Source organism: Cornus florida, unplaced genomic scaffold (assembly GCF_030987335.1).
Source record: "Cornus florida cultivar Cherokee Brave unplaced genomic scaffold, ASM3098733v1 CherokeeBrave_3.0.0_Hap2_Chr08, whole genome shotgun sequence".
Classification (NCBI taxonomy): Eukaryota; Viridiplantae; Streptophyta; class Magnoliopsida; order Cornales; family Cornaceae; genus Cornus; species Cornus florida.
In genome coordinates, this window is record NW_026775578.1 from 51,242,070 (window position 1) to 51,386,248 (window position 144,179).

The 144,179-nt window shown below is 36.6% G+C and overlaps 4 protein-coding genes, 2 long non-coding RNA genes and 1 pseudogene across 7 annotated transcripts; 3 read left to right on the top strand and 4 right to left on the bottom strand.

Annotated features, from left to right (window-relative positions):
- Positions 1-34,183: 34,183 nt before the first annotated feature.
- LOC132270236 (late embryogenesis abundant protein At1g64065-like) lies at positions 34,184-34,810 on the bottom strand. The gene has a single exon (XM_059771427.1). The coding sequence runs from the start codon at positions 34,808-34,810 to the stop codon at positions 34,184-34,186; it is 627 nt and encodes a 208-aa protein (XP_059627410.1).
- Positions 34,811-40,629: 5,819 nt separating this feature from the next.
- On the bottom strand, positions 40,630-41,415 carry LOC132270237 (uncharacterized). Its single transcript, XM_059771428.1, has 2 exons — positions 40,900-41,415; positions 40,630-40,704 (listed from the first exon to the last, which is right to left on the bottom strand). The coding sequence occupies exons 1-2, from the start codon at positions 41,413-41,415 to the stop codon at positions 40,630-40,632; spliced, it is 591 nt and encodes a 196-aa protein (XP_059627411.1).
- An 893-nt stretch (positions 41,416-42,308) lies between these two features.
- On the top strand, positions 42,309-43,773 carry LOC132268643 (uncharacterized). The gene is made up of 2 exons (XR_009469327.1): positions 42,309-42,739; positions 43,515-43,773. It is a non-coding gene; the product is annotated as an uncharacterized LOC132268643 (long non-coding RNA).
- Positions 43,774-47,648: 3,875 nt separating this feature from the next.
- LOC132268644 (late embryogenesis abundant protein At1g64065-like) lies at positions 47,649-48,554 on the bottom strand. The gene has a single exon (XM_059769462.1). It carries the CDS (start codon positions 48,490-48,492, stop codon positions 47,869-47,871), a length of 624 nt encoding a protein of 207 aa, XP_059625445.1. The 5' UTR covers positions 48,493-48,554; the 3' UTR covers positions 47,649-47,868.
- Positions 48,555-70,175: 21,621 nt separating this feature from the next.
- LOC132270238 (late embryogenesis abundant protein At1g64065-like) lies at positions 70,176-70,802 on the bottom strand. Its single transcript, XM_059771429.1, has one exon. It carries the CDS (start codon positions 70,800-70,802, stop codon positions 70,176-70,178), a length of 627 nt encoding a protein of 208 aa, XP_059627412.1.
- Positions 70,803-72,391: 1,589 nt separating this feature from the next.
- On the top strand, positions 72,392-78,831 carry LOC132271703 (uncharacterized). 2 transcript variants are annotated; one of them, XR_009469769.1, is made up of 5 exons: positions 72,392-72,553; positions 73,529-73,610; positions 75,156-75,493; positions 76,832-76,892; positions 78,367-78,831. It is a non-coding gene; the product is annotated as an uncharacterized LOC132271703 (long non-coding RNA). The 2 variants fall into 2 exon arrangements; XR_009469768.1 differs by lacking the exons at positions 72,392-72,553; positions 73,529-73,610 and having other exon boundaries at positions 74,841-75,493.
- Positions 78,832-144,145: 65,314 nt separating this feature from the next.
- LOC132272255 (small nucleolar RNA R71) overlaps positions 144,146-144,179 on the top strand; it is a 99-nt pseudogene continuing 65 nt past the window's right edge.

Below are 144,179 nucleotides of genomic sequence, written 5' to 3' on the forward strand. Positions count from 1 at the left end.
CCAAAAATATGAACAACTTTCTTTGAATTTCTAACTTAGCTCAGCCAACTCACACTTATTGCCTAAAACACACAGCAAGTAAAACACTCTCACGCACAAGTATAGTTGCAAGAATGTAAAGACAATAACACCCACGAATTTACAGAAGCATAAGGCTTCCAACCTTTTACTATTATTCACAAAACAGTATAAGGAAATATCTCAACCTGTAGAAGCATACAAGAGTCTCTCAAAACACTACTCTGTGTCTCACTCTCAATCTGCCCTCTCTATAGAACCCACATTAGCAATATATAGGCAAACTCTCAAAACCGCCCACAACTACCCACTAAAGTGGTGGATGACACCCCCATCCACCCACAACTACCCACTAAAGTGGTGGATGACACCCCCATCCACCTAGGGTCATGTTGGCACCCACTAAGTGTGCCAATACTACATATGTAGTTGACAAGCCCAACTATTAGCTTGTTGGCACGCTCTACTCATGCCACTTGTCCACAGGAAGTTACACATTATTTGCCACCTTCTATATATCAGCATAGTGGAAGAAAACCGACTCTAACCACCTGTGTGTTGTCCCCTCAAATTTGTGCCACATGCATGGGAAGTTACTCAGCACACCCCACTCCCTATAATATATGCACACGAGTGGGAAGTGTTAGTAACTTCCCCCAACCAACTGAGCCCACTTAGTGGGAAGTGTAACTTCCCCAAACCAACTGAGCCCACTTAGTGGGAAGTGTTAGTAACTTACCCCCCAACCAACTAGCCCACTTAGTGGGAAGTGTAACTTCCCCCAACCAACTAAGCCCACTTAGTGGGAAGTGTAACTTCCCCCAACCACCTAAGCCCACTTAGCCATCTTCTGTAACCATAAGCCATGTCTGAGTCCCCTGAGCCAACCTTGCACGCTGAGCCTTGCCTATGCCCCCTGCCTTGTGCCCATGTCCCTTACTTGACTTTGCCACACGTCCATGACTTGTGTGGTCCATGCTTTAAGCAACATCTGAGCCAACCTTGTGAACTTAGCCCGTACTAAGCCCACTAATCTGCACCCACATATAAATGTCTCAAAGTGCACGACATCCAAATCGAGTGTCGTCTACGCCAACCATCTTCTATGGACTCAAGGTACCTCCCATAAAGATCCCGAGCCAAAACTCCAAGCTTCACTTTTTCGCCATATTTACGAAAATGCCACTGGGCACCCCCAGTGCATGCTGACAGCATCCCATGGCTGTCAAGGGGCTTGTCAAGGTCCCAACCCCGTAACACATTCCCACCACGACAGCTCTTTATACGGTTCATTATAATTTAAAGTCTTAGGCGAAAAATATAAAAATGGTCTTTTAATATTTTATATATATATATATATATATATATAGTGGGTTGAGTTTGATAATAAGAAAAAAAATAACTCTTTTATGAAGGAACAAATAGAAAATTTTGAAAGTGATAATATAAGGGAATATAAAATTTGGGGCTTTTATATTAGCTAGAGTGATAATAAGAAGGAAAAAAAAAAATTTAGGAAGGATATAATATGAAAAAAAAATTGGCCTTCCTATTGGCTGGGGTCTTAGGCAACCGTCTAAGTCGCTTAAGGGTCCAACCGTCTCTGAATTTCCCACTTATCAACCTAGACATTACTCTCTCTGTCTCAATTAAATATTTACTTTTTTATTTTTGGTGTCTCAAAACAAATGTCTTATTTTAAAAGTTAAAGTACTATTTTTTTTTTTTTTTTTGTAATAATATTAATTTAACCTTATTTTATTGAACTTATAGAAAATAAATCATTCAGTTTAGTGGACCCATTATGTACATATTTAATAATTCATTCACTACGAATATAATAAAAAAAATATTAAAACTCATTCTCTTAAACAGTTAAATTTCTGAAAAATAATATTTAATTTGAGACGAAAGGAGTAGTATTTTAGAATTGCATGGACGACTAATAAACGAACATCACTATTTTATTTTTATTTTATTTTTTATTTTTATCAAAAGTTGAAACAAAGGAACAACAATATTTGATTACCTTTCTTTCGGAGTGGAACCATACCGACTCCACTTATTTACCCAAAAAAAAAAAAAATCATATGGTCTCCGCTAATACCTATTCATATGAACATCAATATTTTATTACCTTTCTTAGTTTGACTTATTTTACATTAATGTACTCTTCGCGGAATTTTCTTTGAATTATTGGGCTTGCAAATGTGTATGGGATATATATATATATTTTTCCTACCAAAATGGAAGCAAAACGGCACTTACAAGCAACACAAAATTGCCCAACAAAACTCAACAACAGGCACCCCAGAGAACATACACAAAACCAACACAAAAAAGCAACCCAACAAAGTGCCCGATAAATACATATAGACCAATTGGGAAACAGTATCATTAACAGGGTTATGATGAAAACCCCAGCTAGGCAAACCCATGTGAGATAAGGCCTATCACAAGAACCAGAAGCTTCCCCCAAACCTACCTCTGCACACCCAGCTTGCTCCATATGCCAAAAAACCAATGTCATAATGACGTTATAGAATGCCACCATCACCGGGATACACCACAACCAAAGGTCACCGTGAAGCTAATACGCCATCTCCATCGACCAAGACGTAAATATGTAGAAACTGTCCAACAAAGGGACTTGCCGACAACCGAAGGTCACTGTGAAGCCGATACGCCATCTCCGTCGACCAAGACGTAAACATGTAGAAACTGTCAAACAAAGGGACTTGCCGATTTAAGTCATGGCCATAAGATAGCCAATGATGATCATGTGATACCTTGAAGGAGTAAGTCCAATTGCTACCAATGGCAAAAGAGCCATGGTTATGAAAATACATAACAGAGGCCGATAAACTCCAAATCTGATAAAGTACAAATATCGCCCTCGCAAGCTTGATGAAATTCTTCGTCTAGATTTGCCCAAAAATATATTGATAATTAGAGGGGAGATACTAACAATACCAAGACTGAAAAGGCAAAGACAGCCTCTTCAATCCTTTAACCACATAATCAACGATCTCCTTAAAAAAATATCGCCGAGTATGGCGACAATCGAAAATCCAAGTCACCCAAAATAAGCCTTCCCACCCATGGAGAAAGGAAAAGAAAGGCCAACATACGCCCCTGAAAACAACAAAACCCAGGAAACAAATTACAGTGGACATTAAAATAAAATAAAGAGAAACAATACCCGAATCAAAATGGAAGAGCAGCAAAGATTTGGTCCCAATCCGTCCACTACGCGGAATCCCTAATTTGAAGCCCCACAACTCCCTTAAGCCCTTCCGGCCGGACAAACCAGAGGAGTGATGGGGAGGATAGAAGATAGAATCCATCCCATAGACAGCACCACAAACTGGGATCAACCCTAAACTCTGATGAAGAGAAAACCCTAACACAGTAAGGAACAGTGACTCTGATGAACAAAAAAGAGAGAGAGTTTCCCCCATTAATTACATTTAGTCAAAGTTCTCTTCCAAATCTCAGTTAATTTAGTGTATGGGATATATATGTGAAGGATGGGAACCAGGAAAAACACACCATAAATTAAAAAAATAAATAAATAAAATAGAGATGGATTATGTTAACAAGGCAAACAAATAAAATGACAGTCTTATATTTTATTAATTTATTTATTATTTTTGGTGGGTAGGTCTGTTAGAGTGTTTCTCAATTTCATCATAATGTTTTGTTCGAGATGGAGAAATCTTTAGTTAAAGTGGAGCTTAAAGACATCTTTGTTCGATGTGGAGCAATGCAAAAACACGTAAAGACCAAATTTTGAGCCATGATGGAGATTGAACTAGATCCCGTTGAACTTACCTGATATGTGAGGGAGACACCATTTTTTTTTTTTTCTTCGTTTTGGAAGTTTAAAGACTTGGGAAATAAGTTGTACCTGCTATTGTAGAGTTGTAATTGATATGGTAACTAATTGTGGCAAGTTAGGGAATTTTGTCCAATAAGGAATTGGGTTTGAAGACTCTATAAATAGAAATGGTCGGGTGTATGAGCTAGGTTAGAGAGAGAAAAAATAGGAAAGATGTAAGGGGTTTAAGAGTGAGTTTTGTGAGGAGAAAGGAGAGTATATGTAATTTTTGAGTGTAGAGATTTAGCCTCAAAAGAAATGATGAGTGAGGGAATGGGATTTTGACATCTGGTTGTATATTCACTTATTCGATACATAATAGTGAAATCTCTCATCCATATATAATTGTTATAATATAATAATGTTGCTTTTGTTGTGTGTGATGAAAGAGAAATTTAATTCTCTACAACAGCTAACCATTGAATGGGTTGGAGGGATTTAATTTTCCTAATAGTTATTAATCTACACTTAAAAGGAAAAATGATATAATCTTTCTTGGTTTACCAGCTGATTCTACATTACCACTAGGCCTCATGTCCAAATAATATGATCTCTCATCTACAAATCAGAAAAGGTGAGTTTAAGTTCCAATAAGGACACTTTGTTGGTATGATTAATTGTGTGTTTGCTTTAACATCTAGAAAAAAATAAAGTTGATTATGTCTATAGTGTCATTTATTTTGATTTTCAATGTTTCCTTGTAAGCATACCCTTTTTATGCGGCTTTTATTATTAAAATTCCTAATTTTTGTTAGGTGATATAAAAATAGGGGTAAACGGCATTAAACCCCCATTTTCTATTTGGATTTTGTACTAAATCCCTCCTCTTTTGAATATTTTTTGCCAAAAAACCACCCTCAACTATTCGAGTGGGGTGACTTAACAGATGAACGTTAGATGAAAATGCATTGTGTGAACATTGAATTTTCCCATATACATTTGAGACAAAAATGCCCATATACCTATTTTATATATACCTCACGTATAATATATAATCCATTATCATTCTTAACTGCACATCCTCCACCATTGCAATATCTGGTACTCTTCTTCTTACTCAACCAATCGTCGTACTAATAATTTTTCTAGTAGTCTACTGTTAGGAACACAGCTATTTTTTTTTATTTTTTATTTCACAGTTATGATTTAGAATATCTAAAGAATTTCCTTTTATTCAAGCTAAGTTTGCTAGGTTTGAGTTGGAGCAAAACTGCGATAACAACAGGTTTCGTAACGTTAACGAAGATCGCGTTCATCCTGTTCGAAATCGCAACCCCATCCCGTCGCGTTGGCAACCAGCCTACGAGGATGAATTCAGGGATGATGAGGATGAACATTGAATATATTATAATCATGTGGATTATGATCCTAGGAATTTTCCTCCTAGTTTTGATGGTCTTTTTCATGTTGAAGATTTTCTTAATTATTTTTCTTGCCTCAGTGAACTTTGTGCTCAAGTTAGGATACTTGTGCTCGAGCTTTTGCACTTGAACTTCTCCAGAATCACCATTTTGAATCCAAACTTGCTTCAGATGATCAGGGACAATTCCGTAAGCCTCGATAACAGTCTTTAAGTCTCTTAAGAATCTTGATTTTATCCTTTTCTTTGGGAAAGTACCTACTGTGATACCCCCAGATTTTCGAATGCGGGTTGGCCATGCCCACGCCCACGCTCGAATACCCGAAGATATCAAAAATAAATTGGCAATAAACGAACACAGAATACAAGAAGATAAATAAAAATGCTGAAATGAACACTAAAATGTTAATCCAATAAATCCTCAGAATAAATTTTCATTAAATAATAAAATATTCTGATACAATCAAACTTCTAATACAACTCGAGAATCCATACTGTGTGGACCCCAAGAAAATTACAATTGAATAAATAACCATAATGATTATCTACATCTAAAAGATGAAACATAAACGAATCTCCTAAGTAGACTCGGAAGAGTGAAGCATACTGATCCCTGCTCAGCACGAACAATCCTCTACACCTGAAGAACACCTGAAAAATAATGGTGGGTCAGGCCCACAAACAAGTTATACTCTACTACAGTCCAAGCAGAAATCCGATACACGTTTACATCCTAGTCAATCCAACAATAACTAGTAGTCTGTATATAGATACATATATATACACTAAAGAAACTTCACTAGACTATAGGGTTGCCTCACCCTGAATAGTAGGCAACATGCAAAATGCACATATAGTGGGCATGAGTACTTAGACCAACCAGGGCACATAACTACACTATATCTAGCTACACATCCCTGGTGATATACGCGCCCTAACCACTAATCCTAAAACTCAAGCTCATATCATGGCATCATAATTATATATATATAATCCAGTAACCATTCTATCCAGTATAAAGTAATCATTTACAAGTAATCATCTATAAGTCATTCAATTTGTTCAGCTGACCTGACTTGAATATAAGTAGGACTTAACATTTTAATTAATCCATTCTCTTGTACAAAATAGGTAGGACTTAACTGATAAGTTAATCTATCCCTAGAGTTCCACCATCCCATACTGGTGCACTACATCCACACAATCCAATAGTTTATGTAACAATTAAGGAAATACATCAAATAATCCAAAAATAAATATAATAACATAATGTCATATTATCACAAAATAGGAACGACTTATAATTTATTTAAGCTTCCTATATCATATCCTATACAAACTGAATCTTAAACATACTGATAATTTATTATACAGTCGAGTAAGCATTCTTTATATCCAATTCATGCTACACATTTAATCTCAATTGTTAGAATAATTTACAAAGATTAAATCCATTCATTCCTTAACGAATTTAAATAGCATGCATTGTTGCATTTAAGTCTGTTTAGAATTTGTTTAAACTCATACCTAGTCCTTATTTAATGATTAGGACCCCTCAAAATCGATTAAAATTAATTTAACGTTGTTTACGAAACTTCCCTAAGTAAGGCTCGAGCTTTGTCCTAATTGCTCGAGCTTTCTATTTCAGGCTCGAGCTTCCTGCTTCAGGCTCAAGTTTTTCTTTTCAGGCTCGAGCTTTACATCCCAGGCTTGAGTACTGTAATGGCGGATCGAGCACTGTTACGCGAATCTGCCCAGAAACCCTACTGTGAATTTATTCTTTACTGTTTAAGGATTCTAAGGCATGTTTCTAGGTTCCATCAATCCACATATATGAAAACACATCATTTAAACATGTAAAAATTCATAAAGGAATCAAATCAAATCCATGAATTTATCAATTCATAAAACAAGAACTAATATGAAACAATTTCATAAAATCTATATTCTAATCCAATTAAACATGCATAATTGTTTAGTTTTATGTGCTTAAGAATCTTGGAATCTCTTAGGCATGTATAGAAACACAAATCAAAAGGAGAGAGATAGAAGAAGAACTTACCTTAAACTTTCAGATCAAAAGTTAAACTTCTTCTTCCTTGATCTTCTTCTCTAAAGATTCTTCTCCTCATTCCTTCCTTCCTCTTCCTCCTTCTCTCTCTAACTCTCTCTCTCTAAAATATATTACGTGATATATTTTAACTCCCTTTTACAACCTATAGTTATATATTTATAGGCTAAATAATAACTCTATTCCTTTTCCCAATCCAAGTCAACTTAATAAAGAAAATAAAAATTAAAATATTGAAAAGGTAACTTAAAATATGTTATGTATATAATCTATGTATATCCTTATTTAATTAATAAAATATATACATCAGATTATTTATTAACAGATTATTTAACAACACTTAAGTTACCATAATATTAAGAAGTAACTTAAAACATGATACGCATAAAATCTATATATATCCTTATTATATAAATATATAAAATATATACATCAGATTAAATATTAATACCAAAGTTACCATAAAAGTAATTGGTTGGCCTATTACTACTGACCATAACCATAAAATAAAATAAAATATTTAATCATTTAATTTACAATTAATCAAACACATCATTTAAGCACACAATCTAATAAACAAATAATACAAATAACACCTAGACAAATAGTCAATTATCAAGTAACACTTAATTTAATTAAATACATAAGCAATTAGTCAAATAATCAATTAAACAATTAAAAATATAATTAAAACAAATACATAAATACCGAGACTATCCTTTTAAAATTAGGGGTATTACATTCTTCCCCCCTAACAAAAGGAATTCCATCCTCGGAATTCGCCCTTACTTTTTTCCATTATTTCTAGAAATTGTGAGTGAATTTCATCCTCTTGTTCCTTAGTAGATGCAGCCTCTCTATGATGGCTCCAATGTATCAAGTAGTATACATAGTTCCTATATTTAAGAAACACAATAATATTCAATTCATAGGTTGTATCGAATAACAACGTAATCCTCCCAATTTAACAAGGTAACGATCTATATTCCTTCAAGTGTCATAGAATATATGCACAAAGCTCTTATGCACCCAGTGCTAACCTCCAAAGGTGTCACACTCCAACCTCCTTATGCTAACATTACCACAGACAAAAACTGAAAAGCAAAGTAAATGCTTCCAATTGTCCATAAAAACCCAGGATATACGCCTCAAACATATCCTTTATGGTCTAATTTAATCTCTCTATCAATTCCTCTGTCTAGAGATATGAAGCAAAGCTTCTGCTCCAAAATCTTTATAAAGCTCCTTCAAAATAGCACTTTGCATCCACTATAATGGACATCCATATGCTATAACACCACTATCACTGCACTATAGAACTACTATGAAGCTCTAAAATGAACATTACTCCAATTAATGTCCTCTAGCGAACTTTCTCAATCCACCACTCTTATTCCATATGAAAAATTAAAATTCCAAATCAATGTCGATAATTCCCACTGACCATCCACTCCTGTTTAGTCCTACTTCCATATTCGTTATAGGAAATGGCTAAAGATTCCTATGATATCCAATTATCAAGTTTCCACCTTTCTAGTAGGTGTTACACTATCCGTACATGTTCACCAAAACTGACATTTGATGTCATGATGCAACTTCTAACCATCTGAGTGCACTGAGAAAAATTATAAGTTTTCCATCTCAGTCGCCCGACCGTCAAAATACTATTTACAAAAACTATTCAATCCTCCTTTAGTACCTTAAACTTCACTCGAGTAAGGTAACACATTCTCCAGGGTCAGCTCCGATATTCAAAGTTGACCATCTCAACTACCTTAGTAATAACAAGTGTTATTATTACACCTGCTATAAATTCAACTGATAACTCATCAACGAACCGAAAGATTTAAATATCTTATCATTTGTTGAAAGCATCCATCTCCACCTTCGCTTCCAACAGACGAAACTTGATGCAAAGTGTGAATCACTACTGTAATCCATCTAAACTGTCTCGTGATCCGTTCTATTCGTATGAACAAAAGTCCTACCCAATTGAAATAGACAAGAATTAAGTTGACGTAATTTAATCAGTCAACCAATATCCCATCCAGAATCCTGACCTTTGTGTAAAATCAGCAATCCCTCAACTAAATCTGTAAAATGCTTTCTCATTTCCCCTTCAGTATAGGAAATGGCTGTAAGGATCTAGTGATTTTTTGATGGTCCATCTCTACTATCTAATAAATATTAGACTTGGAGAAAAATCACTATGTCCCTCCTCCTGCCTGTCCTCTAAACATCGGCTTCATATCGTGATGCATCGTATTTCCACCTGGATGAAATAGAGAACTAAGAGTTTTGATTCTCAATCCTTGCATCCTCTATCCAATTTGTCTGCAGAAAGTACCGTTAGTCTGGTACCACCAGCTTTTGTCTGTACCCATTGTTTAATTTGGAGCATCTTCAAAAGCGAACTCTGCAACTGAATCCATGCATCACTGATCTGTGATAGACTTACGGATAAAGAAAGTGAACACAACAAATTTCAGCTAACTATGACATTTCCATACATACCGTGCACCTCTTATTTATATAGGTGTTTGGTCTCACCATCTTGTCTTTGACACACCCTGCTTCTTTAAGACAAGTTATTATCAATCCGACATCTTTGTCTAACTTCAAAAGAATATGAAATCTCTCCAACCTCCAAATAAGTCATCAATTTCCTAGTAACAGCTAATTGTTTCAAATTGTGATTAAAACAAAAATTCCATATTATTTATGTAAATGAAGAGACTTGGTTTCCTCCTCTATGTGTAACACCGGCAACTCCTCCTAATGACACACCCTCGTGAAGAAAGTCTTGATTAAGAATTAACTGATGAAGATTTATTTAGCCTATTGTCCTCCCTCGGCGTCATTCTATTAGGTACCTAAACCAGCACAAAATCCTCCTTCTGACTAGGTAACAACTTCTGGAATTTTCTAAAAAAATATATATATTCTACAAATCCGGCACCTATAATAAACCATCATGGCATTACAATGTTCTTTATTTACCACCACCTCACGCATACAAAATATTAACAACCACCAGTATCATGACGTTGTAATATTATACGAATCTATACCTAGGGTAAAGTAAATCAAACTAATCGTTCTAGATTATTTAACTCGTAATGATGGTTTAACTATCCTATCCTAAATAACATACCATAATGATGCATGTCCAGGTCCAATAAATTGGCTAGATTTATGTGTATTTAGCAAATCCTACGACCGCATGCTCACATATCTAGCTTAAGTAGCGTTATTACTCCATGTTATTAAAAACAATAGTTGGTTGATCACATACTTGTGTCCCCAACTAAACCACATACCATTAACCATAATAATCTACGAAAATAAAACACGTATGACAAACACAATAACATAAAATATACTCCTACTTAAGACATCGTTCTTTTTAGAAAAGAATGTCTCCTTTGAAATCAACCTTACGAGATTATTTAACAATTTCCTTTTATAGTTTTATAGATAATCATCCAACCTGGAACCATATCCTTTAAACATAGCTTAAAAGTAACATATGTTTGCCTAAGCAAATACCAAGGGCTTAACCCTCATCCTCCCTATACGCGGAATGTAAACAGTCTAACTTGGCTTTCTAAAACGAATTAGAATGTCACAACATAATCCTCATACTCTCCTGAACGTGATACAAAATCATACGTTTTGTTCTGATAAGAACACCGTCAAATCCCCAAACTCTTGAAGAGTACTTCTTATATATCTTTTTTAAAGATGATAAGAAAGTTTTATTATTTATATATTGATCAATCCAAATTCTACTAATATCATTCGCTATATTACCAGCAAATGAGATCACCCTCGCGCGATCATCCATCTTCAAGATTTAGCACCCTCTTTCCTTGGATACACTGAAATCTCTTCCATTAGGATCCTCTTCGGGCTTCTACTCATCGTTTGTCTCATTTTTGAGATCAACTGAAGTCGTGTTAGCCCCGATTTGCGGTGACCTATCACGTATACTTTTAAAGTAACGTCAACCTGAAACTAAACCTTCAATCTCAAATTCTACCTTCTGGCAAAGAAATCGATAACGTACTCCTTTACTCCTTTTGGGTCTTTATCGCTTTCGCCTTGGGCCCTATCCTTTCCTAGTGCCAACCATTCTGTGATTACAGAATATAATTGATATTAGCTCCTCCTAACGAACCGTAAATAGAGTCAAACGAATCCTAATACGGGCTCTAAGTTTTAAAAGACGCAACGCGGAAGTCACATAATGAAATACACACCTAAGGACACTTGAACCGAGAGTGCTCTGATATCAACTGTGATATCCCCGAATTTCCGAATGCGGGTTGGCCAGGCCCGCGCCCGAATACCCGAGGATATGAAAAACAAATCGGCAATAAACGAACACAGAATACAAGAGGATAAATAAGAATAAATAAAAATGCTGAAATGAACACTAAAATGTTAATCCAATAAATCATCAGAATAAATTTTCATTAAATAATAAAATATTCTGATACAACCAAACTTCTAAAACAACTTGGGAATCCATACTATGTGGACCCCTAAAAAATTACAATTGAATAAGTAACCATAATGACTGTCTACATCTAAAAGATGAAACATAAACAAATCTCTTAAGTAGACTCGGGAGAGTGAAGCAGACTGATCCCTACTCAGCATGAACAATCCTCTAAACCTGAAGAACACCTGAAAAATAATGGCAGGTCAGGCCCACAAACAAGTTATACTCTACTATATTCCAAGTAGAGATCTGATATACGTATACATCCTATTCAATCCAACAATAACTAGTGTCCATATATAGATACATATATACACACTAAAGGAGCCTCACTAGACTATAGGGTTGCCTTAGCCTGAATAGTAGGCAAAATGCACATATAGTGGGCATGAGTACTTAGACCTACCAAGGCACACAACTACACTATATCTAGCTACACATCCCTGACAATATACGCGCCCTAACCACTAATCCTGAGACTCAAGCTCATATCATGGTACCATAATTATATATATCAAATCCAGTAACCATCCTATCCAGTATAAAGTAATCATCTACAATTAATCCTCTATAAGTCATTCAACTTGTTCAGCTGACCTGACTTGAATATAAGTAGGACTTAAGATTTTAGTTAATCCATTCTCTTATACAAAATAGGTAGGACTTAACTGATAAGTTAATCCATCCCTAAAGTGCCACTATCACATACTAGTGCACTACATCCACACAATCCAATAGTTGATGTAACAATTAAGGAAATACATCAAATAATCCAGAAATAAATATAATAACATAATGTCATGTTATCACAGAATATGAACGACTTATAATTTATTTAAGCTTCCTATATCATATCCTACACAAACTGAATCTTAAACATATATACTGATAATTTATTGTACAGTCAAGTAAGCATTCTCCATATCCAATTCATGCTGCACATTTAATCTCAATTGTTAGAACAATTTACAAGGATTAAATCCATTCATTCTTTAAAGAATTCAAATAGCATGCATTATTGCATTTAAGTCTGTTTAGAATTTGTTTAAACTCATACCTAGTCCTTATTTAATGATTAGGACCCCTCCAAATCAATTAAAATTAATTTAACGTTGTTTACGAAACTTCCCCAAGTAAGGCTGGAGCTTTTATCCTAATTTCAGGCTCGAGCTTCCTACTTCAAGCTCGAGCTTTTCACCTATGGCTCGAGCTTTTCTTTTCAAGCTCGAGCTTTTCTTTTCAAGCTCGAGCTTTACATCCCAAGCTTGAGCTTTACATCCCGAGCTCGAGCACTATAAAACCCTTAAATTTCGTGTATTATTTTATATTATTTAGTATTTAGTTTTTTTCAACGTGATACTAAAGATATTATAGTTTTTTTAAAAAAAAAAAAAAAAAATTTAAATAGGAGTCCTAACTATCTCAAATGCAGTTATAGTTATCCTTTATATTTCATGTTGTATCAGTTCTACAAGGATATTATTTTCGTAAAAGAAAAGAAAGAAAGAAAGAAAGAAATTACCGAGAGAGAAAGAGAGAAAGCGGGTTACTGACATTACGTTGTCAATCTGCAGTAGCTGGAAAAAGCAAAATTACTTGAAGTTAAACCTTTCTCTCTAGCCGATCCTTTGGTCACCATCTCTTTTTCCAGCTACTACAGATTGACAACGTAATGTTAGTGACCCACTTTCTCTCTTTTTCGCTCGGTAATTTCTTTCTTTCTTTCTTTCTTTTACGAAAATAATATCCTCGTAGAACTAATACAACGTGAAATATAAAGGATAACTATAACAGCATTTGAGATAGTTTAGGACTCCTATTTTTAAAATTTTTTAAAAAACTCTAATATCTTTACTATCACGTTGAAAAAAACTAAATACTAATAATAGAAAATAATATACAAAATTTAAGGGTTTACATTCTACCCACCTAAAAAGAAATTTTGTCCTCAAAATTTGCATACCTTATTCGAAGAGATTTGGGTATTTTTCCTTCATTTCTGACTCTAGCCCCTAAGTAGCCTCTCTCTCATCTTGATGATTCCACTGCACATTCACTAGAGGTATCTCTGCCCGCCTCAACTATTTCACCATACTGTCAACAATGCGAACAGGCATCTCAACATAGGTTGCATTAGAGCGCAACTGAACCTCTGTGCAGTCAACAGCTTGAGTTTCATCCCTCAAGCACCTCCTCAACATGGAGATGTGGAAAACATCATGAATAGCAGAGAGTCTGGGTGGTAAAGCCAACCTATACGCTACTTCCCCAATCCTCTTTGTGATCTCAAAAGGTCCAATGAATTGAGGAGCTAGCTTCCCTTTCTTCCTACCAAATCTCATAACCCCCTTCATTGGTGAGACTTTTAAGAACACCAAGTCACCCACACTAAACTCCAATGCACGACGGCGTCGATCTGCATAACTATTCTGTCGACTCTGAGCTGTATAAAGTCAATCTTGAATGACGGCAACGTTCTCTGTAGTCTCTTACACCAACTCTAACCCCAAAAACTACCATCACCAACCTCGGCCCAACATACAGGTGAACGGCAAGGTCTACTATAAAGTGCCTCATACGGTGCCATACCAATACTAGCCTGATAGCTGTTATTATAAGCGAACTCAACCAGTGAAATGTGATCCTCCTAATTGCCCCGAAAATCTAGCGCATAAGCACGAAGCATATCCTCCAACACCTAAATGACCCTCTCGGATTGGCCATCGGTCTGAGGATGAAAAGCAGTACTCAAACTCAAAGGAGTACCAAAAGCTACATGGAAACTACTCCAAAATTGAGATGAAAAATGAGGATCACGATCTGAAACAATAGACACGGGCACTCCATGGAGCTTAACTATGTCTCTGATATAGATCTTACACAATTCCTTTACAGTATCAGTAGCTCGAATGGGTAGAAAATGAGCTGATTTAGTCAATCGCTCCACTATCACCCACACTGTATCATGATTATGTATCAACCTCGGTAACCCCACAACAAAATCCATCGTCACATGCTCCCATTTCCACTCAGGCACAGGCAAAGGCTGTAATAATCCTGCTAGTCTCTGGTGCTCAGCCTTCACTCGCTGACATGTAAGACATCTAGATACAAACTCTGCCACATCATGTTTCATGCCTTCCCACCAGAACTGCCTCTTAAGATCATGATACATCTTAGTGCCACCTGGGTGCACTGTGTACCTAGAGTGGTGTGCCTCCTCTAAAATCTTTCTCTTGAGGTCTGCTAAATCTAGAACATATAACCTACCTCAAAATCTTATACCACCATCAGCTCTATACGTCCAGTCACATTACATTCATCATTAATAGCCTCAACTACTTTGGTCTGTAACCTATCATCCTGAGTTTGAGCATAAATGATCCGGCTGATCAAAGTAGGTTGAACAGTCAAACTACAAAGAAGAGCCCCTGTACTCTGAGAACTCGGCATGATAGAAAACTCTACCAATGCCTCTAACATCATCCACTCCTGAATTATCATAAAGGCAACTAATCCTCTCGGTTTCTGACTCAAGGCATCTGCTACCACATTCGCCTTTCTAGGATGATATTGAAGGGTCATATCAAAATCCTTCATCTTCTCTATCCACCTCTGTTGCCTCATATTTAACTCCTTCTGAGTGTAGAGGTACTTGAGGCTCTTGTGATCAGAGAATAACTCAAATTCCTCACCATACAAGTAATGCATCCACACCTTCAATGCAAGAACCACTGCTGCCAACTCCAGGTCATGTGTAGGGTAATTCTGCTCATGTGGCTTAAGCTGCCTAGAGGCATACGCTACCACCTTATCATCTTGCATCAAAACACAGCTAAGACCCTGATGTAATGCATCTGTGTAGATCATAAATTTCTCACTACTAACAGGAATGGTAAGAACTGGTGCCGAAGTCAATCTTGGCTTCCGCTCCTCAAATGCCTGCTCACAGCGGTAGTCCCAAACAAACTTCACATCCTTCCGAGTCAAATGAGTCAAAGGTGCAGCAATCTTAGAGAAACCCTCAATAAAACGCCTATAGTATCCTACCAATCCCAAGAAGCTACGAATCTCAGTGATAGTAGTAGGTCGTTTCCAACTCATCACAGCCTCCACCTTGGCAGAATCTACTGAAACTCCATCCTTAGAGATCACATGCCCCAAAAACTGAATCTGCTCCTACCAAAAGTCTCACTTCTCAAACTTAGCATAGAGCTGATGCTCATGCAAAGTCTAAAGTGTAATGCTTAAGTGTCTCTCATGCTCCTACTTAGTCTTGGAATATATTAGGATGTCATCAACAAATACCACAACAAATTGATCCAAGTAAGGTCGAAACACTCTGTTCATCAAATCCATAAAAGTTGCCGGAGCGTTAGTCAACCCAAAAGGTATGATTAAGAACTCATAGAGGCCATAACGAGTCCTGGAGTCAGTCTTAGGAATATCATCTTCCCTAATCCTTAACTGATGGTACCTAGTCCTCAAGTCAATCTTAGAGAACAACTGCGCCCCTCTGAGTTGATCAAACAAATCATCAATGCGTGGCAATGGGTACTTGTTCTCAATAGTGACCTTATTCAACGCACGGTAGTCAACACATAAGCGAAGTGACCCATCCTTCTTCTTGACAAATAGAACAGGTGCTCCCCAAGGTGATATACTAGGTCGAATAAACCCCCAATCTTGCAACTCTTGAGTCTGCTTCTTCAACTCACTCAATTCAACTGGCACCATTCTATAGGGTGCCCTAGAGATAGGTGAAATACCAGAAGTCAGGTCGATGCAGAAATCCATTGCCCTCCTAGGGGGCAAACTCGAAATATCCTGAAACACATCTGCATACTCTGATACTGTAGGCAACTGCTCTATAGTCATGCATTGCTCAACCTCCTCAATATGGGTGAGAAATCCCATAGTCATGGTGCTCTTGAACTCCCTACACTTATATCGAGGAGGTAACTGTCTCGGAATTGAGAATACAATAATCCTCTCATGACAGTCCAACTAAGCATGATATTTAGCCAATGAATCTATACCCAGTATAGTATCAAAGTCTCTCATACGTAAGATTATCAAATCAATACGATACTCCAACTCTCCAATTGTAACAAGACAAGCACGACATATTCTATCAAGTGTTGTCGCGCTCCCGAATGGAGTTGCAATAGATAGGGCATTACTCATATGTCCAGGTTCTAATCTAAGGGTGTCCACAAATGATAATGCAATAAAAGAATATAAAGAACCTGAATCAAATAGTACTCTAGCTATACTGCCATAAATAGTAAGTGTACCTTCCACTACTACTGGTGCACGGTCCTGTCTCCCATCTGGAACAACTGCATAAACCCTTGCACCTCCTTGCTGCTGTGGTACCTGACCTTTCTGCTGGTTATTCTTGTGAGGATTGGGACAATTACGAGCCAAATATCCTTGCTCACGATAATTATAGCAATGCTCGCTGAACTGATATGGTTGTGCATCATGAGGAGTGGCTGGTACTAAAGCTGTGGATTGATCACCTTCACCAACTATTTGACGTTTCCCTGCTCACCAATCTTGTCTGCCTCTCTGCCAAGATTGACCCTGTCAGTTTCTCTAAGTTTACTGCTGCTGACCTCTTTGGTTCTGTTGAGAGCTGCTCTAGTTCTGTTGAGAGCTGCTGCCCCTTACTTTTCTGTTATGCCTTATGCTCCTTCTTTTCTGAAAGGCAATGTTATAATTATCCTCTATCACCATGGTACATTCCACCACTTTAGCATATGTGTCATAACGATGACCCACCACAAACTTCTTCACATAAGAGACTAACCCTAGCTCAAACTTTCTGACCTTGTGTACTTCATTCGTAACAATGTGAGGAGCGAATCGGGATAGCTCTGTAAACTTTCTCTTGTACTCACTGACTAACATATCATTATTCTGTTCCAGCTGCATGAACTCAGTTACCTTCTTCTCCTTAACTAATAGTGGAAAGTGTTTGTCGTTGAACCGAGTTTTAAAATCATCCTAGGTCATAACTGTAATATCCACAACCATCCTGGTCTCTGACTGCCACCACTGGCGTGCCTCACCAGATAAAAGAAATGCACCAATCTTCCTTTTCTGCACCTCAGTTCAGTCCATCATCTCAAAATACTTTTCCATATCTTCAATCCACTTCTCAGCATCAAGTGGATTGGTAGCTCTAACAAATTTAACATCCCCTAATTTGTGTATATCTCTGATAAATCCAATCATAGTATTCGGAGCATGAGGTGCATCCTCCAACTAAACATCGTCATGGTCAACACCACCACGACCAGCACCTCCCTGACCTCTGCCTCTAGCAGGTCGTCCTCTGCCTCTTCCAGCTCCTGACATCCTATTTTCAGTAAAGAATGTCAATGATAAGTCTCACAAGTAATTTATACTTTAAACTGGAGCCTGATAAGAGAGCAGATAATTCGTATAAATATATGCTCCTATTGTTACTATCACTTCTCTTAGCAAGGTAATTCTTAACCTAGGCTCTGATACCATTTGTAATGACCCACTCCACCACATGGTATGATATTGTCCACTTTGGGCCTGAGCCCGCACGGTTTTGCTCTTGGGCTTCACCCCAAAAGGCCTCATACCAATTGGAGATGACACACTTACATATAAGCACTTTACCTTTCCTCTACCCAGGCAATGTGGGACTATGCACCCGTAGCTTGCTAGTGTGGTAGCCTGACAGTGTCTTTTGCACTCGCCCATGACACACCTGCCCACAAGGTCATCACAATCCACCCCCCTTGGAGGCCTGACGTCCCCGTAGGCACAGTTCTGGCTGGGTCAGGCTCTGATACCAAACTATCACACCCCAAATTTTAACACAAGAACTACTTGTTCTGTATAAAAATCTAAAGTATAACTTCCATCGAATCTCAACATACATCCACCATAAATTACGATGAATCCTATCATAAATTTTATTAGACATGTAAGTCTGACAAATTTATACAAATAATGAATAGAGGTGAAATTTCATCTAACATTATAAAAATCCATAACCACTAAATCTACTAAACAAGGTCTCTCAAAACACCAACTTTATTACAATGATCCTAATAAAGGAAAACCGAGTAAAATAAATAAATAAATATGCAACGAGCTAAAATCTATCCCCGTCATGTGTCTCCATCATGTTCCTCCTCTACAAGCACCTGAAATGTGATAATAGGGTGAGCTCACAAGGTCAGCAAGAAATGCTAAACACAATCATCGTTCAGCAAACTAACCTTACCTTGTATTCCCGTATATATAAGCAACTCAAATAAGTGCATTAATTAGATATGCATATCCTAGTTAATTATAAACTTAATAAATAACCAACATTTACTTTTAATAAACCAACATATCTCATTTGAGCCCCGGGCTCCCATCCAATAAAGTGGTGTGAATCGTATAGTCCCTGACTACCGAAAACACACGTGTGGCTGGATTGTACGTCTACTCTCCAGATGATCCCTGATCACGTAGACATAATAAGGGCTTATTAGACCCATGGCCATAATAAAAAGGTAGTGCACTCCCAAATAGGCAGATCCCTGTAACAGTGGATCGAGCACTGTTACGCGAATCTACCCAGAAACCCTACTGTGAATTTATTCTTTACTGTTTAAGGATTCTAAGGCATGTTTCTAGGTTCCATCAATCCACAGATATGAAAATACATCATTTAAACATGTAAAAATTCATAAAGGAATAAATCAAATCCATAAATTTATCAATTCATAAAACAAGAACTAATATGAACCAATTTCATAAAATCTATATTCTAATCCAATTAAACATGCATAATTGTTTAGTTTTATGTGTTTAAGAATCCTGAAATCTCCTAGGCATGTATAGAAACATAAATCAAAGGGAGAAAGATAAAAGAAGAACTTGTCTTAAACTTTCGGATCGAAAGTTAAATTTCTTCATCCTTAATCTTCTTCTCTAAAGATTCTTCTCCTCCTTCCTTTCTTCATCTTCCTTTTTCGCTCTCTAACTCTCTCTTTAAAATATATTACGTGATATATTTTAACTCCCTTTTACAACCTATAGTTATATATTTATAGGCTAAATAATAACCCTATTCATTTTCCCAATCCAAGTCAACTTAATAAAGAAAATAAAAATTAAAATATTGAAAAGGTAACTTAAAATATGTTACGTATATAATTTATGTATATCTTTATTAAATTAATAAAATATATACAACAGATTATTTAATAACACTTAAGTTACCCTAATATTAAAAGGTAACTCAAAACATGGTACGTATAAAATCTATATATATCCTTATTATATAAATATATAAAATATATACATCAGATTAAATATTAATACCAAAATTACCATAAAAGTAATTAATAAATTACTTTCTTTTTATATATATGTGTGTGTGTGTGTGTGTGTGTGTATATATATATATATATATATACATACATATACAACTATCAATGGATAATTATCCATACCCATTAAACTACCTATCCAAGTAGTCCATGAGACCTAATTGGTTGGCCCATTATTACTAATCATAACCATAAAATAAAATAAAATAAAACATTTAATCATTTAATTTACAATTAATCAAACACATTATTTAAGCACACAATCTAATAAACAAATAATACAAATAACGCCTAGACAAATAGTTAATTAATCAAGTGACACTTAATTCAATTAAACACATAAGCAATTAGTCAAATAATCAATTAAATAATTAAAAATGTATTTAAAACAAATACCGAGATTATCCTTTTAAAATTAGGGGTATTACATTTATAAAAATAAATAAACTAAAATCAATCTAAAATTAGATAAAAGTATCACTTAGAGCATCTCCAATGCTAAAAGCTATTTTTACATGTCAAATCTATATTTTGACAGGTGCTACAGTGTCAAAATGTTACATTTTAACAATTCTGCTCCAATGGTGCATTTCATGCAAAACGCTATTTTTTGACACAACTATCATTTTTTTTCAACTACCATTCCCAACTACCATTTTTATCAAATCCATGTTTGGCATTTCAATACTACAATTCAATAAAATCCATAACAGTAATCCAAAATAAATACATAAGCATAACAAAAAAAAAAAAAAAAAAAGTACATTGCAAATTGCTACATCTTGATCCGGCGTGAATATCTTTCCCCGCCTTGTTGATTGCTGAGGGACTTCCATTGATAGTTATCAATATGTCAAATCAAAGCAGAGGATGCAAATAAGGAATGAACCATTCACCTTTTAATTCAATTCCATCTGAGACCAGCACCTCAATTTCTTATTCAAAGCCAGAACCCTACATCGTTACATGAAGTGGCTATCTTTAGAAATAAAATCAACTTCTCATTTAAAGCAGCCCATGCTTTAACAAATTTAGCAAGTGAAGACCATTAATGCTGTAAAGGCAATACATACCATCTAGCTTTAACCCAAGCATCCAGTTATTCAATTCCTCAAGATGAGAGAGATCTTAAACATGATGAAATTTAGTGGTCTTTTTTGTTTATATTAAAGACAAACAATAACACTTTATTGGATTAAAGATATGCCTTCATACAGCCCTTAAGGACACAAAATTCATGATTTAGGTTCATTAAACACACACACTTATACTGATATAGTACAATATATAAAATCCACTAAGCATTGACAAATACTTCTTAGATGATTACTAGTGAACAAACTAGAGTCAAAATGATTCGAGTTTCTATTTTACAAAATCTTAAAATTAACTGTGATAATCAAAAGTTCCATTTATTTGATGAGAAAAAAAAAAAAAAAAAAAAAAAGATGTATGGAGTTTCAGGAATTGTCAACAGCTAGCAGAACTTCATATTAATACACATAATGTAAATTAATCCGAAATGCACTTCATATTAGGAGGCTGGAGCTTAAATTAGCAGTTACCCAATAAACATACTTGTAAAACAAATTATTAAGAATCAAGACCCAATAGGAAATCGTAGAAAGAATACCTAAAAGATGCCAATCAACACTGAAATCAAATTAAAGACTGCAATATACATATACACACACATGGAAATTAAATCAACACAAAACATATGCATAGAGAGAGTGGTAATTGTTACCCAGAAGAGAAGAGTATTCTGAATCCAAACGATGGAAATCTGGATCCCAAATACAAAGCCCATGCCAGATTTTAGAATGAAATTGAAATTTTTTAAATCAGAAAACATATATATACAAATATATATATATATATATATATATATATATATATATATATATATATACAAATATATAGATTTCATACCTGTTGCTTCCTTCTAGAGTTTCAAAGTGATGGAGGAGTGGCTATAGTGTAGGCGAGTTGTCTATGGTTTGAGGAGAGAGTGTGTGATGTAGAAGAGAGAGAGAGAGAGAAAGAGAGAAATAACAATTGTTATTTCTTCTGCTACAATTGGCATAAGAATTGGCAAAGGTAAAAATTGGCAGCCCAATTGACATTGCATTGGAGAGCCCATTTTGAAACCCACTTATTGTATTTTAAAAATAGCAGCCCATATAGCATTGGGTTGTAGATGGTCTTAGGGTCTTAACCTACGCACGTTTAGGGTCTCGAATATGCAATATTCAATGCTCATCAGTTTTTATTGAGTGTGTTGTTCTTATTCTTTGACTTTTCAAAGTTAACAGATTTTTAAACCTACAGCCACAAATGTACATAGCTTACAACTAAAGTTACGCAATTTAGATTATAAAGACACAAATAAATGAACATGTGCCCTAGATAATCAATCTACTTATTAAAAATGTATCCAAGAGCATTCAAATCATAAAACCATTAGACATCATACTTTAGAACACCAATTTAAGATTAGGTTATGAACATAGGCAAATAAAAAATACTCACAACTCAAATAATACATGTATGACACATACTATACTCCAAAACGCAAGGAAATAAGTAGTTTAGAGTTATACTACACCCCTACCTCACTAAGGAAGCAAACGCTAGGAAATCCAAGAAGAAGTAGCTACATATCCAAAACAAAATAAAGGGTTTTGTTTCCCTCAGAGTCCCGAAGCTTTTTCCTTTCTTTGGCCACACCAAAAGAGTAAAGGATGCTAGCTAAAAATGGTGATGAAGGCTTGAAGCAATAGAGAAATAAGAGAGGGAAAGAGAGAAGGAGAGAGAAACGTAAAGGGAGAGGAGAGAGGGCAAAAAATCTAATATCAAAGGCACACACACATATGTATCTATATACTAATAATCTAACATAAGCCCCAAAAGTCAAAGTGACTTCACCAAGTCTCCAAAATCACTTAAAAGCCCCCAAATGTAAAATAAATGCATAAATGTGTATGGAATGCCCCAACAATGTCATGAATGATAAAACATTCCCCAATAAAACAAAGGAAGTGTCGAAAACTATTCCCGAGCACTTAACCTGACTTGGGCCCATACATATAACCCGAAAATGATAATGCAATAATATAAATATGAAAAAGAAAATAAAAGGCCATGAGATTCAATCTATTCCGTTCAGTAAAGCATGGTTTCTATTTGTCTTCATCAAAAATTGATTTGAAGAAAATGAGAGAGCAACCACACTTTGAAGAAAATGAGTGTTGGTTAATCTACCAGTGATCCTTATACAGAGATCAAAAGGAAGCTTGAAGTCGATATTTGTTGGACGGGGATGTCGTAAAGCCAGGGATTCTAAGCAATTGGTTTTTGGTAGAATGGTTGGGTGTGAGCCTAAGTCAGAGTCGACTGTACTTTGCTTCAATCATAGTGGATCGTTTCGCTCAAGACGATAAAAGTCTCCATGGTTTTCATCCCGCTTGGTCGCATTTCTTCCGACTAGGGTTTCTATGCACAAAAACCCGGTGTCATCTCTCAAACTTTATTTACTTTACTTGCAATTTATTTTTGGTTTGTGGGTTTAATTTTAGTACTTTTCTTTTGGTAAAATAAAATAAGTAAAATTAGGAAAAAAGAGTAAGTAAAACCTAGTCCCCCCCCCCCCCCAGGTAATTTTTTATATTGAACTTCCACATCCATTTCGCATAGCGCAACTCACAACATGTACTTATGTTCATTAATGATTGTATGGGATTTTTATATATAACCGGACTAGTTTGGTGAGGGTGTGTCCTTGGCTCGTTCTACTAGCCATGTAAGCCATCCAATTTGACATTATATTGACCATGTGTTGCTTCACAATTCATTACTATTTTGTACAGGTGTCAGGTCTTTATAGGTGGAAAATGTAAATAAGTTTGTTACTTTTTTTTTTGGACAATGCTTGGGTCCTCCCCCTAGGAGAATGAAGTTCATCCTTCAGCTTATGCGGTCCAATGTAATTAGAACACATGTCCAAAAAAAATTAAAAATTAAAGATGGACATTACCCATTTTTTAAGGGTTAACCCGTTTTTTCTTTCCTTCTTAATCAACATCATTTACCTCTCTTTCCCTTAACAAAACAAATATATCTCTTCCTCTCTCATCACAAACATGATTACACAAATATTATAGTCAGTTATTAAGAAATTGTTTAGCCATTACAAAGTAAACTTGGGCCTTATTCCATGCAAAACTGTATACAGAACAGGATTGAATACGAAGTATCCCCTCACCCAGTAACCACCTCTCTTTTTTAATTGATATAGAATTGATCAAAACTTTTATTATTAAAACAAATTAAAGAGGTTTTTCTTGCTGATTTTCATTGAATAGTAATATATCAAGTACAGAAAACTTGTAACAAAAAAAAAAAATGATTGTTATACAACAATATTAAGGCTAAAAAAGGATTTGTTTTGCTATGGAGAGAGAAGGGAAGAGAGAGGTAAATGATCGTGATTCAAAAGGAAAGAAAAAAGAAGAAGAAGAATAAGAAGAAAAAAAATGGTTAAGGAAATAATAAAAAAAGAAGGGGAAAAAAAAGGTGTAACCTGTGAAAACAGTGTTAATGCGAGGTGCGAAAGCTATTAGTTGATTTTAATTGTGAATAACTTCTTTAATGACCTAGATCTGATTATTAAGTCAACTTACTCAATTTATGATTGATTAAATTATCTGATCAATTTAAACATCCACAATCACAAATATAAATACTTAAAAGTAAAACAAGTTAAGGTTAGAAAGATGGCACTAAGATTTTTAGCGAGGAAAAACCTCGTGGCCGGCTATGTAGCCCAAAGTAAACCGATCCACTATATTTGAAACAAAGTACACTGAACTTTGACTTTGGCTCACACCCTATCGTTGTACCAAAATACCAATAGCTAACAATCCTCTAGCTTTGCGACGTCCCGTCCAACAACTTGACCTTAGGCTTATGCTTGATCTTTGTAGAAGACTAACAGGTAGATCAAACAACACTCGTCGAATGCTTTGACCCTTTCAAAGTGTGATCATTTTTACTTATGTTCTTCAAGATCTGAACTCGATGTAGAAGAATTAAATCTTTTTTTTTTCGAAATCTCTGAATCTTTAGTTTTGCTCCAATTCCGATGAGATAGAGAACACCACTTTTAAATCACTCATGAATATATGTGTGTGCTCTCAAAAATACATTCAAAATAATCAGATTTGATTTTCTAAATTTTATCTCTAAAGGCTTTCTCAAAATATAGAATTGATGTTCCTCGAAACCATACCTCAATAATGAATGAAAGAGGTATTATATAGAAGTTTGGAAGACCTAATAACACTTTTAAAACAATTAGAATTCGTGCATAGGATATGAAAAGAAGTTGGGTTCCAAAAGGAATAAAAAAGAAATAAGGAAACTGAAATTTGGAAACTGATCAGGACTTCTTGAACCGATTTAGGATTCTTTGAACTGGTTCAAGAAGGGCAGCAAGGAATTCGAAGAATCCTTAAGATTCTTGAACCGGTTCAAGAATTCTTAAACCGGTTGAAGATGGTCAGTCTTGAATTTTTCAATAGAACCTTAAAAGTTAAACCTGTTCGAATATTCTTGAACCAGTTCAAGTTGGACAGAATGTATTTCTTCCAAGGAAAACTTCCAAACTTTTCCCAAGTGTTCTCACTACCTCATAAAACTTCCTAAAGCATTGTTCTCATCATTCCGGTGTGTAGTAAACCATGAACACTTGAACTTTTTTAAATTTGCATCCGATCTTCAATCTTTGAAATTTTGAATCGAAAAATTACAACTCGATCGGACATGTTTTGACAACGAAATTAGCTAATTACAAAATATATATCTCACATAACCTGTAAGAAATGGGTAATGCCCATCATTGAATTTTTTTTCTTATTTTTGAAACATGTGTTCTAATTATATTGGACCACATTAGCTAGAGGATGAACTTCATCCTCTTAATGGGAGGACCCAAGTATTGTCCATTATTATGTAAGAATGAAGAAAAAATTAAAAATAGTCAACCCATGAAAATATTGGGTTAAAAATTAAAATTCTATCCAAAAACACACCTTATGAATCAAAGAGGAAAAAAAGGAAGATGGGGAAAAAATATATTAAGTTAACATTCGAATATATATTAAGGAAAAATTAAATTTAAAAAGAATAAACAATTTTCAGGATTTAAACTCTAACATATTTACACAAATATGTGTCATTTGTACTTTACATTCTGGAGGTGGTGGCTTGCAATATTAACTTCCATGGTGCAATTCATATTGATAGCTTTTTTCTTCTTCATCACCAGCATTAGCTCCACCTTTCCTATCAATCTTGATGTGCAGCTCAGTGGCAAAATCCCAGAGTTGAAATCACTTCCTAATTCTAAATTGGTTGGTAAACTGGTTGATGATAGCAACATTGAACCTCTTGGTGGATTGAAATTTAGCTATTGACTTGGGAATAAAAGCATTTCCCACTTCAACATCCCTGTAAAAGAAGGTAATGGTACCATCATCAAATCTGTAAGGACCAAAGTTACTGTTTTTGACACCCAATCGAGCATTCATTCTCATGTCAAATGATGTTATGACACTAAATGTCTCAAATGAGGCAGGCCCAATGCAAAACTTGGGAGTTTTGACTTTCATGATAGTGAGTGAAAATATCACTATAACAATGGCTTGGAACACAACAAATGCAGTAATATATAGAATAAGTTTCTTGCGTTTATGGCGTTTAAGTTCTTTGGTTTGTGCTTTTTCATCTGCTTGGCCATAATTATATGGTGCTGCCGAGTTATGCCCTGGTTGCTGCTTCTTCTCTGCCATTAATCTTCCTGGTAAAGATTGACTTATTTAGAAATATGGTATTGCACAAATGGTGGTGGGAGTGAAATATGAGGAGTTATATGAATAATGAATATGCTATGTATGCCTGTAAGCGAAATAAGAATTAAATAGTGGAAAATCGAACACTTTCTACTAAGGATTTGAAGATTTGTTGGTGAGGAGTAAAGGGTTTATGGCAAGCTACATTTATAATTGTTGTTGTTGATACTTTAAGTTGTATTGTCACTCTTATCTTGTGTAATAGCTTGAGTATAGTCAATACATCCTTTTATATGTATTTGGTAAACTGTGAGAGCTTGTAAGGTCCAAGCAGGGTTACATAGGATAGGGGGAGTGCTGTGTGCACCAAGTAGAGCTAGTGTGTGTAGAGGCTGTGAAAACTTGTGTTTCATCTCGTACAAAGGTGTGTGCAGAGATTAAGATAGCTGAGTATGTAATTACTTGCATACAATTAATGGAGATAACATTGGTTTTGGCCAAGAACCAAGGTTTTTGATCTCTAGTTGAGAGAGATTTTCCTTGTAAAATTCTGGTGTACTTGTGGTTAAATGTTTGAGCATTGTGTGTGTATTGAAAACACTCCAAGCGGAAGAAGAAGTTAACTCAAAGAACTAATTCACTCTCTTCCTCCCCTCTTGGTTCATCATTTTTTATCGTTTCATTTCATGTTAGTTTAGGTTGACTCTTTTGTCACTTACCTTCTATACAAATCAATCTTACTCTCTCATACAAACAGTTATATTTTCATATTAAATTGTAATGGTGTTTTATGCACAATTTTGATTTATTTGGAGGGTTCTTGCACTTTACTCGTAGATTTACCTCTGGTTTTTATGGAAAGTGAAAGTTAATGGTCAAAGTAACCTAATCCCACTATGATAATTTATAAGGTTAGACTACATCATTGAGTATTCACTTAATTTTGAATCTAGGGACCGAGAGTCCTAAAAGAATTCAAAACTCAACATCCATCTTTGCAATAGATGGAACCATTTCACTTTTTAGATCAAGATCATGAACCTTACGCAACTTTCTACTAGATTTTATGTTTATGGGCTAACAAACTAGCTATTAATTAGTATCATAGTGGGTTGCTCAAAATTACTTTCTAGATTTTAAAAGGTCTTAAGGACGGTGGCTCCATATCTAAGCCAAAATTATTTGGAGAGTTTAAAGATAACTATTACCAAGTCCAAATGAGAGCTTTTCTTAAACCAATGGATGAAAAAAAAAAAAAAATTGGTTTTTTTTTTTAAAAATGGTTGACTCATCCAATTAGGAAAAATGAACCTTAACATATTATAGATTGGTATAAGAAAGTTATGGCTAATTAAAATTCAAGGGACTCGAATACTCTTAGGTTGTGTTTGGTAGCATAGAACTAGAGCTTTGGAATTGAAATTGGAATTGGAAAAAAATTTGGTTCAATTTTTTTAATTGCTTTTCTCCAATTTCAATTCCAAAGCTCCAATTCCATGCCTGTCAAACATAGCCTTAGGGTGTGTTCGGTTGCTTGGAATTGGAATCGAAATTGGTGGAATCTGAGAAAAATAATTAAGAAAAGTGAACCTAAATTTTCTCAAATTTTACCAATTCTAATTCCATGAAGCGGAACACACCCTTGCAGAATTCGGTAGAATTGTGAACCTTGTTTTTTTTTTTTTTTTTAAAGAAGCTCCATTTTTCAAAAAAAAAAAAATGTAGAGTACAACCTATTTACACCATAAATATTTTCCAACTAGAAAGGTTGTCATGACCAATCTCAATGGAAAGGTGAGCATTTCCTAATTGGAAAGGTGAGCGTTTCCAATTGGAAAGGTGATATGCAATCAAGAAACAACACGTGGCTTCATCAAATAAAGCCATTTGGTACAAGTAACTACACAGGGACACGTGTCAGCCAAAGAAAAAGGTAGTTACTTACAGTTGGAAATACGTGACTTTCCAAGTGGACACGTGGCAGGTAGAGAAGAAAGGCAGTTACTTGTAGTTGGAAAGACATAACTTTCCAAGTGAACACGTGATAAGCAGAAAAGGAAGCAGTTACTTGCAGTTGGAAAGTTGTTGCTGATAGGACACGTGTCAGCCAAAGAGGAAGGCAGTTACTTATAGTTGGAAAGACGTGTGACTTTCCAAGTGAACACTTGGCAAGCTTACCTGCAAGTTAGGGGCAGTTACTGGCAATTAGGAGATCGTGGCCCATTCTATTTGGCAGTTCCAGATCGTGGCTAGAAGACTTTAATTAGAATTGAACCACCAAAACCACTCCTTCAAAACTGAAATTCATGGGACATCATGTTCTTACACGTGTCAACACTATGAGAAGACTAAGGAAAACATGGGACACGTGGCACGATCCGAACCTTCCAGGTGGAATTTCTCAACTGCTGCCTTTCCATCTGGGCAGTTCCAAATCATGGATAAATGCTTACAAACATGCATTCAACTACCAAAGACCACTATTTATCAGTTGTAGATCATGGGAGAACATGTTCTTACATGTATCAACAGTATGAGAAAACTAAAGAAGACATAGGACATGTGGCAGTCCGAGGAAAGGCCAAGTGTAAGCTGCTGAAACTGCCACATTTCCAACTACTACAAAGAAACTCTATAAATAGAGCACTTAGGCTTCACTTGCAAACCCTGTTCAAATCACACAGCCTAACAGTACTTTAATTTCTTTACATTCATGTATATCTACATTCATATAATGCACCTTCAACATGTTTAATTCAAGTCCTGCACTTATTATTCGTACTTTCCAGCACTTTACTTTGAAGTCCTGCACTTTCAATACTGCTTTCCTTTCCACTAGCCATAGAATAGTCCAAAAGTCATTTTTTAAGGCAAAAAGAACCTTTGAAGGTGGTAATTCCAGTCCTTCATTCAATCGCCTGATCCCTACAATCTCTTACTGGATAGTTGTTTGGATATCCACTTTGGAATGACAGCCGTTCCAGGCATGCCCGACATTCACCCTCCTTTTCGCACCTGGAAGGGACCCCAGTTTTTAGAAGTCGAACATTCTTGGCACGCCCGGTGGGACATCTTAACAGATTATTCAATAGTTGATGGAAGAAGGCAAGGCAAGTTTGTCCAAGACCCTGCCGAACTAAAAGAGATGCAAGCCAGTGAACTTCCAGTGGAAAGTTCACGATTTGCACCTGATGAAAATGATATGGTGGAAAAATTTGCTTAAACATTGGCAAATAGACCCATTATGGAGAACATCCGCGTGATGGCAATGCAGCAAGATAGGTTTGCGCAAGACCAAACAAAAGTCGCTCAAGACTTAGCTGGAGTTGCTCAAGACCAATCTGAAGCTGCTCTTTCTCAAGAGCGGAATATAGATGAAGTGGTGGACCGAATCTGTAATAGGTTCGAGTCCATGTTGGAATGGACCTTTGGAAGCTTGAATCAAGGTATGGCCCCTCGGCCAAACAATTTTGAAGGGACTCAACAGTCTTCCTTTCAAGTCATCAAGCCGACCACATTTGTTAAAAGAAGTTCCTTTCAACAACATGCAGGGTCGTTCCTTCCAACTCAGCAGTAGATACAGTCCCTTCCAATGGCATAGACTTACATTCCAGCTACACCTGTGATCGCTCCAGTGGCACAAATGACTGTTCCACAAGCGGCGCCCATGCCAACTATACAACAAGTTCAGAATCCTTCACCTGTGGCATTTCCATAACAGACTTGGCATGATCAGTTTGGCCAACCATGGCCATACCACATCCCTAAAGCACAACAGAATATTCCACCTATGAACATTCAGCCAGCCGTACCTGTTCCAGCAACGCCACCCATGGGGCAACCTTTTCCAAGGGAGCCACTTCTGGACCAAGAAGGAAGGAACCATGGCAGGAACAACTATGCAGATGCCAACCCATTGCTAATGGCAGGTGGGGGGCATCAAGGGGTCAATCAACCTCAAGGTTAGCCAGATTATAACCCTCCACAGCCCATGACGCTTAATAGAGGCCAATTTATATAATTCTTCTAACAGGAATTTGGCCTAACTCGAAGGGTTAGAAGACAAACTTACAGAAAGCCCTATCCAGAGTTCACTAATGATGTTGAGTATCTAAGGAATTTCAGAATATCAGAATTCGCAACATTCAATAGAAAGGGCGAACAGTCCACATTAGAACATACCAGCCATTCTACTGTCCAATGTAGAAAAGTAGCTGCCATTTCACCAGTTCAGGTTCCACTTTAAGTGGAATCCCAAGTGTAGAACCTTCCACCAGTAGCAGTTCAACCACTTCCATTACATGTGCAGGTTCTACCTCAGGTGCAATGTCTTCCACCAATAATAGTCCTGCCACCTCAATTTGAGGTTCCATTTGTGAGCATTCAACGATTTGCACCCATGCCACCAAGGCCATCTATGGCATTTCCAATGGTGTTTGAAGGACAACCCCCTCCAAAGAAACTTCGATGGAGCAACAACCTTCTAGTAGACCCAAACCCACTTCTAGTGGTGTTTGAAGGGGAAAGCATGGCTACTCAACTATTTATTTGGCCAGAAGATGTATAAATCCGTCATCTTCGTAAACCTCCAGACCCTATGAGGGCAACGAATTGGATGAAGGAGTATCGCTCTTCCATCTATGAAGACTAGAAATCCACAGTGCTTCAACCGGCCACTTAAAGTGGCTGGTGCTTCCTTTCCAAATAAACTGGAAAGCTGGAAAGAAAGCATATGGCCATACATAGCCATTCCAATAGTTAAGTCCGAGTATGTGAAGGATCATTCATCCAAAGGATGAAAGGCTAAGTACTTGGAAATGAGTGCATTGGCCAGAGCCATGAAGTGGACTTAGCTGTATTTCCAAGATCGGCTAATTTCCTAATTATGGAACATTTCATTGAAAAGGGACTACAATACATGGTCCAGGTTCTATTCATACTGGAAATTACTCATCTTGCTTGTTTTCTATGCATCTCTTATTAGTAGTTAGTTTTATTTTCCGAAGTGCAATATGAGGTGTGAAGAACAATGGAAGCTACAATGGCAACCACTATGGAAGGTTTTTGTTATATGCCAAAGCCTCACTCAAAATTAAAATCCTACGCCTTGTGATCGAGTACTCCACAAGGCATGGAATTTGGGGGGCATATGTTTACACCATAAATATTTTCTAGCTGGAAAGGTTATCGTGGTCAATCCCAATGGAAAGGTGAGCGTTTCCTAATTGGAAAGGTAAGCGTTTCCAATTGGAAAGGTGATATGCAATCATGAAGCAACACGTGGTTTCATCAAATGAAGCCATTTGGTACAAGTAACTACACAAGGACATGTGTCAGCCAAAGAAGAAGGCAGTTACTTGCAGTTGGAAATACGTGACTTTCCAAGTGGACACGTGGCAAGTAGAGAAGGAAGGCAGTTACTTGCAGTTGGAAAGACATGACTTTCCAAGTGGACACGTGGCAGGCAGAGAAGGAAGCTGTTACTTGCAGTTGGAAAGTTGTTGCTAATGGGACACGTGTCAGCCAAAGAGGAAGGCAGTTACTTGTAGTTGGAAAGACGCGTGACTTTCCAAGTGGACACTTGGCAGGCTTACCTACAGTAGGGGCAATTACAGGCAGTTAGGAGATCGTGACCCATTCCATTTGGCAATTCCAAAACGTGGCTAAAAAGAATTTAATTGGAATTGAACCACCAAAACCACTCATTCAAAACTGAAATTCATAGGACATCATGTTCTTACACGTGTCAACACTATGAGAAAACTAAGGAAGATATGGGACACGTGGCACGATTCGGACCTTCCAGGTGCAATTTCTCAACTGCTGTATTTCCATCTGGACAGTTCCAAATCATGGATAAAGGCTTACAAACATGCATTCAACCGCCAAAGACCACTATTTCTCAGTTGTAGATCATGGGAGAACATGTTCTTACATGTGTCAACACTATGAGAAGACTAAGGAAGACATGTGACATGTGGCAATCCAAGGAAAGGCCAAGTGTAAGCTGCTGAAACTGCCACATTTTTAACTGTTGCAAAGAAACTCTATAAATAGAACACTTAGGCTTCACTTGCAAACCCTGTTCAAATTACACAGCCCAACAGTACTTCAATTTCTTTACATTCATGTAATACACCTTCAATATGTTTAATTCAAGTCATGCACTTATTATTCCTACTTTCCTGCACTTTACTTTGAAGTCCTGCACTTTCAATACTGCTTTCCTTTCCACTAGCCATAGAATAGTCCAAAAGTTATTTTTTAAGGCAAAAAGAACCTTTGAAAGTGGTAATTCCAGTCTTTCATTCAATTGCCTGATCCCTACAATCTCCTACTGGATAGTTGTTCGGATATCTACTTTGGAACGACAGCAATTCCTGACACGCCCGACATTCACCCTCTTTTCCGCACCTGGAAGGGACCTCGGTTTTCAAGAGCCGAACACAACTCAATCAAAATCTCCAAAATTCAAATATTAATCAACTACTAAGTTCCAAAATCTTTAGATCCAAGGACGGAGTTAGGAATATGGTGATAAAATAAATTCAAGAAAGAAAATGCAATTTCTTTTTAAGAGAATTAAAAAAAAAAAAAATGAGGAAAATTATATATATAGAAAATAAAAAATTTAATGAGTAAGTATGGCCCAAGGAGGCATGTGTTTTTTATAAATTTTATACATTTAAAAGAAAAAAAATTAATGGACCAGCATGCATGCCCGAGGCCGGTGCTTGCTCCGTCCATGTTAGGTTGGACAAAAACAAAACCTTTGACGAATTCTCTATTAAGATTAATTAATTAATGATATGCAAGCTATTATGAAAAATAAGTGGTTAGAAAAAAATTTTGTTTGGGTCTCTGCCTCCTTAGATTTCAACTACCATTAAAGAAAGTAATGTGCGGCCATTTAGGAACTCTTTCATCTAGAAGATGTTATTGTATCCAAAAACACAACTAAAAAAAAAGGCAGAAAAGGATGACACAGAAAAATATATATTAACTGCATACTCAAATATATAGTGGAAAAAAATAAAAATAAATAAATAAATAAAATAAATAAATAAATAAAAACAAAAGAATTTTCAGGAATTAAACACTAAGCAGATTAACACAAATATGTATCATTTGCATTTCAAATTCTGGATTTGCTTGCTCGCGATGTTAACTTCCATGGTGCAATTCATATTGATAGCTTTCTTCTTCTTCATCACCAGCATTAGCTCCACCTTTCCGGTCAATCTTGATGTGCTGCTCAGTGGCAAAATCCCAGAATTGAAATCACTTCCGAATTCTGAACTGGTTGGTAAATTAGTTGATGATAGATTTATTGTAACATTGAAGCTCTTGGTGGATTGAAATTTAGCCGTTGACTTAGGAACAAAAGCATTCCCTATTTCTGCACCCCTGTAGTAGAAGGTAATGGTACTATTGTCGAATTTGTAGGGACCGAAGTTGGTGTTCTTGACACCAAGTCGAGCATTCATTCTCATGTTAAATGATGATGCTGTAACACTAAATGTCTCAAATGAGGCAGTACGAACGCGGAACTTGGGAGTTTTGACCTTCATGACAGTGAGTGAAAAGATCACTATAACAATAGTTTGGAATACTGCGAACGCAGCAATATATAGAATAAGTTTCTTGCGTTTCTGGCGTTTAAGTTCTTTGGTTTGTGCCTCTTCGTCTGCTCGGCCATAATTATATGGTGCTGCCAAGTTATGCCCTGGTTGCTGCTCCTTCTCTGCCATTAATCTTCTTGATAAAGGTTGACAAGGTTGAGACTTGAGAGAGAGAGAGATTGGCTTGTCTAGAAAAAGGATAACTCAAGAGTGAAATATGAGCACAGGCTCTATGAAGAAAAGAGACAGTGAAATGGAACACTTTTGCTGCAAATTTTAAGATCTGTTGGTGAAGATTAAAGGGATTGTGGCAATCTATATTTATAATGAAAATACATGTTCCTGTGATGGATTTTAATAAATTATGGAACACCTTCCTTGAAGCTTCATAAACAATGACTAGACGGTCGACTTTCTAGAAACGCGTCTAAATGGTTTGACTTTCTTTGGTACGAAACACTCTTAAATAAAATGTCTGTTTAAATAATATATATCAGATGCTTGTACAAGCCTACAAGGAAACGTAGGAAAAACAAGGCTTCACAGTGCCGTACATGACCCTATGCTGCCAATATCTTCTGTTAATTTTGTTGTCTTTTACTTGATATAGGGGAAAAAAAATATAAATGTGGTCTTTTAATATCTAATATATGTATATATATAGTCAATGCAATTAATTTTTTTTGTCACATAATTAATCTTAGAATTATACAACTTATACGTAATGAAAAATGAAAAAAAATATTTTCGAAATAAGAAGGAAAAAAAAAAATTAAAGAATATAAAAGTTAAAATGAGTATATGGAAAGTTTTACAAATTATGAAAAAAAAAAAAAAAAAAAAAAAAAAAAAAAAAAACCCTTTAATGGAGAGAGAGAGAGAGAGAGAGAGAGAGAAGAGGTAAGATAAAGATACAAATCTTTTGGCCTCTATTAAATTTCTATTGGTTAGGGTCTAATAATCTATACAATAAAATTTTTAAAGAAGTTATAATATAAGGGAGAAAAATAAAATTTGGGGCCTTTCTATTAGGCAGAGTTTAATATATAATAAGAAAGAAATAACATTTTTATCAAGGTTATAATATAAACAAATAAAAAATTTGAAAGTTATAATATAAGGAAACACAAATTTTGGGTCTTTATATTGGCCGGAGTGATAAAAGGAAGGAAATAAAAATTTTAAGAAGGATATAATATGAATAAATAAATAAATAAAAATTATAGGCAACCGCCTTTAAAACATCATCAACCGTTGTGTATATATTTTTGTGTAAATTTGATGTGTTATAATTGATTTACACAAAATTTTGGATTATTTATTTTTAGTTCCAACGATTGTTTTATACGTTTTATGTAAAAATATATTCCCTAATAACAATCAACAATTTTATACATTAATGACGTGGTAGTATATTTTAACAGACTTACTGTTGAACATAAAAAAAATTACATATCATACATGGACGTGTATATTTTACATAAAAAAAATATTTTAACAGAGATGCTTTAGGTCGCCTAAGGGTCCAGCCGACTCTGATTCCCACTTATCAGCCTAGACATTACTCCCTTGGTCTCAATTAAATATTTACTTGTACTATTTTTTTTTTTTTTTTGGTAATATTATTAATTTAACCTTATTTTATTGAACTTATAAATAATAAATCATTAAGTGAACCCATTATGGATATATTTGGTAATTCATTCACTATCAATATAATAAAAAAATATTAAAACTCATTCTCTTAAAAAATTATATTTCCAAAAAAACACATTTAATTTGAAACGAAAAGAATAATATTTTAAAATTACGTGAATAACTAATAAACAAACATCACTGTTTTATTTATTTATTATTTTTTATTTTTTATAAAAAATTGAAGGAAAATAACAACAATGTTTGATTACCTTTCTTTTGGAGTGGAACCATCCCGACTCCACTTATTTACCACCAAAAAAAAAAATCATATGGTCTCCACTAATACCTATTGATACGAACATCATATTTTATTACCTTTATTAGTTTGACTTATTTTATGGTAAAGTAGTCTTTGCGGAATTTTCTTTGAATTATTGGGCTTCCAAATGCGTATGGGATGTGAAGGATGGGAATTGGGAAAAACACACCATAAATTTAAAAAATAAATAAATATAGGGATGGACCTTGTTAACCAGGCAAACAAATAAAATGACGGTCTTATATTTTTTTTTAATTTATTTATTATTTTTGGTGGTTAGAACGGTTAGAGTGTTTCTCAATTTCATCATAGTGTTTTATTCGAGATACCGATTTTGAGTCACAAAACCTAACAATCTCCACCTTGTCTCAAATTTGATCTTCATGTGCTCCTTACAGTTCTAGCTCGAACAAAACACTACGATGAAATTGAGAAACATTTTAATCATCTCCACCTTTTATTAAATTTCATCATGCTTCTTCCATCTTTTGTCCTTTAACTTTATTTTTATCCTTTTCTTCCCAGTGGTGCTCAATTGCTTAAGTATAACAACCCACCAATCAATCCACTCCCCTTATTACTAATTTTGGACTTCACTCTTCATTGTCATTTATTGGACTTAGAGTAAACTCCTTCAATTCTCACACCATATTCGTCCTTTCTTAAGAACTAGCACCCACTTCTCGCTTGTCCCCAAAACTTGTTCCTCATGGTTGTGTCTTCACACCTATCTTCATACCTTCATGTTACCCTTAATTCTGATTGAATTCCATAGCACCTCACGATTAACCTCTACTTTGACAAACTCATTCCAGTGTTTTACTCTTATCTTTAAGACCAATCACATGCTTTGATACCAATTGTTAAATATTAAATCTATCTAACCCACTCAACTGTCAGTTGCTGTTGAAAGTTAAATCCCTTTTTTATTATACACACCCAAAACATCATCACATCAATACAAGTATATATGGAGATAACAATTATACATATCTATACAAAACACAATATTTTACACGATTCAACTAACTCTTAGGCTATTTTCATGGAGAGAGAGATTTTAGTATTTTGAATTAAAGAAGCGAATATATAATCAAATGTCAACACCCCATTAACTCTCATCATCTCTTTTGAGACTATATCTATACACATGTTTCTTTTTCCATTTGGAAGTATAGTGAAATGTTTCTTTGTAAGGAGACTAACTTCCACTGTTACAATTCACATTGTATTGGGGTTAATACTTGTGTGCCGAGCGTTGTGGGTATGGGCTATTGCAATTCTCAACTTATTATCTTGCTTGCTAAGCAGTAATCGTTTCACTCCTTTAGTAAAAAAGAGTTATGCAAGTCACAATATTCACCCTTAAATTCCTTATATCTTTCTTTTTTAAATCTACCTCTCTCTACCCATCTATATTTATAGTTTTCAAACCCAATTTTTGTTGAACAAAAATTCCTTAACTTGTCTATGGATTACCATATTAATCTTCAACTTGTAAATAGTAGCCTAATACAACACACTTCCTTCTCAATTCTCCAGTCTCTTTCGTAAGTCTTCTGGCTTCCAAATATTCACGTCTTCGTAATATGCAGACTTGGGCCTTATTCGCACCTTTGGGCTGATCGGACCGTTTGTGCGGATGGCTTGATTTGGTCACTGAATTAGCTTTGGGCCTGAACATGTGTTGGAGCTTTATTTACATGGGTGTCACGTTTTGGTTGATGGTTTTTTTTTTTTTTTTTTTTCCTCCCTCCACAATGATCTTGAAAGAAAAAAACAAAGAAAGTTGTTCATACCTTAGAAGAGAACGCTAGAAAAATATAAGAATAGGTCTTTAATAAATTATCTTGATAATGAAAAGCAAGGCATTTTAAGATAAAATCCTTGAAAAAGCAATGGAATTTAAATTAGTCTACTGAAAGAAAATTGAGGGTTTGAAGAAATTCAAAGATGTAGTTGCTAAGTTGCTAATGTTCCTCTTAAGATTGAAAATAAGCTAGCAAGTATGATTGAGAATATGCAAGTATGATTTTCTCAAAATCTTCTTAGGAATTGCAACAAGACAGTAGTTGTTCACAACGGAACTGTCAAAGGGGGAAAATGATAGAAATATGAAAGTTGTTTGAATCCTACGCGCCACCCACATTGCATTAGCACTTTTTTATTATTTATTATTTATCTTTTTATCTTTTTATCAGAAAAAATATATATATATTTAGTTGGTGGCACAATAGCTAAATATTTTTTTGTTTTAATTTCACTTACATCTCCTTAGGTTTGGCCAAATAATACTCTCAAATATTTTTTCGAAAATAACTATCACTCACGTCATAAACTTTTGCTCCGTTTTTCACTGACACCCAATTAGTTGAACCGTTATGACACAAACTTAATCACCTTCTCAATTTGTCAAACTAACCCTTTAGCTTAAATAATTAAATTAAAAGGTTAAAATACACAGACATATATATATATATATATATCACAGAACTGTTTCTAAATGTCAATCAAAGAAGAATGTTTTAAGGTTCTAATGTTATTAAGATAGAGGAGTAAGCCAGTGGCAGAAGCAGGTCCATCAATTTTGCCCTATTCTTGGAATCTTAAGTATTTATGGAATCACAGCAGACTCATTCAATTCGTCACAAAGAGCCACAGAGCATAGGCACCGCAAACGCATTACACACAGAGACATTTATATATACACACACACACACACACATAGACATCCGCCGTGGCCACCCACACAGACATCCGCCATCGCCGTCACCGCCGCCACACAATCACAATCCCAACCCAACACCCATCGCCAAAGCCCTATATTTTTCTCGGCCTCCTCAAATTGGGTCTCTGCAATCCAGAAGATGATGAAGATGCAAAAATGTTCATTACCCGGCAAAATGCACCATGAAGGGAAAGTTCTAAAGGAGTCAAATTTTCCTGATGATTGAAATCCAGGAGCCAAACATGGTATATCTTTTATGCTGGGGACCGGCTTGAATGTGTATTTGATGAATGAAAGCCCAAATGAAACATAAAACAAATGAGGAAATGGAATATAAAATGGGTTTTGGTCACATTGGTTTATATAACAACAGACAACGAGTATGTAATCTTAAATCTCCGCGCGCGTGTGAGAGAGAGAGAGAGAGAGAGGGAGAGAGGGGGGTTCATTGTTGTTACCAATTCTTTCCCTAACTCAACAACTAGATTTCTTTCCTAGACTACTTCCACAGAAAACGCAGATTTTATTAAACCTTGATTACGTATGTGAGGATGAATGGAGGCCACCAACATCTCCAATTGCTCATCTTTGATAGGCAGAAACACACATCTTTAATTACATATCTGTTGCAATGTCTGGGTTGTTAGGTGGGTGTGGGGGTATAATGGTCATTTAGGTAATATGATATTTTTAAATAAAAAAAATTAAAAAATTAGGAATAAAGTTATCTTTTCCCATATATTTAAAAGAACATTTAACGAAAAGTTAAAAATGAACTCAAGTGATTGTTATTTTCATAAAATATTTGAAAATGATATTTGGCCAAATTTAAGAGGGTGTGAGCGAAATTAATCCTATTTTCTTTTTCTTTTTTTGGTGAGTGAATGGATGGGAGTGGATTGGAATTTGTTGGTTTTGTTGTTCTTCCCTTTCATCCGATTTTAAAAACAAATTAATTAATAAAGTTAAAAAGAAAAATATATATATATATCAACAACTAAAAGTAATGGGCTATAAATTGAAAGACGAAGTCATAAGCAGGCCACTTAGGCAATATAAGTGCACATTGAAATATATTAAGAGAAAAATCAACAAAGAATAAGAGAACCTTAGAAATCTAAGGATAAACTCTGAACAAATCTACAAAGAGAGCTGCTACACATCCAGAATGATTTTCGAGATATGTATCACAAATCTAGGTGGTGTCTGACATGGCCGTTAGTAAAACAAAAATACACCTCAGCCTTTCAAAATCTAAAAATGCTAAGGCGCTTCACAACCGCCATGGTTAAAGCTTTTCCCATCGCCGAGCAGGGCTGCTTCTCCATTCTCCTTCTCCTGTCCTTTGCCAAAAAAAAAAAAAAAAAAAACTATTAAGTTAGGTTTGGAGACTCCTGTCACGAAATAAATTCGTGACATTTACCATGTCTCCTACATGGATCACTTGCATTTCACATTCTGGAGCTCCTTGGTTGAGATATGAACTTCCATGGTGCAATTCAAATCGATAGATTTTTTCTTCTTCATCATTACCTTCATTTGCTCCACCTTTCCATTCAATGTGGAATGGCTCGTCAGCGGCAAAATCCCAGATTTGAGATCACTTCCTAATTCGGCACTGCTTGGTAACTTGGTTGATGAAAGATCTATTGTGACATTGAACTTCTTGGTTGATCGAAATCTAGCCGATGCCTTAGAAATAAAACCATTCCCTACTTGTGCACCCCGGTAGAAGAAGGTAATGCTACTATTGTCGAATTTGTAGGGGCCGAAGTTGGCGTTCTTGACATCAAGTTCAGCATTCATTCTCATTTGGAACGAAGATGCCGTGACATTAAAATTCTCAAATGTGGCAGAATGCAGGCGGAACTTTGGGGTTCTGATTTTCAAGAAGACGAGTACAAAGATCAATATCACACCGGTTTGAAACACAGCAAACGCAAGAACATATGCGAAACATTTCATGCGTTTATTGCGTTGAAGTTCTTTGGATTGCCCCTCTCCCTCTAGAGGCAAGTTATGCTCTGGTTGCTCCTGCTTCTCTGCCATTAAACTTCTTGATGGCAGAGAAGATTATGTGAAAAATGGGTGGTTGGAGTGAGGGTGTTGTGTGTAGCCTATTTATAAGAACATAAGTATATATATAAACAAGGGTTTCCCAACAGAAAATGGCAAAGATTTGACTTCCTCCATCAATGGATGGTTCTCAAACGCGCTTGAAGAATTTGTTTGGCGCCACATATTGTTAAATAAATTACTTGATTTTCAACGGCATTAGACCGTTCTAAAAAGGTTACATTGCCCAAAAGTAGAATCGGATGCAATGACTATTTTTAACTCTTCATTTCAGTTAGTGTTATTTGATGGGTACCAATTGAGTATTTCTTGCTCAATTTTGTAACCAATCAGTGTTAATTAGCAATTAAAATACATACCAATCACACACATTAATCTAATTAAACAATAATGCAAAACCAGTAAAGTAAAGAATAAATCAAATCCTGTATGCGGAAAATCATAGTAAGGAAAAATCACAGGTAGTACCGAGTAAAATAATCCACTATATCAAGCAAAGTGACATCCACTATTGAACTTCGAAAAATTTACGAATGCAATTGTAATAGAATTTTCTTTACAATATCATATTAGTAAATATTGAGAGAATATACTCCATAAAATGAGAAAATGCAACTAAGTAAATAGAAAATAAAAACTGATATAATTGTAAGTCAAATGATTTCTTGCCAAGGATAATTTGATAATTAATTTTGATGATATCAACCAATTAATGTGAGAATTTGAAAATCTACTTGAATGATTAAGAGACTTACATGATTTACCTTGGGGTGTGCTAGATGAGTTTCGAGAGTTGATTGGAATATTTCTTCGAGTTCGGAACCCTTAGACATGCATCGTTGGTTATTTTGGTATTTTGGGCGGGACCCGCAACCGAATTTGTAATGGAGGAGAATTAATTTTTAGGGTTGTTGCATGTCATACATTATTAATTAATGTATGTTTAGGTGGCTACATGTTTAGAGGTGTAATTATATTGTGTTTTGTGTGTGTGTGTATAAAGGAGATTTTTTTTTGGGTGGGCCCCCCACTTGGACTTTGGTCATTATGATGACCAAATGGTCATCTCTTCTCTCTCACGCAGCTCCTTCTCCCCTCATTTTCTAATTTTCTTTTTCTTTTCATTACACAAACAAACTTAGATCTCTCCTTATATCTTAAGAATTTGACTTTGTCACTAAAGGCAAAGTCGACGAGCACGACAAGAGCTTCATTTTGATAAGAGCAAAGTCCAATTTGAAGCATTTTGGAATTTTAAGCTTGAGACTATTTTTGGGGCTTTTCTTCTAAAATTGAGGTAGGGATCTCTAAATCTCATTTTCTTCAGTCTTTTGTGAATTAATAGCTCTAAATTTCACTATGGCATGTATAACTTGTAAATTTGATTCATGGCTTTTAAGGTTCGTTTTGAGAAGCATGATAGTTATGTCTTATGTGATATTATGTGTTGAAATACATGCTTAAATGAAATTATTTGAGATCACATACTTGATGGAAATTGTTACATGACTTACTTGCCAAAAATAGTATATTCGTGAAGTGAACTCTATGAATAATTGTTGTGTTAATTTTTCCCTCTAAGCATGCAAGTGTGTTTATAGTTGGATGCATGAGTTTTATATTAGAATGATGTTGATATGTTGTATGGAATTCGATATGGACATGGCATAAAAAGGCATAAAGCATTCATGCATAAGATTTGGGAAGGAAATGGGAAAATTTGATTTTAAAAGAAAGAAACCTCGTTTAGGCGAAAGGATTTGAAAAGTATTTAGCGAAAACCCGGGCACTTAGGAGTTGCCTAGTGGTCCATGGTGCATTAACGGCTTGGAATGGTGAAACAGAAATGTTTTGGAGATGGAGAGTGACATTAGCATACCATTGCATTCCATTGGCATAAGATGGTTTATTTGTGGTTTAGTTGATGTGGAAGTTGTTGTATTTTCTCCCAAATAGTATGATCTCGTTCTCTTGTATTCTATGCTCTGTATGGATTCACGGATTTATTAAGAGGTGTGCTTTAAACACCTCCTACTGAGACGTTGTGCTCATCCCCTTATTATTATTTTCAGGACATGTAAAAGAAGTGGCGGACGACAATCCACCACAAGCTTAGACGGATTGAAAGGGACTTGGACTTCTTTTGTAATTGCTGCATTTGTTTCCATGTTGTTGTAAATTTGTATCAAGTGGCATGTTGTATCTATATCATGGGTAGAATAGGTTTTGAGACCATCCTCGTGTAATTCGAGGTCTCATTAGGATTTTAGTGTACATTTAAGGCCTTAAGGCCATATTTTAATGTAATTGGACTTGTTTGTCTTTAAACAATGTATTGGACTCATATTCGATTTAATTGAAGCCACATGAGTTTAATTATGTTTTATACACCTTTAAATGCATGATTCGGGACAAGTTTACACCTTAAATGAGGTCACCAAGGGACCAAAGGGGTGTCCCTATGCACAAATACTCAGTTTTAGGCTTTTCTGGGCTAATTATAGGCTTTTAGAACAAGTTTAACTTTCATTGAACTGGTTCAAGGGTGAAATTGGTTCACATTTTGGGCACTCTGCCCATGTTGAACCGGTTCAGGTCTCCTAGAGTCCAATCTTAACTTGTTGATTTGTCAACTTTGAATACCCAACTTCGAGTAGTCATAACTTCTTCGTTTCAAACCCAAATGGAGTCATTCTTGAGTCCATTCTCAAGATTTTTGAGTCAGTTTTACATTGATACCAGCCTCATTTTCAGATTCTATTCGTGTTAAGAGATATGATTATTTTAGCAAGACAGTGTCGAGATTTCCCTTGAACTGAGTAAGGGCACTTTTGGACAATCATGACCAATGACCGTAGAACCTCTTCATATGTCATGGAATAACTAAGATGATTATTATAAACTTCATTTGACTAGCTTAAGGTCAGATTAATTATATTTATTATAAAATAACCACTTTACCCCTAGTGTGTCCTCGAGCTCGGGTAAGGACCTGGTTCGGGTCATTACACTTTGACCAACCATCGGCTTTGATATCAGTTATTGGGGAAAAATCAACTCTCTCTAACCCACTCAACAGTCAGCTGTTGTTGAGAGTTAAATCCCTCATTCATCACGTACAACTGAAGAATCATCACATCACATCAACACAAGCATATATGGAGATAACAATCACACACATCCACGCACAACACAATATTTTGCATGATTCACCCAACTCTAGGGTTACGTTTATGGGAGAAAGAGATTTCAGTATTATGAATTAAGGAAGAGAATATACAACCACATGTCAAAACTTCACTCACTCACTCATTATCTCTTATTAAGCTATATGTATACATTCGGGAATTACATATACTCTCCCATCTTCTCACAACACTCACCCTTAAACCCCTTATATCTTTTATTTCTTATCTCTCTCACTACACCCATCTCTATTTATAGAGTTTTCAAACTCAATTTCTTATTGGACAAGTATTACTCAAGTTGCTTACAAGGAGTTACCAAAATGATCAAAATTCTAAAATAGAAACATAATGGGATACAATTTCCTCTATAAATTTTGATCTTCCAAAACAAAAAAAGAAATTAATTTTCTACACACAAATTTTGAACCACAAACTAAACTGGAATAATAACACTTGGCAGATGGATATGGTAAAAGGTATCTTGTGTGCCAAGAAAGTCATAAATGGCCACGTCTCAGGTGACCTAACATGGCAATCATTTCTCGCCTCTCTCCCTCGGTCTTGTCCTTTCATTCTTTGTGTCAAGTATATTGGTGGACGAACTATTTTATGAGATTGAATTGTTACTAGCATTCCTCATAAAATAATAATAATAAAACCCCCGGGGGCGTAGCAAAGTTGGTAGCAAGGACGGATCTCAAAGTGCTTGGCTACACTCCAGCCTTTGGCCAAGGTTCGAATCCCCGCGCCTTCTTTGCGAGTTCTCGACTGACCGCTGCGTGTGTTATGGGGCCGGTGCGCGTGGCACTCGGTTTGTAGCTTGGAGTGAATCCAAAGGGCCCTGCCCAGGGAGTTCCGAGTTCCAAAAAAAATATATAATAATAATAATAGTAATAATAATAATAATAATAATAATAAATAAATAAATATTAAAATAATAATAATAGTTATAATAATAAATAAAAAGTAAAAAGCCCATCAATATGTTGGTCCTAAATTGTAGTTGTGGACATTTGATTCGATTTGTTTTGACTTTTTATTATGTTTGGTGATAATTTTGATCAATTATTGTGATGCATGTGGAGATAGATGTGAAAGAGTTCATTTGAATTGTAAGCCACAATCGTTCCTTGGGTTTGAAAAATTGTCATCCTTAAAGCAATTGAATTGAGAAGGAAAGGCAACATTGCCCCTTTACAACTCTCCAAAGGCAAAATTGCCTCTTTACAACAACATTTACTTGAAATTCGTATAAGATACGACGGAATGATGCCATGGGCTTTGCGACTCCCACCCCCGAAATTTAAGAGAGGGCTTTGTTTCTGTTAACCACCCCCTTTAACACTATGTTCATGTCTTGGCATTGGGCTAGACTAAAAACAAAAAATATGTTGAGCTCTTCACAATTTTAAATACACAATCTAAAATATTTTAAAGTAAAATATATATATTTTTAAGTAAAATATAAATTTTTATTTTTATTTTTTGATTTTTGGTAAAGGTTTAAGTCGAGGTTGAGATCGAATCTATCGGATGGAGCGTATAAAATAGCTTGTCAAAAATTCATGAATAAATTATTTTTATTAAGGCTCTATTTATTTAAGCGTAAAATCTTTTTTAGAAAATATTTTTTGTGTTTTCTGGTATTTAGTTATAAATATTTACGAAAAAAATATTAAAATCTAACAAAAATATTTTATTCATCAATTTTCGGCAAGCTAGTTTACACGCTTCACTCGATAGATTCGACCTCAATCTCAACCTAAACCTTTTCCAAATAATAAAAATAAAAGAAAATATTTTACCTGCAAATTTAAGTCGAAACAAAAGGAGTCTAAATTTTAATATTTTTTTCCTCATAAATATTTTACAATAACCAAACACTAGAAAAAACACAAAAAAAAATATATATATATATATATTTCAGCCTAAATTTGTTATTCAAATGGGGATAAAACACATTCTATAACCGATAAGATGATCCCAATTCTGCTTTTTAAGTTGCCCTGAAAAGTTGACACGAAACTTAAATACTACAAGGGTTGCTGCCTACCATTGCACGATTCTATTTATTTATTTTTTTTTTTTTATTTAACTTTTTTTTTACAAGAAATTTACATACTCATTTATTCCTAAAAAAAACTCCTAGCAGACTGTAACCTTTGGTGGTATTGCATCTACTTTTTAAGTTGCCCTGAAAAGTTGACACGGAACTTAAATACTACAACGGTTGCTGCCTACCATTACACGATTCTATTTATTTTATTTTATTTTATTTATTTTTTATTTAATTTTTTTTTTACAAGAAATTTACACACTCATTTATTCCCAAAAAAACACCTAGCAGACTGTAACTTTTGGTGGTATTGCATCTACATGATTTCGAAAAGCATTTTTCTTTCTATCTTTTTCCTGGTCAAATGAGTTTAATTGCAGTGAGTCTGTGAGTGATAGAATTAGGTGAAACGATATATTTTAACTATTTGATGGATTCGCAAGGACATAGAATAAGAGACTTTAGAAGTTACAAATAAACTGCTTAGATATATTCTTTAGGTTTCCAATCTCTTTCCTTGGTTTCTCTATAATTTAATTTTGACTGATTAGATTAAAATATTTCAATCTAACTGTCTCTCTACCCTGCAAACCTTTTTCGTTTTTGTGCCTTGAAATGAGCAAAAAACAGAGATTATTAAAAGGAATTTAACTCTATGTACAACTCCAAATATGTAAGGAACCAGAAAAAACGAACAAGGACCAAATACTAGTTGGGTAGTTTAAAATAATAGTCTACCCTCATTAGCTTAGTCAACTTCAGTTCCTTGGTCCAAAACATTATTGTTGACTTAGAAAATGAAATATTTCTTCATATATGACTTCTCAATATTTTATTTTCCAAAATGATGGGCTCGAATATGGAGCCATGCCATAAATTTTGGACACATTTAGCCGTAGTGATATGTTTAAAACCTTGTTAGCAAATATGTGCCAGTGAGATACTATAAAATAGAAACTATAAAATTTACACACACACACACACACAAAACAAAAAACAAGTACGTAGTTGACTAATAGAATAAATTTAAATACAAATCCAAAGAAGTAAAGAATAGAAATGAAGAAAAAATATATATATGTGGCAAAGGAGGACTATAGTATCAGCATATTCTGTCCTCCTTAAAAATTGAGTACATATTTTCCAAAAATTAAAGTCCAAACACACACACATAAACTTGTATCATTTGCATTTCAGATTCTGGAGCTGCTTGGTTGCGATATTAATCTCCATGGTGCAATTCATATTGGTAGCTTTCTTCTTCTTCATCACCTTCATTAGCTCCACCTTTCCTGTCAATCTTGATGTGCTGCTCAGCGGCAAAATCCCAGAACTGAAATCATTTCCTAATGCTGAATTGGTCGATGACAGGCCTACAGTAACATTAAGCTTCTTTGTTGATCGAGCTTTAGCTCTTGCCTTAGAAACAAAAGCACTCCCTACTTGTTCACCTCTATAGAAGAAAGCAATGGTACTATTGTCGTATTTGTAGTGACCGAAGTTTGTGTTCTTGACACCGAGTTCAGCATTCATTCTCATGTCAAATGAAGATGTCGTGACACTAAAAGTCTCGAACGTGGCAGAACGCACGCGGAACTTAGGAGTTTTGACCTTCATGACAGTGAGCGCAAAGATCAATATAACACCGGTTTGAAACACAGCGAACGCAACAACATATGCAAAACATTTCATGCGTTGCTTGCGGCGAACCTCTTTGGCCAGAGCTGAGGCCCCCTCTTCGTCACTTCGTCCATAACCATTGGCTGGTGCCAAGGGATAGGCCTGTTTCTGCTCCTTTTCTGCCATTTAGTTGTTTGATTGTTGACAAGGTTAGAGAGAGGGTTTAGTTTTTTGCACTTGAAGGTGTTTGAAGAAAATGATGGTTGGAGTGGAGGGATTGTGTTGAGAGCTATATATGAGAACATGCGTGTAGCACATTTAGGATGACTATTACAACACCTTTCGTGCAGGGTTCCTAATTCATAAACAGTAAGGTTAGACTTTCTCCATCAATGGATGGTTATCAAACGCGTTTGAAGAATTGATTTGGCACGTCATATTGTCAATTAAATTATTTTTATTTGGACCGCATTAGACGCTTCTAAAGGATATCATATTGCTTTAATAGCAACTTGAATTCATTGAGGTTATATAATAGACGAAACTCAGTACACGGCTGATGTAGACCGTGTTTTACATCGGCGACCTTGCGGTCAGTGGGAGCCAGAAATTAGAACTTGTGGGCCAAACTGTAATATAAAATTATAAAATAAAAATTAAATAATTGTACATGTTTATAAAATGATACAAGAGTGTACTAATAAGTTTTAGTATGGGTTACAACAGTAATTTCACTTGCAAACTATCTTTACTAACGATAACTATACAACCATAAATAAGATTCTAAACTCTATGCAAAATTCCATAACATAAATAAGGATTTTAGAATTATTTCGGGGATATCCCCCTCTCGCCCAACCTTCCCCAGGCATTGCTTTCCGTCACAATAGAACAATTTTAATATTGCGCCAAGGTTCGCCCTCATTGACATTAAAAAATATAACAAATGCCTTGAAACCAAGAACACGGTAAGAAACTAATGTAAAATAAAAAAAATTGTATAGCTTATATCGGTGGTAAAAATTTGTAAATGATTTCACCATGTAAAGAGAAAGAAGATTACAAATTTCAAACCACCAAACCTCTGTCCATCTCACCATCTAAAGAGGGTATTCACGGTTCTCTCATCTCATACCCGAAACCCTAGCACCCTTACATATATACAAGGTTATAAGAGAGTTTACAACCCAGAGAGATTCAAACCGTAATGAAATTTGGACCACAACTTCAAAATAATAAAAAATCTGAAATATTATTTACTTGTTGGACTTTAGAGCTTAGCAAATCCAACGTCTGGGGTTCGAGTCCCGCTGGGTATTCTTTATGACTCCGCTACCCCTGCAGTGACTCACCTGCCCCGGGTGGGAGGCCGTCCTTCTGAGTCCTTGGGGATTAGACGGGTTAACTGTTGAGGGGCCCTAAGGGTTTGTGCCATCCCGGATACCGCGGGTTAATAAAAAAAAAAATGTTAGATAAATGGTCATTCTTGAGTCAAGAATTAAATGAGGATATGCACACACACACACACACACACACACACACATATATATATATATATATATTTATTTATTTATTTATTTTAGAGGCAAGATTTATAGAAGCAACTTGGAGATCACCACTTACATCAAAACCCACATTATCTTGAACGTGAGTTATGCAACGGAATGAATGTGGATAGTTAAGTTTTAAAAGACTATTTTTAGAGAGGGATTTATCATGTGTTTCGATCTTAATCTAATTTACTCTATTAAAATTATCGATTATTTAAATAATCAAACACAAATTAAAAGCAAGTAGAGTTTGAGTGACACCGGATTTTAACAAGTAAACCGATTGGAAAAACTTAAGATTTTTTGTGCTATCCAAAGCATAAGACGATCCACTATGTATGAAGTAAAGTACACCGAACTTTGATTCACACTCAAACCCCTTCACTCTACCAAGACTCAATCCGTTGAACGTCTCTGACTTTGTGACTTCCAGTCTAACAACTCTCGACTTCAGATTTATGCCTCGAACCTTGTAGAAGGATTGTTGATAGATCAACACTCCGCAAGTGCCTTGATCCCTTCAAAGTTTGATTGGATAATCTTCTTCTTCGAATCTAAATTTGTTATAGAAGAAATAAATCTAATTTCTCTGATCGTTGTAGATGCAATCTTCACTAGACTTCAACACGATTAGGATTTGAACAACACCAGTGTGTATGTTCTTAAAAAATCGCAAAAAAAGGCTTTTAATAAAAATCAGAAATTGAATGCGAAAAGCCACACTACCCTAAGTGAGAAAATATGTTTATATAGACTTTTGAAACCATAATTATACTTGGAAAATAAGTCAATTTCGTACATAAGGTTTTAGAAGAAAGTTTATACAGAATAAGAAGTTGAAACAAAGTGTTAAAAAAAAAAAAAAAAACTGCTATAGAACTTGAACCTATTCAGCTGCCCTTGAACTGGTTCAAGTTGGCCAGTGTGTTATTTTAAAAATGAAGTATTAACACTTGAACCGGTTCAGCTGCCCTTGAACTAGTTCAAGTTGGCCAGACCTGAACTAAAGGCATTTACACTTGAAATTTTTTTGGCTACGTTTATTTTTGAAACCATACAATCCATGCAAGTATCCTTACCTTCTGACTAAACTTCCTAAAGTGTTGTTCTTATATTTTTCGAAGTTGTTGACCTTAATGATTTCATCCAAGCACAATCTAGAGGTTTTGATGATAACAAACCATTAATGGTATTTAAGGACTAATGTTTACATTGAGTGTTATAGATTATTCACATTTAAAGGATGACCTCAATGAAGACCATAAAGTCATTCCAAGTATTCCATTATTCAAGATCACATCAAGGAAAGCAATGGATACAAAGAAGACATGAAGTTGCAAAGAACCAAATGCAAAGTCCATCCAAAGATAGCTTGGACTACAACGAGCAAGAAAGTAACTCAAAGAAAGGAAGAAAGCAAGTCTACCCAAAAGCCTACACGATCATGGACAAAGCGTGAAGAAAAGGGTAGATAGGATGGTGAGTGTTTATGATTCAATGTCAAAGTATTTATAAATCCATTTGAAGCTCATCTCTATAGGACCATGCATATCATATCATCATTTATATGCTCCTATATCCATTAGCAATAGACTATGCACTTCATTCTTATATAATTGTACATGAAATCATTGCTAAAGAGTGAGTTAGTTCAAGCTTGCATAAGCTTTGAAAGAACTCATCATTTGTGCTAGAAATGCTAAGACCATACACATCAATCATTAAATTTATATTGGTCAACAATTAAGGCATGAGAAACCTTTATTACCATGAGTTGGTAACGGACATTAGGACCCCAGAATGTGTGTCATGAAAAATTGTATTTTTGGCTAAGTGTGAAAAATGGATTTTTGAAATAATGATTATTTCAGAATAATTTTTTCCGGTAATAACTCTTTATACTTAAACTAGCTTAAACTGATTTTATCAGAATTTTTGACCAAGTCTACATTGGTCTACATAAAGATTCAATTTTACCAAAACAGTCGGAAATCCAAATTTGTACTAAAACTGAATTTCTACATTTTAATTTAATTGGATTTCAATTTTCTAGTATTTTTTTTTTAATCCAAATGGGGGGTACTTCCTTATTTACATTGTAAACTTAAAGTAAATGGAAATTTACTTAAATGTTTTCAATGAAAATAAGGTCTGTGCAGATGTCCTATAGAGCACTGTCTAATCTGTTAACTTAAAACAACTCATGAAGCAGCAGTTTCATTTCAGCAGACCGAAATGCATAGGCAAGTTATTTCGGCCTACCGAAATAAGGCACTCAGCACATCTCATTTCATTTCGGTCGACCAAAATATTCGGTCTACTGAAACAAAGATACTGAGAGAATGATATCCAACCTTAAGTCATTTTGGACGACCGAAACACAAGGGTGTTTCATTTCAGTCGACCGAACCTTGCCCAGATCTGAATCTGAACGGCTATTTCCTCTCGGGCAGTGTGCACAACAGCTCTATTTTTGAATTAGATGCTGAAATTCTATAAATAGAGCAAGAGGACTTCGGGATTAAGTGTTGCTACAATTGAGAAACATAATGTAACATGGAAAGAGCTTTTGTTCTTCATTATATATCATACTCTCTCATCTCATATCATTAGAAGAGTTTTGAGCTTCATTGTATTCATATACATACTCTAGTGTGAGCTAAACATTGTATATCAAATCTGTGAGAGATTATTGTGAGCTTTGATTTGCATATCAATCTTTGAGAGATATATTTATATGCAACAAATCTGATCTTCAATTTGTAAGGGCTGGTGTGGCCCAAGGAAGAAAAAGCAAGCTAGCTTCATATTTGTAAGGGTTGGTGTGACCCAAAAGAAGACTAAGAGAGGTTGTCTCTTAGCAAGGTGTTGCTTCATGTAAAGGTTTGCTCTCCACCCATAAGGAGGTGTCATAGTGGATTGGGAAGTCTCAAGAGGGGTCTTGAGCCAAAGAGTAGGAGTTTCCGAACCTCGCTAAAATCACCGTGTGAATGTTTGCAATCTTTCTTCCCTTATCTCTTTTACATTTATGCTATTAATTGTTCATGTTTATATCTTAATAATTGCATAATTGTTAGAAGGGTTTAATAGAATTTTCAAATTCGAAAAATTGGCCATTATTTGCCAAAGACTCTATACACCCTCCCTCTAGAGTCTATACTTGGGCAACAGAAGTCATTAAGCTATTGATCACGAACAACTCTTTAATTCCACTTCTGATCTTGGACTTGAAATCTGAACTTAAAATTACAACTCGATCGGACTTGTTTTGACAACAAAATTCGTCAATTACAAATTTTATATCCCACATTAAATACATAGAAGGATACCATGCACGAAAACTCTCATTAATCTATCTCTTGATGCCTACATAGCCAAATGGTAAGTGTTACAAGTGGGACTTGTCCCACATCAGATTTGGATGGGGGTTGAAGTATGTATAAATGGGTGGGTATGCAGTATTACTCAACAGCTTGATCTTTTGGTAAATGGGTAAGCGCCCACCCATTACAATTGGTATCAGAGTCAGACCTAGCCCTTAATCCGATGTTACGCCAAACGCCCAACCCAGAGGGCGTCCAGGTTTGGCCGGGTAGACAGGGTGGCCGGATCGCAATGAGGATGTTGCAAGGGTTCGGGTGGGGGAAAATGTTAAAAGTGGGACTTGTCCAACATCGAATTTGAATGGGGATTGAAGTGTGTATAAATGGGTGGGTATGCAATACTACCCAACAGTTTGAACTTTTGGGATAAATGGGCAAGTTCCCACCTGTTATAGTAAGTCACACCATTGGCAACGCGGGGTACAAAGCAAACCAAGAAACCTCTATGATTTTAGCTATACCAAAAGGCACCATAATGGAGTAATTAATTACCTTGATTACAGATTCTGCATCCCCCTCAAAAATTACTTTTTCAAAGCTCCATTCTATAAAAGTAGAAATCGCCTTTCTTAACATCAATGTTTCTTTAAAGTAACAACCAACCACTGAAGAACAGAACATATTAGCCACTTGTAACACAACCCAGCCTGTGCACGCATCACCTATGGCCCCCTGACGATAATGACTTCAAACATAACATAGCATGAACGTTAACTTTTTGATTTCATTCATCATAGACAAAACTAATCTTATCAAATATACTGTATTTAAATTTCTCTAACCAAATACCAAAATAGGAAAGATGATTTCATTCTTTTATTGTTTTACATTTTAACCAAAAAAAATAAATAAATAAGTGAATAAAATAAATAAATAACATATAATACAAGAATAGTTTTGTTAGCCTTTTTTTTTTTTTCCAATTTTTGTGATACCCTTGGATTTCCAGATTTGGGTTGGCCAGGCCCATGCCCGAATACCCGAGAATATCAAAAACAAATGGTAATAATCGAACACAGAATACAAGTATGATAAATAAGAATAAATAAAATGCTAAAAAGAAACTAAAATGATAATCCATTAATTGAAACCTCAGAATAAATTTTCATAAATAATAAAATATTCTGATACAATTAATTATCCAAATAACATAACTCGGGAATCTACACTATGTGGACCCCTATAAAATCCCAACTGAATAAATGACAACAAAACTGTCTACATCAGAATACTGAATCATAACAGAACTCCTATGTAGATAATCCGGAATAATGAAGTAGATGATTCCTGCTCAGCACGAACAATCCCTACTTTTGACGAAAACCTAAAAAAAATAAGGGTAGGTCAGGCCCACAAATAAGTTCTACTTTACTATAGTCCAAGTAGAGACCCGATACGCATATACATCCCAGACAACTCAACAATAGTTAAATAATCCATATATGTATAAATGCATATTATAGGACGGTCACTAGTCCATAGGTCTGTCTCAACTTGAATAGAAGGTAACATACAAATCGTACATAAAGTGGGCATGTATACCTAGACCTACCAGGAACCAGGTGTCTACTATGTCCAGTTATCCATCCTAGGCAATATACGCACCCTAATCATGATCCTGAGACTCAAGTTCATATCACGGTACTATAATCATATATATATAAATCCATCCAAAACCAACGTATGTCATTCAACAGTTTATTGACCTGACACAAGTATAAGTATGACTTAATTTTTATAGTTAATCCATTCCCTTATTCCAGAATAGATAGGACTTAACTTTTTTGGTTAATCTGTCCTTCGAATGCCACCGTCCCATACCAATGCATTACATCCATATAATCCAATTATTAATGAAAGAAATAAACAATACATCAATAAATTCCAGAATTAAGCATAATAAAAATCAGCTAATAACATTGATCATATTATACTGTCAGTCCATGATTAGAACCATCTAATATCCACACTAATTGCTAAGGTAAATTTTAACAATTACATCTTCCATTACCAGTATACAAATTCCATTATAATTTCATACTGATTAAATCCTTTAGCATAATAAAATCAGAGATAACACATGATTACATTATACTTCTAACATAGGATTACCGTCATCCAATACTGTGATACCCCTCGATTCTAGAGCCACGGGTGATCAAGTCCGAGCACAGATCCGAGGGATATCAGACAATTAATATATAAACAAGCAAGAATAAAACTGAATTAATAATAAAATAATGATACGCTGAAAAGAATTCTAATTGTAAAACCTCCAAAATAAAAGTTTTAATATAAATAAACTTTCCAATCCGTACAACTCGGGAATCCATCTAGTGGACCCCTAATATTTCCAACTGGTAAAACATTTACAGAATTAAAATCCAAAACCAAAATAAGAAAGAAAATCCTATGTAGTCGGAAGAGTGAGTGACTGTATCTGCATCACCACGATCAAACCCTAAGCCTGGTACTCTCGAACACCTGAAAAATAAAGGTGGGTCAGGCCCACATGCAAGTTCCATCCTACTACAATCCGTACATAAACCCGATACGCAGATACATCCTAGATAGCTCGACAATATCTACAATAGTCCATAGATATATATATACACACTATAGGATGCTCACTAGCCTATAACATAGTTCAGCCTGGGTAGAAGGTGACATATAAAACACGTTTTTCAGCGGCCAAATACCTAGACCCACCAGGGAACATTAGCTATATCTAGCTACTCAACCTTTGCAATATACGCACCCTAACCGTGATCAGGAGACTCAAGCTCGTATCACAGTACCATAAATATATATATAAATTCCTTCCTAATGCCGAAAGATAAAACAAGCATCCATTATGTCGTTCAACTGTTTTAGTTGACAAGACATGTATCCATGTAGGAGTTAACTATTTTAGTTAATCCATTCCGTATGTAAGAAGGGGTAGGACTTAGCTATTTGATCTAATCCATCCCTGATATGTCACCGTCCCATACCGGTACATATAATGCAAATGATCCATAAACGATGCACATTCATTAGAACATCAAATAAATCCAGAAACCAGCACAATAGAAAACAGATATTATTAAGATCCTACTATGCATCCAGTATATGATTATAATCATTAATCCTCCAAACAAATTGTTAAAGTATTGATAAACAATTTATATTATCCACACCCATACAATTGATAAAACAGAAGTTAAACAGTTCATCAATTAACATCCATAACCTGTTATAATGATCAGTTAGAAATATGAACTAAATACATTATACTAGATATCCCAAACCATCCTCTCATACCATATTATTTAAATTGCCAAAACAAAGACAAGTAATGAAATCCTCCATAAATCCTTAACAGCATAAAAGTTAGCATTTACACCACATGACGTCCCTTTGATCCTCCACTCCAAAACCTGTGCCTGATATAATATGACACTCTGAATTCCAAACTGCTCATTATATGAAACCCCAACAGTATTCCCACACTAGTCCATTTAGTTCGCTAAACCAAAACTAGCAACTAAAATTCCTACCACTCCTGACAGCATACCATTTAATATTTAAGTTAATACTGTCTATGCCCATATCCCACACCGAACTTTCTGGCCTCCATTAAAGTATATAAATAATTTATATAATATCCCAAAAGTAATTCGATACCAGTCAGTTTAAGTTATTAAAACAAACTTATTAACTTAAACATTCATCCTTCCTTGACAGCATGCCTATTCCACGTTTCTGTTTCCTGATGCCCCTTAAGATTAGCACCCTAACATAACCAACTATTTAAAGGTCTTAATAGGTTAATTTTAACATATTTGAAACCCCCTTTAATTTTCAGTATTTGCGTTTAACCCCAGAACTCCGAAAAAATTACAGAAAACACCCCGTAGGGGTTTTTTTTCCATGGGAGCCGGCTCCCCTTTATTGGAGCCGGCTCCTAGGCTTCTAGAGCCGGCTCCCCCTCATGGAGAGCCGGCTCTCTCTTCATGGGAGCCGGCTCCCACCATTTAGGAGCCGGCTCTCACCCCTGAGAGCCCTTCTGCATCGTCTCTACTTCGTCCGATGATTTTTCTGCGTTTCCGGCGAAGTCCGACGTTCCTGTCCCAAGTATTTTAACATTCCTAGGGTTCAATTTAAATTCTTAAAGCCCTAGAAACTTCTCACCATCCAGCATGCATTAATTGACAAAAATCTAAAACAAAACAAAACCGTATCCAAAAACGCCATTCACAGTTAACCGAACGTATGAACAATCTAAAGTCTGATCACCAGTGTCAAAATTCCATTATAATGGTTAACTAACTTCCTAACCATCCTAACAACACCCCACATCGCATTATGAATTAATTTACAGAGGTTTAATACATAATCTAACAATTTATGCAAGGGAAGCCATCTTCAGTTAGTATACGGTTAACCAAATTTCAGACTAAACTAATATGCATAAAATTTGTTTTAAAATTTTTAATTAAATTCCTGGAGTCTATTTAGAATGCACAGAACACAAGTTTACAGGAAGGAGAGAATGAAACTTGCCTTAAGATTCTGGTTTGAAACCTTCATCGCCGTTGCTAAATTCTGCAACGAACTGTAGACTACCTGCAACTCTCCCACTGTTCCAGCTTTATTCCACAAGCCATCGACTCTTTCTTCCTTGATCCCACCTTCAATCCATGGCTGCAATCCTAATTGATTCTCTCAATTTCCCTCTGTTTTTCCTTCTCAAGGAACCTCTCTGTTTTTCCTCTCATAAACCCTTACGTGAATAGGGTTTTCTCCCAAAACCCTTGCAGCATATATTGTTATATATATATAGACTCCTCTGAAACCCTAATCCCAAATCCAGTAATCCTAACCCTAAGTCCAGCCCAACTACAAGTCGGCTACCTAATTACTTAATCATAACACCCTAAAAACCCTTAATTTAGGAAAATAAATAATTAATTAATTTAAAATACCAATTCAATTAAACAATTAATTTAAAACCAATAAACAAGTAAAATAAATCAATTAATCTAAAACAAATAATTCACACTTAATCAATTAAACAAACCAATCCACTATATAACAATTAAATTAAATACACACAAATAATAATAAATCAACTAATTTAACCAAATAACAAATAAGTCCAATAATGTAAATAAAAATGAAAAACAAACCAAAATATTAAACAAACCAATCCACTATATAACAATTAAATTAAATACACACAAATAATAATAAATCAACTAATTTAACCAAATAACAAATAAGTCCAATAATTTAAATAAAAATGAAAAACAAACCAAAATATTCCCATTTTATCCTTTTGAAAACTAGGGGTATTACAAATACCCATTTACATTGCTAAAGTAATATTAAGCAAAATAAATCATCCAATTAACAATATGCTAATTTAATTGAAAATTCCATATTGTTTAAGATATTAACATAAGAATATAAATTATACTTTTAGGGATTTTAACAAGTCCATTATAATTATTTAAAACCCCCCATGATCCTCCAAAACAACCCTGAAACCCGAAAATCCAACAACAATATAAAAAATAGCCATCCCGTAGAAGTCCCAGCATGAGAACATGCTCTCAAAATACGAGAGCATGCTCTGCCCTCTTGGGAGCTGGCTCCCCTCAAGTGGGAGCCGGCTCTGTAGTGCTGGGAGTCGGTTCCCTAATGGAGGGAGCCGGCTCTCTCCCATGAGAGCAGTCTCAAATCCTTAGGGAGCCGGCTCTCAACCTGTTCTACACCTTCTTCTTCGGTTTCGGCGTTCTTTGATCATTCCGATCATTCCCATTTAGATTCCTAAGCTTATGTTCTAAGTTTTAGACGATCCACATTAATTATAAAAAGTCCTTATCCAACCTTTACATAAATCAAAACAAGTTCATCTGCTAGAACATTCAAGATCAAGCAACTTCAAATAAGAACGTAAAATTCAGTTCTTCTTGCAATTAAACATGTATAAAAGATCCAATTAATATCTGGTTAATCCTGGAATCAACCTAGACATGTACAGAACATGAATCTAAGGGAAAGAGTAGAAGTAAAACTTGTCTCTTAAGGTTTCGGTTTGAAACCTTTAACCGTCTTCTTCCTAGATTTTCCGGCAACCTCTGATTGTCGTCAAACCTCCTATTGCTCTGGTTCTATTCCACAAGCAGACCCTCTTCCTTCCTCATTAGTCCGGCCTTTCAACCCTTGTCCAAAAACCCTAGCTTCCTCTCTCAGTTTTTCTCTCAAACTCTCTGTCTTTAAAAAGTGGTGTGAATAGAGTTTCTTCCAACCCTTGATAAACAAACCAAATATGTATATATAGGCTTATAACAAACCCTAATCCTATTCATAACCTACGTCTAATAATAAGAGAAGAAAAAATAAAAGAAAAATAAAAACAAAACATAATTCGTATATATGAAGTCGGTACGAATATATATATATATATATATATATATATATATATATATATATATATAAATTTAACTTGTACTATATATATACACACACATAAACTAACTATACTTATTAATATAATTGTTTAATATACTAATAAGTATAAAATTCATAAATCTAGATATATACCCATATATATATGTACCAACATCCATTGGTAATATATCCGTACCCGTTACTCATCCTATCCAAGTAATCCATGTGACCCAAGTGAGTGGTCCATTACTACTATCCAAATCCATCCTTTTAAAAAAAATAAAATAAAATAAAACATAAATCAATTAAATCATTTAATCCTAACAAATAATTACAATTAAACCACACATCATTTAACATCCAAAAAAATCAAATAAATCACATAAGTAATTAAAACAAATAAACATATAACATGAAGCCATATAAGCACATAGCCACGTAAGCACCTAAAATATAATAAAATAAATAATTAAATCCCTTTTATATTCTTTTGAAAACTAGGGGTATTACAATTTTAGAAAGGACTTTTGTTTCCACATTTTCTAGCTCTTTGGCTATGCCAGCGTGCCAAAATTCTAAACCTAAACTTGGGGGTGAAAAATACATTACTTTGGTTCGACCATGTATATTAAGGTGGTAGAAAAATATGTTCAAGCAATTTTGAAGAGGCATGGGAAAACCATCTACCGGGTTGCAATTACCTTGCATCCATTAAATTTTTTTTTTTTTTTTAAATGAAAGTGTAAGTATATATTGAGGCGATAAAATTTACAAATCGATTAGGGTCAAAAGATTTACAAAGCCTATGCTAAAACAAAAGCCCAATAAAGGGATAACCTAAGTCTTGAGATAACCCAAGTTAAAAAAGCCCAAGGAAACCCAAAGCTTTCCAATATCAGTTATAGCAAGTATTATGGTATGCTCTATTATGGAAAATGAACTTGTGTACATTGATGTCGTCGGTAGGATCAATCATGTGGCATCAGGGGTTTGTGTTGCGCTATGCAGAATGGTTGTGGAATATAATATGTATAAGCAACCTAGAGGTGGGGTTAAATAGGTTCAACTTACTATTTTATCCGAATTTTGATTAAATTAAATGTATGGAAATAAAAGTAAATTAAACACCCATAAAGCAAATATAAATTTCAAGCAAAGTAAAGAGTGAGTTTAGAGCGACACCGGATTTTTAAAGAGGAAACCCTGATTGGCAGAATAGACCAATCGTTCTGGGAAAACCTCGAGGACTAACGTCGTTGCAAGCAAAAAGATTCACTATGTATGAAGCAAAGTACAATCGACTCAGACTCAGGCTCACACCTATCACTCTACCAAACACCAATTGCTGACAATCCATGGTTTTGCAACTCCCCTATCCAACAGCTCTCTACCTCAGACCTACTCTTGATTTCTGTAGAAGGATCACTGGTAGATCAACCACCATTCCATGAGCATCTTGATCCCTTCAAAGTGTGATTTTCCCCTCCATCTCTTCAAAAATTGATTTTCTAAAGTTGAATACGGCTAGTAGATATGAAATCTTCATTTATGCTAATCCCCATCGAATAATGAACAAACAACCTAAATCCCTCTGTGTATAGGTGTTTGTGTTCTCAAGAATAGATAAATAATAAACCCTTAAAAACTCACACAAAAAGGCTTTCTAGGGTTATTAAGATCTTCAATGCAAAAGTTAGCCGTAATTAAGTGTGTGTGAATATAAGTTTATATAGAGAATTAGAGAGTCCTAATAAGGTTAGAAAATGCGTCAAATTTCATGCTAAAACATCCCTCTAATTCAGATAAAAAAAAAGGTAACAGGAGTTGGTTTAAAATAAAACTTTCCTTTTTGATTTAGAGAAATGCAACCGGTTTAACCTCGTACTGTAACCGGTTGGATTTTTCTAGAGTATGGTTTTCACACAGGAAATGCAACCAGTTCAAAGATGAAGTGCAACCCGTTGGATTATTGAAAAACCCTAAATAAATAAATACAACTTTTAAACCTATTATAAGTGATTCTTACACACTTACTTTGGCTAGATGTTGTTCATTATTGAACCAAGATAACCACTAGTAGTTTCAATTGAATTTTTTGCTTTCGAAACCAAAACTAACTAAATAAGAAATAAGAAATTAGAACTCGATCTAAACTTGTTTTGATAGCCAAAATATGCAAATTACAATTTTACATCTCACAAATGGTGGTCGGATGAAGGAACCGAGAAGTTCTCATTCCACAACAATGTCTCTTACATTGATTGAATCTTTCACAGAGCAAGTCATTAGCTTTTCCCGAAATGAGGTGAGGATTTGAGTTATAACAACATTGGTAGAAAGTGAGTATCCCTTGAAGTACCTCCTATTCCGCTCCATCCAAATGTTGTAAATCAGAGCCACAAGGCACAATTTTCTTACCAATTTTCGTGGATTTTCTTTCCCATTCCACAATTGGCTTGCCCATGCAATAATGTTTCTCAGTGGACATGCATAGAATGCACAATGTGCTTGTAAAAATGACTAGACACAATTTGAAACCAAAATTTGCCAATTACAAAATTTATATCTTACATTACTTTGGTAGAATTAAAATGTTCAAATATTTTGGGTTGCCATGAAAATGTAAGAACGCATCCATGCAGTAGTTGGGATATATCAAGTGAATAAAGTGTTTTGGTTGGAATGGTTAGGATGGTGAGAGATTTAGAACGTAAATACTTGATGGATATACTTGAATATGATACTAACTAACCCTTATCTCTTTGGTTTATGTGGTAATAGTGCTCATTTCATCGACCCACTAATAAAATTTCCTAAACCGCTACATGATATTTGCAATCTCTTAATTGTTTTATTATTATTATTATTAGGGTTAAGCGCAAAAAAAAAAAAAAAAAAAAAAAAAAAAAAAAAAAAAAAAAACCCTCAACTATCCATACAGTACAAAAAAAGTCTCTGTGTGGTATAAAACCCCTCCTATACTATCAAATTGGTGCAATTAGCCGCTTATTCCCATAAAATACATTAATACCCTCTTGTCAATAAAATGAAATAATATTTTAAAACTCAGGCAATATAAAATTACCATTTTGGACAATTTCCTTTGATTAACCATGTTCATAGCAGAGCCTAAACCACAGCCACAAAAAGAAGAGGATGACCGTTACAGAGAGTCCCGTCTGGAACCACCTCATGATGTTCTCCGTCGCCCAAGTCAACTTTGCCAACCCCACTGACCTCTTCCTCCCCTTCAAACTCCGCTCCAACCGTGGCGTCCTCATCCACCGAAAAATTGGCTCCGTCTCCATCCCCGTCAAAGAACTCCTCGCCGACACCCACCACCACTCGTTTTCTCTCGTCTCAAAACTCAACCCCACAACCTCATGATGTTCTCTGTTGCCTAGGTCAACTTGGCCTACCCCACTGACCTCTTCCTCCTCTTCAAACTCCGCTCCGACTGCGGCATCCTCGGCCACAGAAAAATCGGCTCCATCTCTGTCCTCGTCAAAGAACTTCTTGCCAGCACCCATGACCTTATGACGTTCTCTGTCGCCTAGGTCAACTTGGCCAACCCCACTAACCTCTTCCTCCTCTTTAAACTCCACTCCGACCGCGGTATCCTCGGCCACCGAAAAATTGGCTCCTTTCCGTCCCCATCAAAGAACTTTTCGCTGGCACTCAACACTACTCCCTTTCTCTCATCTCAAAACTCTACCCCACGACTTGTTAAATCTTTGCCAGCCTCCTACATCAAACCATCGACTACCACCTCTGGCTTACCACCAAACCGCCCCTCCTCTCGAACCTTGCTCCCAACACCCCTCCAGTTCTCTCGTCTCCAAATTCCAAATTCTTGAGGTCCACAATACATTCCTCTTCACCACCCGATCACTCATCAAACTGAAATTAGTTAGTGGTTCCTCTTCACAACCTGTATCCACCAAACCCATATCAGATTCTCCACCACTGCCACTAGAAACTGAAACACTCATAATAGAATCACCGATTGTCAACGAATAAACCATTTGAAGCTGTCCAACCAATTTCACTTTCCACCACTAGTTGTGGTGAGGAGTGTAGGAGAGAAAGGGTGGTGGGAGCGAGGTTTGAGAGGGGTGGTTTGGTGGCAAGCAAGTGGTGGTTATAGCTATGATGCACCACTTGTTATGGTGAGGGGCATAGAAGAGATGCAGTCCCTTAGAAAATGGTAGAATACGAAGAGAAAAGGGCAAATTAGGGTTTTAAAATTTATTTTATGTCAATTTTGACCCAAAAGTGGTAAGAGGGACTTATTTGCACTATTTATTTATTTTTTATTTTTTTGTATTTTATTGATTAAATTGCACATTTTCAAAAATAATGGATGTTTTGTGAACAAAACCTATTACAGGGAGGTTTTTTGCACTTAACCCTTATTATTATTAGGGTAAAGTGCAATAAACCCCCCTGAACTATGAAGCAGTTGCACAAAACACCTCTGAATTAACAAATGCCCCCTTAAACTATTAAAAAGTTGCATTTAAGGACAATATGTTAGTCTCCGTCACTTGAAAATAAAGATTACAAAATTACCCTTTAATGGAACTACGTCGTTTTAATGCTTTATCCACTCCTGCTGCTGATGTGTCCAGTTGTGAAGCGGTGATGAGGATGACGACCACCTCCATCGTCCGTCAATGGCTGCCACTGCCATTTCTCTCTCTCCCTCACAAAGATTCTTCATCCCCAAATATGTTTTGGTTGCAAAGGTTGGTTTTTGGAGGGGAATTGATAGAAGAATAACACAAATTATTTGGGCAGTTGTGATTGGGTTGGTTTGGTGTTCGGGTTCGTTGTCGGAAGCTATGGTGACCCATTTGGTGTTGATCAAGACTCTCACTGCATAATTATAGCCATCTACAGCCAAAAGGATCCACAACGACTTGCCTTCTGCAGAATTGGGGATCAGCAACAACATAATTTTGGGTTTTTGAGATTGAATTTTCCGTTTTTGTGATTGGGTCTTGCAGCTTGTAATGTTTCTGAATTTGTCATTTTCTATTTTTTTTAAATTTTTTTGATTTTCGGGGGTATTTTTGTCTTTTCTCATTTTGCGAACCAGACACCGTGAGATGTATCGGATGTGTCAGAAAGTGGTTTGGGACATTTCCTTAGGTTCAAAACTCTTGGAAATATATTGGTTGCCATTTCGACATTTTTCTGTTTCTTGGACAAGAAGGTCCCAGGTGGGACCCGTTACCGAGGTTGTTGCGCACGGGTGTTATGTCGTGGGTCCATTACATTTCATGCATTGTTAATTGTGCATAGAATTCATGTTTATATATTATTTTTTGTGATGGTAAATTGGTTATTATATATATATACAAAAATATTAAAATGAAAAGGGGATTTTTGTGGTGGGGCCCACATGTACTCTTTTAATGGCCTTAAAGCCATTTAGGTTACAAATTTTCAATGTCACATTCTCTCTCCCTCGGCTGGCTCTCTCTTCCTCTTAAATTTCCTTTTTTCTTTTTCTTTTTACAGTTTCTAAGCTTGATTTCTCTCAAGCCTTTGGGATTTTGGTTCAACCACTTAAAGCAAAGTTAATGAGCACTTCAAGATCTTCGATTTGATCTGAGTCAATCCCTATTTGGCCATCATTTTAGGATTTTGAAATTCTAGGGTTTGAGGTGAAATTGAGGCTTCTTGAGGAATTTCTCTCTAATTGAGGTAGGGGTTTTCCTAATGCCTAAGTTTTGGTTTCATTTGAGTAATTTCTCCTTCCTTTGATATGTCATTTGAATTATTAAGCTTTGGTATGAAAATTAGGGTTTATTAATGCCTTTAAGATGATAAATTATGTTATTGTGTATGTGATTATGTGATAAGCATTTTTATAGATGAATTGCACATGTTTTACCTTAGTTGATGATGCCCTTATTGTATGAGATTTCTAAATCTTGCTATGATCTTTCCTTAATTATTATGATGTGAAATGATGATGTTGCTCTTGTTATAATGATGGACTCATGACTTTGAGAATGAATGGTTATGCATAGCATATCATTGCATAAAGAGGGGTTTTGGAAATGAATTGAAAAAGAGAAATTTTCTTTACATTGAAAGTGGAGTTTTTTATACTGGAATGGAAGTTTTTTTTTTTTTTAAATGAACCGAATTTCGCGAGTTCGGGGCTAGCTTGACCTAGAGGGAGCGTGGCCCGGTATTAGGCGTGAAAAAGTTGATGCTAGACCCTATAACGGTTGCCAGGCATTGCCAAAATTGGAACCAGGGGATATTCATCAATCTCGCCTCGGTAAAGTCAGTTGGCGGGTTTTCAAAAGTTGTGGGTTTGACCGATTTGGACTGAGTTGGAAACGAGGTGCATTATATCTCATTATGACGCATGGCATTAGTAGAATTTGTGTTATATGCTAGAAATATTCTTGGTTTAATGTAGTGTTCCACATAGCCCAATGTATGACCCCTTCATCTTGTTTCCCTATGTGTTATGTGACTCAAGGGAGTCCAAAACTAACGTCTTAGGCGACTGCTATTAGGCTTTATGCTCCCCCCTTAACTCAATATTTTCAGGTTCGGAAAAGGAGGTGGCGGAAGAAAATCCACCACAAGTTTAGCAGACTAGAAGTTACTTTACTGTCTGTTGTATATGGGATCCCATCCTTTATTATAAAATAATACTTTGAAGAAAATGTAATCGTTTTGTGTAAAGTATGATCATGTTTTGTAATTGTAACTTTGATAGCATTTTGATGTATTCGGGACCAGGTATAATATTATGTTCTGTATGAAAAATGATGTGTAATGTGGGAGTTGATCAATATGTATATCCATGGAATGTTATTTATGTTGCCGTGAATTTAGGATTTGGTTGCATATTAGGCCTTGTATAGGTTGGCTCACAACGAGCCTAGTCTTTTTGGTGTTATCTGTTACATATAGCAGCTTCCCAGGGCTTATCGGCCGGCTGACAGTGCACTTATCGGCCGGCTGACAGTGCACATTTTGACATTCCAGTGAGTTAAGACATGAGAAACCTTGTTTCAACCGGCTGAACCTCGCCATCAGCTGACCAAACCTCCTTCATCAGCCGGCCAAACCCATTTTCAGTCGGCCAATGAGCCCTTTTTGAAAAGTCCCGAGAGTTTGCAATTTGAGGATCGATTCGGTCGACTGACTATCTCAGTCAACCGGTCGACCATGTTCTTTCAGCCGGCCGATGAAGGGCCACCAGCCGACTAACCATGGCTTGTACCTCTAATCCTTTCCCTTTAAGCTGAAATTTTAGAGTACCTTGGACCTTTTAGTGAATTGAGTATTACCTTTGAGTGTGGGAAATGATGGTTATACCTTTAGCTGACCTCGGGTCCGGGTAAAGACCGATTAACGGTTCGGACCCACGAGTCCGGGTCGTTACAAAGCTAGAATTTGGGGTCTTCTGATTGGGTTGCCAACTATCGTCATCCATCACCCACAGAATGATGATTTTGGTTGATCAAGCAACAAAATAAAGATAGTTTCTTCTTTGGGGTTATGCGTATGACTCTTTGATTTTTTAGGAAAGTTGGGTTCAAGAGTTGGAAAACAAAGAAAGAGGGATGATATGTTGTTGATTCTTGTAACTTAATTTTTTTTTTTTTTTTTTGTTTTCTCATCTTCTTTAATTTCTTGTTAACGTTGGAGGTGGATTGTACAGAGAAATAGAGGTGGAGGCATCCATGGATGGAGGAGGTGGCTAGTTGAGAAGAATAAAAAAATTAGGGTTTGTGATTGTGAAGTTCTAGAGAGAGATGACCATTTGGTTTTTTTTTTTTTTTTTTTTTTTTTTTTTTTTGGAAAATATCAAGAATTTTGGTTTTATACAATAGGGGTAGTTTTGTCATTTTAAAATTACAACCTTGGCATTTGATCATCACGCGCCTATTTAGCCGGAGTAACCAAACGGAACCTTGTCGGTGGATGATTTTTGCAAACATTTAGATAGTTCAGGGGGTTAATTGTAAAAACAAAAGTTTAAGGGGGTTTTTAGGGAGAGAGAGTATAAATCAAGGAATTTTTTTGCACTTTACCCTTATTATTATTGCATATATTTCTTGTTATGGATAAATTTGATCATGTTGAATATTGCATAGTTTTTTTTTTTTTTTTTTGGCGTGTGTAGGAAAGAGGTATAAAAAACAAGTCAAACTATCTTGTGTTGTCAAATAGTCCCAAAAAAATGTTCCATCTAAGGACAAAATAGTTATTTCATGAATAGTAGAAGAGTTCTAGCAAATGCCAAACTGATTAAAAGACTCTTTTATAATACAATTTTCAAATACCAATACATAAGCCATATAAAAGTAAGAACTTCTAATTCTCTTCATATATATATATATATTTTTGGTGTTTGTTTGTATAAAAAGTCCAAACAAAAATTATACCAAACCAGATTTTAAGTGGGCAGGGTTGCCTCACTAAAATTGTTGCTCAAATGGGGATAATTAAACTCATTAGTTATCTTCTGTAGCTTTCCTGTCTCTTTCCGTGGTTGGTCTATAATTTTCTGTTGACTGGGCAAGATTTAATAATTCAGATAATGATTTGGTACCCTGCAATCCTTTTTTATTATTTTTTTTTAAAAGAAAAATTTGTGCTTTTAAATGAGCTATTAGGCTGGATTGAAGAACAAAGAAAGATCAGAAAACAAAGATACGACAAAACATAGATTGATAAAATGAGCTATTAGGCTCAATTGATTGGTAAATTAGTTGATGACAGGTCTATAGTAACATTGAACTTCTTGATGGATCGAGCTCTAGCTCTTCCCTTGGGAACAATAGCATTCCCGACTTGTACACACATTTCATACATGAACATGATTAAGGAAAATTAAAAATCACTTATCGTTTGTTTCAATTGTATTATCATGTCGTATCAAATAATATCACCACAATTATTAATTATACGAAATTTACCTTTCAAATCTTTGACATTTAAAAAATAATATACTTACAACTATTTTACCCTACTAGACAACCGACTTAATTGCTATACGCATCTAGAAAAGTGTTTCCTTATTGAATTCTATTCATCTATTGGATAACTACAAAAACGGATGAATTTTATTGCAGTACTCTTTACATTTTGGTCAAATTGTTTCTGCAGAAATAAGACCAAACAAATCTATCTGAAACTATGAGAATAGCATCGAGATTACTAGGTGGGTAGTTTAAAATGACAGTCCACCCACATTAGCTTCATCAACAAAAAATTACAGTTTTATTTATTTATGTTTATTATTAAATTACAGATTCACCGTAGCATTTATGGCAATTCCAATTCTTATGTCGTCGCTGCACGAGATGTCCAAGCGCGTTAATCTCAGTTCCTTGGTTTCAATTCTTATGTCGTCGCTGCACGAGATGTCCAAGCGCGTTAATCTCAGTTCCTTGGTTTCAACTAAATATCATTGCTGACTAGAAAAATGAAATATTTTAACCAATATGACTTTTCAACATTTGCTTTTCCAAAATGACGGCTAGAATATCCATAAATTTGGGGCACATTTAGTAATATGTGGCAGGTCATACCATTGTTTGGAGGAGTGGTAAGAGCAGTTGCTAAGGCTACACAGTCCTTCCACTTGCTCTTCTTATTTGTAATTTTTTATTTTATTAATTGCTTATTTTCTATTTTGTAAAAACTATTAAAAATATAATATTTTAAAGACAAAATATAATATATATATATATATATATATATATATATATATATGACGGCTAGAATATCCATAAATTTGGGGCACATTTAGTAATATGTGGCAGGTTATACTATTTGTTTGGAGGAGTGGTGAGAGCAGTTGCTAAGGCTACACTGTCCTTCCACTTGCTCTTCTTATTTGTAATTTTTTATTTATTAATTGCTTATTTTTTATTTTGTAAAAACTATTAAAAACATAACATTTTGAAGATAAAACTAACCTTCATAATATATATATATATATATATATATATATATATGGATTCAGGCTAAACTTATGTATCATGGATGTATTCTTTACATATATATACTTCTATACTTGAATTTTTATAATTATAAATTTTAGTTGAAGAAAAATTATAAAATTAAGTTTTAGTTGAAGTAAAATTGTGGAGAGGATAATAAGATGATAATTAGAGTTGAGAGATAGGGATAGCCTGGTAAATGAAAGGCATATATGGTAAGAGAAGATCGCTTGTTTGTGTATATGGATGAGACGAGAAGATGGAAGAAACCGTTTAAATGGTAGTTTTGTTTTAAAAAAATATAATAATAATAAATAAATAAATAAAAGACTGATATCAACTAGTAAGCTAATAGAGTAAATTTAAATACGAATCCAAATTAAGTATAGAGCAAAACAAAGAACTGGCAAACGAGGGACTATAGTACCAGCATACACTGTCCCCCTTATTTTATAAATAGAGTACATACTTTAGGAAAATTAAAGTTCAAACACATGCATAAAATTGGGTCATTTGCATTTCAGATTCTGGAGCTGGTGGGTTGCGATACTAACTTCCATGGTGCAATTCATATTGACAGCTTTCTTCTTCTTCATCACCAGCATTAGCTCCACCTTTCCTGTCAATCTTGATGTGCTGCTCAGCGGCAAAATCCCAGAATTGAAATCGCTTCCTAATTCTGAATTGGTTAGTAAATTGGTTGATGATAAGTTTATAGTAACATTGAACCTCTTGGTTGATAGAAATTTAGCTGTTGCTTTAGGAACAAAAGCATTCCCCACTTCTGCACCCCTGTAGAAGAAGGTAATGGTACTGTTGTCGAATTTGTAGGGACCGAAGTTAGTGTTCTTGACACCAAGTCGAGCATTCATTCTCATGTCAAATGATGAAGCCGAGACACTAAACGTCTCAAATGAGGCAGCACGCACGCGGAACTTGGGAGTTTTGACTTTCATGACAGTGAGTGAAAAGATGACTATAACAATGGTTTGGAACACAACAAAAGCAGCAATATATAGAATAAGTTTCTTGCGTTTCTGGCGTTTGAGTTCTTTGGATTGTGCCTCTTCGTCTACTCGGCCATAATTATTTGGTTCTGGCATGTGATGCCCTGGTTGCTGCTCCCTGTCTGCCATTAATCTTCTTGAGAGAGAAAAATAGAGGATTTTTGCTTGTTTGCTGCTAGGTGTTTGAAGGAAAGTTGATGGTAGAGGAGGGATGGTTAGTAGCTATATATAAGAAGTGATTACATCCGATGTGAGAAGTATGATCTTATAAGGACACCATACATGAAGTTTCGTTTAACAATGACTTTGGTTGAAATTTCTCCGCCATTTAGATGTTTCTCAAACGCGTCTGGCTTTTTTTTCTTATAAATGAGTACCTTCTGTTTTTGGCGCGTATTATTATTGAATAAATTACAATTTCTACGGTATCGTATTAGATGCTTCTATATGAAAATTATAGCTTGACGCGGTTGTAAATTGTGGGAGGCCAAAATAAAGTCGTCTTATGTTGTTTTGGATTTGACAAACATTCATGCTTTTAATTAAGTTATTGAAATTAAAGTGGAAATCAATAATTAATAAAGAAAATCTTTAACAAATATTTCTATGACCTCTGTTTTGTCGGGGTAGTATCATTTTAATAAGGGATAATTAAATAAATGACTAGTTTTTTAACTGTATTATAACTTTAACTGTATACAAATAATATGTAAGTGGGCTTAACTTTCCATTGTTAATGCTTTTAGGTACTGGTAGCATGATTATTATTGTAATTATGTTATGAACAATACGACTACTATTCTGTCCAACTTATGTTTATCCCAGATTCCATTATGGGTCGTCCAAAAGTCGCGTTGGAATGTTTAACCCACTTTTGCATTAAATTGCTGCACAGGGTATTGTTTCCAGTAAATCGTTGACAGACGAGTAATAGAATCTCTCTTAAGCAGAAAGACAACAGAATAGTAATTTACTGTTCATTACATAATATGCTAATATTTATCCTATACAGACCTTTAAGCATTAACAATATTTAGCAGCCATGTTAAAACCATCTTCCTCCTCTTCAGGAGTACAGGACAACCAAGATTCAAAATTGGTAAAAAATACTGAATTAGTAAAATGGACCAATGTTCAAAATAAATTGAACAGATGGACTATTCCTCCAGTAAGTGCTAAGAGCATTTACAAAATCGGAATGCTTAATTTAACTGATCTATGGACTGTAAAAACCATGGAACAAACCATGCAATTAAGCACTAAGGATACAATAATTAAGTTATTGTCTTCCCGTGACCTTCAGAGGCACATACATAAATATAAGTACACACTACAAGAAATTCGGGTTTTAGGGACAGTCCTTTAGGGACAGTCTATAAAACTGTCCTTAAAACCTTCTTTTTTAGGCACAGTCTTAAGAGACTGTCCCTAAAACCGTATTCTTTTGGCACAGTCCTTTAGACTGTCCCTAAAAACTATTTTTTTGGCACAGTCGTTCAAACTGTCCCTAAAAACTTAAAAGGCCCGTCCTCAATTCCACAAAAAATTGCCCGGCAAAACTTGGCGCTTTTAATTCCTTATTTGGCATTTTTGTTTTGCCGCTTAATGCATTTGTTAGAGAAAAATTATAATATATAAAATTATTTTATTTAATAAAATACTAAAAACTATGTTGTTTAATTTAATTACATCATATCCATATACCTATCATCAATTCTCAAGCCCTCACTCCCTCTCTTCCACCTCTTCCACCCTCGCAGAATACTGAAGCTCTTCCACCCTCGCAGACCACCGTCGTAGAATATTGAGGCTCTTCCCCCCTCTTCCAGCAGCATAGGCTGAATGACCCGATCATTCCAACACCGACTCTTACTCTTCAGGTACAACAATATTTTTATTTTTTCAAAATTTTAGGGATTATGCCTCTTTCTTCGATTTTCAGAGAACCCCTAACTTTGATTTGACATTCATATAACCCACTTCGATTTAATGATCCTCACCCTAGTTTTGGTCCATTTTTCTTTTGATTGTTTCAGATCTGGACACATATATATGCTATTTACAATTTGTGTTCATTTTAGGGTTTGGAAAATTATTTGTGTGTTTATTTTTGGTTTTTGATTGTTTTTGGCTTTAGTTAATGGTTTATGGTCTAAGAGGTTGATTATTATTATTATTTTTTCCTGAACTTGTTTTTTATTTTTTTATTTAGATCTTACAAAATGCTGGTGATTGAACGGCATTTCAAAGACTTCGTCCTGTTTTTTCTCTGTTTTTGGTTGATTTTCGGATAATTTTGGCCTCTACTATATTTTTTTGGGCTTGAATTTTTTGTCTGAGGGATTGTTTGTTGTTTATTTGTGTTTGAAGTTTGATTGTACATTTTTCTCTGTTACAGTGTGTGTAGTGTGTGTTTTATTTTGGTTGAAGCTTTTTGTGCTCTGTTCTTCTATCCTTTAGATATTCAAATACTCAGTTGATTTCATAATAGCTTCCTTATTAAATAATTAGCGTACCTCTTAATTAATTCTATACCTCTTTTTTCAATTTTTAAACAATTATTCGCCCAGTATGTATGAAAAAAAAAAAAAAAAAAGGGTCGAATTTGAAACGTGGCATCATGATACTGGAAAGCACAAGACAATTTATACTTTAATTAGGAAAAAAAAAAAAAAGGTTTTAAGTAATGTTTTGCAAATTAAGACATTTAATAGTTAAATGTACTTTTGAAAGTGAAACTACTTTTTGATCTGTAAAAGTTAAGTTTGTGATGCTAATATTTGTGAAATCACTTTGACAGAATTTGAATCTTGGGTTTTATTTCTATTTTGTTTGTTGTATTGTGTTCAATTTAGGAAAAAAGTCATATTTGCATAAGCGATTCTTTGTTGCTTTGAAGAGAATCTCGGGCTTGGAGGAGGCTATCAAAATCAGGAGGTACACTATTGTGATGGAACTTTATAAACCCTTATTTTATATATATATATATATATATATATATATATATATATATATATATATATATATATATATAAGTTCTTTTTGTGTTAGAATTTATTTCAAGGCTTTGTATTCATTTATATTTATTAATTTGTATTCATTTATATTGAGGATGCCAGTATCTTAACCTTTCAATTTTTCCCAATTAATATTAATCCAATTACAGAGTTCTACAATTTATGTCTACCGCCAACTTTATGTGATATTAAAAAATTAGTGATTTAGGGATGAATTCGACAATTAACTAATTTAGGAGATGTACAGGATTTTTATGTCATTTTATGCTTAATGGCATCCTAAGATTCTTCAACTTGTAGCCATAAGTAGCATATCCAGTTTATGTGAGTCCTTTTCAGGTTCCTTGGTGTTCTCAATTGTTTTCAATTAAAAATTTGCAATTTATGGAGTTCAAATTATTTCCCTGGAGAAGTTTTTGATGCTCTATTTGTTTTGCTGGGACATGCACTTATGAAAGGAGAAAGGCGAAGATCTGTAATGTTTGAATATGCATATATTTTGCATTCAAACTCATTTATCACAGGACTACTGGAGAGACGAGTGACAAAATATTTAGTATGGTTGTTTCCTTCATTGTAGTTACTTTGTTAATTGTAATGTTTTTGATATTAATTCTCCAAATCTTATAAATTCTGCTTTTGGACAGGCCACTAGTCAAGACTGTACATGCTTCACACTTTATCATTGCTTTAAAGTCCAAGAGCATCACTAGACTTGATAATGCAGTATCATCTGACAGGGTGTCTCCACTAGAACTAGGCACCTGGGTTTTGCCCCTAACTTCAATTATTCAATTATATGTACCTTATATGAGTTAGCTCAAATTTCAAATATTGCTAAGGAACAAATTATAACAAAAAATTTGAACTTTGGTGTACAGTTCAAGTACCTATAGGGACATGAAATGATGGAGTTTATTGGTAGGGCTACCCTTGTTGTGTAGCTATGCCGTTGGGCCAAAGAAAAAAGAAATGACTCAGAACTTAGGCTCTAGAATTCCATTTGGTATGAGGGATGAAAATGATAGGAACTAAGGAAGCTAGGAAGGAAAAGAGAAATAATTTTTTTTCTCTTTTTATTTGGTTTAGTAAGGAAATAGGTCTTACCTATTTTACCATTATACGCGCGCGCGCGTGCCCGGGGGGGGGGTTCTTTTCATTTTCCTTCTGATCAGATATAGAACCTCCACTCTTCATGGCTTTTTCCTTCTCCCTCTCTTCCCTCTTATCTAAAGAAAATTAGGGCAATACCTCAAAAATCACAGTTAATTTTACAGTAAGCTAAAAATGTATACCAATATCCTTCAACCCATTCTTTACAATTACCAAAATCTAATTAAATCATGTAAACAGACCTGGCAAATCATCCTACATGTAAATTTTTAGTTCTAAAACGGATCTTTTGTTTATCAATAGGAAATGGAAAATGATTTGTTTTTTGATCTGATTTGACGAGGACCTGCAGTTTTTCACAATGGGCCTACACTACAACAAAATGGGCTTTTAACAACACTTTTTCTAAAAGGGTCATGCATAACCCTTGTAGAAAGCACTTTCTACAACAGGCCCGGGTAGTCAGCCAGACCCATCAACACCACCTTGAACCATTAACATCATCCACTTAGCTTACCTTGCTGGTCCGTGTTTAAATGCTATCTCGTGAGGCAAAAGGATGGGATTGGGGCTCAAACTAGATTACCCTTGTTCAGACTCCCTAAGATACGAGGAAGCGAAAAAGGATCACAGCCATCACAGAACCTGTTATTTTCTCCATCAACAATAGATTGAAGCCTTTAAATCTCTGTAAGTTTCAAATCTTGAATTATATCTCTTAATCACTTCACAATTTGTTGATTGTTCTTCTCAATTCTGATACTTTGTAAATAATTGAGTTTTGCAATTTAGGCTTTTGATTTGCTTTTGAAAAATCTCTCATCATTCAGTCCTGTAGAAGAAAATACATATATAAATGTTATGATTATATGAGTTTAATGAAATGTTGTATAAATATTTTTTCTTATAGATTTCGATTTTGTTGAAGTTTTCATTTCGTGCTTGAATGAGTTGATTGGCAATTTGATATGATTTTTTTGCATAAGGTTTCAGTCTACCTACTGATTATTTGATGGAGATTTGATGGAGATCAGTTAGTTGCCAAGAATAAACAAAAATAAAAGATAATAGTCACTGATTCTATATTTCCAATTTGGATTCTTTCATGCATGTTTAGTAGTTTATGGTTGTGACAAAATTGGTTTATAGTGAACTCATTCTCTTCATTGCTTTTGAATTTGTCAAGTTCGGGATTTCAGCTTTTTCATACATTAATTTTGATGGCCTTTCTTCCTTTTTTCCCTTCTCTTTTGGTACTCATTTAACACTTAGTGCTGCATATATCAGTTAAGCTTTGTCCAGTCCGAGTAAACATCAAGTGGGCTATTATATTAGGTTTTTGGAGGTAAAAATTAGTGGTTGTATATATTAATGATGATTTTGAGATAATTCCTAGATATCTTTATAATGGTGTGACTCTTCAATGAATTGTGCATGGGTCGGTTACAAGAGCATTCCCTACTTCTTGTTTGTATATATTGTTCTCCCTTGTTGGGTTTGTACGGGTCTGTAGCCTTGCTATATATAAGTGTTTGATGCTATATAAATCCGTGTATATGATTAATGAATTTTACTCTATTTATTATATTTAATTTGATGCAAAAAAGAATCAAATATAAAACCTTACTTAAAGTCTTAACAATCTATATACATGTATAAGGTTTGCAAAACAAGTCTGTGTTTTGTGTATTTATATTTATGTATATGATGTGAACAATGTTTAGAATGCTTACAATTAGTTTCCCAACTGTTGGGTCCTTAATCTACCCCTCTTGTAACGACCCACAATCGTAGGAACTCTTACATGAGTTCGTACTCTCAATCATTGAATCCAGAGTGGAGTATACAAACTCATGATGAGAGCGTACTATTAATACTTTATATGTGTGTATATAGCAGTGATCAATTCAATTGAAGAATAATATTAATACATAGTAAGGAGTCCTAAAAGAAATGTTTAATGTTGTTTGTCTTGATAAATTTTGAATGAAGAGGATCTTATGTCATACTGTGTTTTTGGTGACTCAGATATCCAAGTGAAGTTGACAAGCATTTGTTGTCTCAGCAGACTGGTTTGTCCAAATATCAGGTACTCATTACCATCTTTTTGCATCAAATTTGATGTGTCATATTCATATTTATGTGTGTGTGTGTGTATATATATATACTGATAATTCTGAACTACTTTGTCTTTTTTTTTTTCTTTTTCTTTTTTTATCTTTTTTCTACTTTTGATTTTGAATTATATATTATTCGACTTGTTCTTTTATTAACTCTAGGGGTTGTTGCTTCTTTGGGTACCTTGTGAATGCATCCCACATTTCCTTGCATGCATATAGCCGTGATATATATATAGTTGGTCATGAATGAATGAGAGAGATTATTTTGTATCTCTGATATGCATAATAATAGTGAAAATTGAAGATATTGATTTGTTCTGTCCTGTTTTTTAGAAGACACTTCTCAAGAATTCTGAAAACCAAATTAGACCATTTTCTGGAAATCGACTATTTTTTTTTAATTAATTCAGTTTTCTGAACACTATATTTTTAGAAGTCAACAAAACGAATATTTGAAATTGTGTACTCTTTTTCTGTTTTCCAGTTATTTGATATGATGAACAGATAAGTGAATGAAACAAGCTCTATAAAAACATGTTTGGTTTAGTCTTAAAACATAATTCTCATAGAATTATAGTGTACTATTATATCTGAAATTTCCTTTTTTATAACTTAATTTTCAGAAATTTCCTTTAGAAAACTTTCAAACCAAAGAATTTGAGCTGTTTAATGTTTTTTTTAGTTATCCTAGAAATTAAAAACTGGAGCAATTAAGCAGATCAAATTTATAAGAACTCTATAATTAGTTTCCAACATTTCCTTATTGTTTCCTACTTTCTTACAAAGCCATTTCCACATCAACTTTGGTCTTAAAACAAATAACATGGCGTTGACATTCTTTAATCCCAGCATTTGAAGCAATATCTTTTTTATGTAACTTGAAAGAAACTCATTTAACAAATCAAATGCATCAAACTTTTGTTGTTTGATATGAACAAGTAAAAAAAATAAAAATATTGTTAGGTGACTGAAAAATTATCCTTATATCCACATGCTTAGGGATCAAATTCTGGAATCACACTAGTTTGTGCCAGTAGGTAGCAGTTTGTGGCGGAGTGATGGTTTGCAGGGTGTGTTTGAGGGAATAGGATTTTGTAGGTGATGGGAGTCCATTGTATGAGGTTAGTGGTATTGAGGTTAGGTAGTGGTAGGCTTGAGATGTTTAAGGACAATAGTTACTCATTTAATATGTTAAAGGAAATAAAAGATGTTAAAACAGAGTTTTGGATTTAACTATTTTAATGGAGATTGAGAAATGTAAGAGAGAGAGAGAGGGGCATGTAGGAGTTTCATGGTTTTTTATTTAGTTTTTAATTTTTGCAAGAAACTCACACACACCATATTCACACAAGGCGCTTGGTAATTTCATGGTGAGTAGAAGGTAAAAGAAGATAAAGTGATGCATATATGCTATTCCATGCAACATGTACATCCCTATATCAGCAACAGCAGCAGCTGCCACCATGGTTCCACCAACAACAGTCTCCATCAGATTCCCAACAGCAGCGAACCACACCAAACTGGCATCAATAGCCTCCACCACCTCCAGCGGACTCTCATTTTCAGCAGCCGCCACTAACAAGGTGGCACCAGCAAGCACCACCCACAACCACCAACAAAATGAATAATGGATCTTAAAGAGGATGGAACAATATTTTGTGCTTCTAGATGGTGTAATTTTTAGTTTAGAAAACTGGAGAGCAATTTTAGTTTTTGTTTAGAAAATTGGAGATTTTATGGATCTTGAATATATGTATTGAGGATTTATTTTATTTTATGGCCAGTAATATCTTTTTGAATGTTATTGTGGATCTATTTTATTTATGTTTTGCATGTATTCAAAATGATTAAACCCACAAATCAAGCATAAAAAAATAATAATAAAAAATAAAAATAAAAATAAAAAAATTATGTACTAGGGACAGTCTACCCGTCCCTAATATAATAATTATAATTAAAAAAATCATGCATTAGGGACAGTCTAACTGTCCCTAATACAATAATTATAATTAAAAATAATGTATTAGGGACGGTCTGTCCGTCCCTAATACTATACGTATTGGGGACAGTCTCCAAAACTGTCCCTAATTCATATGTTATTAGGGACAGTCAATACCGTCCCTAATAAGTTTTAGGGACGGTATTATTTGGGACAGTTAGTACTGTGCCTAAAGGTCAAAAGTATTTGTCACGGTCCAATTTGATCGTCCCTAAAGTTCTTTTGTCACACTACTTTTAGTGACGGACCAATTTGACCTTTAGGGACGGATTTCGAGCTTTTAGGGACAGTTTGGACTGTCCCTAAAACCTGAATTTCTTGTAGTGACATCCATATAGGTTTAATTCAAATTGCTTTTAAACCTTTAACCTTGTTAGGTATGGATGCTTGTATTCAGGCAACCCTTAGGGATGCTCGATGTCTGAAATTCCACCCTTCTTTGATGGGTGCACTGGAAACCAGTCTATGTCATGGACCGGTTTATTTTAATGTCTATCCTAGTCTGAATTTATCTTTAACAGATAAAAACATCCATGAGGCAGTTAGTCTTCGTGTTCAGACCTATGGGTATGATTACTTACCTGGATCGGAAGTGATAAGTGTTATTTATCGCATCCATTACAAAGTACTTGATACTATGTGTCCCAATGCCATACGCAAAGATTCTAAAGGAGTAACAGCTTTATGGGATACCAACATGTACACATCAAATGTTGCCACAAAAAGGATGATTCCTTGGAGTGAGATAACATTTCCTGAACACTGGACGATTTCTAATGCCATTCCAGCACAGCCAATTGCTAATCATAGCCTAGACTGTGTTATTCAGAACCAAGATGGTGATGTTTTTCTAAATTTCAGAAAATCCATAGATCTACCTAGATCTACATCATCTAAAGGAAGTCATCTTCCTTATCATGTTTCTTGTCCTCCTTCTCGCCATTCGATCTCGTCGGATTACCGAAAGGAAGATCTCCCTGAAGTGGTTGGTGCCAATCGACTTAAGCTGAAAGGAATACAGCAATCTCAGAATCAAATTCCAAGAGTAGTCTACGAGAAAACACCAATAGGTATGTCTCGTCGCCAATTTGGACTTGAATTCAGCCCAACTCCATCTGAAATGGGAATTGGAAATGAATCTGTCAAGGATCAATTTGATGATCCTACAGACATCAATGACCCTCATGAATATTAGTTTTAATGGATTTTGTCCCCGATAGAATTGCCATTAATACTGAATTTCAACAGGATCAATATAAAGAATTCAGAAATTGGTATTTTAAAGTTTTTGACCAAAATCAATTACAGATTTTTAAAACCCAATTTTATGAATTTTTACAAGAACACAAAATGGTTATACCTTTTGTTTCTTGGTTCTTCATGACCAATCATTCTCTTGTTAATATAAACATATTGGATGATTTTCTCAAACCATAGACCACATCTGAAGATAAGGTTTTTCACTCTGTCCATCCTCCCACTAAACATCTAATTCTGAAAAGGATTGACCCTGACAGTGGTTCCAAAGTGGAAACCAAGGCTTATAGCCAACCTAGAATAATTGATCCATCCTGTAATGATACTAAAAAGGACATTTCTCATGTTTACAGGCAGAACAATTATACTAATGTTTGCTTACAAACGGTAGGGTCCCAGCTTGGGAGAATTGAAACAGGCATCGACACGGTATTAAATACAATTAATACTAAGTGTATTACTGTTCAAACTTCTCCTCCAGAAGCTTCCTTATCCAAAGCATTGGTGAAACCTGCAATTGAAGTTCAAGGCTTCAATCTTACACATCCTAAGAAGAATGAAGAATTTCTTACTCTTCTTACTCAGAAAATTCAAGGACTTAAACTTCAGACTTTATCCCATGATGAATCTGAAATTGGTTCTGATTCTGAAAATGTGTTACCTCATCTTGAGGTATTCCAAAATGATTTTACTCAGAGGCCTGAGTTAAACCGAATCGTCTATGATAAGAATATCCACTCTAATACAGCCCCTGCTCTGAGTAGATATTAGTATCCCAGACCCACACCTCAAGATATCTTGTATGAAGAAGATTATTTCCATACACAGAAATCTTTTCATGGCAAGACCATTTATGAATGGAACATAGATGGCAAATCTGATTATCAGATTTACGAGGTTATTCATCAAATATTGATGTATAGCCAAGTTTGTAAAATCAACAACAAGACTGACCCAACCATTGCTAAGTTTGTCGTTGCTGGTTTTACAGGAATCCTTAAAGGATGGTGGGATAATGTCCTCACTGACGTTCAGAAAGCTGAAATCTTTTCTGCTACCAAGCTTGTTAAAGATGAAGCTACTCAACAATCAGGACCTACTCCAGATGCGGTTTATACCCTCATCACCACCATAATCCAACATTTTGTTGGCCCTGAAGGTGCTAATAGTGAACGCAGTCGTGAACTTCTACAGAATCTAAGATGTCCATCTTTAACTCATTTCAGGTGGTATAAAGATGTATTCTTGGCAAAGGTTCTCCAACTCAATGATGCAAATCATGAGCACTGGAAAGCCAAATTTGTAGATGGTTTACCAACCTTCTTTGCTGAAAGAATCAGGAAAAAGCTTAGAGATATGAATAATGGTATCTCTATCCCTTACAGAAACTATACCTATGGTGGATTAGTCAACATTGTAATCCAGGAAGGTCTAGCTCTCTGTAATGATCTGAAGTTACAATCCCAGTTAAAATCACAAAGATTAACTGGTAGAAAGGAAGTAGGTGAATTTTATGATCAATTTGCCTACCAGACTCCCTTATCTTATCCTAAACCTAGGAAAAGAAATAAGGTTGAAAAACCTTATAAAAGGAAGTATTCCAAAAGAAAGAATTATTCAAGGGAAAAGGATAATTCTAGACAGTATACTAAGCCTAAAAGGAAATATATTCCTAAAGCAAAGGGTAAAGGAAAGCCTAAAGCTGAGGCTAAATGTTTCAAATGTGGACGTATTGGCCACTATGCAAACAAGTGCAGAACTAAGGAGAAACTCAGTAGTCTTCACATAGAAGAAGAACTGAGACTTCAATTAAGTAAATTGTTACTTAATACTAGTTCTTCTGAATCAGAATCATCAAGTGATTATGGGGATGTTGTTATGGAATTACAGTCTTTTTCTTCCTCTGAAGCAGAAATTGGAAATCCCAAATGTTCCTGTAATCCCTCTCATGATGATTATTATAAGGCAATTGTTGAGATGAATGGGTTAAGCTTAAATGTTTTGACTTCGACTCAACAATCCTTATTGGATCTTATAGATCATATCCAGGATCCTCAAATCAAGATGAAAGTCTTTGAAATAGGTTCTGCTCTGGCACGATCTAATGAGGATACGGATAATCCAGATTTTCTGAGAGCAGAAAATCATTATAGCTTGAAAGAAGTTCTAAGCAGATTAGAACACCAAGGACAAAATTCTCGTCCTACTAATCTCCCTGATCTCAGAATGGAGATTAATCTTTTAAAAGAAGAAATTCGTCAATTAAAGTCTCGTCAGACTAAGATGGATTTGGAAATTACTCTTTTAAAAGCACAATCTGCAATTACACCTTCATCATCCCAAGATGAAGTCCCTTAATCAGAAGGTACTAATTATCTTCAACTCTTGAATCAAGTTACTTACCAAAAATGGTATATATCTATCAATTTGGTAATTAATCAGGAGTACACAATCACTAATGCAATTGCCTTAGTTGATAGTGGTGCAGACATGAACTGCATACAGGAAGGATTGGTTCCTACTCAATATTTTGAGAAAACCACTCAAGGTCTTACCAGTGCAAGTGGAGGTAAGATGCAGATTAAGTATAAACTTAATCATGTTTTCATTTGTAAAGAAGGTATTTGTCTACCATCTACTTTCTTACTCATCAGAAATATGGCACAACAAGTTATTTTGGGTACTCCCTTTTTAGCTTTAATCATGCCAATTGAGAAAATTGATTCTCATGGAATATGCTCTAATTTACATGGCCAGTCAATTACTTTCCAGTTCTTGACCCCACCAGTAAATAAGCATATCAATGCTCTTAAAGATAACATTATCTTTAAGGAAAAGCAACTGAATTATTTGCAAAAGGAGGTATCCTCCTTAGCAATTAATCAAAGATTGGTACAACCCACTGAGCAACAGAAAATTGAGTCACTACGACAAAACTTTCTAAAGGAAATCTGTAGTGAGATTCCTAATGCTTTTTGGGCCAGAAAGAAGCATATTGTTTCTTTACCCTATGAAAAGGGATTTACCGATCGCATGATTCCTTCTAAAGCTAGTCCCAGCCACATGAAAGCTGACTACTTGGAATTATGTAAAACTGAAATCAGCTCTTTAATGGCAAAAAAGCTTGTCACTACTAGCTACTCCCCCTGGAGTTGCAGAGCTTTTTATGTCAATAAAAATGCTGAAAAAGAACGAGGAATTCCTCGATTGGTTATTGATTATCGGCCACTCAATCTTGCTTTGAGTTGGATCCGATACCCAATTCCCAACATCAAAGATCTTTTAGATAGGTTACAATCTGCTGTAATCTTTTCTAAATTTGATCTTAAATCTGGATATTACCAGGTACAGATTGCAGAAGAGGACAGGTACAAAACAGCTTTTTGCGTACCTTTTGGACAGTATGAATGGACAGTGATGCCATTTGGATTAAAAAATGCTCCTTCAGAATTTCAACATATTTTGAATGACATATTTAATCCTTTTACTGAATTTTCTATAGTTTATATTGATGATATTCTCATATTTTCCAAATCAATCGATCAGCATTATAAACACTTGAAAATTTTCAAACATGCTATTTACCGAAGTGGTTTAGTAGTTTCTGCTCCTAAACTAAAACTGTTTTTAATTAAGGTCAGATTTCTTGGTCATGAAATTTGTGATGGGAAAATTAGACCTATTAATCGCAGTATTGAGTTTGCTTCTAAATTTCCAGATGAAATTAAGGATAAAACTCAGCTTCAAAGGTTTTTGGGTAGTTTGAATTATATTCGAAATCACTATAGAGATCTTGCACAGGATACAGCAATTTTGTACACCAGGTTAAGGAAATCTCCTTCCCCATGGACTTTGGAACACACCAAGGTAGTTCAGAAGATTAAACTCAGAGCAAAACAAATTCCTTGCTTAGCTCTAGCCAATTCTTCATGGTTCAAAATTGTGGAAACAGATGCCTCCAATATTGGATACGGTGGTATTCTTAAACAGAAAAATCCAAACACAGGAATAGAGGAGCTTGTTCGCTTCACTTCAGGAACTTGGAAAAATGCACAATTAAATTATTCAACCATCAAAAAGGAAATTCTTTCTTTGGTTAAATGCATTTATAAATTCCAAGATGATTTAATCAATCAGAAATTCTTGTTACGCATTGATTGTAGTGCTGCTAAACAAGTACTGGAAAAAGATGTAAAGAATTTGGTCTCCAAACAGATATTTGCTGGTTGGCAAGCTGATTTATCTGCTTTTGATTTTTCTATTGAATATATTAAAGGCAGTTCTAATTCTTTACCTGATTTTCTAACTCGTGAATTTTTGCAGGGTTCATGAATCCGCCCCCCCATGGGCAGGGCCAGGGTAATACTCCAAAGGCTCGTGGCAAAAACAAGGCTAAGGCCAAAGTGGTTATACCACTCACTGATGATCAATTTCCATATTTGGAGCATGTTACTGATCTGCTCAACACACCTTCTAAAGGAAGCAGCAGTACCCAGCAAAAACAACAGAAACCAACCATGAAAGAGGTTCTTGAACAAGAAACTCCATGGATACCTAATCAAAGGTATATTCAAACAGTCTTGGTACTGGATTCTCAGGATGAGCAATGGATGCCAGATCCTTGGGAAGTAAAATCCAGATATTTTCAAACACAACAATATGCTGCACCGGATGGTCGTCATAGATATATCTATGAAGCTATTCTTACTGAAACTTCCTCTGTGGAGATCAACCACACGAAGCAATTTCTGAATTCCAAAGATAGTCCTCTTACTTATAGTAAAGCTATCTTTAAGAGGCTTATACGGCCTAGTGACTGGGGATTAAATCCTAATTTGCCAAGGAAAATATCCTATGGTCACAGTTACAATTATTGGGATTATATCTTAGCCTGGACATATTCTTTCTTTTATCAAAATCCGAAGCATAAGCATTCTTGGTTCTTCAAGATATGCCCTCAATCAGTTAAGGCTGATTTCCCAAACTGGGTTATACCTGGTGGGCTATATTTGGCCCTGATCTGGATATGTTGCCCGAATCAGTCAGACAATTATACTTGCCATGGCAACAGTTTCATCCTCAATTACTGGGACAGGATAATATTCCTGTAGGGAAATCCACCCTATTGTTCTTTACTGAATTTGGAATCCCTTGGATTTGGAAATGGGATTTCCAATGTGGTTATACCACTGACAAGTTACCAGTCCTTCAGAGGATCTTTTATTACCGATGGTGGTCAGGCATGACTCAAGATCCTATCCAAGCCCTCCTCCATCAGATCAGAAAGAAAACACTGGAATACATGGATAAGATTCCAAAGTTAACTATTCCAGAACCTGAAATCTTTAACCCATTTGAACTTGTTAAAGATATGATTAGAAAACAACAACCATTAATTACCGAAGCTGATTTAATGGTTAAATGCATGGATTTTATGAGGACCAAATTTGTTAAATCTTTTGATTCCTCCACACCCACAGTGCGAGATAATGCATCCATGGTGTCAGTCTCTAGCCAGACCAGTTAAGAAGGTAATCAGTTTTCCTGTCTAGCTGGTTATGCACAAGATCCCAATGAAGATCTTATTTCTGAAGATGAGCCTACAGTAGCCGACTATTGGGACTCTCTCACCAGTCACTTGATGGACAAGATGAATCCACCTAAAAAGTAAAACATTCCTCTTATCCTGCCGACAGAAGAAGCCAAAGAACTTTTCCCAAAAGTCTTTGGTTCTACAGTATTTCCTTCATCAGATATCCACTTTCCATCCGATAAGGAGACAGAACTTAGTGGTGGGCCGACCGACTGCATTATTCCAGCACACGATCCCATGCACTATGCGGACTTCAAAATGATAATTTCAAGTCCATTTTATGTATAAATAGAGGACAAAGTTTCCCTTCAATATATCTTTCAATTTCCTTTTCTCTCTTTTGTAATATTTCTTTGTACTAGCTTGGAAGTTCAATAAAGAAGGTTTTCTGTAAGTCTGTTTACATTATTTATAGTTCTTATTATTGTCAATAGTTATTTGTATTGTAATTATTATTGCTCATACATCGATCCTACTAATATTTGCAGAATTAACAAACAAAATTAATTATCAATACGGTAAATATATTATTTTGATCCAAAATGTCCTTGCTATATCACACTCATACCCATTTTCACTCTCTCTCTCTCTCTCGCCCCCACCTCCACAATCACCGACACCCACAAGAATTACCTAAAATTATAGAACCCAATTGCGTGGTCCACAGCCAAATCCTCTCAAGCCCAAATCAGAACAAACAAAAAAATTTGAGGCAAAAACAAAAGATTCCTTCATCATCATATGGGTATAACTTGAAATCAATGAGAAACACTCTTTCACATTCTGAAATAAAATAATAATAATTAACCATTCATTGCATATAAACAATTCCCAATCTAGCACCTTAGTTTTGTATTTGCCATATAGAAAGTAGTGGCTTGGGTAAAGTTCGAGTTCTTTGCTAATTTTATGTTGTATTTAGTGTGCATGATTGGAATGGAATGTAAGTACAAATGTAATGAGAATTGGAATATAATGAAATGAAAATGGGAATAGAATTGTTTGGTTACAAATATGGAATGTGTAGGAATAGAATAACAAATAATCATTCTAATGTTTGGTTGAACTAATTTAAAATTTAGAATGGAATGAATTTCAAATTGAATTCTCTAAAATACCCCTTAGTGACAAATAAATCAAATTTACAAAATAACATTCTTCTATAATTTTTTAAAAAAGAAATCTATAACTTTTTTTTAAAAAAAAATGGCGGCGGTGGTGGATGGCAATGACAATGGTGGTGGATGGCAGTGACAGTGGAGGTGGAAAATGGCAGTGGTGTAGGTGGTAGTGTTGAAGGCAGTAGTGGCGGAAAACAGCAATGGTGTTGGTGGAAGGCGGTGACAATGGCGGTGGTGGAAGCAGTGATGGTAGTGGTGGAAGGCTTTAGTAGTGTAAGTGATTATGGTGGAAGGCAATGATGTGGTGGTGGAGGTGGCGATGGCAGTGGTGGAAGGTGGTAACAGTGGCGGTGGTAGAAGGCAGTGGAGGTGACGATGGTGGTGATGGTAGAAGGCAATGAAGGTGTAAGTGGAGTTGGAAATGGCAATGGTGAAAGGCCGTGGAGGTGGCGGTGGAAGGCCGTAGAGGCGGAGGTGTGGTGCTAGTGGAAGACGGAAGTGGTGTAAGTGGTGATGGTGGAAGGCGACAGTAGTGGAAGGCTATAGAGGTAACGATGGTGGTGGTGATGGTGGTGAAAGGTGGTGGTGCAAGTCGGTAGTGGTGGCAGTCATGTAACATAGTGGTGGTGGAAAGCAGTGGAGGCGGCGACAGTATGGTGGTGGAAGGTGGTGACAGTGATGGCGATGGCAATGACTGTGGTGGCAATGGTGGAAGGATGGAGTGTGTAGGTGGTTGTGGTGGAAGGTGGTAATGGTGGGATATAGTAGTTTTGATGGTGGTGGCAATAATGGTGATGGTGGTAGGATGCAATGGAAGTGGCAGTGGTGGAAGGTACGTGGTAGTGGTGGTAGTGGTGGAAGTCGGTGGTGGTGGTGACAATAGTGGAGGTGGCGGTGGTGGGAGGCAGTAAAGGCGTTGGTGTGGTGGTTGAAGGCGGTAACAATGGTAGCGGTGGCAGTGATGGTGGTGGAAGGTAATGGAGGTGGTGGTAGCAGTGGTGGTTTTTGAACTTGGAATCTGAGGGTTTTTTGGAAACTTAATTTTTTTTAAATAAATTACATCATAATGGAATGCCCATTCCATATGTTATGTTGTGGAATGGATCTTCATTTTTAAGAATGGATTTTCTTTTAAATGAAATGGTCATTCCCACTTTAAATATCATACCAAACAAATGAATGGTTGAAATGGCACTACAAGAAATTCGGGTTTTAGGGACAGTCGAAACTGTCCCTAAAAGCCCGGAATCCGTCCCTAAAGGTCAAATTGGTCCTTGACTAAAAGTAGCGTGCCAAAAGAGTTTTAGGGACGGTCAAAGTTGACTGTGACAAATACTTTTGACCTTTAAGGACGGTCAAACTGTCCCAAATAACACCGTTCCTAAAACTTTTTAGGGACGGTATAGACTGTCCCCAATACCTATAGTATTGGGGATAGTTCCAGGGACTGTCCCCAATACATTATTTTTAAATTAAATTTATTATTATTATTATTATATTAGGGACAATATATACCGTCCCTAATACATTAATTATTATAATATATATTTTTTTTAATTCTATTTGTGCTATGCTAGGTGTGTATTTTTTCAACTTTTTATAAGAAAATAGAATTCCAAATGTCCAACATAAGACAAGATTGAAATAAATCATTATCATGATAAAATGTTTACAACACATTATTAGCCAGATATTCAACAAAACATACCAACTCAAATAAACCATTAAGCAAAAGCTGAGCACACATTGTTAATGAAATATTCAAAAAAAATGCTCAAATGTCTTGAATCTTCAATTGACAATAGAAATGATGCTGACTGCCACTTAAAGATGAATGACAATCACTTCATTAGATAAAGATGACCACTTGAACAACTTGCAACCATGAAGCCATGTCCAAACCCACAAGCATATGTTCCTCTGAAGACCGAGCTACGTATGCATTATCTGCACTTCTTTTTTCCTTGGAATGGCACCATCAAAACTTAAAGCAACTTGTGAAGACTTTTCTACCATTTTGTCCTGCAAATCAGATAAAACTTCTCTTAGAATTGAGATAAAAGTGATGACCAAAACTAGTAGTCATGTATTAACCTACCAACTAAATAACACTATAATCATGATGAAGAGCTAAATTGAAACATATATGTAAAGGCTAAACTGAAACACAAAACAACCCAGAAATGACCAATATGAACATTAGGTAATATTACTATATTAAAACATCAATGCATCAAATTCTAAATTACAAATTCTATTATCATCATTAAGTAAATTCTAAGTGATATAGAATTGATTATTTCACCTATCAAAATGTTAATTAAGCAATCCACCAACTCAACCTAGTCATGGCATCAACAGTTAATTTAACAAACTTCATCATTTCAAACAATAAACAGTCCCAACTAGTGTAAAAAAAGATATTTGAAAAGATCTAATATAATGAGTCAATCACTTCCTAGTTATACTCCAATCAATCACTTGAAAAGATATAAAAAAATATATATATATATATTTGGAATGCTAATATAATGAGTCAATCACTTCCAAGTTATACTCCAATCAAATAATGTTAATCTCACCAAATGATTATTATTATTTTTTTTTCACATTAACAATGCAAATCAATCATACTATAAGGGAATCAATAAATATAAGTGTGAAGACCAAGTGCTCTAAAGTAGACAACAAACCCTCTTTAAAATTAAGAAGAGTGGTTTTATTATTTTTTTCCATGTGATGGGTGAAGTAATAGACAGAAATGGGCATGGACAAAAATCCAAGGAGGGCAGACACTCCTAAACAAGTAAACAAACTAATGAAGGTGAATAACCTCAAATTTATGACCTAAACAAATTTAACAGATCCTCGAGGAAAAGTCCATGAAAAATAGGAAAACATTAGTATTTTTTTTTCTTAATTGATAAAATTAGTATCTTATTTTAAAAAATAAAAAAAAATAAAAAAAAAATAAAAAAAATTAATGTAAAGTAATTTTTTCCCCAAGGAGCAAATAAATAAAGAAAAGCTAAAATAGGGGTCTCACAGTGAGAGACTTCTCTCAATCTTCTTTTTATCTAACCACAAAGAGGGCTTTAACAGCTCCTGAGGATTGAATCAGTTGTGTTATCTGCATCTATCATAAGTTCAAAACCTAAGGAGTTTTTAATACTAAGATGCAGTTTTGCTCAGACAATTTGTTACTCTTTTAGTAATCTCTAATTATTTGCTGCAAGGCAAGAGCAAGAAGAACTCTGAGTACTTGAGCCTTGGTTAAGCAAAAGGTAAACATCTTATCTTCTTGCTTTATTTCTTACACCAACCAACCATGCCTGCCCGGCCAAAAATAAATAGAACTACTTGATTAAGTCAAAAGAACCGGTAATCTTCTACAAATGTGTCTAAATATAGAGCGGAACCAAAATCAAACATTAATATAAAGTAGAAACAACATAATTGCGAATACCTCCCACAAACTTTATCTGATCAAGCATTCCTCTTTTAAGTTAGAATTCTCTTTGAATATAATCAACTTCTTCACTTCCTCCGTCAGTCATGTATAGGCCTAATCCAAACTAGAAATGTGGAGAGGAACTGAACAAAGAAAGCACAACAACAACATATGTCCGTAGCACCACAAACTTTTTGCATTTCCACATCCTTCCGTACTAACCATTTTTTTAAAAATGACTCTTATTGATTACTGTGTTACAGCTTTGAACAATCCCCAAATGTTACCCCTTTTTTTCACCTCACAATATGGTCAAATAAGTCTTTATCTACAGTGTGCAAATGTGGGTTTTAAAATTTTCATGGATAAATGAGCTGCAATAATCTCCATCAAGATATGCAAAAAAAAAAAGTACTATTAAAAAGCAGCAAACTAATGCCGGAACTAAATTTCCAGATCTTCTAGCTTGATGATACCTAACTATCACATGTATATATAGCAGGTATATGCTTCAGTTTTTGCAATTTAAGGAGGGATGGATTTGCAATTGCCTTGGTTGATCTTGATTGTGTCTCTCACTGGGTTATGTTCATAACTAGAAACTATAAAGTAGTTACTAAATTAGAAGAATTCTTACTTCCCAGCAGCAACAAAGGGAACACCCTTTTGAGAATTTGCAGGAATATCTCCTTGGAATCCCGGTATGATCTCCGTCATTTCTTGAACAATCTTGGGATCTTCACTTTAGCTGTCATAACAATGACCCATCTTGGATTTCTGCATGCCTGTATATACACACAATTAACTTTAAAAAAAATAAAGATAACATCATAGTACAAATCAAACATCTTCACGATCCGATTTTGGATTTGAACATCTTCATGATCCACAATAGTATTTCCCACAACACATGGTGCAAAGGCATATGGAATGCCTGTAGCTCTAACTTCAAGGGCAGTCGCAGCTCCAATATGCTTAACAAGTTCAGGGTCCCTGCATAAAGTAATAACAAACAAGGAATTATCTGTAGGAGGTAATTAATAGGTACTAGAAATAACACTTGGGGCTCAATCAAATAAAGTGTGTCCAAGATAAGGAGATCCAACTGTTTACATACACTGTCATTTTATTTTTACTTCTGACACAAACACAGTCTACATAGAACTTGTGATGATAATAATCTTGCAAATTATGAAAAATCAATATGGAAGAGCCGCCTTGAAAATTTACAACTCAATTACAAATTATTAATTTCTCCCTTCTATTGTTAGGCCTTTTGCAATTATTCACAATGAAATTGCCGATCCATAACAATATCATCTATACTAATTGACTTAATTAGTAAAAGGTTGAAGAACTGTTACACGTGATTTTTAAAAAATGACCTTAAACATAGAAACTTATAAAGCAACCTGCTAACTCAAGTCGCCTGAAGTAAAGAACTAATTCTCACACAATTAAAAATAATAAACTTTAAGAATCACAATTCTCAAAAACTGCTTCCCCTTTGAGAATAGCCATTCTAGAACAGAACAAATCAGATTTCATCCTTCAAAAAAAAAAAAAGACCCTGTATTTCCACAATGTGGTTTTAGAAAATAATAAATCAAATAAATTTTTGTAATTTTTCTATTATTTTTTAGATTTTTGAAAATAAAATGTTGTTCCCAAAAAGATGTCAACGAAAAAAAATCTCAACCTACCAGATTAATTTCAATCGTGAAACCAGAAAGGGTAAAAAAGAAACTATAAATTGGTTTTTGAAAGATATATATATATAGAGAAAGAAATACCTGGAGCAATTCCATCTGATGTCGAATACAAGAAAGTGAGGGTGAGGTATTAGGGCTTCAACTGGAAACAAAGAGATTGAATCGAACCAAATGATCTGATGTGGAATACGGATTGTTGAACCAAACATATAAGGCCATCGGCATCGGTATGGTCATCATCACTTCAAAGAAAGAGACACGGGGGCGATAGGAGAAAGCTAGGGCACCGAGAGAGAACAAAGTGAGAGATGCAGAGGGTTGTCAGTAGGTTATGATCTATATATACAAATGGGCCAAAACTACATCGTTTCTGAATAAAGAATTATTCACAGTCCATTTAGCATCCCTAAAGCCAATTTTATATTTAATTTTTATTTTAAAAAATATCTCATTTCAATAAGGTACTGGCGCTAAATTTTCCCGCAATCAATTTTGGCGCAGGAATTTGAGTTTTCGCTTTTAGGGACGGTAAAACAAGGACTGTGCCTAAAAAGGGTATATTTAGTGACAATTTTTTGAACTGTCCTTAAAGGACTGTCACAAATACCTAAAATTCTTGTAGTGCTTGCATCTCAAATTCCTGGAAGTATTAAATCCCTACTGGTCCTCTCTCTTATGTTCCATAAAACAATCTTGCTTTGGCAAACAATAGTTCATCATGAGAAAAAAATGAAAGCAAAATGCAAAATTGTAAAGGAATGGTTGGTGGCTTACCCATCAATGAGGCAATTAAGCATAAGTGGATATAGATCATAATCTTGAACTAGCTGCACCGCAACATCAGTATCATTCTCCAGGAGGCAAGAAACCTGCAGAAGTAATTATAATGTCAAAATCAGTTCAAGTAACTTCTGGTGCATTCATAAATTAAAAAGAAAAAAACTAACTTTGATGGTGTTTAACTATCAATTACACGACTTCCAAAAGTATGGCAAATCAACAAGCAGTTAAAAACACTAAACACCATATTCCTGCATTTATTTTCCAACAAATAACCCGAGCAGTATTCATTTGTACTGAAAATAACACTAAGCCAATTCAAGATCAATATGCCGATTTTGAACTACAAAGAAGTTTGTAGAGAGATGGATCACACCCTTTTTAGTTGGTTACAGCGCTCTTTTTTGCTGGTATTCCAAGCAATTCATAAGTATGCTTTTTGCTAACATAGGGATTCCTCCAACCCTTCCGGAAAAACAAAAAAGGCACATAAAATAAAAAATAAAAATTGGAACCAGCAGAAAATCAATAATTCATCGCTCCTCGGCAAAATCAAATCCACTGTAATAAAAGATGGAGTTTCAATAACAACTTTTTTCCAAGATTGGGTCACGCCATATCCCTCCATCACCATTAATATTACGACGACTCAGCACACAAAGGCCTCCTCTAAACACCCTAATTCTATTAGAAACCTGTAATGTAATATGTGATTTCAACTAGATTATTTTTTTTGAACAAATGTTCATTAACTGTCAATCAAATTACATGGTGTAAGTTCAGATGGATAATTAAAACCTTGGGATTTCATTCTAAACTCAAAATAGCCTACAGGTTAATATAATTTCTCAGAAAAGATGGAAGACCATGTAATTATGGTAAATCATTATACTTTGAAAAAAAATATTTTCTTATAACAGTACCATGTACCCACACTACGATTATTATTTTGGTTATGAGAGAAAAGCTTTGTCTGATTTTGTGCGAATTTTTATCACAAGAACAAGAAGGGAAATTAGGGTTTAAAGTACTTACAACTTACAAGAGCCCAACCCTTCAACCACCACTGTCCAAACCTCCGATGCACCACCAACGCACCACCCGCACCACCAATCGACCACAGCCGTCGTGCTCTTCCCTAAGCCACACCTCGCACACCACCAAGACCTGATGTCGTGGGTAAGAAAGAAGAAAGGAATCACGATATAAAATATAACCTAAACCCAAAACCTGCTATATTAGGGAAAAATAATAATAAATAAAATAATAACAATTAAAAGAAGGATGCTTATTGGTTCAGATGCTTATTGAGAAATTCCAAGGATATACCTATCTGAGATATTTAGAACCAAGATCGAAACAAAAGAAGGAAAAAAGAATTAAACCACCATGCAAACATCTTAGACATCAATTTGCCAACAATCATTCCAATTTCGGAATACAAATTCAATCAATATTCGATTCACAGCTAAAGACACTTTAATCATCACCAAGAAGATTAGCACATCTAACACTTACAACACCGGAATCCATAAGAAGAATATTCAAAAATGAAAAAGAAGGGTGTGTGAGAAGATAATGGACCTGTTGATGGACGGACTTTGCTGCCTCTCAATTGAATTAAATTAAAGCGATTGGGGAAGACCAAACCAGTTTGAGTGAGAGGACGGAAGGAGAAAATCGACCTAGGGCATAAGAAATTTAGCAGAGTGATCCCTCATGGATTACATATACAGATCTATACTTAATTAAAAAGAAAGAGATCGGTTGGGGAAGAACAAACCAGTTTGAGAGAGAGGACGGAAGAAGAAATCGAGATAGGGCCGGTAAGAAAAAATCTTCAGACAAATCGAATAAGAAATATATATATAGATATATACTTAACTTGACAAAAACTACATCGTTTTTATATATATACAGTTAATTAAGGACGGTAACTTACCGTCCCAAAAGCGTATTTGATAATTTTTTATTAAAACAATATAATTTCACTTAAATATCCTTTTGGGACGGTAACATTACCGTCCCAAAAGGCTATTTTGATAATTTTTTATTAAAAAAATTTATAATTTCACCAAAATTGGCGCTAAGTTTTGCCGCCAGCAAATTGGAGGGGGCGCTAATTTTTTTTTGGTCTTTTAGGGACGGGAAGGAATATAGTGTCACCAAAAAAGGTGTCTTTAGGGACAGTTTTCCTACTGTCCCTAAAGGACTGTCACCAATAACCTAAATTCTTGTAGTGTGGGCATTCCACTCCATTTCATTCGTGTACACTAAATGTAACATTAGAGATGTGGAAGGAAAAAAAAAATTAAAGAGAGAGGGGTCGCGGTTGAGAAGAAAGAAGGGTCGCGGTTGAGAAAATAGAGTAGAGAGAGAAAAAGAGAAAATTGATTTTGAAGAATCTGACGAGTTTCATGTGATACCCCCGGATTTCCGAATGCAGGTTGGCCAAACCCATGCCTGAACGCCCGGGAATATCAAAAATAAATCGGCGATAAACGAACACATAATACAAAATGATGAATAAAAAGAAATAAAATGCTGAAATAAAACTAAAATGATAATCCTTTTATAAAATTCTCAGAATAAATTTTCATTAAATAGTAAAATATTCTGATACAACCAATCTTCCATTATAACTCGGGAATCCATACTGTGTGGACCCCTAAAAAATTCCAAACCAATATAATCAACGGTCTACAACTAGATACTAAATCATAAAGGAAACTCCTATATAGATAATCCAGAAGAGTGAAATAGACTGATATCTGCGCAGCAAGAACAATCTCTACTCCTGACAAACACCTGAAAAATAATGGTGGGTCAGGCTTATAAATAAGTTATACTCTACTACAATCTAAGCAGAGATTCGATATACATTATGATACCCCCTAATTTCGGAACACGGGTTGATCAAGTCCGCGCACAAAATTAGGAAACTATCAAAACAATTAAAGTATTTTAAAAAGCACAGAGTACAAAAAGAAATAAAAAGAACTCGCTGAAGGGAAATCTATTAAATAATAAATCCATTAATAATTCTCCAATAGCTACAATTCAGGAATCCCATAATTCAAGGACCCTTAAAAATATTATCCAATAAATAACAATACTACTTAAAAGTAAACAAGACGAATTGATGAATGGCAGTCTCCCAGCTGCGGATCCTCAACCTCGAGACTAGAACTTCTAATAACCTGAAAAACAAATCGTGGGTTAAACCCTATGAGCAAGTTCTCTCTACCAGGCTTCTGAAAACCAATAAGTAGATCATTTCTGATCAAAACCAAACCTAATAAAGTTTTAAATATAAAAAACGATAATATACATATGTATAAATAATTATATACAATATAACCTTCACATCTATTAATAGGTTCATAAATTTCAAAACCATTAAACCATGATTAAAACATAATCATACCTACACCAATCCACAATCTCCTTTTATTTTAAAGAGAAACTCCTTTAACCTAAATTCAATCATAAACAATTATAAAACCATTTAAATAATAAATATAATTAATAATCATTCCCAGACAACATATATATATATATATACACACACAATGCATAAACCAAACAAAGTCAAGACCCACTAAAAATCACAAGTGCGTAAATCCTCAATAAAAATTAAATAATCAATTTTGACAACTAAAAATTATGAAATAAATAAAATTTAAAGTCTTAAAAATTCGGGTTATCACACATTCAATAACCATAGATGAAATTTTAATCATCTAACACATAGCAATTTAACTACGCTTTAACAAATAAATCATGCCATTATAAATATATTTATTTATACATTGGCAATTCAACCATGTCTCCACAAGTATATTTATTATACATTTGGCAAATCAACCATGCCATTAGAAATATATTTATTTATATATTGGCAACTCAACTATGCCTCCTTTAAGTATATATATTTATACTTTTAAATTAACAACTCAAGCATACTTCATATGTATGTATTTTATTCATACAACTATTTAGGCAATATATTTATGCCTATAACAACTCATCCATGCCTACAATTCAACTATGTATTAACTTTAAACTTAACAATAAACTAATTCACACATAACCATTTCATGCATATTATATGCATAAGATTAATTTAATAACCAGCCTAACATAATATACCAAATAAGAATAATAATTTTAATTATACATATACCCATATATTATACAATATATATATGTATAATACCTTCAATAATAATCCTTCATTATTTAAAATCATATATACATATATATTAACGAATATATATATATATACATATATTTCGTTCCATCCTAAATATAAATTAATTAAATCATATATACACATATATAATTAAGTATATATATAACTCTTTTCATCACCAAACTATTAATTAATGATATTTACGCAAATTAAATGTTACTAAATATCGTCATAAATGGTTTCCCATAAATACTCCATATCAGTTTAAATAATTTTCCAACACCATCTCACTAAAATGTAAGTATCTCTTAGTATGATGAAAATCTGAGAATGAAATTGATACCATTGGAAAAAGGACGAAAAATCCTTAAATTTGAACTTAAGAATGACCCAATTTTGATTTAAAATGAATGAGTTATGACCGTTTCAATTTCGGGTAACAAAATAAGAAAAATATATAATAGGCTGAGCTCAATCACTACTGTGAGCGCAACCGCACCGAATCCTTCATCTGTTGACCAGACCTAGTCAACACTCCAGATCTGTTGTACACTAGGATTTAGTGCACCTCACCACACCTGATCAACTGCCCACAGATATAGCCGCATGCACAGCCAGATATGCAGGTGCATCACATTACCATGTGCCGCATCACACCAGATAAATCCAACTAAATTAAATTAATCTTATAGCCTAGATCAACGAGTGTAACCTTTTCCTACATACACGACCACACTGGATAAAACCCTTTTGATGCGCCATTAACACAGCCGTCTCCAGTGTATGTATATATAAACAATATATATATATATATATATATATATATATATATATATATATATATATATATATATATACTAGATTTAATTTTAAAACAAATCGAATAAATTTCTGAAAAAATATAAAACCCAATCCAGAAAATTCTATAAAAATATATAAAATTCCTAAAAAATTCTAGAAATTCTAGAAACCCTAATTACCCATCTTGGGTCACATATCAACCTATATGTTGATTTTAAAATATATATACAACACCTATATATATCAATTAAAATCTAATAATTAAAAAAAAATCAAATAATAATATATGCTTTTAATTATTCCGATCTAATCATGATTTTTAAGCAAATAAATTTAATCTATGCATTGATACTCAAGGTGAAATCCTTATGAGTTCTAATAGAAAAGTTAGAGAAAAACTCGTCTGAAGGTTTCAAAACGAAATCGACATTTGAAACTTTGATTATCTCTTCCAATCCTGACATCCTCTTTCTCAGATCCGGCCTCCTCCTTGTCAGCCTTCTCTTCTTCTATCTCTTTGTCTCTCTTATTTTTCTAACGTGTAAATTTTTAACCCTAAAAGCCTTTTGTGTATATTTATATACATTAAAATCCAAATCATATTCCAACTAGGACTATGAATTAAAATAATAATCATAATCCTTAAATAATATATATATATATATATATATATATATATATATATATATATATACACCTTCCATAATTAATCATTAGTTAAATAATTCATATATACCTATATATATAAATATCCTTCCATAACACTAGTTAAATAATTCATATATACCTATATATATAAATATCCTTCCATAACACTTATTAGTTATATATATATATATATATATATATAATTATGTATATATTTATAAATTATCCACACATGATCATTTAAATAATCACATAATCACAGGTCTTTATTAATTAACCCAACAAGGCTTCATCCAAGCCCAATACCACATCCTTTGGTCCTATTCCTCTTAAGCCCAATCCAATTAATTTAAATTAATTAAATAATTAAATAAACACTTAAATTAAAATAACTAATTACATGAAGCACATAAACAAAACTAGAAATTACAACCAAGTCACACCATACCAATAAAATCAACACTCCAATAATTTAATCAATAATCAAGCACACACACAACAATCATCATATATGAATACGAAATATAATTTAATTAAAATAAGACAATTAATCTAAGCACTCAATTAAATAAAATAATTCATTTAAAAATACAATTAAATCCAATTAAATCAAATAAATCATTTTAAAATACAATTCAATCCAATTAAATCAAACAAATTATTTAAAAATAAAATAAAAGAATTAATCCTAATTAATAAATTCTTTAAAATATCGGGGTATTACATTTTTCTCCCCTAACAAAAGGAATTTCGTCCTCAAAATTCACAAATCCATGAAATGAAAACTTTGATTATTTAATTTCAAATTTCCATATTTCCTTTATCCTTGCGGAATTAACCCATCCACATCTACTCATAATTAGCAGACATATCTCGTAATTTATTAAGATTACGCTAAGCTAATCCATACTTGTTGCATTTATTTGCAATCTAACCTCACTAACTTATATGCATTTGGAAAAATCTCCATGACTGTAATTTCTTGCAGCGAAACAAATAAAAACCTTTACAAACATAACTTGAAATATATAACATCGCCAACAACAGACAATTTTCTAATCAAACAATATATGAATAACCCACATAATGAGGCAATAACCTCCTCTTTATAGCTAAACCACGTTATACCCTTAACGGAAAAAATGTTTTAGGTAATAACTCGCTTCCCATTTTCGACCTCTAATATACGAGTTTACAATAACCTAACTATTTCGCCAATTCAGGCAGCATATAAGATCTCTAAAAAGAGTAATCTCCATAAAAATATCCTTAATTAATGTATGACTCATAATTCAACTTCTTTTAAACAATGATCCATGAATGGAAAATCTTAAAAGATAGTCCGTACAAATCCTTAAGCAATGCCATACCAACAGGTAACTCCGAAAGCTTTATTTAATGATCTCAATCAATCTTAGTCAAACCCTTAAACCAGATTACTTCTTAACATACTAACAATTTTGTATCGTGTTGACGTTTGAGAATATCTGAAACTACATTCATCTTCCCTGAACAATAATAAATGTAGAATTAATAACTTCCCATAATTCAGTTATCTACTATATCTCGCACCTGCATTTACTTTGTGAACGTAAACTATCGATCGTCGTAGTCTATGTCATTCACTCAGTTTCCATAATAAATATTGTCTCCCTAAAGACTGATTTAGTATACGATCCTAGTACCTATGCTCTTGCCTCCTCAAATACCTTCCAAATTGGTGTCATATCATTTGCCGATAAGACTAAACGATTTAACTTTAGGACGTACTAATGAACCGAATATAGAATACCATGAATCCTAAATTTAAGCTCCCAGTAAAAGAGTACACAACGAGGAAGTCACACAACGAAAGACACCCTAGGGACACTTGAACCTGGAGTGCTCTGATACCAACTGTGATACCCCCTAATTTCAGAACATGGGTTGATCAAGTCCGCGAACAAAATTAGGGAAATATCAAAATAATTAAAGTATTTCAAACAAGTATAGAATACAAAAAGAAATAAAAAGAATAAATAACTCGCTGAAGGGAAATCTATTAAATAATAAATCCATTAATAATTTTCTAATAGTTACAATTCGGGAATCTCGTAATTCAAGGACCCCTAAAAACATTATCCAATAAATAACAATACTACTTAAAAGTAAATAAGATGAATTGATGAATGACAGTCTCCTTGCTGCGGATCCTCAACCTCGAGATTGAAACTTCTAATAACCTGAAAATCAAATCTTGGGTTAAACCCTATGAGCAAGCTCTCTCTATCAGGCCTCTGAAAACCAATAAGCAGATCATCTCTGATCAAAATCAAACCTAATAAAGTTTTAAGTTTAATAAACGATGATACATATATGTATAAATAATTATATACAATATAACCTTCACATCCATTAATAGGTTCATAAATTTCAAAACCATTAAAGCATAATTAAAACATAATCATACCTACGCCAATCCACAATCTCCTTTCTTTTAAAGAGAAACTCCTTTAACCCTAATTCCATTTTAAATAATTATTTAATCATTTAAATAATAAATCATAATCTAAGGAATAATTCCTTTAATCCAAAACCCTATAACCACTAATGAATGATTTTATTTATTTAAATCATAAAACAAAGATTTATGCTTTGTCAATTCATCCATGCATTCTCCAATATTATTTTATTAATATATATAAAATAATACACTAACTTGTAAATACTTGATTATTCTAATTTAAGAATAACAAATTGCAATCCAACCTATACATACAATAACCATAGATAAAATTTTAATCATCTAACACATAGCAATTTAATTACGCTTTGGCAAATCAACCATGCCATTATAAATATAATTATTTATATATTGGTAATTCAACCATGCATCTTTTAAGTATATTTATTTATACATTGGAAATTCAACCATGCCTCTATAAGTATATTTATTTATACATTGGCAATTCAACCATGCCTTCACAAGTATATATATTTATATTTTTAAACTAGCAACTCATTCATACTTCTTATATATGTATTTTAGTCATATAAATACTTAGGCAATATATTTACACCTTTGGCAACTCATCCATGCCTACAATTCAACCACGTATCAAATCTTAAAAGTTAATTTATCAACCAAACAATTCTTACATAGACAAATTAACTTATCAACAAAACAACTCATACCTAGGCATCCCATGCATATCATATGCGTATAATTAATTTAATAACCAACCTATCTAAATATACTAAAGAAGACCAATAATATTATTCATCTTAAATAATATATACATATATTATTTAATATATGTGTATAACACCTTCCTTAATAATCCTTGATTATTTAAAATCATATATACATGTATATAAATAATTATATATATAAATATATATATATATATATATATATATATCAGATATACATATATATAAATAAAAATAAATAAATAAATAAATATATATATATATATATATTTATATATATAATTATTTATATATATGAATTATGATGAGCACTGAAAAGTGCGCATTTAAACCCGTTAAGCTTAGGTATTCTAGGACCTTTATCTATCTTATTTTCCCACTTTGGATTGATTTCATGTTATTTCCGTTTTCAAGCACTTATCCCCAAAATAAGCTAATTCAGTCAAATAAGAGCATAATTGAAGCATAAAAGTGCGCATTTAAACCCGTTAAGCTTAGGTACTCTAGGACCTTTATCTATCTTATTTTCTCGCTTTGGATTGATTTCATATTATTTCCGTTTTCAGGCACTTTTCCCTAAAATAAGCTAATTCAACCAAATAAGAGCATAATTGAAGCAGTCTTGAGATGAATGAAAGAAAGGAGCAAAGTGGAAACAAAATGAAGTAAATGGTAGAAGTTCAGCAAAGTTTGATTGATCACATAATTTCTTCGATTGATCTGACATACATCGATCTCTGCACTCTAAGATGGATCCAAGCTCTTTTGTCCTTATCCAAAGATCCCACAATGTTTAATCGATCCAACATTTATCAGATCGATCGAAAAAATTTCATCTTATCCTGTTGTACCACCCCGCCCACCATTTTTGTCTCTTTCCCAACATATCTCAGATTTGTCTTTATCCAAAAAGGTGCCGCCATTGGAGGATCGATCCAGCCAAAGTTTGATAGATCTCAGTCAAGTTCGATCGATCTCAGTATAGGTTCGATCGATCAAACGCTCTCAATTGCGAATTAAATTAATTTTCAGCTCATTAAAAGTTGTCTCATGGTGCAATCATTAGATGAGCCCTTATGTACGAGCCTAGACTATTGGGTGTGACATTTGAGCTACCTATATAAGGATTATAAGCCACTTATATATATATATATTTTTAGATACAACATTTGATATCATTCTTAGAGAGGAAGAAAAGAGAAAAGGAGGCTAGAGACACATTCTTGGGAAGTCTTCTATCTACCTCAAGAAGAAGAGCATTTCTACCATGGAGATAGCCCTTGAGGGTTGAGGACACCATCCATGAGTGGCAAGACATCCTCTTGGGGCTAGAGTTAGCCCTACACATGCATTCTTTAACTTGATTTATGTATTTTTGAGGGAATTTGTGTTATAATACATGTTTTGACATTTATATATATATAGATCTTGTTTATTCAATGATTTGTGTGGTTTAATTCTTCCAATTGATCATTTCAATCCATATGTCTATGTATGCTAGAATAGATGTTCATGTGTTTATCTCTAGCTCTTGTGTTGTTGATGCATGTCTATGTGTGTTGATGCTATAGATCTAGAGATTGTCAAGACATAGTGCTTAATAGAATGCTCTTGTGATTTATTTGATGGTTTATACTTATTTCTTAATGGATTGTGCCTCTCCATTAGTTTAATTAGTTTAATTTTCATGTCATTAGCTTAGATGTAGTGTAGTTACCTTAGTTGTTAAATGGGAGGAAAATCCATGCCTGTTGTTTGATGTTCCATACTTATGAATGCAAATAGTATATTTCTCTAATCATGTGATGTGTTTGGATTGTGAGCTTAAAGGAAGGATTAATGGCTTAGTTTGATATATTGTGCCATTCATTGTGATGTTTAGACAATATATACTTAATTGGTCATCCATGCTTATGGAAACAACCACACACACTCACTATTGTTGCAACATATGTTTTCCCCCTCATTAATTATGAATTGAGTGTATAGAAATGTGATGCTTAGTGGTGACCTCTAAGTCCCAAGATCTCCCTCTCTTGCTTTCTCTATCCTTTAATTACTTATTTTATATTGAGCTTGTTTAGTCTTAATTGTAGTTTAATCAACCAAACCATCCACATTTTGATCACTCGACCTACTAACCCTAATCTTGTTTCCATAGTAATACGACTTACCAATCCCTTGGGACGATCCCTACTCACCCTAGCTATATTTTTAGTTAGAGGTAGTAGTGGCTTTTATAAATTTAAAACTTGGCCACATTGTACACTCACACTCTTAGTTCACCTCTTTGCAAACTTTTGGTGCAACGCGACGGCAACAACCAAGTTTTTGGCGCCGTTGCTGGGAATTGATTTTAGGCAACATCATATTGTGGAAACAATTAGGAATTAGTACTATTTTGATCGTGTCTTTACTTTATTTTTATTTTTGATTACTTATTGTGATTGGTTCTTGTTTGACTAGGTACATTGGGCTAAGGAAAGTGAGCAAGGAGCATTCTAAACAAGGAGCTAAGCAATAGAAAGGAAAAAGCTAAAAATCTAAAAATTTGCAAAGCTAAATGAGGATGCAGTAAGTGGCATGGGCCAGTTACAGCTCGCTGTCATGGAATCGGGTCGAACAATTGAAGTATGGCCCATGCAAAAGCACCCCGGAATGGGCCGAACTTGGAGGATCCACTGAGGAAGATTAAGCCCATTGAAAAATCAGGCCCAAAAGGAAGAAAACCCTTGAATATAGGCCCAATGTAATCAGTTAGTGAGAATATTTGTAATGGTCTAATAGACCATTATGGGTGGATAAGAGGGGAGGATTTTTGATTCTATTGAAGTGTAAGAATTCTAGAGAGAGAAAGAAGAATGAATTTCTTGCATCTTCAATTGGTGCCGTCTGTAGGAACGACGAAGAAGATCAATTTGAGCCTGATCAGTACCATGTTAGTTCAATCAAGTTTGTGAGTACACAGTTTGATTTCTGGAAGTTGAATCTAGATCAGTGAGATTGTAGTTTGTTCAGAGAGAATTCTTGCTTATTGTGGATTTTGAGGTATTTGCTTCAGAATGACACAACTGTGATTTGCTCAATTGCAGTCAAATCCCGTGAGTTCAAAGCTAGAAAAGTTCAGATCTAGCAAACGGTGACCACGATTCGGTGAAGTTGAGCGCAGATCTAACGGAATTTGCATCGGTGACGCTCAGATCTGTTTCGGAGTTCGTAATTCATGCCTTTGCTTCGATTCGGAATCATGATAGGGGGTGAGAACTCCAATACGGTAAAGAACGTCCAGCAGGTGAAACTTGATGAGTTGATGAGCATGATGCCTAATGGAACTTGGATGTTGTCATGATGCACATTGGGGTGGAGGATACCTTGTTGGTCTATGTGACTAAGGTCCTCCACATGGTCCTCATTATGGTCTTCCATTGATGAAATAGAATGACTAGAACTACCTCTTCCCCCAGGATTTTGAATAACGGATTCAAGATAAAAATTAAGTGGGACAAGAGTAGGATTTAATGATCTCCGACCATGCATACACAAACAAAACACAAACAAGCAACGAATAGTAAGCAATCACTTCACCTTCGCAACAAATCAATCAATAAACTTTCTCCACATACAATGATCCCACACTCCCATGCTTTCAACAATTATGCAAGAAAAGTAAATTGCCTTCACGCGGGCTTATGATTTATCTAGAAATGAAAGGCAAGCCTCCCGCGGGCCGACGATTTAACTAGAGATTAAGTTTAGGAAGAGCTCACAAAGGGTCCTTAAGCACTTCAAATTATTTTTCAAACTTTAGTGAAGATGCAAGAAATTCATTCTTCTTTCTCTCTCTAGAATTCTTACACTTCAATAGAATCAAAAATCCTCCCCTCTTATCCACCCGTAATGGTCTATTTATAGACCATTACAAATATTCTCACTAACTGATTACATTGGGCCTATATTCAAGGGTTTTCTTCTTTTTGGGTCTAATTTTTCAATGGGCTTGATCTTCCTCAGTGGATCCTCCAAGTTCGGCCCATTCCGGGGTGCTTTTGCATGGGCCATACTTCAATTGTTCGACCCGATTCCATGCCAGCGAGCTATAACTGGCCCATGCCACTTACTGTATCCTCAACTGCCCCCATAATTACTCCCTATTGATTAGGGGGTAATTATTAGAGGCTGGTAATCATGACCTGACGGCTCGAGAAGATCGCGTGGGAAAATGGACGGTTATATTTGGGGGTCGGCATTTCAAGATTAAAAAAACTCCTCGCTTTCCTGACTCCTCGGCCCTCGGGCCCACCTTGTCTTTATAAGCCTCATAGATGTTCCATCGATTCTCTTTACTTCCATCGATTCTCTTTACCGTCTCCATCTCACTTTCTGTTGTTCGAATCTTTTCTGGCGATTTCTTGCAAAAGATCCTCCTTCCAGCGACCTTACAGTACTCTTTGCCATTCTCACTTTCTGAGGTTAGTTTCATTTGCATTTTTCTTTTGGAAGACCTCTCTCTTTTCCTTAAAATCTTCATTCATTCTCACCATGACTGTAGATCTAGATGTTTTTGGCATGAAACTTCACCTCCCTGACGATATACAAATTAGAAATTGCCCCAGAGAGGTGAATATTAGAACCGATGCTGGCCTTCTTCCCGGAGAGGTTCTGTTTCACTCCTTCATCTTAATCTCCCTAGGTTCCCTTTGCATCCCTTCTTTTGCTATGTTTTCAACAAACTAAAACTTTCCCCTTTGCAAGTAAACCCAAATTTCCTTAGGATTTTGTCTGTTATGCTACTTCTGATCCGTGACAGAGGTCTAGATCTAGACCTCATAGTTCTTCTCCTCGGTTACAAGGTTAACAAGATCAGAACTGATGAACCGTTTTACCACTTTTTCCCCATTGAGAAGAGGTCCATCTGCACAGATAAAATCAAATCCGAGAAGGGTTGGAGGAAAAATATAATTGGGGTTAGGGGAGCCTGGTTCCCTCCAACTGCGGAGGATTTCCCTATCCCGAGCACTTTTGGAGAGTGTTCTGTCTCTTCTTACAAGAAATACAAAACCCATAAGAGTGACTGTCCTTGTGAGATTTGCATTCCCCATTTTTGTACTTTCTTGTGCCGTTCCTTAGGCATTCCTTGTGATGATTTGAGCTACGGTGTGTGCAGGGATAGGGATAACTACCTGAAGTAGTATGTTCTGACCAATGTTCCCTCCTGCTCGGACCTCCTCACTTCAGACAACCTCCTCGCTCTCTCAGCCCTTGGCAAGACAATGAGTCAACTCCAGATCCCTTCATTTGGCAGGAAGAAAACTGCCCCCAGGCCTGTTATCACCCCTGCATCAAATTCTTCACCAGCTTCAGCATCTTCCGCTGTTACCCTTTCTGATACCACTCCTTCTACCGATCCGACCGAGACGGCTAACGGCCAGTCCAAACGTGACCCCCTCTGTCAGCAATCCTCCTGGCTCTACTACTGCTTGGGCACAGGAAAAGGCAAGAGGAAAAAGGCACCAGCCTGATAGTGCCCTCAGCGTCAATGATGTTCTTCGTCACAGAAGGTCAGGCCCTCTGGGCCGAATGTGATATCTCTAGCAAGGCCTCCTCAAACTAGGCCCTCTACCCCTTCTGGGCATGCCTCCGCTTCAGGAACGGCACCATGGAACCCTCGCTTCATTCGAACAGACGGATCGTCTGTAAAACTGAACGAGACCATGTTCAAGGATGGTCAGACCGCTATGGCGGACTATTGGAGCATGTGGACTCCCAAGGACATTGAGGTAGCCAAGGGTCTGTCTCAGAGGGAAGTGTTCAGCCGATTTCCCTTATCTGCCATGGAGGTAACTTCTACCTCTTGGTCAATAAGTCTTTATACAGTTTTTACACTTAGTTTCTTCTAACCATCTGCTCGGCTTAACCAGTTGTCCTGTATATCTCTACAGTCCCTGCACGGGATGATGGCTATGCAGAAGTAGGTTGAGCTTGTGAACGCCAAGGTTCGTGCGCTCTCTGATAGCCTTAATGCAGCGAACAAGGAGAATGATGCTTTGGCTGCTCAGAAGACCGGGTTGATGGTTCAGCTTGGTAAGGTTGAAAATGAGAGGGACTCGCTGAGGAAGGAGACTGACTCTCTTCAGGATGAAAGGAATGCATTGCAGCTCGAAAAGAGCATCTGGCATACTGAACGAGAATCCCTTAAGGCTGAAAAGGAAGAACTGCTATGCCTTCTAAGTGATGAGCAATCCGCTCGGATGGCCTTCGAGAAAAGGGCTTTAGACGAGCGCAATGCTTTACTCAACACCATTAGTATTGTAAATGGTGGTATGCTAGCTCTGCATGCTCAGTTTTCTAGAGTTGGGGCCCTCAGATATGCTCAGGGGTTCCGAGAGGGTTATGCCGATCGTGTTCCAGATGAGGGTCAGACTGGTTCTACCCCTGATGATATTGACAAGGAACTGGAGATTGACCCTCCGGGTATTTATGCTGATCCAAACTCCACCGCTGCTGAGGGCATATTTGATGAGTGCCAAGAGATTACATCTTCCCGGATCACTCCTACTCCTTCTGCTGCTCTAACTTTGGACATTCTTCCTCTGTCCACCGTGGCTCCATCTGTTACTACTACTAAAGATAACCCTCAGCGGAATGATTCTCCCAACGCTATTGAGGGTAGGACTCAACAGAACGATTCTGTCATTCACCTCAACTCTCATCCTCGTGAGGATGGTGATACCAACAATAATGAGGAGACCGTCCAGCACCATCAAGAGGTTGACGAGGCAAACACTTCTTAGTTAGAACTTTTTTGATGTATTGACTTTCCTTCTTTTGTTTTTTTTGCCATCTGTATACCTCATCATTTTTGTAACTCTTTAAACTTTATTACTAATGAGATGGCCCACTTTTGATCAAACTCTTTCTGTAAACTCTTTGTTTCAACGATCTAATCTGGTTCTTCCCTGTATGTCAGTGGTTGGCTTTTAACTAATTTTTTGGCGTTCGGCTCATAGTGCTAGCTGCCACTTATTTTGCTGAGTGGTTGGCGCTCGGGTAGAACGCCACTTACCACTTTTATTCTTTTACTTCTTTTGGCAAGTTTTTGGTGTTCGGCTAATAGTGCCAGCTGCCAATTACTTTGCTTAGGTGCCTAGCGCTCGGCTAGAATGCCACTTGCCACTTGGCCTTTTATTTCTTAGCAAGTGTTTGGCGTTCTGCTCATAGTGCCAGCTGCCACTTACTTTGCTTAGGTGTCTGACGATTGGCTAGAGTGCCACTTGCCACTTGGCCTTTTATTTCTTAGCAAGTGTTTGGTGTTTGATCGGTTGATCAACTATACATCAACCTTCGCAATAGCACGAATCATTGTAAAATAGGGCTATTGGTCGTGTAAGTCGAACCACTGGGACTGCGCTAGTCTATGGCAACCTAAGAGTCTAGACTACTTTTAGAATGATGAGGGGGTATATAGAGTTTTGTTGGTTTGTCACTTATACTATGAATTGAAATATGCATTAATGAAAAACTTGCAAGAATTTAAGAGATGAAAGATGAGTAAAGAAGACTAAGGAAGTGAATCCGCCTCCATCCCTATACACATGCTAGATTAGACCTAAATTAGGGGAAAAACAACATATGATGGTCATAAACTACATAGCAACACATAGTTGCCATGTAAGTAATCAAGATGTACATTAGGTCTCAAACAAGTATAATCCATCAAAAGGGCAAACATGTTGAGACTACCTAACTAAGGTGTAGCTTATACACGTTTACTTAAATGAAAGACTATCAAATTCTTGACAAAATGATGAAGCACATGGAGCTAGAGATTAAGCATACACCATCAAAGGATTTCCTAAGTAATGGTCTATCAAAGTCACCTATCAACATGCCATTAAATCATTTCATAACCTTGTTTCCATTCTCACCATGTAAACTCAAGCAAAAAAATTAATACAAGACATCACCTAACATAAGATAATGAGCTTGAAGAAATCATCCATACTTATATAAACATTCATTACACCAAATGAAGTGCTCTTAGCTATGAAAAAGACCATAAATATACATTGCAATCCCCCAATATAGACTACCCTAGGACATGCTTACAAGGGAGGGACTTCATCACCTCCCTAGAGAAAGAGTTAGTTACCCATTGCTAAGCTAGAAGAAGGAAGAAGCTCCATCTTCATGGCCATTTTCGTGCAACCTTCTTGGAGCTTGAAGAACACACCTTTTTTGCTCTCTTCTCTCTCCTCTAATCTTGTAGAAAATGTAGGATGTGAAATGTGTGGCCTTTGGTTGCCTTTTGTCCTCCAACAAAACCCTCTCTCTCCTCCAAGGAACACCTCCAACCACTTCATAAAGAAGGAAGATGGCATTGAGGAAACCAATGTGCAAGTGGGTGAAATTGAGCCATTTCCGAGTGCAATCTGCCTGATTTTCGAGCACTCGAAGAGTGGTCTCGAGCACTCTAAATTAGTGTAATGTGCAATATGCTCTTCTTGCTCAGCACTGACCTACTTTGGTAAAACTGCTATAACTTTGTGCCCCGAACTCCAAATGATGATCTATTTGAAGATTTGGAGAGCTGATTCCGTGATTTAAAAACTTCATGTTTTGATGAAGACCCAATTCTCAAGTCTGGTTGGTCGAAAATGGGGAGAAAGGCAGTACTTTAGTGCTGCCAGGCAGTTCTGCGCACCTCTGTTAAGAAGATCATAACTCTCTGCTCGGAACTCCGAATGATGAATCGCTTGAAGATTTGGAAAGCTGATTCAGAGATCTAAATCTTTCATGTTATGATAGAAGTCCAGTTATTGAGTTTACTAGGTCGAAAATGGCAACAAAAGTCAGGTTCTACTGCTGCCAGAAATTCAGAATTGGCACCCTTTTTGTTCAAAATTCCACAAGGCATCATTTTTGCTTCCTTTTTGCACTTTAACCTGAAAATGCACAAAAACATGCAAATGGAGTTAATCTACATAAAATAATCAATTAATGGACTTTGTTAATGTAATTTACGGCGCTTGAATATATAGTATTCAGCGCTTATCACACCCCCAAACTTACATTTTGCTAATCCCTTAGCAAAACCAAAATGCAAAGCTCAATGGAATGAAAACATGGGAATGCTATTACAAAAATATTCACCATGGCAAAAATAAACATAAACATAGCTCAAATACATCTTGGAACAGAAAAAGGGCTGGAGACGGGATCATTGGGAAGACTACCTTGCATATATGAAGCATTGATACAAAAATTGGGAAAAACCATTTCAACATGCATGCATCAACATCATAGTCCATATAAATAATTCAATTGTCATCTCTTAAATGGAAATAACTCAAACTTTAGTGAAAGTGAATTGAATTCTCAACATGCGGCTTTTACTTTCTTTTCCAATTCCAAAGCACAAGTTTTCAAATCATTGAATTCCCCTTTAAATGAGGTCCCTAAGGTATGATTTTATTTACAAGACAACTTTTATTGCTTGTTGACAATTTATTGTAACTTATAAGCGAAACATAGAATGGTTGTGCAATGCTGAAGTCCCTTAAGCTTTTTAACCAACCCTTGTAGCAAGCGTTAGGCCAACAGCTCCCAAACCAGATAGCTTTAGGGTGTTAAGTGTAGAGACACTCCTAGGGCTTAATAGCTCAAGTTGGAAAGGCTACGAACTCCAACGAACCATGTTTATTACAATTTTTTTGAATGACCGTGCAATGTTTAAGTCCTTTAAGCTTTCTAACCAACCCTTGTAGCAAGCGTTAGGCCAACAACTCCCAAACCAGACGGCTTTAGGGTGCTAAGTGTAGAGACACTCCTAGGGCTTAATAGCTCGAGTTGGAAATGCTACGAACGTCAACTGGTCATTATTTTAATTTTTTTTTTTTTTTTTTTTTTTTTTTTTTTTTTTTTCATAACCTTGCCAAAGTTATCCATCTATCAGGTTCATCAAATCAGATTAACTAGGCCAAGGTCAAGGTCAATCAAGTTGCATGCCTCACAGTTAAGTTTCCAATGTGCATCTGTGCATTGTGAAGCTTATAAGAGTGTAAATCCAGCAAGAATCTAATTGAGGCATTTATACAGACTACATTGTATTTGCATGATCACTTCAAATTCAACTTTCTTTATTTTCAAAAATTTCTCAATTGCTTCTATACACAAGGTATTAAACATATGCTTTGTCTCCGATAAGTTCTAAGTTACGCTATCATTGCTTTACAAAAATATGATACCAAAACTATGCCAAGAATGCTTTGATGCACCCCCAAACTTAAACTACACAGTGTCCTCAATGTGGGACATGGATGTAAGTTAGAGACAAAAATGACAAGGAGTATAAAAAGGAACAACAATACCCAGGGGGAGGAAACGGCATGGTGATACAAAAACCCCCAAACTTGAATTGGACTGCGCAACCTGGAGAGCATCATGAAGAACAAAAAGAAACAAGCACAAACAGCATTAATAGCACAAGCATAAATACAAAAAAAGAATGTACCGAAAGTTAACAGAACAGAAAGAATTTGCATTTCAAAAAGAGTTTACATGATTACAAAAAGAGCGGGACAGGGATCATGTCTACCAGAGCAACCGATACATAGCAAATTCTTACTGTTCAAAAGGAAAACAAAAGATACAAGAGAAATAGTTACATATGAAACAACAAGATAAGAAGCAACACTCGCAACAAGCTACGGTCCAGAGGGTAAACGGGCGAGGATGGAATGGAGGAGAGATTGAGTCTTACGCCGTTCAGCGGAAGCTAAACGACGTTCCTCAGCTGCGACACGACGATCTTCAGTAGCAAGACGACGATCTTCTTCAGCACGTGAAGAAGTCTCACATAGAGTCCGAGTGTATGCGGACAAAGAATTCTCAAAACGATCCAGTCGCTCATGAATACCGGCAATGCTAGCCCGGATGAAAGCCTGGTCCTGGTGAGGGTCGACCGGAGGCTCTACCCTTGCAGCGGCTGCTGCGGTGGAAGTATCCTCAGAAGGAGGAGGAGGTGGAGCTTGGATGAACAGGGGTGCAGCAGGCTGAGGGGTATTAGAATGGCTAAGAACATTGATCTACCGGCGCTTGGTAAAAATTTTAATCTTTTCACCTTTTGGTTCATGGGGAGGAACAACGAAACCCTTGTGCTGAAGGAGCCGAGTGATGAAAAATGGCAAAGGCAATTTCCGATTTTCAACTCGTGGAACCCGTGCATTATGAGCGTCATGCCAAAACTTTATAAAAGTGGTCCAAATGAGCTCTGGGATGGAGAACCATTGGCCTTGGTCCATGGCATATAAGGCTTGCAAAAGGAGGCCCCGACGCTCGGTGCTATGCACCAAAGGGCAGACATTGTGCTTGAAGACAGTGTCAATGAACCAGAGGCGTTCCGGAAGATTGGTTTTGCGGATAAAAGACCGGGGCCTAGTAGGATCGTCAACAGTGTAAATGGCAGCGGCAATCTGCTCCACAGTTAATGTATCCGGCTCCTCATATAAAGGGAGATTCTCACGATTGACAATGTCATCGGGGCACTCAATGGGGCAACCAGAAACCTGAATGATGTCAGTCATAGTGAAAGCATAGGTGGTGCCATCAATGGATGTAGTGAGAGAAATGGGTGGCTCTTCAGGGCATTGGAGATTCTGGTAGAAGAGGCGCACTACACGGGGGTAGGCAACCCTGGCAAGGGGCACGCAAATGTGCTGCAGACGCCGGTTAGTCAATTCGGTGACAGCCCACGAAGTAGTGGGTAGAATGTCAAAGGCATCCGTGAGCGGAAATGAGAGTTCGTAGTTGAGTTGTTTGCGATCCCAAGGATCACGTGGTCGCTCACGATTGACAGCACGGGCACCCGAAGAGGGTCTAGGAGGGCGAGAAGGATCGGCACGAGACATTTAGAGAGGTGGACTTGGTTGAGGAATTTCAGCGAACACCTGGCGTGCACCACAAAAAGGAGAAGGTGAAAATGAGTGGGGTGGATGATGCAAACCCAAAAATTTTGACAAGCAAACCAAGCTCTAGCATAGAGCTAGTATCAACAAATCATCAACACAACAAAACACCAACATTGCAAGCCCATCCTCCTTGTAAAATCATCATGAATGAACAAAGGTAGGAAAAACAAAGGTAGAAGAGACTGACCTGAATTGCACTCTATCCTAGAGTAAGAAGAATGGTAGGAAGAGGGAGGTGAGATGATGGGGTGGTGGTGGGTTGATGAGAGTAGGGGGGTGAGTATGGTGACTTGCGTGGGGTGAGAGAAAGGTGGTGGTTATGGGTGGAGGTGATGAGAGGTTTCAGAGAGGTGGTTGATGCCGAGAGGATTGATGAGAGAGGAAAGGTGGTGGAAAGGATTAATGGAGGTGGTGATGGTTGAGAGAGAGAGAGGTGAGGTTTGGGTGAGATGTTTTGGGTGAAGGGAGAGAGAGAGAGATGAGCCAAGAGGGGGAGTGAAGGTTGGTGATTGTTGGGGGTGGAGTGAGTTATAGGATGGTTGGGGGTTAAAATGTGTGAGGGATTGGTTAGGTTCGAGTGCTCGAAGAGGCCCTTCGAGCACTCGAAATAAGGAAAGAGGGCTCGGGCGAAGGGCATGAAGAGGTCGAGCACTCGAAGCTTGGGCTTCGAGTGCTCAAAATTTGAGCAGTGGGTGAGGTTGAAAGAAGTTGGTTTGCAGAGATGCCGAGAGGGGGTTGTTGTGAGCATGGTGGTGAAGCTGGTGGAGAGAGAGGAGTTTGGTGGGCTGTAGGTTGACTTGAGCAAGGAGGAAGGTGAGTTGGACAGGGGTTAATGTATGCTGTTCGAGCACTCTAAGCATGGAAGGAGAGTGCTCGAAGATGGGACAGTAGCCTCAGCAGCTTTGGGGTTAAAACTGCAAGCCAGGTCGAGCACTCCAAATTGGAGTTTAGATTGCTCGAAATGAAGCCAGAGAGTTCGAGGAAAAATGCAAGGAAGCTCGAGCACTCCAAATTGGAGTTTGAGTGCTCGAAAGTGGGTCAGTAGCTTGTAAATGAATTGGCACATGGAGATGGAATGTTTCAGCCAACTTGAATGCCTCTTTGAGAGCTGAATGCATGCATGCAAGCAAAATTTTTTTAAAAAAAATTTGTCATTCTGATGCAGGCATGATAATGGAATGAAAAATAAACTATCATGGCTGCATGCATGCATGAAAAACTATGAGTTCATGGCTGCAATGGAATTCCAACGCATGAAAATGGAAGAAAAATTTTCAATGAATGAAATTCCCCCCCCCCCCCCCCTTTTTTTTTTTTTTTTTTTTTTTTTTTGTTTTTTTATATGCCAATGGAAAACTTTCCAAGCTTGATACATTGCAACATGATGCAAAATGGATGGAATTTTTCAAAAAAAGAAATTTTGAAGCTTAAAACATTGCAACATGATGCAAAATGGATGGAATTCTCAAAAATGAATATTTCAAGCATAGAGAATTTTTGAAAATTTGCATGTCAGTCCTAAATTCAAGCCATGCATGGAAAATTTGAAACTTGGCACATTATTCCAATCCAATGCATGGATGGATAATTTGTCAAACTTTGCAACATCTTGCTAATGCATTGATCCAATTGGAAAAAATTTCAAACTTTGCACTTCACACAATGCATGGATGAGTTTAAGAACATTTCAACAATGCATTGAAGATGAGAGGCTATGCATGTGAGTGCCATGTCGAAAGTCCGAGAAAATTGCCTGATAAAGCCGGAAACTTCCGGGAATGAAAACAAGAGTTGAGAAGGTCTAAGAAGCCAGTCTAAAAATGTGGAACACAACTTAAGATAGTTCCAGAGAAAGTTAAATTTTGGCATTTCTACACCGTTTCCCAGAAAATTTGCAAGGCACGAGCAATTTCAAAGAGAAGGAAGCTTAGAAATTGAAAGAATTGCTTCCCTTGAGTTGCTAAATTTAATGTCGATAGCTAGACAAAGCTAGAGCAGGCACTAATCCTCATAAATTGGATCCGTCAAGAGGACTTCCTCAACTTTTTGGGTTAGGATTGTGCCGTCAATGCAAGGCTTAAGCCGTTGGCCATTTACCTTGAAGAGTGATCCACTTGCAGGATCATGAAGTTTGATTGCTTCATGAGGAAAGACGGTAGTGACAATGTATGGACCATCCCATCTTGACTGGAGTTTACCGGGAAAGAGTTTCAAGCGGGAATTGAAAAGCCAGACCTTTTGTCCCGGGGTAAAAGACTTCTTGACGATGTGTTTGTCATGAAAAGCTTTAGTCTTTGCCTTGTAAATTTTTGCGCTTTCATACGCGTCATTACGCAATTCCTCAAGTTCATTTAATTGCAACGCACGATTAGAGCCGGCTTGTTTGAGATCAAAATTAAACCTTTTTATGGCCCAATAAGCACAGTGCTCTAATTCTACCAGGAGATGACATGCTTTGCCAAAGACAAGTCGATATGGTGACATGCCAATGGGTGTCTTATAAGCTGTCCGGTAAGCCCAAAGCGCATCGTTTAGCCTTACTGACCAATCTTTGAGGTTCGGTCTAACCATTTTTTCCAAAATGTGCTTAATCTCCTGGTTAAAAATCTCTACTTGACCACTCGTTTGAGGGTGGTAAGGTGTAGCAACCTTATGAATGACGGAATACTTAGCAAGGATGGATTTTAGATAACGATTTCGGAAATGAGATCTGCCATCACTAATGATTGCTCGGGGCGTACCAAAACGACTAAAGATGTGAGACTGAATGAAATGGATCACGACTTTATGATCATCGGTTTTGGTAGCCTCGGCTTCAACCTATTTAGACACATAATCCACCGCTACAAGGATGTACTCATAGCCATAAGAAGATGGAAATGGTCCCATGAAGTCAATCCCCCATACATCAAAAATTTCAACAATTAAAATGTTAGTGAGGGGCATCATGTCTCTTCGGGACATGGATCCAAGTTTTTGACATCGTTCACACGATTTGCAAAAATTGTACGCATCCCGAAACAAGGTAGGCCAAAAGAATCCGCTTTGAAGAACTTTGTTAGCGGTCTTTTTGGCACTAAAATGGCCTCCACAAGCAAGAGTATAGCAAAAATTTAGAATGCTTGTGGCCTCGGTTTCAGGAATGCATCGCCACATGATTTGGTCCGGGCAATACTTGAATAGTTCCGGATCTTCCCAAAAGAAATGCTTGACTTGGGAGAAAAACCGGTCCCTCTCTTGTTTGGACCAATGAGCTGGAATTTTGCCAACCGCAAGATAATTGACAATATCCGCAAACCATGGAAGAGTAGAATGTGAAACTTGAAGAAGTTGCTCATCCGGAAAGGAATCACGGATGGCTGCGAATTCTGAAGATTTCTCAATAAGTAAGCGAGAAAGATGATCGGCGACAACATTGTCGGTCCCTTTTTTGTCCCGGATGTCAATGTCAAACTCTTGAAGTAAGAGGATCCATCGAATTAAATGGGGTTTTGTCTCTTTTTTCGCTAACAAATGCCTAAGAGCGGCATGATCTGAAAAGACGATGACCTTGGAGCCAAGAAGATAAGAGCGAAATTTATCCAAGGCATACACCACGGCTAGCAATTCTTTTTCAGTGGTGGTGTAGTTCAATTGGGCATCGCAGAGAGTTTTGCTAGCATAATAAATGACATGCGGAAGTTTATCCACACATTGGCCCAAAACCGCCCCTAATGCATAGTCGGATGCGTCACACATGATCTCAAAGGGAAGAGACCAATTAGGGGGTTTCATGATTGGGGCGGATGAGAGGAGAGTGCGAAGTTTGATGAAAGCTTCCATGCAAGCGTCATCAAAATTGAACGGAACATCCTTGGCCAAGAGATTACACAAGGGCCGTGAGATTTTGCTAAAATCTTTGATGAAGCGACGATAGAATCCGGCATGGCCAAGAAAAGAACGGATTTGACGGACGGAATTCGAAGGAGGAAGATTAGAGATTAACTCAACTTTTGCCTTGTCTACCTCGATTCCCCGCTTAGAAATGACATGTCCTAAAACAATGCCTTCTTGGACCATGAAGTGGCTTTTCTCCCAACTTAGAATGAGATTCGTCTCTTTGCATCTTTGGAGCACAAGAGATAAATTTTTGAGACACAAGTCAAAGGAGGAGCCAAATACGGAAAAATCGTCCATGAAAACTTCCAAGAACGTTTCAACCATATCGGAGAATATGGACATCATGCACCTTTGGAACATTGCCGGTGCATTGCATATACCAAAAGGCATGCGTCGATAGGTAAAAGTACCAAAGGGACATGTGAATGTTGTTTTCTCTTGATCTTGGGGGGCGATTGCCATTTGGTTATAGCCGGAATAACCATCAAGAAAATAATAGAAGCTTTGGCCGGCTAACCTTTCTAGGATTTGATCAATAAATGGGAGTGGGAAATGATCCTTCCTAGTTGAGGAATTGAGTTTTCGATAGTCAATGCACACACGCCACCCGGTGGTGGTTCGTTGTGGCACGAGCTCACCCGCTGAATTTTCAACAACGGTGAGACCGGATTTCTTGGGGATAACTTGTGTGGGGCTCACCCACTTGCTATCAGAGATAGGGTAGATGATTCCCGCATCTAGCAATTTGATCACCTCTTTCATGACCACTTCCTTCATATTTGGATTTAACCGGCGCTGGACCTCTCTAGTAGGCTTTGCGTCATCCTCCATATGAATGCGGTGCATACAAATGGAGGGGTCAATTCCTTTCAAATCTGCCACTGTCCAACCAATAGCTTCTTTATGCTCTTGGAGCACTGCTAAAAGGTTGGTCTCTTGGTCTTTTTGAAGGTCTGAGGCAATAATGACCGGAAGGGTTTGCTTTGGACCAAGGAACACATACTTGAGATGGGCCGGGAGCGGCTTAAGCTCAAGTTGTGGCGGAGATAACAATGATGGGACCGGGGGAGTGGTGGAAAGTTGGGGAAGTGGTTCTTTTGGAATTTTCCAAGGAGGTACATCCATGATAGCATTAATATCAAGCAAGGAATTGACTTCTTGAATGGCCTGATCAACATCAAAGTTTGAGAAGTCAAAATGGGACATGCAAGTTTCAAAAGGATCTTTGCTTAGAATGAAGGGGAGAGATTCTTCGACCACTTCATCAATGACATCCACAAGAAAACAATCATCTTCATTGGAGGGATGTTGAGTTGCATGAAAGATGTGGAGTTTGACTTGCATGTTTCCGAAAGCAATGTCCATCACCCCGGTTCGGCAATTAATTGATGCATTAGCCGTGGCTAAAAATGGCCTACCAAGGATCACGGGAATGTGCTTTTTTGGGTCATGGACCGGTTCCGTATCAAGAACCACAAAATCTACCGGGAAGTAGAATTTGTCCACTTTGATGATAACGTCCTCGAGAATACCTCGTGGATGCTTGACCGATCTATCGGCAAGTTGCAAAACCATGGAAGTCGGCTTAAGATCTCCCAAACCAAGTTGTAGGTAGACTGAATATGAAATTAAATTCACACTAGCTCCTAAGTCAAGGAGGGCCCTCTCGATTTTGCTGTCACCAATGACGCAAGAGATTGTGGGGGCACCCGGATCCTTATACTTCGGAGGAGTGTTGTGCTGAATGATAGCACTAACATTTTCAGTCAACCTCACTTTTTTTGGCAAATGATTTTTAGAAGTGCGTTTTTGAGTGCACAAATCTTTAAGAAATTTTGCATAGGGAGGGATTTGCTTGATATCATCCAAGAGGGGCAAGTTAATCTTCACTTGCTTGAAAACTTCCCACATGTCTTGAATTTTACAATTCTTGTTTCCAAAATGTGTCGACTCTTGAAGAGGTTGAGGAAACGGAGCTTTTGGCTCATAAGTAGTTTCCACATTTGGGGTGACATGTGTGGGATCTCCGTGAATGGTATTTGGACAAGAATTTGGATTAGAAGAGCTTGAATTTGGATTAGAAGGGCTTGGATTCGGATTTTTCAAAGGAGAAACTTCCTCACTTTTGTCTCCATCGACCTTGTTGTCAACCATTCTACCACTCCGAAGGGTGGTGATAGCTTGAACTTGTTCATGAGTTGGCCCACTCGAAGGAGGGGTTTCGTCAATCACATGCATTCCTCTAGGATTTTCAAAAGGTTGAGAAGGAAGCTTGCCCTTGTCCTTTTGAAGCAATTGATTCACCGAGTTAGCTATTTGGCCCACTTGATTTTCGAGATTAGCTATGGATTGAGTATGAGAGTGAACCATTTGGAGAGTAGGCTGCAAGGATGTCAAGAGTTGCTTGTTGGCATCCATTATTTGCTTATTTAATGATTCCATCATTTGCTTGTTTGCGGCTACTATCTCGTCAGTTGGACACACAGGAGGTTGATTGGAGACATTTGGATTATAAGGAGGACGGTAGCTTGAGGAGGCTTGGAAATGTCTACCTTGATATTGAGAAGAGGGCTGATTTTGCCGCCTTTGGTTTTGGAATTGGGAATTTTGTGGGGCTTGTTGCCGCCACGAGAAATTCGGATGATCTCGCCAACCCGGATTGTAGGTGTTGGAATATGGATTGTTCCCGGGCCGCGAGAACATGGCATTAGCTTGCTCTTGGTTGGGATTGGGAAATTGCTCCGATGTGGGGCAATCTTCCGAGAGATGGAATGGACTAGTACATGAAGCACAAACTGAACTTGCTGAATTTTGAGACAATGAAGGAGGAAGATGTGGTGCCATCAATTGGTAGAATTTATGAGTGATGGCATCCACTTGAGATGATTCCTCCCTTATTGATTTTAGTTGACAAGGGTTGGTGTTGTTTGGAGTGGTTGCGGTCGGAGCCCTACGAGAATTGTGTTGAAGTGAATTTTCACTCAAATTCTCAAGTAAGGTCCAAGCCTCATCCGCATTTTTGGACATGAACATCCTACCACAAGAAGAATCAACCATGAATCTATGGGTTTCGGTCAAGCTGGCATAGAAAGCTTGCACTAATTGCCATTTTGCGATCAAATGATGAGGACACTTCCGAAGAAGATCTTGTAACCTTTCCCAAGTCTCGTGGAGTTGTTCTCCATCAACTTGAGAAAAGCTTAGAATGGAACGCCTCATTTGGTTGGTTTTACTCACCGGATAATACTTCTTAAGAAATTCTTGTTGCAATTGAGCCCAAGAAGTAATAGAGTTGGGAATGAGGGAGTTCAGCCAATATTTTGCCCTATCCTTTAGGGAGAATGGGAAAAGATGGAGATGAAGTGCATTGTCCGGAAAACCTCTTAACCGGATGGTCGAGCAGATTTCAAGGAACTCATCAAGATGCTTATATGGATCTTCATTATCAAAGCCATGAAATGATGGAAGCATTTGAATGGTACTAGACTTGATCTCATATTGAGCTGCATCGATGTTTGGCATTACTATACAAGAAGGAGAAGCATAGGTGGTAGGAATGAAATGATCTCTAAGAGTCATTGGTTCTACATTAGGAATTTCAGCCCTTTCATTCCCCGAATTTCCTACGTTATCCCCCATTGTATTGAATTCAGTTTCAAGATCCCTTGTAAGAGTGGGTTCCCTAAGGTTCCGTCTAAGAGTTCTTTCAAGTGAATTTATATCAATAGGCGAGTCAAGTGTGGGTAGAGAGAGTGACCTACGGCCAAACATCAACAACAAAGCATATATTCAACAACACAATTCATCATCAATACTTCATATACGATGTTCCCTTTCTCCTCAATTATCAAGACAGAAAATAAATGGCCACGACAAGGACCGATGCTTGTACACGAAATTAAACAAGATAATAGCCTCTACAAGGGCTTCACAACTAAATTAACTACTTCTTAAATTAACACATGTACTGTATCCACAATTCGAAACTAGAAGTCACGAGACTCACCTGGGGTCCTCTAGACTTACAATTTGCTAGCAATCCCACGGCGAGCTTCGAGTCCCTAGAATCTTACAACACGAAGATGATCAAAACACACAAGGAATATTCACAAGACACAATATTCACAATCAAACTAAAATTAACCCTAGAACTTTGGTCGCTAAACCGTTTGCAATCCCCGGCAACGGCGCCAAAAATTGATCGGTTGATCAACTATACATCAACCTTCGCAATAGCATGAATCATTGTAAAATAGGGCTATTGGTCGGGTAAGTCGAACCACTGGGACTGCGCTAGTCTATGGCAACCTAAGAGTCTAGATTACTTTTAGAATGATGAGGGGGTATATAGAGTTTTGTTGGTTTGTCACTTATACTATGAATTGAAATATGCATTAATGAAAAACTTGCAAGAATTTAAGAGATGAAAGATGAGCAAAGAAGACTAAGGAAGTGAATCCCCCTCCATCCCTATACACATGCTAGATTAGACCTAAATTAGGGGAAAAACAACATATGATGGTCAAAAACTACATAGCAACACATAGCTGCCATATAAGTAATCAAGAGGTACATTAGGTCTCAAACAAGTATAATCCATCAAAAGGGCAAACACGTTGAGACTACCTAACTAAGGTGTAGCTTATACACATTTACTTAAATGAAAGACTATCAAATTCTTGACAAAATGATGAAGCACATGGAGCTAGAGATTAAACATACACCATCAAAGGATTTCCTAAGCAATGGTTTATCAAAGTCACCTATCAACATGCCATTAAATCATTTCATAACCTTGTTTCCATTCTCACCATGTAAAATCAAGCAAAAAGATTAATACAGGACATCACCTAACATAAGATAATGAGCTTGAAGAAATCATCCATACTTATATAAACATTCATTACACCAAATGAAGTGCTCTTAGCTATGAAAAAGACCATAAATATACATTGCAATCCCCCAATATAGACTACCCTAGGACATGCTTACAAGGGAGGGACTTCATCACCTCCCTAGAGAAAGAGTTAGTTACCCATTGCTAAGCTAGAAGAAGGAAGAAGCTTCATCTTCATGGCCATTTTCGTGCAACCTTCTTGGAGCTTGAAGAACACACCTCTTTTGCTCTCTTCTCTCTCCTCTAATCTTGTAGAAAATGTAGGATGTGAAATGTGTGGCCTTTGGTTGCCTTTTGTCCTCCAACAAAACCCTCTCTCTCCTCCAAGGAACACCTCCAACCACTTCATAAAGAAGGAAGATGGCATTGAGGAAATCAATGTGCAAGTGGCTGAAATTGAGCCATTTCCGAGTGCAATCTGCCTGATTTTCGAGCACTCGAAGAGTGGTCTCGAGCACTCTAAATTAGTGTAATGTGCAACATGCTCTTCTTGCTCAGCACTGACCTACTTTGGTAAAACTGCTATAACTTTGTACCCCGAACTCCGAATGATGATCTGTTTGAAGATTTAGAGACCTGATTCCATGCTTTAAAAACTTTATGTTTTGATGAAGACCCAATTCTCAAGTATGGTTGGTCGAAAATGGGGAGAAAGTCAGTACTTTAGTGCTGCCAGGCAGTTCTGCGTATCTCTGTTAAGAAGATCATAACTCTCTGCTCCAAACTCCGAATGACAAACCTCTTGAAGATTTGGAAAGCTGATTCAGAGCTCTAAATCTTTTATGTTATGATGGAAGTCCAGTTATTGAGTTTACTAGGTCAAAAATGGCAACAAAAGTCAGGTTCTACTGCTGCCAGAAATTCAGAATTGGCACCCTTTTTGTTCAAAATTCCACAAGGCATCATTTTTGCTTCCTTTTTGCACTTTAACCTGAAAATGCACAAAAACATGCAAATGGAGTTAATCTACATAAAATAATCAATTAATGGACTTTGTTAATGTAATTTAGGGCGCTTGAATATACAGTATTCAGCACTTATCAGCGTTCGGCTCATAGTGCCAGCTACCACTTACTTTGGTTAGGTGCCTGGCGATCGGCTAGAGTGCCACTTGCCACTTGGCCTTTTATTTCTTAGCAAGTGTTTGGCATTTGGCTCATAGCGCCAGCTGCCACTTACTTTGCTTAGGTGCCTGGCGCTCGGCTAGAATGCCACTTGCTACTTGGCTTTGCCATTTTTACTTACTCAACCTCTTAAAGAGGAATATTATTTTTATAAATCTCAGAAACTTGTACATTCGCCTGTATTTAATTGAAAATGAACAAAATTCAATATTGAAATTCAACTTTTTATTGATAATACCTCTTCAGAGAAGTAGCATTCCAAGGCTTGTTAACCAGCCTTCCAGCCATGGTCTCTAAGGTATATGCCCCCTTTCCTATGGCTTCTGCAATTCTGTATGGACCTTCCCATGGTGGCATCATCTTTTTAACTATCCCCACCTTCTTTTTCAGAACCAGATCACCCGGTCTAAAGTCTCTATGCTTTACTTTTTTGTTATGGCTATTCGCAAGCGTCTACTGGTAGGATGCGAGCCTTACCGCCGATGCATCTCTTTTTTCCTCCAACAAATCAAGGTTAAACCTCAACATACTGTCATTATGCTCTCGGTTCCATGCCAAGCTTCGAACAGTCGGAACTAAGTGCTCGACCGATATAACTGCCTCGGTACCATACGTCATGGTGAATGGGTTTTCTCCGATCGGTCGCCTTGGGGTCGTTCTGTAAGCCTAGAGGACGTTCGGTAGTTCATCTAACCATTTTCCTTTCTTTTCTTCTAGCTTCTTCTTAATACAAGCAAAGATTGTTCTATTTGTGATTTTGGCCTGTCTATTGGCCTGTGGGTGACTTACTGCCGCCAGCTTTTGATTAATTCCATATTCCTCCAACAACCCTCTTACTTGCTTACTGTCAAGGTTGGTCCCATTATCCATGACGATTGACCTTGGAACACCAAACTGGCAAATAATATTACTCCAAATGAATCGTCTCACATGAGTTTGAGTAACGCTCAGGTATGGCTCTGCTTCCACCCACTTAGTAAAGTAATCTGTAGCCAGTAGCACATAGTTGTTCTGAGCTCTTGTAGTTAGTAGAGGACCAACCACATCCATCCCCCACTGTGAGAAAGGCCATGGTATGGCCATTACGTACAAGTCCTCAGGTGGTATGTGAATCAGTGGTCCGAACCTTTGGCACTTATCGCACCTTCTGGACAACTCTTCCGCATCTCGCGACATGTTCGGCCAGAAGTACCCTTGCGTCATTGCTTTGTGCGCTAAAGATCTCCCCCCTAAGTGGTTTCCACATACACCTTCATGAATAGCTCGTAGTATCTGCCGAGCCTCTGTGGGGGTGACGCACTTTAGGTACGGTCCGGAAAAAGATCTTCTGTACAACTGGTTATGCACTACGGCGTACTTCACTGCATTCGCTTGGATTTTCCTAGCCTCATCTCTTTGTTCAGGCAGAGTACCATCCCGGATGTAAGTTATGAACGGATCAATCCAGCTTGGCTCATATGGAATAACATTCACTTGCCAAGGATCTGAGCCCGAAGGTTCTTCGAAAATGGATGACTGGTTTAATATTCCTACTGGAATCACCGTTGCCAATGTTTCTCCCGAACCCGAGGCACTACATGCTAGCTGATCGGCATCCTCATTATGCTCCCTCGGAATTTGAATGAATTTAATTTTTTCAAAGTTTTTGGCCTCCCGCATAACAACAGAATGATATGCTTCCATTGTTTCATCCTTGGTTTCATACTCGCCATTCACCTGCCGAATGATTAACTGCGAGTTACTAAAAATAGTCAAATTCCTGACCTTCAGCTCCTTGGCAAGCTTAATTCCTGCCAGCAATGCTTCATACTCCGCCTCATTGTTCGTAGCTCCGAATTCAAGCCGAAACGCTTGACTTAAGGATGTACCTTCTGGTGTCTGCAGTTTGATCCTAATGCCTGCACCCATCTGATTTGAGGATCCATCGACGAAGAGTTTCCATAAGCTACCACGAAGGTCTTCCTCCATGTCCTCTGAATCACATTCTAGTAAAAAATCTGCCACCGCTTGCCCTTTGACTGTTGTTCTGGGTTCGTATATGATATCAAATGAGCTTAACTCTATGGCCCACTTCGTCATTCTTCCTGAGAGATCTGGTTTGTGTAGGATTATTCTGATAAGGAAAGTGGTTAGAACGATGATAAGATGGGATTCAAAATAATGTCTGAGCTTTCTTTTCGCATGCGCTAGCGAGAGTATCACCCACTCTGCCTTTGAATAACGTCTTTCGGCCTCAGTCATTGTCTTGGTAACGTAGAACACTGGATATTGCTTCCCTTCTGCATAGCGGATTAAAACACCACTTGTCGCGATGCTGGATACTCCGAGATATAAAAATAGCTTTTCGCCCGGTTCTAGAGCTGACAGGACCGGAAGGTTCTGCATATACTTTTTCAGAGCAGTTAACGCTAGGCGCTGTTCATCTCCCCAAACTTGCCTGCCGTGGCTTCATATTGTGTCAAAAAATGGTTTGCAGCGATCTGACAATTTAGAAATGAACCGGCTTAGTGCAGCGATCTGTCCCATAAGTGTTTGCACTTCTTTGACTGTCGTCGGCTCGGCATTCTTAGTCAGAGCTTCTGCTTGGGCAGGGCTTGCCTCGATGCCTCTGAGATTAACCACGTGCCCCAGGAATTAGCCAGAACTTACACCAAATGAACACTTGGTTGGATTGAGCTTCATTCCATATTGCCTCAACACATCAAATAGGTCTCGTAGATGTTTCACATGGTCAATTTTACCACTATGTCATCAATGTAAGCTTCCACTATCTTCCCTATTTGTCCCTTAAAAATTTTGCTAATAAGTCTTTGGTAAGTTGCTCCAGCGTTCTTCAGTCCGAATGGCATGACTTTGTAGGAATAAGTCCCGCGTTCGGTAAAGAAGTTTTTTCTTCATCAGCAGGGTCCATGGGGATCTGATTATAACCTGAATAAGCATCTAAAAAGGTCAAATGTTCATATCCAGTAGTTGCATCCACCATTTGATCAATTTTTGGCAACGGGAAGCTATCTTTCGGACAGGCTTTGTTTAGATTAGTGAAATCAATGCATACTTGCCATTTCCCATTTTTCTTCTGCATAACGACAACATTTGATAACCAATCAGGGTAGTATACTTCTCTTACAAACCCCGCATCAAGCAGCTTGTTAACCTCCTCGGCAATGATCCGGTTGCGCTCGGGAGCAAACCGTCGCTGCTTCTGCTTTACAGGTTTTGCATTGGGATTAACGTTCGAGGAGTGACAAGATACAGAAGGATCGATCCCTAGCATGTCTAGGTGACTCCATGAAAACACATCTGCGTTTTAAGACAAGAAACTAACTAACTCCTGCTTCTCCTCCTCAGTGAGTCGTTCCCCCACTTTAGTTGTTCGTTACGGCCAGAACTGATCGATCTGCACATCAAACAGGGGTTCTTCAGTTAAGTCCATTGGCTCCTCCTCCCCATTCTGCTTGGAGGGAGGCTCCTGTAATTGCTATCTCAGACTTGCTGAACGAATGGGAGCTTTCCCCTTTCCGGCATGTTTCAGCGTTACTGAATAACATTCTTTAGCTACAACCTGGTCCCCATAAATGTCAATCACTTTGGTCCCGTCTGGCCCCAGGCATCTTATTAATTGATGTAGAGTGGAAGGAACACCTTAAACTCTGTGGATCCACCCTCTGCCCATCAAAAGATTGTAAGAGGGATGAATTTTAACAACCACAAAGGTTTCCATCAGAACCCTTTCGGCAGCATGTACCGCTACCTCCACCGTACTGACGGGCTCCACTCGCTTTCCATCAAACCCTAGTAGAGGATTCTCGATGGATTGCAGCCGATCCTGTTGGATCTCGAGCCGATCAAATGTGTCCCTTGGCATAATGTTCGCACTGCTTCCAGGATGAATCAGAACTTTGCGCACCAAACATTTGGCCACTGTCAAACTTACGACCAACGGGTCTTCATGAGGGATCTGAACACGCAATAGATCTGTTCCATCAAACTTTATTTGTGTTGATGCGCTCTGTTGGTGCAGAGTGTTTACACTACTTATCCTTCTCTTCATCTGTGCCTGGCGAATGCGTGTTCGAAGTAGTTCATCTGACTCTTTAGCAGGCTCTGGCCGACCGTGAATTGCATTGATTATTTAAACTGGTTGCGTGTTGTAAGAATTCGACTTTTGATTCCTCTTCACGTGCTCCATTGGTCGATTCTGTTCCACCGCTGGGCCTTGAATATAACTTGCGAACTCCCCTCTAGCTATCAGCATCTCTACCTGTCTCCTTAGGTTCCTGCATTCGTTAGTCTGATGGCCAAAGTCAGAATGAAATGCACAGTGCTTAGACTGATCCCTCTGTTCGAGGGGTTGTCTGATTGGTAAAGGAGGTCAGAACTTATCTTTATTTTCTTAGTACAGTCTTGCTAAGGTAACTTTCAATGGAGTAACCAGCTTTTCCTCTCTGGGCCTCTTCTCAGATTTCCACGAGGAGCGCTGCGGCTGAACCTGCTTTTGCCTAATCTTTGCTTTGGTCTTTTCTTCTGTGGATATGACGGATGTCTTTCGAACGTTTGCCGCCTCTTCTTCTTCCAAGCGCACAAATCCATTGGCTTTTTCATTAAGTTCATCCATAGTTTTTGGCGTCTTTACCACCAAGCTTGTGTGGAATGGGGTACCACGGGTCATGGCCAGTATAAATGCTTGAATTGCCGTTGAAGGGTGACATTCAAAAACCATACTCTTAGTAAGGTTAAACCTAGTTAGGAAAGCCTGGAGATGCTCATCAGCATGCTGCTTCATTGTGAATAGGCTCGAAATATCCTTCGCTGGATGTTTGTTTCCATAATATTGGCTTATGAACCGATCACACAAGCTTCAAAAACTATCCACTGAGCCCCTCGATAGGTTCTTGAACCAATTTAGGGCTGGTCTAGCTAGACTCGTAGGAAAGCACTTGCACATCAAAGAGTCATTCTTAGTGTTCAGAGCCATTTTCAACTGGATGTGATACACATGATTGATCGGATTGGTCGTTCCGTCAAACAGAATGAAAACAGGCATGGAAAATTTCCTCGGACTCGGAGCATTCAGAATCTCATCGGTGAACGGTGAATCAACCATCCGAGCTGCTGAACGGAGTACTTCATTTTCCCTTTGGAACCCCGCAGTTGCTCTCTGGTCTACAGATCTCCTCTCTGAGCCATGATAGTCGAACGTCGTCATGGAAGGCCGATAAGTCGGACCGAATGATCTGTCCTCAACAAAGTCTCTGCACCATGGAGGCATAGCTTTGTGACGATCCAACTCTATTGCTTCACCTCGGCTAAGCGTTTCTTGATGTGGATCAAAAGTCATTACTTCGTTTCGCCTGATCTGCTCACGCCGTGGATCCACGTGAGTCGATCCTTCACGATCATCAACACGACGAAGATTTGGCGGCAAACCGTCTCGCCGGATTTCCTCGCGGTGAGGATCTATCAGATTGTTTTCGACCTCCTCGCCGTGATGTGCCGCATCGGTACGTGCACCTTTTTCTCCTACCAGGAGTGGTCGCGGAATTACTGGAGCTTCTTGACGCTGCATTTTAGTCCTTAGATCTGCATTTTCTCTCCGGAGCTGAGGCCATTCATTCACCCACCACAACAACAAGGCCAAGTCCCATTGGGAATGCTTAGACCAATGTATGCTCCACAACCTCCCATAATCCAAGGTAATCAAGGTGCTCATGTAGCACCACCAATTGTAAATCCCCCTCTTGCTTTGCGTGATCATTATGTGCCGAATGAATATAATGCACCCATATGCATTCAATTGCCACCATTTAGAGCACATCACTATGAGATTAAACCACAAACCATTCAAATACTTCATAATTATCATGGACTTCTAAGTGAGAAACCTTACAACCATTTGGATGAGTTTCTTGAAGTGTGTTCCACTGTGAAATACACGGACATGCCGAAAGAGGTTTTAAGACTTAAACTCTTTCCATTCACCCTTAAAGATAAGGCAAAATATTGGTTCAACAATCTTAGGCCTTTTTCAATAACTTCTTGGGCAAAAATGCAACAAGAGTTCTTGAAGAAGTACTATCCGATTTCTAAGACCAATGCCATGAGAACCTCAATTCGAGAGTTTTCACAAGAGGATGGGGAACATTTTATGAAGCATAAGAGTGCCTAAATGACTTACTTAGGAAGTGTCCACACCACAACATACCCAAATGGCAATTAGTTCAATGTTTCTTTGAAGGTTTGTCGGATAATTTCAAAGGAATGGTTGATGCTTCCATGGGTGGCTCTTATATTGATAGGCATGAGGATGATGTGTGGCGTCTTTATGAAAACAAGAGCGAGAATTCAATGCATAGATCATTATCTTCCAAGAATGGTAGAAATTCAAGTGGAAGGAAGAATATTAGCTTATATCAAGTCGACAACTCTAATGAAATAGCCGCTGAGATGAAATCTATATCTCAAAGGTTTGATCAATTTTTGATCAACCAAAACTCGGCAAACCAAGTGTCTTCCTCCCCTAATCATGTTTATCATCCATTTAATGAATCGTGCATGACGTGTTCTAGTGTCTTACATTCTACTTCCAATTGTCCCCATGGACATATCCAAAATGAGCATCATGAATAAGTCAATGCAGCATTTGTTAATTAAGGGAACAATCTTTATGGCAACCATTACAATTCTAGTTGGAGGAATCACCTGAATTTCTCTTGGAAAAGCCAAGGGGAAGGCTCAAATCCTCCCTAAGGTGGTTTTCAAGGGAAGTATATTCCACCTCCAATGCAAAGCCAAGGATCCCAAGGATTTAGATCGTTATATTAATCACATGGAAACCAATTCTCTAATTCTCATTTTCCAAATCAATCATATTCTCAAGGAAATTCTAGAAGTCCTGCTTTTGAGGAAAAAGTTTTAACTGCTTTGGGCACTCTAGAGGCGAACACTCAATTGCTTCACTCTCATTCTTAATCCATTGCTAAGCTAGAAACCCAAGTAGGGCAAATAGCTAGTACTTTAAATGCTAGAGAGAAATGGAAAATGCCTTTGAATGCCCCACCAAAGCAACAATGCATTATGGAGACTCATTCCTCATGGAAGGTCACACAATCGAGCATGTTAATGCAGTAACAACCTTGAGAAGTGGGAAGATTGTGGACGACCAAGTGGGTATGTCCAATGAAGAGAGCGAACCGGTGCAACCAAGAGTTGACACCCATCCCGTTTCACATCCTATTCCTCCTTCATTGCATATGCATGATCATTCAAATGAGAAACTATTAGAAAGTGATTTGAAAAGTGAGTTCAAAATTGATTTAAAAAATGAATTCAAAAATTCTTGTGTTGAAGAAACTTCAAAGAAAACTTTTGAAAAAGATTTTGAGCCAAAAGCTTCATTTCCGGATGCCTTAAAAGGATCCATTTCCATTGACAAACAAAAGGCCAAAACAAATGAAATCATAGATGTGTTTAGGCAAGTGAAGGTTAATCTTCCACTTTTGGATGCAATTAAGCAAATTCTGGCTTATGCCAAGTTCTTAAAAGATCTTTGCACCCAAAAGAGGAAGAACAAGAGCCAAGCACCTAGGAAAGTGGTCTTGACCGAGCAAGTAAGCTCAATCTTGCAGTACAACGCTCTTCCAAAATTTAAGGACCTCGGTTCACCTACTACTTCTTGCATCATTGGTGACCATGTCATTAATCGGGCTCTTCTTGATTTGGGAGCAAGTGTCAATCTTCTTCCATACTCGGTATATGTCAGATTAGGCTTAGGAGACTTGAAACCGACGTCGATGGTTTTGCAACTTGCTGACCGATCCATCAAAAAGCCTAGGGGTATCATTGAGGATGTTTTGATTAAAATTGATAAATTCTTCTTCCCAGTCGATTTCGTTGTCATTGACACGGAACCGGTTCCAAATCCCAAGAGCTAAATTCCCATTATCCTTGGCCGTTCTTTCTTAGCAACCGCAAATGCCAACATCAATTGTAGGACGGGGATAATTAAGATCTCATTTGGCCATATGAAGGTGAAGTTGAATATCTTCAATCCGACCCTAAATTCATTTGACAAGCATGAAGAAGTAAGTGTTGTAGAAAAATGTCATGACAATGAATGTGAAAGAATGAAGTTTTTGCTTGAAACCAAAACTTCAAAAAGTTTATCTTCGACCTTAAAACTAAAGAATGATGTTTCAAAAACTTGCTTTGAGAGGGCATGGAAGCCCAAAGATTACATTGACAAAGGACCAATAATCTCCATAGAACCTAATCCAACAAGTTCTTTAGGGAACCATTTGTTGGGTGGAGTTCAAAGTACTTATCACCCCGTCAAGGAGGGGATGCACTACAAGATGTTTGATCCGGGCTAAAAGAGCCCAACGTCTTGCTGGAGACGTTAAAGACTAGTTCGTTTCGTAGGGTTGACAACCCTATTTCTCCCTCATTTCTGTTTTAACTTTCATTTCTTACGACGTCTAGATATTTGTTTTGGGTTCATATACATGACTAGGAACTTTGATTGAGGATTGCATGCACTTTTAGGTTGAAAATTACCATTTTGTGCCTGTTCGATCGCTCTTGGAAGAGGTTCAATCGATCTAACTTCCAAACCTGCATCCAATCACCTCTCTGTTTAATCGTGCGAAGGAAACCTGCATATTTTAGCTCCCTGTTCCATCATGGGAACTTCAGTTCTGATCGATCTTAAGTCCCAAGATCGATCCAACTTCCTCGTGGATCGATCCTCAATTTCAACACTTAGAAAAATTTTGAACCCCACGAAAACAAGCTCTCTGCTCCATCGTTCGAACATGTATGCAGTTTTTTGCATGTTCGATCGATCTGAGCCTCTTTGAGATCGATCTTGGATTGATCGATCTATGTTCTTTGTTCGCTATTGATTTTGACTGAATTTTGACTTCTAAATTTCAAAATTTATAAAAATAAATAAATAAATAAATCCCAAAAATATTTGTCCTTTACTTTATTTTATTTTATTTTATTTCCTTTTATCTTATTTCTGAAAATCCAAAAATATTTTGTTTAACTTTGATTTTTAATTTTAAATTCTTAATTTTCAAAGATTAAAAAAAAAAAAAAAAAAATTCAAAAATACTTGCGTTTAGTGAGGGGAGATCGATCTCAAAATTTTTTAGATCGATTTGAGTTCGATCGATCTGAGTTCCTTTCAGATCGATCAAACATTCCAGAGATAATTTTTAAAATAAAACCCTAGGGTTCTTAGATCGATTTGAAAGATCGATCCAAGACCCATCTCTTCTCCCATCACTGCAATCCACCTCTTCCAACTCCGGCCAACCCTCCGGCGTCTATCCCAAGCTTCCACATCATCTCTCATCTCCGATTTCATCATCTCTCTCGATTTCCACCTCTCTCTCTCTCAGATTTGGTAAGTCCCGAGTTTTTCTTTTGATTTCGAGTTTTAATCTTCATGAATCTGAGCTTTACATGTTAGATCTAGAGTTGCCATGCTTAATCCTTTCCATATTTGAAGATTCCATATTTGTGTATATATGTGTATATATATGTATATAGATTTGTATATATTTTGATTCAAATCATGTATTTGGGTGTCACGGGCCAAAGAAAGTGACCAATCTTGTTATGTTGTTGTGTAGAAGGGCCCACGAGCTTGCTCGGGAGGCCCTCGTGCCATCCACGTCACAGATCTGTGACTTTTCGAATTTCACATCACAGTTCAATCGATCGAACTTTTCTCAGATCGATTTGAGAGAGATCGATCTCACATTTTTGTGATCGATCAAACTTCACAGATTTGCATCCCACACTTCACACACCCTCTTTTGTGATTCTATGTTATCTTATACATGCCCAATGCCTATGTTTTCCACATTGGATGCATTTTATACTTATATTGTTTAGCATGCTTCACTTAATGTCACTTATTCCTTATGACTTGTATAGATTTATGTCCTTTATACTGTGTTGTCTATCTTATTTGACGAACATGTTTCTATATATAGTACTTTAATTATTTATACTTGTACTGACTTCTTCTGTAAGTATTTTTCTTTCTATTTTGTAGGCCATGGCTAGGGTAAAGACTGTTGCCCGTAAGCATTATACACGCCGAGTGAAGCAGAGGATAGAGGAGCCAAGAGAGCCCTCTCATATTCAAGAGCAGCCTATATCACCAGCTCCAGCCCAGTCTTCATCAGACAGTAGACTACAGTCTTCTGCTTCTGCATCATCGTCATCATCTCATGATGAGGCTGATCATGTCCCCACTGCCACTTACAGAGCTAGGCCGGGTCAGGGACAGACCTACTCGGAGATATTCAGACCTTTCATTGGCTAATGAGTTGGTATTCAACATTGACTTCTTTTCTCGGTCTGTCCTGACCCGGGTTGCATATGATGATATAGACCGCAAGGGTATTTCTGCTATTCTAGCCCTAGTTACATACCCGGTTTACCCAAGGCTTGTGCGGATGTTCTTCCAGAACCTCCGCCCTGCCCCGAGTAATCTGGTGGAGCTGCGCACTACCGTAGATGGCCATCTTATCAGTATTATAGTAGAGATGCTGGCCCGATCTTCTAGATGCCCGCATGTCTGCCCTCCCGATCTTCAGCTTGACTATCCCAAATGTGGAGGCTGTCTGATGCAGACATGGCTGTGGCACTTACAAGCCACTACAGTAAGGGCGAGACATTTGCTACTCGGACCTATTTGCCTGATGATCTGTGGTTCTTTGATTCGGTCATGTACCAAAATTTGTTTGTAGCTGGCCGCAAGATTCAGAGGCGTGGTGACTATCTGGCAGCCCTTTATACTTTCTACACAAGGCACTGGCTTTCTATTCCGGGCCTATATTGGAGTGTCATGATGAAGCTCTACACAGACTATATCAGCAAGGCCAAGCCCAAACGAACTAAGTTTCTTCCCTTCGGCCATCTTATCACTCAGATACTTCGGGATTGGAACAAAACTTAAAATGCCCTGATTAAGAGCTTACAGGAGGATGCCCTCATAGCTGCAGAGGAGGCAGTTGAGGAGGAGGCAACAGCAGCAACAGCAGCCGCAGTGGCAGCAAAGGCAGACGCACCAGCAACAGCGGACCATCCACCAGTCGATCTGGTTGCCGTACATTTAGATATAGACTTAGAGTAGTATCCTGTAGAGGATCTACATCATCATTCTCCAGTGGGGTCACCATTACATTTCCAAGAGTAGGCTCAGGATGCACATCGTTCTCCTGATCCAGTGGTACCTGAGGCTTCAACACCGACACCCGGCTTTGGAGAACATATCCAGGCTTTGGAAGATGCCGTAGTCTCCATCCGCACAGACACTGTCTCTATCCGAGCTGACATTTCTGCCCTGCGTACAGATGTCATAGCTGCACTGCGAGACATTTCCAGAGACATACACGGATCGCACCTTACTGACGACTAGCCATTCCGATACGTCAAAATTGATGTAGTGAATGTGCGGTTCAAGAAAAGCCTTTTAGGTCAAATTTAAATTTATAAAAACCACTACCAACACTACTACTAACGTAGCAAGAGTGAGTAGGGATCATCCCAAGGGATTGTGAATGATGCAAAATGTCGAATTGGATTGTGGAATTGCAAATTGGGTTAGTAGGTCGAATGATCAAACAATTGGTTGGTTGGTTGATTGAAGAATAACTAAATTAGACTAAGTGATAGCAAAAGAATGCAATTAAGAGTAAGTAAGAAAGAGAGAGATCTTGGGGTTTAGAGATTACAACCAAGTAATGCATTTCTATATCTTTAACAAGTGATTAATGAGGGCAAATAGTGTGTTGCAATATTGGTGTTTGTGTGTGTGTTTGGTTGATTCAACAAGCAAGGATGACAAGTTAAGCATGTATTGTCTAAACATCATGTGAAAGGCACAATATATCTAAGCAATAAAGCATATACTGTCTAAATAACATGTGAAAGGCACAATAGATCAAAACAAGTCATTAATCCTTTCATTAAGCTCACAATCCAAATACAACACAAGGATAAAGACATATGCTACTTGCATTCAAAAGCTTGGATCATCAAACAACAAGTATAGATTGTCCTCCCATTTAACACTACACTACAACTACACTACATCTACATTATTAGCATGAAAATAAACTAGGGGAGAGGCACAATCCATCAAGGAATTAGTATGAACCATCAAGAGAATCACAAGAGCATTCCTTTAAGCAAAGCACTACGTTTTGACAATCTCCAAATCTATAGCATCAATACACGTAGACATGCATCAATAACACAGAATCTAGAGACAAGCACATGAACATCTATTCTAGCATATATAGACATATGGATAGAATGAAATGATCAATTAGAAGCATTAAACTACATAAATCATTGAATAAACAAGATCTAAGTATATCAAAGAGTCAAAACATTAATTACAACACTAATCCCTTAATGATACACAAGATTAAGGTATAGAAAGCATGCTTGGGGCTAACTCTAGCCCCAAGAGGATGTCTAGCCACTCATGGTGATGATGCTCCAACCCTCAAGGGCTAATTCCATGATTGAAATCTGTTCCTTGTTAATGAAGAACTCCAATGGTGTCTCTAGCCTCCCCTCTTCTAAACTTCCTCTCCAAGAGATGATATGAAAACAATGTTGTCTTCCCTTATAAAAATCAATCCTTATCCTTATATAGGTAGGTCAGAAAGACACCCAAAATGAGCTGGGGTCGTGCACACAATATTCCCTAATGATTGGATAAAGGACAACTTTCAATGAGATGAAAATTTAACTTTTTCGCACTGGAGGAAGTTCGATTGATCGGACCTTGGTCTTGGATCAATCGAACTGGCTGAGATCTATCAAACTTATGTTGGATCCATCCAACTGGCTGAGCTTTTTGGAAAAAAAGACAAATCCAAGATATTTTGGGAGATATTTATGGGAAAAGGACAAAAGTGGTTAGTGGGTGGTACAGCTGTGGATCGGATCAATCATTTGAATAAGGACAAAAGTGTTCGATCGATCGAAGGATGGTGTTGGATCGATCGAACTTTGGACTTCATGCTTTGGGTAAAGGTTTGGATCTATCTTGAAGTGCTGAGATCGATCAGTATTCGATCGATCGAACCTTGATCTTGGATCGATCGAACTTTGTTGCTTTCCACCTTTGGCTTCATTTGCTTCCTTTTTTCTCCACTTTGCTCCTTTCTTTGTTTAATCCCAGATTTGCTTTAATTAAGCTCTCATTTGGCTGAGTTAGCTTATTTTTGGGATAAGTGCCTGAAAATGAAAATAATACGAAATCAATCTAAAACGGTAAAGTAAGATAGATAAAGGTATTAGAATGCCTAAGCTTAAGGGGTTTAAATACGCACTTTTCAGCGCTCATCACACCCCTAAACTTAAATATTGCTAATCCCTAACAATGAACTAGAAAGTAAAGGAATGAAATGAACAACTATACAACTATGAACTAGAAAGCAATAAATGGATAACACCACTTTCGTAGGGAACACGATTGCACTTAGCACATTCAATAAGCCTTTTAAACCCCTAGGTTACCCCTAGTGGACGAGTGAAGTCTTGTGAGGGTATCCAGAAATGGTACCCACAAACATTAAGCTCATTCTTTCAAAAGAGGCACCAATATTGCAAATAGGCATTGGGAGAAAACTTCATTAAGTATGCAATTTTTCAAACATTTCTAAGCAATCTCTCAAAATTTCAACATCAAGCAAGCAAGTATGGTCTTTCACACATCAAGAAAATGATCATGCAAATCAAAACAACTCTAGAATCCTTTTGAGTGGACCAGCATCAAATGTGTTCCTATCTAAGCCAACTAAAGAATTAATCGCATCCTTACCCTCAAACTAGCACACAAATCTAGTACCGATCATCAAGACAAAAAGTGGACCTTTTATTAAAGCTTTATTCATCTAGGTGCGCTTATTCTTTTCAATCGAATTTTTTTTTTTTTTAAATAGGATCAAAGATGGAAGTATAGTGCAATGTGTTGATCTATTAAGCTTTCTAGCGATTCATGAGGTCGAGCGTTAGGACAATAACTCCTAAACCAGACGGCTTTAGGGCATTAGGCATTCAAATACCCCTACGGACTTACAAGCTCAAATCAACTAGGCTATAAATCAAGACAACAACCATCTATTCATTTTCCACTTCTCACCTTTTGGGAGAAGTCCTCAATTTTTTTTATTGCCTTTTTTTTTTTTTTAATCAACTTATTAACCTAGAGTTTGGGCCCTCCACCTTTCGGCGCGAGAAGTTCAGTGTTTGATGAGGCTAGAATCCCGACTACTTAGTGAAAAGGGGTTGTTATCCACCTTTATTAAGAATGAAAGCTTTCAATGCACTACTAACTCAATTGGGATATAACCAATTCAATAATCAACAAAGCATGTACCCCACAAATGAATACTAGTATGCGCCGGTGCTAGTGTAGAAGATTAGAGTGAATCTCAAAACAATCACAAAATCAGGATGATGTGAACCAGGAATACAAGCAAGATATCAATCTTTCGAAAAATTTACTCCTAAATGGCATCCACAAGGCATACAAGGAGTATTGGCCTCTCAAGTCAAGCAATTTTTAAATTTTAAGCAATATAGTCCTCAAAAGATCAAAATCATAGCTAGATATGGACCAATTATAGAAATATCCCTCAAATACACAAGTCATGCTCAAAATTTAAATTTAAAACTAACACTATAAAGCACTATACCCCCTAAACTTAAATTGCACAATGTCCTCAATGTGCAAAGAGAATAAAGGAAAGAGTATACCAGTGCAACTAAGCAAGAATGATCGAGACTGAAGTATCCAAAGTGGGTGGCATGGCCCCCCTAAACTTGGGATTAACTGTGGTCCTGAAAATTGGCACATGGATAAACTCATCAAATAACAAAATGAGATAATCAGTGCACAGTGGACATGCAAGTGTAAATGGGATAAATAGATAAAGGAATGAGAGAGGTATAAGGGTGGTCCTGAAAATTGGGCAGCACTCTCTCACTGAAGTCACTGTGATGCACCTGATGGAGTAAAACATACAGATATGAGAATATAATATATGACATCCATAATAAGAACAGATATATAAAATAGATAAAGTGCAGGTACAATAAAAATATCAAAGCCAACAGACAGGCTGTAAAAATAATAATGTACGGTGACAATAGTAAAGTATCAATAGGAGAGAGGGATCATGGGATAGAAAGGACTGGGAGCTCAGAAGGATGAGGTAGGGCAGGCAGGTCTGGCTCCGCAGATGTCTCTAGATAGATCTCTGAACATGGTCGGGACATCTGTGCGGAAGATGGCAAAATCAGCTCTATGGGCAGTAAGATCATCTCGTATAGCAACAACAGTATCCTCAAGAGTCTGTAGTCGTACTCCAAAGCCGGGGGTTATATCTGGAGTCTCAGGCATAGATGAATCAGAAGAGAGCTCCTGAGTCTGCTCCTGCTCGTGAATGGGCGACCCAGCTGGAGAGTCCTGCTCTGCGTTGTCTACAGGGTGCTCTAAGTCTATGTCTAAATGCTCGGCAGCTAGATCGATTGGTGCGTTGTCCGCTACGGGATGTGTTGATGCTGCCTCTGCCGGTGCCTCTGCCTCTACCTGGGCCTGGGCCTCTGCCTGTGCCTCTTCCAGCTCCAACTCCGCTGCAGCCAATGCCGCGTGGTCCTGCAACCTGGTAATAAGGGATTGGTAAGTCTTGTTCTAGTCCTTCCTAAGGAAGTGACATGAACCTTTCTCGGGGTACTCCCGAGGATGGATGGGGTAACGCTGATCGATGAAGATCTAGGTGATGAGGTGGCTGAAAGGAAGAGATTTAGCTTGTCCAGGCGTCTCCTTGCTGATGTACTCGTCATATAGCTTCTTCATCACGCTCTAGATGAGCGTGAGAATGGACACCTAGTGCCCGGTGTAGAAAGAGTAAAAGGATGTCAGATAATCACCCCTCCTCTGAATTTTGTGCCCCGCTATGTAGATATTCTGATAGAGAACGGAATCAGTAAACTATAGGTCATCTGGAAAGTATGTGCGGGTGGCGAAGGTCTCGCCAGCAGCATGGTGACCTATCAAGTAAACTGCCATGTCGGCATAAGAAGGCCTGCGTAGCCTCGGATAGGTCTCCTGAAGCTCTGGAGGACAGCAGTGTGGGCAGTGACAAGAACGGGCTAATGAGTCCACTGTGATGGTGATCTAATGGTCATCTACAGAAGTGACCATCTCGGCAGTAGTACGCGGCGATGGTCGGAGGTTCTGGTAGAATAACCGTACCAGCCGTGGGTAGACCGGCTCTGTGATGGGGGTAAGAATTGCGGCTAGGCCCCTCTGAATAATATCCTAGTAGGCGGATCGGGTCAGCACCGATCAAGAGAAGAAGGCTGTGTAGAACACTGACTCATGGTCGACTATCATGTGTGCATATCGAGGCGTGGGCCTATCAAGCTCCAGATGAGCTGGCTGAGTAGGCTGAGCTAGTATATGTGAATGCTCAGCTCTATGATGCGGTGGAAATGGTGATGGAGTGAAAGCAGGATGAGCCATAGAAGTGGATGGTATGTGGTCATCCTCAGGCACATGAGATGGTGACTGAGGCGGGGTAGCCTGTGCTGGCTCCCACTATGCATAAGATGGCTCTGCTGGCTCCTATATCCGTGGTCGGATATGTCTCTGAGGCCCGTGTTGCCTGTTGGTAACAGTCTTGCGCTTAACCATGGCCTACAAAAAGAAAAGGAAAAACTTGCAATGGGAGTTAGTGCCAGAATAAGAAATTTTAAGCACAATATAGAAACATGCATGTCAAATAAAATAGACAAAACAGCTATGACATGAATCTATGCAGGTGACATGATATGAATCATACTAAGCAATATAAGTATGAAATGCATCCAATGTGGAATATCACAGGCATTGGGCATAAATAAGATAACATGAATATAAGATATAATGAATGAAGTGTGTGTGTATGATCTGTGAAGTTCGATTGATCATGAAAATAAGTGAGATCGATCACAAAAGTTGGATCGATCGAAAGTTAGTGAGATCGATCTCACTACTTTGATCGATCAAAGACATGAGTTCGATCAATCTCTCAAGATCGATCGGAGATACTAGTTCGATCGATCGAACTGTGTGACATTGAAAACTCAAAGGTCACAGATCTGTGACGATGGAAGCACGGGGCCTACACGAATGTGTTCGTCGGCCCTACAACACATCAAATCAACAACTATCAACCCCCAAACATGGCCCATACTCCCAAATCGAACAAAAACATCAATAAGATATACAAATATATACATATATATACACATATACAAAATATGCTTCAAAGCTCATCAATAATGGAAATTCATCATATATAAAGCATGGATTCAAGCTATAAAGCATATATGCATGATATCAAAGCGTTAAATCAACATGAGATTCTCGGATCTCACCTCAAAACGAAGGGAGATAAGTGGATGTGAAGAGGGTAAAATCCAAGAAAAAAAAAAAAAAAAAGAGTGATGCTCACTGGATCTCGCCGGAGATCTCGCCGGAGGTGGTGAAGTGGTTGGACAGTGACGGCGACGAAGAGAGGTTAGGGTTTTGAGGATGATGGTGAGTTAGATCGATCTAAATGATCAATCATGAGAACCCTCGATTCTATTTTTAAAAACATTCCCCGATTAGTTTGATCGATTGAACTTCAGCTGAGATTAATCGAACTTTCTCTCTTCAAAGTTTTTTTTTTTTTTTTTTTTTTTTTTAATTGGAAATTTGAAAAGTCAAAATAATGAAATGAAGATTGAGATCGATCGAAACAAAAGTTCGATCGATCAGACAGAGAGTAAAAATATGCAGGTTTTTGGCTCAGAAAATTGGCTAAGTGTTGGAACATGAGATCGATCGAACTGGGAAGTTGGATCGATCGAAGAACTTTCAGATCGATCTTGGAACGTTTCGAACGATCAGACAGAGAGCTGAAATATGCAGGTTGATGCAGGCTCAAAAAATTTTCTAAGTGTTGAGTCATGGATCGATCGAACTTGGAAGTTAGATCGATCGAAGGTCACTTGATCGATCTAAAGTTAGTTCGAACGATGGGACAAAGAGGTGATTTGGATGCAGGTTTTTGCAGGTCGAAAATTTTTCTAAGTGTTGGATGCAGAATGGAGTTCGATTGATCAAACTCAGGTATAAGATCAATCGAACTATGCTAAATGCTCAATAATGTCATGAAAGCTTATGCAATCCTCACCAAAGTTCCTTTCAATGCATATGAACCAAAAACAAGTATCTAGACTTCGCAAGAAATGAAATGTAAGATAGAAATGGGGGAGAAATAAGGTTTTGACACCCTACGAATGCTTTTGCTAGTCTTTAACGTCTCTAGCAAGATATTGGGCTCTTTTAGCCCGGATCAAAGATCTTGTTATGCATCCCCTCCTCGTTTGGGTGATAAATACTTTGAACTTTTCCAAACAAATGGTTCTTTGAAGAACTTGTTGGATTAAGCTCAAAAGAAGCTTTTGATCCTTTGTCCAAACAATCTTTGGGCTTCCATGCCCTTTCAAAATAAGAATTTGAAACAATGCTATTAGAATGCAATGTTGAAGATAAAGCTTTAGAAACCCTTGAGTCACATAAAAACTCATTTGCTTTACGATTGAACTCATGACATTTTTCCACAACATTAACCTCTCCTTCATACTTATCAAATGAATTAGGTGTTGGATTGAATATATTCAACTTCACCTTCATGTGGCCAAAAGAGATCTTCATCACCCCCGTCCTACAATTGATATTGGCATTTGCGGTTGCCAAGAAAGGGCGGCCAAGGATAACAGGAATTTGGCTCTTAGGATTGGGAACTGGTTCCGTGTCTATGACAACGAAATCATCCGGAAAGAAGAATTTGTCAATCTTAATCAAAACATCTTCAATGACACCCCTAGGCTTCTTAATGGATCGGTCGGCAAGTTGTAAAACTACTGACGTCAGTTTCAATTCACCTAAGCCCAATTTGACATAAACCGAGTATGAAAGAAGGTTAACACTTGCTCATAAGTCAAGAAGCACCCGATTAATGATATGATCACCAATAATGCATGATGTAGTGGGTGAACCGGGGTCCTTAAACTTTAGAAGAGTGTTATATTGTAAAATTGAGCTTACTTGCTTGGTCAAAACCAGTTTTCTTGGTGCTTGGCTCTTGTTCTTCCGCTTTTGGGTGCACAAGTCCTTCAAGAATTTGGCATAAGCTGAAATTTGCTTGATTCCATCCAATAGTGGAAAATTAACTTTTACTTGCCTAAACATTTCCAAAATCTCATTGGTTTTAATCTTTTCCTTGTCTTTTGAAATGAATCCTTTTAAGGCATCCGGAAATGGAACATTTGGTTTCGAACACTTTTTTAAAATTTTATTTTGAACTCTCTTCAACACAAGAAGTTTTCAAATCATTTTTCAATAAAACCTTTTCAACATCATTTTTCAAAACTTCTTTTTCAAACACATCTTTCAAGGCTTTCTCATTTACAAGATCATGTATATGCAATGAAGGAAGAATGGGATATGAAACGGGACGGGTGACAACTTGAGGTTGCACTGGTTCACTCTCTTCATTGGACATTCCAACTTGATTGTCCACAATCCTACCACTCCGCAAGGTAGTCACCGCATTAACATGTTCAATGGTATGGCCCACCGATGAGGAATGGGTTTCCACAACACATTGTTGCTTAAGTTGGGCATTTATAGGCATCTTTCCCTTCTCTCTTGCATTGAGAATGCTAGCTATTTGCCCTACTTGGGTTTTTAGCTTCGCAATAGATTGAGAGTGAGAATGAAGCAATTGAGTGTTAGCCTCTAAAGTGCCCAAAGCATTCAAAACTTTCTCTTTAAAGGCGGGACTTCTAGTATTACCTTGGGAATAAGATTGGTTGGGAAAATGAGAATTAGCAAATTGATTCCCTTGTGATTGATAAGGTCTATAACCTTGGGATCCTTAGTTTTGAAGTGGAGGTGGAATGTACTTCCCTTGAAAACCGCTTTGGGAAGGGTTTGAGCCCTCTCCTTGGTTTTTCCAAGAGAAATTCGGATGATTTCTCCAACTTGGATTGTAATAAGTACCATAAGGATTTCCTACTTGATTCACAAAAGTTGCATTGACTTACTCATTAGGTTCACTTTGCACTTGTCCATGAGGACAATAAGAAGTAGAATAAAGAACACTAGAACAAGTCATACAAGATTCATTAGATGCACAATGAGAATGGTTAGGAAAGGAAGATACTTGATTCACCAAGTTTTGGTTAATCAAGAATTGATCAAACCTTTGAGATAAGGATTTCATCTCGGCATCTATCTTATTAGAATTATCGACTTGATGTAAACCAACACTCTTCCTACCTTGTGTATTTCTACTATTCTTTGAAGACAATGTTCTATGCAATGAATTCTCACTCATGCTTTCATAGAGACACCACACGTCGTCCTCATGCCTATCAATGTAAGAACCACCCACGGAAGCATCAACCATGCCCTTATAATTATCCGATAAGCTTTCAAAGAAATATTAGACTAATTACCATTTGGGCATGTCATGGTGTAGACACTTCCTAAGCAATTCAT

Bases quoted from the DNA above. Each gene is read 5' to 3' on its own strand.
- LOC132268644 (XM_059769462.1), bottom strand. From the start codon at position 48,492: ATGGCAGAAAAGGAGCAGAAACAGGCCTATCCCTTGGCACCAGCCAAT.
- LOC132270238 (XM_059771429.1), bottom strand. From the start codon at position 70,802: ATGGCAGACAGGGAGCAGCAACCAGGGCATCACATGCCAGAACCAAAT.
- LOC132270237 (XM_059771428.1), bottom strand. From the start codon at position 41,415: ATGGCAGAGAAGCAGGAGCAACCAGAGCATAACTTGCCTCTAGAGGGA. The intron at 40,705-40,899 runs GTAATGATGAAG...GGCAAAGGACAG, and splicing joins GAAAGGTGGAGCAAATGAAG to GAGAAGGAGAATGGAGAAGC.
- LOC132270236 (XM_059771427.1), bottom strand. From the start codon at position 34,810: ATGGCAGAGAAGGAGCAGCAACCAGGGCATAACTTGGCAGCACCATAT.